This window comes from Triturus cristatus, chromosome 12 (assembly GCF_964204655.1).
Source record: "Triturus cristatus chromosome 12, aTriCri1.1, whole genome shotgun sequence".
Lineage (NCBI taxonomy): Eukaryota > Metazoa > Chordata > Amphibia > Caudata > Salamandridae > Triturus > Triturus cristatus.
The window spans coordinates 132,996,199-133,140,377 of record NC_140595.1 but is presented as its reverse complement, the minus strand read 5'-3'; the positions used below and the strand labels follow the sequence as shown (position 1 = coordinate 133,140,377).

The 144,179-nt window shown below is 46.3% G+C and overlaps 1 protein-coding gene and 1 pseudogene across 1 annotated transcript; both read left to right on the top strand.

The window, feature by feature from the left end:
* The first annotated feature begins 44,006 nt into the window (after positions 1–44,006).
* On the top strand, positions 44,007–120,972 carry LOC146772888 (cytochrome P450 2H2-like; annotated as a pseudogene).
* Positions 92,592–133,032, top strand: LOC146772887 (protein S100-A2-like). Its single transcript, XM_085637350.1, has 3 exons — positions 92,592–92,725; positions 129,747–129,893; positions 132,849–133,032. Exons 2-3 carry the CDS (start codon positions 129,762–129,764, stop codon positions 132,987–132,989), a joined length of 273 nt encoding a protein of 90 aa, XP_085493476.1. The 5' UTR covers positions 92,592–92,725; positions 129,747–129,761; the 3' UTR covers positions 132,990–133,032.
* Positions 133,033–144,179: the final 11,147 nt, after the last annotated feature.

Here is a 144,179-nt window from a genome sequence, read left to right as displayed (position 1 = left end):
GGACGTAACGCCGGCGGGGAGCGCGGGGGAGGCAGCAGTACTAGGAGGAGCTCAGGAGTGAAGGTATGTCACCAGGGGTCCCCATATGTCAACAGGGCGGGACCTTGCCGGCAATAAATCCCAAAATTCAGACAGCAAAGACTGACACCGCGAGGCGTCCTCCAGCCAATGGTCAAACTTAGGCGCCGGTCTACGACCCCAGCAAATGGCCACCCTACGCCTGGCAAGGACTAGCAGCATTGCAATCAGGCGACGAGATGCATCTGGACAGAATTTTACAAAACCCAACAGACACAGGGAGGGATCAGGCTGCACCATTGCGGAGGTAATGTCTGAGATGACGACACATATTGCCTGCCAGAATTCCGACACCTTGGGGCATAAGCATGCCAGAGGAGCGAAGTCCGCGGCAGGGGCAGCGCAGCGCATGCAACTATCGCTAGGAATGAGACCAAGTCTGTGGAGCTGAACAGGAGTGCGGTAGAGCCGGTGTAAATACTTGAAATGTATTAAACGAAGCCGGTAGTTGGGTGACAGCTTATTCAGCTGTTTACAACAGTAGAGCCAGTCCGCCTGCGCAATCTCCAAACCCAGGTCCGCGCCCCACGCCACATGCGCCCGATCCGTAGAGATGGATGTGGACGACAAGGTAATGGCATATAGTTTAGTGACTAGTTTGTGTGGGGACGGAGATGTGTACATAAAGTCAAGAGCGGGCATCGTAGGCGGGGGCTGGGGGAATGTGGGATGTAACTCCCGGCAGATGGCGCGCAACTGGTAAAACAGGAGCGTGTCCATTGGGCAAGAAGAGTCGGGGAGCGAGTAAAACGTGTTCCCTGGATACAGGTCCGCCACCGTCAGCAGACCCAGGCGTGTGGCGTGTTTAGTCATGTCGGATGACTGAAAAGGGGAAAAAGCTGGATGACGCACAATCGGCATGGCATTAGCTGAGAGTAGTGGGAGCTTGGAGAAATGGCGCAGCCTGGACCAGGCCTAGCGCAGCGTCTAACCGTGTCCACCTCCGCTCGCGGACGCCCCGCAGGAGCAAATAATGCCGTGGTCAGCGGCCAGGGGGATGCAGTGTCCGTCTCAACCGCCACGTGTGGCTGAAAAGGAGAGGGATGAATCCAAAAGTGCAGAAAGCTGGCCTGAGCGCATAGGGCGTAGAGCCTGAGGTCAGGTGCCCCCAGGCCCACAACCGACATGGGTAGAGTGAGGACCTCATACGCCACCCGCGGTTGTTTACCAGACGAGAAAGATGGCTAAAGACCGAAGTTTGCGAAAGAAATGGGCCGTAAGGGGAATAGGGATGTTTAAGAACAGATAGAGAAATTTCGGCAGTACCACCATCTTAGCTATAGCAATCCGGCCGGCAAGAGATAGCGGTAGGCGACTCCAAATCGGAACCTTGGATTCCAGCCAGTCCCCCGCACGCCCGAAATTCGATCTCCTAAGTTCGTCTAGATCCCTACTGAGCCAAATGCCCCGGTAGCGAGTGGGACCGGAGTCCCAAACGAAGGGATAGTCCGGCGTAAATTGCCTAACGCAAGCTTTTTCTTGAGGTGTGTTGGAGCCGGCCTCGTGGCGTGGTCCTGTTCCCCCTCGCCAAGCCGCACGAGGTCCCCTGCACCTCGGGGCTCCTCCATTTTGGATTGTACGTAACTCTGCGCGCCAGCCTACGTGGCCCCGCTCAACCTGGCCTCGGCCCCAGCAAGCCCCGACATCCAGGCACCAACAACTGGCCAGGGGGTACCACGTGAACACTTCCCCACTCCCGGCGGAGGGCAGTATCGATGGGACCCCCAACCGTCCTCCCACACCTAGGTGCGATCGCCCCACAGCTCTCCTGGGCCTGGTGCCTCTCCCGCTGGGCATCTGGCCTCTCCCAGCCCGGCCTCTCCACCCCCCGGGCGCAAGGGTCCGGACATCAAAGGGCTCCAGACCTATATCTGGGGCGACCCTGCAACAGGACCGCAGTTGTATCCCGGAGTCGAGAGCCCTGCTGATTGAATCGCGGCCGACCCAACGGAGAAGAACTCTTGCTTGAAACTCTACCACGAGCCCTGCTGACTGCGTCGCGGCTCCATCTTATTGAGGTCACGAAGCCTCACGGAACATCGGAGCCCTGCTGACGCTGTCGCGGCCCAACCTCGCTGAAACCTCCCTCGGGGCCCTGCTGACGTCGTCGCGGCTCGAGCTGAACCCAAAACACCGTAAGAGCCCTGCTGACCTGGTCACGGCTCGAACTCCACGGACTGAACACCAGAGCCCTGCTGACGCCGTCGCGGCTCGACCCTTCCGAGATCCGGAGGCCCCCCAGCGTGGGGATAAGAACTGGGCCCCAGGTACCCTCGTAACAAGCTGCTGCTAAAAACTGTCCCGCTACCCCGTCCCTACCAAAGACTTTGAGACTCTTGTGGATCCCTCGATCCCCCCCTTGTAAATATTGATAATCGTAACTTCATAAGTGTTGATAAAGAACTACTCGTCTTGCTGAATCCCCTTGAGTCCTGTGTGGTGGTGTTACTGTGCTAGTACGTTATAGGAGAAGGACCTCTCCCCGGAGGCCTCTCAGCAGCGCTCGGCTACTTTGTACAGTGTGGGGGCCCCTCTGGGTGGTCTCTCCGACCCCCCGAGGCCCGCCTTCCAACATTTGGTGGCCAGCGACGGGATCCGAGCCGAACGCAGTTCGTACAAGCGAGTAACCCACTCGCTATCCATCCAGACGAACAGAGACCATGAGCAACCAGGAAACCACCGCGACCATGGAGTTCCAACCAGAACGGTTGGAAGAGTATACTCAAAAAGAGTTAAAACAGTTCTGCAAAGACAAGGGCATTGCAACCACCGGCCTAGGTACCAAGGAAGAGATGCAGAAAGCCCTGAGAACCTGAATAGAGTCCGAAGCGGACCCCTCCCAGAACGAAGGGGCCCTGCCCCTAAATGCAGCCACACCACCCGCACCGACCCCGGCGAACGGAGGGAGACACAGCCTGGGAACCGGCCTCTCCGTGGAGGTAATACAAGAGCGGGAGAAGGTCCGGACCCACGAACTAGAGCTTGCACGACTTCCGCTGGACGGCGAACTCCGGCTGGCCGAAAAGAAAATGGCCATAGAACAGCTACGGCTGCAGGAAGAGATAGAGGAGAAAAAGCGGCATCGAGAATTGGAAGAAAAAAGGTTGACCCTTGAACACGAGCGGGGCCTCAAAGAACTCGAACTCAAGGCCCAGAAGGGGGAGACCGGCACCCCCAGTAATAGAGACGCTCCACCCCCCACCGAAGCCAAGGTGCATATCCCCAAAGATGTCGTCCAAGAATACTATAAAAACGACGACATCCAGCAGTGGTTCAAGGCGTACGAGGTGGCCATGACCTCCCATTGGGTGCCCCGGAAGGATTGGGGTGCTGGCCTGTGGGGGCGGTTCCTTAGCGAGGGCCGAGACACCCTGCTCCAGCTACCAGAAGAGGTGGTGACCTCCTACGACCATATGAAGGAGGCCCTGCTCACCCGCTACGGACTAACCGCGGAAATGTACCGCCAGCGTTTCAGAGACTGCAAAAAAATCCCCGGTACCACGTGGGTAGAATATGTGGACTTCTTCAGCAGGGCCCTAGAAGGATAAATCAAGGGTAGCAAGGTCACCACCTACGGGCAGCTGGTCGACCTCATTATTTGGGAACACCTCTCCAACAACTGCTTCGTGGAGCTAAGACAACACCTCCTCGACAGCAAGCTGACCGAACCGCGGAAGCTCGCCGCCGAGGCCGATCGATGGGTCAACACCCGAGTCCCCCAGAACTCGATGGGGGAGTACCAGAGAAACACCACCGGACCTCCCCGCCAGCGCGGCGGAGGAGGAGGGTCGAACCGGAATCGGGACATCCCCGCCGGGCCACCCCGAAGTCCGCCTCGAGGGCCGCCTCAGCAACACCTCTCCCCGAGCCTGGCCCGAAGAGGGACGGCACCAGCCCGGACCGGACCCCGGCCCTCGATAACCTGCTACGGCTGCCAACAAACCGGACACTATGCCAGCGACCCGGCCTGCCCCATGAACCGAAGAAGTGGGGCCGGCGGGCCCCCACCCCGAGAGCTGGCGGCTGCCGCCCTGGGGGAAGGGGAGGAAGAGGAAGAACCCCTCGAAAGAGGAACCACTCAGTGGGAGCCGGCGGCCATGTCCCTGGTCTGCCTGGGCAGCCGAGAAGTGGTGCCCCGAACACCCATTCCGAGCAACACCCAGAAGTACCAACAGTGGGTCACTATCAATGGACGACGGGCCGAGGCCCTCCGTGACACCGGAGCCAGTGTCACCGCTGTCCGCTGCCACCTGGTGACCCCCGAACAGATCCTGCCCAATGTACTATGCCCCGTCCGGACGGCCGACAACAGCGAAAGCATGTGCCAGATGGCCCAGGTCCCCTTCGAATGGGGAGGGGTGACGGGCATACAAAAGGTGACTGTCCGCGACGACGCCCCGGTGGACTGCCTCCTGGGGAACGACCTAGAAAGTTCTCCCTTGGCTCAGGTGGAGCGGCGAGAGCACCTCCGAATGTTGGGGCTACCCGAATGGGCCTGCGCCACTACCCGGTCCATGGCCACCCAGGCCCCACGCTCGCCCATAGCATCCGACCCCACCAGGCTCGAGGGGCCCGCGCCACCACCCGCCTCCAGCAAGGGAGAAGCGGACGCTGATACCGGATCCACCGAACCCTCCCCAGACGAAATCGCCTCTCTCGAAGCGCTCCCAGCGCTTGCCCAATGGCACCACGACGGGGGTCCCACCCGAGAGCAGTTCCAGCAGGAACAGAAGACCTGCCCCTCCCTCGAAGGGGTCCGACAGCAGGCGTCCTCGCAGGCCAACGGTGACCAGACCGGAACGCACTGGGTCTATTGGGCAGAGGGCCTACTGTACAGCGAACAGAAGATTGCGGAACTGGGGGCCAGTCGCGTGCTGGTGGTCCCCTTCCGATTCCGGGAGTTCCTCCTTAACCTAGCGCATGATGTGCCCCTCGCTGGGCACCTGGGGCAGGACAAAACCTACAGCCGCCTGGTGACCCACTTCTACTGGCCCCGGATGCGGAGAGACGTGGACAACCACTGCTGGTCCTGCCAGACCTGCCAAGCCAGCGGGAAGGCGGGGGGACGGGTCAAAGCCCCCCTCCAGCCCTTCCCCACAGTCAACACCCCGTTCGAACGGGTCGGGATAGACATTGTAGGGCCCCTGGACCTCCGGACCGCCCTGGGTCACCGCTTCATCCTGGTCCTCATGGACCACGCAACCAGGTACCCTGAGGCTATCCCGCTTCGGACTGTGACGGCCCCCGTGGTGGGCCGGGCCCTAATGGGGATCTTCTCGAGAGTGGGATTCCCCCGAGAAGTGGTGAGCGACCGGGGTACGAACTTCATCTCTAAATACATGCGGTCCCTGTGGCAGCAGTGCGGGGTCACGTACAAATTCACCACCCTCAGGGGAACGGACTGGTCGAGCGGTTCAACAGAACCTTAAAGGGAATGATCCAGGGCCTGGAAGAGCCCCTAAGGCGGAGATGGGATGTCCTGCTGCCGTGCCTCCTGTTTGCCTATCGGGAGGTCCCGCAGAAGTCCCTGGGCTTCAGCCCTTTCGAACTGTTGTATGGGCATCCGGTCCGCGGACCCCTCAGCCTGGTCAAGGAGGGCTGGGAGACGAAGCCCCAAGATGCCCCTCCCGATGTCTACCGATACCTCCTGACCCTACGAAACCAGACCCGCAGGTTCCGAGCCCTGGCCGAAGCCAACCTCGAGGCCAGCCAGGAGGACATGAAGCGATGGTGTGATCGGAACGCCTCTACCATTGAGTTTGAGCCAGGCCAGCAAGTCTGGGTCATGGCACCGGTTGACCCCTGCGCCCTCCAGGACAAATGGACTGGGCCCTTCAAGGTGGTGGAGAAGAAGAGCCCCGTCACCTACCTAATCGACCTAGAGTCCCCCCCGGAACCCCCTCCGGGTCCTACATGCTAACCGGCTCAAACCCCACTTTGCCCGGACCGAACTGAGCCTGCTACTGGCAACCGACGATGGGGGCGAAGACGACTCCGAGCCCCTACCCGACCTCCTGCGGATCAGCGACCACGATGGGTCCATCGAAGGCGTTCAACTCGCCTCCTCCCTGACCCCGGCACAGCGCCACGACTGTCAGCAGCTGTTGCAGCCCTTTGCAGCCCTCTTCTCCCTCACTCCGGGGGTGACCCCATGGTGCGTCCACGACGTCGACACTGGGGACAGTCCCCCCCGTGCGACACCGAGCCTACAGAGTACCCGACCGGGTGCGGGCCTGCATCCAGGGCGAGGTGGCAAAGATGCTGGCCCTCGGGGTCATCGAGCCCTCCGACAGCCCATGGGCCAGTCCCGTCGTCCTGGTACCGAAGGCCGCCGCCCCAGGCAATCCCCCGGAGCTATGATTTTGTGTGGACTACCTGGGTCTGAATGCTGTTGCCAAGACCGATGCCCATCCCCTTCCCCGGGCCGACGAGCTCATCGACCGTTTAGGAGCAGCCTGCTACCTGAGTACTTTTGACCTCACCGCCGGGTACTGGCAGATCCAGCTCACCCCCGGCGCCCGAGAGAGATCCGCTTTCTCCACCCCTGATGGGCACTACTTTCGTGTGATGCCCTTCGGCATGAAGAACGCCCCGGCCACCTTCCAGAGACTGGTGAACAAGGTTCTGGCCGGGCTAGAGGCCTTGAGCGCGGCTTATTTGGATGACATTGCCGTGTACAGCAACCACTGGGCTGAGCACCTGGGGCACCTCAAGGCAGTCCTGGCCGCCCTCCAAAGGGCCGGGCTCACGATCAAGGCCAGCAAGTGCCAGATAGGTGAAGGATCGGTGAGCTATCTGGGCCATCAGGTGGGGAGCGGTCAGGTGGCTCCCCTCCAACCAAAAGTTGATGCCATCCAGGCCTGGGAACCCCCCACCACCCAGACAGCCGTCCGGGCCTTCCTGGGCCTCACCGGGTACTACCGGCGATTCATCAAAGACTATGGGAGCATTGTTGGCCCCCTCACAGAGCTCACGTCCAAGAAGCAGCCCAAGAAGGTGCACTGGACACCCCGCTGCCAGTCGGCCTTCGAGACTCTCAAGACGGCGATGTGCACTGCCCCCGTGCTACAGGCCCCTGACTACAGCAAGGAGTTCGTTGTGCAGACGGACGCCTCCGAATATGGAATTGGGGCCGTCCTGTCCCAGGCAGACGCGGAGGGACTCGACAGACCCGTGGCCTTCATCAGCCGACGGCTATTGCCCCGGGAACAGCGGTGGAGCACCATCGAGCGAGAGGCCTTCGCTGTCGTGTGGGCCCTCAAGAAGCTCCGGCCCTATCTCTTCGGCACCCACTTCCGGGTTCAAACCGACCACCGGCCCTTGCGGTGGTTAATGCAGATGAGAGGCAAGAACCCCAAGCTGCTGCGGTGGTCCATCTCGCTGCAAGGGATGGACTTTTCCGTCGAACACCGGCCCGGCAATGACCACGCCAACGCCGACGGCCTATCCCGCTTCTTCCGCCTCGACGGGGAGAATCCCCAAGGAGATGGGTGACTCTCCCTGCCTTCAGCTGGGGGGGACACTTGTTGGAGCCGGCCTCGTGGCGTGGTCCTGTTCCCCCTCGCCAAGCCGCACGAGGTCCCCTGCACCTCGGGGCTCCTCCATTTTGGATTGTACGTAACTCTGCGCGCCAGCCTACGTGGCCCCGCTCAACCTGGCCTCGGCCCCAGCAAGCCCCGACATCCAGGCACCAACAACTGGCCAGGGGGTACCACGTGAACACTTCCCCACTCCCGGCAGAGGGCAGTATCGATGGGACCCCCAACCGTCCTCCCACACCTAGGTGCGATCGCCCCACAGCTCTCCTGGGCCTGGTGCTTCTCCCGCTGGGCGTCTGGCCTCTCCCAGCCCGGCCTCTCCGCCCCCCGGGCGCAAGGGTCCGGACATCAAAGGGCTCCAGACCTATATCTGGGGCGACCCTGCAACAGGACCGCAGTTGTATCCCGGAGTCGAGAGCCCTGCTGAGTGAATCGCGGCCGACCCAACGGAGAAGAACTCTTGCTTAAAACTCTACCACGAGCCCTGCTGACTGTGTCGCGGCTCCACCTTATTGAGGTCACGAAGCCTCACGGAACATCGGAGCCCTGCTGACGCTGTCGCGGCCCAACCTCGCTGAAACCTCCCTCGGGGCCCTGCTGACGTCGTCGCGGCTCGAGCTGAACCCAAAACACCGTAAGAGCCCTGCTGACCTGGTCGCGGCTCGAACTCCACGGACTGAACACCAGAGCCCTGCTGACGCCGTCGCGGCTCGACCCCTCCGAGATCCGGAGGCCCCCCAGCGTGGGGATAAGAACTGGGCCCCAGGTACCCTCGTACCAAGCTGCTGCTAAAAACTGTCCCGCTACCCCGTCCCTACCAAAGACTTTGAGACTCTTGGGGATCCCTCGATCCCCCCTTGTAAATATTGATAATCGTAACTTCATAAGTGTTGATAAAGAACTGCTCGTCTTGCTGAATCCCCTTGAGTCCTGTGTGGTGGTGTTACTGTGCTAGTACGTTATAGGAGAAGGACCTCTCCCCGGAGGCCTCTCAGCAGCGCTCGGCTACTTCGTACAGTGTGGGGGCCCCTCTGGGTGGTCTCTCCGACCCCCCCGAGGCCCGCCTTCCAACAAGGTGGCTCAAGTGTTTTTTGATGCTGCTATTTGCCGAAAGCTGTACACCCAGAAAGTTGTAAGATTTTGCTCCTGTTATTTCTAAGGGGCAGAGGGACCAATAACGATTTGATTTCTTGAGCATCCTCCCGAAGGCTATCACCTTTGTTTTCGAGTCATTTACAATCCTCTTATTTGCCACATCGTAACTGTGAAGGGCGTTTATGGCTCTTTGGATCCCTATTTTGAAGTATTCAAGCAATACGATATCGTCCGCGTTTTGCAATATCATAATCTTGACTTCTCCTACTTTTGGAGGGATTGAAATGGCATGGTTTAGTTGCCATGGACATGTCTGTTGTGTGTAGATTAAATAGCATTGGAGCCGAGGCGCATCCTTGCTTTAGCCCGTGATTCGTATACATCTTCCTAGTTAGCGCAGTATCAGACAGCCTGACTCTCACCCAAGTTGATTTATACAACAATACAATAGCATTAAGCTGGTTGTTAGGATTGCCCCACACCTGGAGTTTGCTCCATGAATGACCCCTGTTCACTAGGTCAAATGCCAAAGAGTAGTCAACTAAACATGCATGAAGAGCAGATGACTTCTGGCTGGTCGCCTGGTGGATGAGGTAGGAAAGAGTGACTTTGTTAATCATTGTGGAAGAATGTAGTCTAATCCCCGTTTGACAAAAAGGAATTATCACATTAGTTGTTGGCCAGCACTCAAGATCCTTCAAGATGGCAGATCATACATCTTTGCCTCGATGTCCAACAGGGCAATCAGGCTGTAATTGGTGGGATTCTGCCTATCGCCCCTTTTAAATATTGGGTCCAGTATTGAGCCGCTGCAACTGTCAGGAACTTGGCAAGACTTGAATCATATGCAGAACAGTGGAAAAAGTATTGTAGGCCACAGTACAAGGTCATCTTTGAGCAGCTGAGCTGGAAGCCCGTTTGGGCCTGGTGTGCCTGATGCTCTCGTATTACGTTTAGCTCTTTGAATTACGTTGATTGTGTACTTAGGGTCGCATCCCTTGGATTTGTCTGCAGGGTCTAGAGATTCGGATGAGAAAGCACTCGGATGTTCAACTGCGTATAATTTTTTAACATGCCAGATCCACAAGGCTTCATCGATGGAAATAGATCTGGTGGCATCCTGGCGTATTTTGTTTTTAATATACCTCCATAAGTCGGCCTGCTTATGCTTGCTCAAAGTGAATATACGTATGGCCACTCCTTGACCCTCTGCTGTGTTTTTTTTACCAGCCATACCAATTGCTTGTGTTGTTTTCTTAAACCCTGCAGTTCCTGTTGCAAGGCCGCTTTAATTAGTTGGTTTTGGGTTTTATACATTGCTTTTGTCAGCCTACGAATGTTCCGTGAACTAGTCAGAATGGATCGGTTTTTTGAGAAGTTTTTGACAAAGGGTGCCGACAGCCTTGAACAGAATCCAGTGATTTGTGAATGTCCATGATTATAGATTCCCAGTGGCCAAATAGATGTTCACCGCTTTGGGACCCCAGGAACCGGCCTGCAGTAGCTGTACATTGCTTTTCATTTCTGCAAAGAGACCGGTCCCCATTTTATTCTTCAGATAAAAAATGCAGATTTATCATGGTGAGAGTTACCCAATGTCTTGTGACCTTCACATCTGGATAATCTGAGGTTGGAAATTGTATGGAGTGGAAGGTGGTCACTCTCGAATAAAGAGAGTACTTCACAACTCTCAAGGTTTTCCACAACTTTTCCTGAAGCAAAAACATAGTCAGTTGTTCTTATCCCCTTGAAAGTTGTCAAAAACTGATGTGGTGCTTCTGAGTTTCCAGCTATGGATTGGATAGACTTCAGTCCATGTTTAGTTGAGGTTTTGTGAAGCCGGTTGCTTAAGGAATTTGTGGGTAAGCGGGTGGCAGGGGTAGATCCTAATTGTCGCAAGTTGAAATCCCCACAAATGGTTTCATAAGTCACATGGTCACAAAGAATTCTGTCCACGTTGTCAATTAGCTGACTCAGCCTTTTCACTTGTACTGAACCAAAGCAGTTAAAATAAACATTAATCAAGAGAGTCCTAAATCGGGAGGTATTTGAGTTGAAGCTCTCAAGTGCGAGCACCTGAAGCATCTCAACCTGAACTGGTATTTCAGTTACTTTTAATTTCAGTCTGAGGTTAAGATAAATCGACAGATGGCCTCCCAAAGATGATGTTGTTTCTTGCTGCTTGATGGACCCGATAGACGCAGGGCATTGTTAGTCAGGTTAGTGTCCAGGTTTCTTGTAGGCAGAGTACGCCTGATGTCATTAGCAGTGATTTTGCAGATCTTGATTTTAATAGTCTTGACATCCCAGGGACATTTCATGTCAGGAGCTGTATGGATTGTTGTCCTTCAGCTGAGCACGTCTTAATGCTAGGAGCAGTTCGTTGGCACTCTGGTCAGGACAAGTGGTACCCATCTCCAGTCAGTTGTATGTTCTACCCCGGTTCATCCTGTTGTGACTTTCCTAATGGGGCCCCTTGTTGGTGAGTAGGAGCAAGCTATGAGTTTGTTCCCTGAAGATAGGGGGTAAAACGAGTGCCCAGTCCCTCAATAGGGGCAAGCTTTAGAACTGGGCAAGTCGTTTAGCTGTTTTAATGGCACTGAATATTTTGGGGCTAAGACTTTTAAGCCCCATTTCTCAAGGTTAGACTTAGATTCCAATATTCCTTCTGTCAATAAATTTGTTTTTAATGTTAAAACTGTTGCTTCCCTGCCATTGCTACACTCCAGGTGGATTTAAACTCAATGCTCAGAATGTCCTCAGACATAATTTTTAACTGGATGTGAGTAGCCTGAAACAGTCTGAATAGGTTGGAGCGATTCATGACGTTGTGGCTCCACTCTGATGGATAGTATGGAAAGAGCACCAACTTTGTCGGTCAATCCTCTCCCAAGCATTTACTAGGTTGGCCTTCATTGCAGATTTGGGCTAAGGTGTAGCGTTCAGAAGAGGTTATTCTGATCCTATCAGGCAGGATCAATGTTCCTTGTGACTCGTCCTTTGTACTTACAAGAGGGTTATCATCCGGGTGATTGCTGTGTCCTCTATGTGTGGATACTAGGCACAGTCTATGATTCGGAGGTGCTTTGGGCAATGATGAAATTTGTGTTATGCTGAAATGAAGAGAGTACTGATGTCAGGGCACCTTGGGATAAGGCTGTCATTGGTTGCACTGATTTTGGTTCTCTCTTATCATTTCCTCTGCCTGTACACAGAGCTTCCATCTGACCCTGCGTGGATAGTCGCTGCGTCCCCTGTGAGTAGGTACCGGGCGCAGTACGTGATATTGCTGTGCTTTGGGCGATGGTGGGATTTGTATCATACCTAAATAAGGTGAATGCTGAAGACAAGGTTGCTTGAGATGAGGAAGCGATAGTTGCACTAATTTTAATTCGCTCATCACTTTTTCTCTGCCTTTAAACTTTGGATATATGCTGGGCAAGTTATTATCTAGGATTTTTTTATTGATTGCAAAATTGAGAGGCGTTCTTTCTCGGCTTTATTTCTAGCCTTCTTTTGCGGTTGTTTTGCTCTCGTTAATGGGGCAACAGACAATTGATTATCCTTGGGAGTCATTCTATCTTTTTAAGGTCCTTGTAGGGTGTTTTCCTTTAATACTGATTCCACTTCCAGCTCTATGGGGGTTTGGGGGGTCACCCTTATTAATGTTTCCCGCAAGAGTGGGCAAGGAGATGTTTAATAGGTCTTGTTTTGATGCTGTCATGCCCAACTGTGAGGATGCTAATGCTATTACTTTGCTGGCAGGCTCTAATAGGTGATTCGCTCTTGGCTCAGTTTGCTCAGTTCCCGTACCTGTTGGTTTTTGGCCATGCCTCCTAGGGCTGCTTCTTGCTTGTAATTCTAATTGTAGGGCAGAATTTATGTCTGTTATTATCAAATGTAGGACCTCTGGCAAGGTACATAGTTTCTCTGCAATCTGGTGGCAGGCACACGAAGAACACCAGGTTTGTGTGCCTCCAGTGAAGCCAGCATTTTTTAACCTCTTCTAAGGAGCGGACTGTTTCCTCCATTTTAAGTGATGAGGTCGCCGAAGCTTGAATTAAATCGAGCTGCAGTTCCAATTTGTCTGACTGCCTTGTCAAGGCATTCACTGTGGTGGCTAGGGTGGCATTAATTGAAGTCAATAAGTTGTCCTGCTCACAGTGGCTTGCACTCTGTATGGAGGTTTGGTCTAGATGAGGTTGTGGCTTTTGCTTCTGAGTTGCTTCCTCTCTCTCTGCATTATTTATAGATCTTTTGTGACCCGTACTGCAAGGCGAGGACCCATGTGGGCCCTGACGTGATTCTAGACCCCTTTGGTCCCATTTAATACCTGCCGGGTCAACATGTTCCGCTATTCTTAGAATGTCACCTGTTGTGCTGTGCTGTCCGATGCCTCCTTGGCCCCCCCCCCCCCCCCCCCCGCCTACCGAGGCTATGGATCTGAGCGACCGTGACAGTGCTGTTTGTTTTAGATGGAATTTGCAGTGAGCTGTCCGTAAAGGTTGAAAGGCTGGTTGTAGTACAAACAGCATTCTGGCCTGTCTGGTCTTTTCCCGTAACATTGGTTGTCAGGTCGATTTCAGCCTACATACTATCGGGAGGGCTTTCCGGGGGGGGGGGGGGATTTCTATTACAGTGCTATCTCCTGACACCTGAAGCACCTGGTTGTATCTGCTGTCAGCTCTGGGGGATAGTGTTAATAGAGATATATCTACTAGGAAACTTGATGTTGCCACTGTATCTCTGTTAAGATCCTGTATCCAATTTGAGTACGGGGTGTGTGGCTGGACTGGCTGGGATGATGTTTTATTGAAGTAATCAGCTATTGTTGTTTTCTTCACTGATTCTGTAATACCACCCTTGCCGATGCTGCTTTCCTTATTGCTATCCTTCGCTGTAGATGTAGGTGTAGGTTTAATTGTTAATGGATTGTGGTAAAGTGCACAAGCTTCAGCTTTGGAGTTTTGGTGGCCGCTGTGGCCTTCTTGTTAAGGTTAATAGTGGCTCAGGGAACTAGGGGCGTGTGTAATCTTCCCTGGGTGAATGTCGGCACATCAGAAGCACCAGATGCTGTTAAGCCTGACCCCTGTGTCTTGGTGTTTAAGGCCATTCATGTCTTTCTCTGGTTTTCCCAATTAAAAAAGAACAAGGTTTACTCAAGCCTTGTTTTTATGTTGGTTTTCTATTTGTTGTGACCTGCTGATTACTTTGTGGTTGCTTTCCCCTGCAGGTGCATTCATGTAAACAAGTTCATTATGAAATAAATTGGACTTCTTTACATATGTATTCAGATGCCAAGTGATGGAGCACAATAGTGTTGCAAAGCCATAATTTTGATTAAAATCAATTTTAACATGTATAATTAGCAGGGGAAAAAGTGGCTAACAGTGTATAAATAATGCAGGAATGTAATGTTAAATATATTTAAAACGCAAACAATACTTTGGCATTAAAGCATACCAAAGGTATGTTTCAAAAGTCTCTAAAAAAAGAAATTCTAGGTGAAGGTGCTCCCCAGTGTTTCTGAAAGGGACCTTGTTTTAGTGCTAATACATTCAACAATGTAAATGTACTACCTAGCTGAGACAAAGAGAATCTGTCTGTGAAGCAAAGTCAGTTTACATGGAGGGCAAAGCCTGATGGACATTGGAAAACTGAGACTGACACTTATGCAGTGCAACAGCATTATTTCACATAGCAATTGCTATTTGACCACCTGAGTTTAGTAGTTCTGCATATAGGATATGAATCACATTTAATTTAAGGGTGAAAGGTAGAGTTAGCTCCACCAGGGGGCAGCTTTGTAACCTAAAGATTACGCATGAATCTGTGCAGCAGGTACGTAAATCCACTGAGCAACCTCAATAGAAATTAAGAGGAGCATTTGTTTGTTGCAGTGCTACAAAACCAGAGAATCTCTGAAGCAAACACTATGAAAACTGTGCCTTTATGCAGCTGTACATGAATAATGATTCCAGTACATCTAAGGTATTAAGAAGCCAGCGCTTGGCATTGCACTGATATCCTTTTAACTTGGTAATGAGCTACAGCAGGTCAGGAGCTGGTCAGTGGTCACAATTGTGGCACTGTCCTTGGTGCACTTTAACTTCAATCTGTGCCATAAAATATAAACTGATCATTTGACAGAATTGTCAAAAGTGCTAAAATGACATAAATGGCTCAGATTGCAGACCTCCTCCTACTGTGTTCAGCTTGCAGAGTGTTTAGGTACAACCAACTCTCTCTTTACTTTGAGTTTGTTTGAAGAGTTTGGGTATTATTAACACCTTTTATTCAAGTGAGATTCTGTCTGTTGTGATTGGTCTCTGTGAACATTGTATGTGCAACAGCATCTTCACTAAAGCACTCTACAGCCGTAGAAATGTCAGAAATGCCCTGTAACAAGAAGGCCTTTGTTTTTCGGGGGTGGAGGTTTCTTGTTTCCTGTCCTTGACTAAGGCAGAGGTTGTCTTTTCTCTTTTGCACTAGAGCACTGGTTCCCAAACATTTTAGAACCATGACCCACTTTTTAGGATTTGCACTTTCGTGACCCACTACCACATGAGATGGGGCGAGTGGTAGCACATTTTCATCTACATGCAGCACATTTCCCAGTGAAATTTGCACAGACCTACAGTTTTACTGATAAAACTATATTGCACACAAATGATAATCAGTGGGAATTGGATGTTCAGTGAATGTTTTTCATTTGTGCATCACCAAGTAAAGTGTCTGTGTTTCAATTCTATTAAAATCTCTGTTTCCAACACACTTCAGAATTACTTTTAAAAAGTTGCTTAATTTTATGCTTCCCTACCCGCTGAATGCATATAGTTAATTTCCAGGCATTTACATCTTGGTGTGTGTTGCAAAAAACAGCGTCCTTTTCCTTTCACACTTCCTGTACTCCAGCAAGATTGTCACATAATTCGCTTTAAAAACTCTTCTCACTTTGCAGTCACAGAAAGAAAAGTAAACACCAATCCCATGTTAAAAGAATAAGCAACAATTAGTCAGAATGCATAGTTTGACATTTGACCTCTGTCCCTAAAGAACCAGCACATGTAACAAGATAAACACAGAATTTAAAGGCATCTTTATGCATAGCTTGGCCTTTCCCAATCCACCAAAAATCGTCTTGCAACCCACCAGTGGGTCACGACCCACAGTTGGGGAATCGCTGCATTAGAGCCATTCAGGAGCCGCATTCATAGGGTAACCAAGTCGCTGCTTGTACCTGCACTTGCACTGTTCTTAGCAGCCTGAGCGTGTGAGATTAGTGAGCACGATGGATAGCTTTTCTGTCAGAGACCTGAGGGTGTATGATTACTGTGACTTGAGAGCAACTTTCCTGTTAGCAACTGGGTCTTAAACACCTCTGTTCCCAAATCCATACATGTGATCATCTATAGCAAGTGAATCCTTCTCACAAGATGAAGGTGATCTGTCTGGGACACTAAAGGACAGGTTTGCTGTAAAGATCCCGAGGTTCTTTGTAACCTCAGAGTAATGATGTAAGATGTCGTAACCAATGCATAGCGCTGCTGTCCTAGGTTAGGCCCAAACCTGTAATATGTGTGTAAAACCCGAGAGATAGCTTTGCAATCAGACTTTGAGCAAGTAATGTCTACTTCGTTAGAAGGTTTTGCAGATCTTGGAAACATGGAGGATGGCTTTGCTTTCAGACGCACAAGGATACAAGAGCTCTGTAACCTGAGAGATGGCTCTGCTGCTGATCAAGAACATGTAAAATCTTAGTAGTCTGAGGGATAACTTTGCTGTCATGTGCCTGAGCCTTTAATTCCTCTCTGGCGGGAGCTTTTAAGATAGATGTAACCTGAAGGTCGACTTTGCTATCCTAAATCTGTGCAAATTAGGTTTTTATAAACTAGGGGTAGTTTAGCTCTCTGAAGCCTGAACCTATGAAATCTGGGTAACTTCATGGATCTTAACTTTGTACGATGCCATATCCTGTAAGATCCCCATTATTTTAAGATTGTATTTGTTGTAGACCTTGGGAGGAACGTATAACATTTAAGATGGCTCCTCTCTCTGAGGACTGAACCTGTGCTAGTTCTTCAGGTGTAACACAGGCCCCTGCAGCCCCTGCCATGTGGGGGGGGGGGGCTCAAGATCCAGGGCCCCCCTCAGCAAATTTCTCTGGCCATAGAGTTAATGATTGAGACCAGAGAGAGCCCCTCCATGTGCCTTGCATGGGGGCCTCCTCAAGTTTCGTTACGCCAGTGCCGAAGGGAAGCTCCAAGCTTATCAGCTTATCGATGGTAGTCCCTCTAGCCTGAGGAACTACCATTGAAGTATGTAGGTGTGTGTGTAAACGGAGGGACAGCTAAGCTCGTGAGGTCTGTAGAACATGATGGATAATTCTTCTCTAAAAGTCCACAGACACTAAGATTTCCATAATCTGAAGGGTAGGCTTGCTGTACGGAGCCTGAGAAATAGTGGCACCATTGTCTAGCTGAGCTGTCCATACAAGCGCTGTAGCTCGAGGAGCAACCGTGGGTCCTCAGCCTATACCATCGCTGTAACCTACAGGGTGGCTTATGGAGCCTGTAAACTTAGTGTTGCATAAGAGGAACCTTTGCTGTTCCAGGTGTTGAGCCCGTGAGAGATTTCTAACCTGAAGGATGACTTTTCTGTCTGAGGCCCTAACCAGTAAGATCTATTCTGACAGATGTTTACCCTTCACAGCCTAAAAGATTATCATATCATTCCTTAACTCTACAGTCTATATGATCTTTGTGACCCAACTAAAGCCTGGACTTCTAAAACATCTGACGGGCCTGCCGGAGACTGTAACATCTGTGTTATATGGAGGATAGCTCTGCCTGGGAAGTCTGATCCCATATGAAAACCTCTTCACTCTAAGAAATTCATCTGATCTAGAAAGTCTAAGGAGTCTTGGAGTGTGGGGAATCTGAGTGTTCAGGTGAAGGAGCAAAAGGTGACATTTTGGGTGTGAGCAGTAACTGAGCAGGGATATGAAAGACATGAGTATTTTACGTTTTGAAGGGTCTTTATAATTGTCTTAATAGAAAATTGTTCCAGTCACTAATGGTAGATTTTAATAATGCTGGTAACGTCAACTAATTTTTTATGATTTATATTTGTTAACAGAATTAAGCGATAATTATAAGGGTTTTGGGAATCATAAACTTGCGTTTAGAATACTAAGAAGCGATACGAGAGAATGCATCGTATTAGCTGTCTCGGTTTTTGATGTACATGTGGAGACTTAGAAAGGGTTGCTTAATGGATGGCTTCGGTTTGACTTCTGTTTTTAATTCAAATTTTAAACTAATTTTACTGTGCTACTTTTTTTTATTGTACAAATTGGATTTTTAACACATGCATCTAGTCTAATTTGTATGAAAGACCATATGAAGTGGCAGTTTGAAATGATTGTATTGTTTAGTTTATTTTATGTACTGTGTTTATATCTGCTCTTTTATGGCCATTGAGCCAAAATAAAGAACTTTTGACTTTGATAATAATATGGCACACACAAGGCCCATGTATTATGACTAAGGCTCCCTGTTTTCCGTTTTTACGGATTTTTACAGATAAATACAGACAGAAAACAATATGTTTTCTGTCTGCATTTATTTTTAAAATTGGATAAATACAGAAAGTTTGCTTCCTTTAAGTGACTCTTCGTGCTGTCTTTCATGAATTATAGCCCAACAGCTGAGCAGATGAACAGCATGGGAAATTAAAAAACAGGATGAAATTTAAATAACTGCATCTATCAACATACATTTGTGGTATAATTCTAATATTAGCCAGAGTATGTACTGCTATGTAATATTTAGTAACTTAAATAGCTAAAACACGACAGACATCAAAGTATGAGTGCACGTCTATCATTTAAATAAATATGGAAATGTACAGTTTTACAACTACATCTATACGCAAAACATAAAATAAATATGGATAAATACAGATAAAATGCCCCAAAAATAAATATGGATAAATACAGACGGAAATGTTAAAAAATAAATACCAGAAAACCGGGAGCCCTAATTATGACTCTTAAAGGTAAATTGGTTTCTGCGAAGATTCCAGGCATACCTTTGGTAACATGGCTCAGGAAGCAAGCCTCCCCTTTAGAACATGCATGTGGCATTTATGTAGCAACTAGAAAAGCTACAATACTATTAGTCAGTGAGGAACTTAAAAGGCACTAACTAGACATTTAAAAATGCAAGAGTTTTAGGAAGAAAGGTGTCACAAAACGAAGGAAATCAAATGGAGAGATTAAAATGTATGACAAAATAAATTATGCATCATAGGGTAGCATCTGGGAAAGGCATTGAGGGCCCTATTAAATGTGGCCTGAAGAGGTGCCTCTAGTGGGATACCACCCCAGGCCATTCTTAGTGTGGTTGTGGTGTCCCTGGACCGGGGATTGTCAGGTCCACAAACACTGCCCCCCCCCCCCCCAAGCGCATTCGAACTGGAAACGCTCTCAAGCTAAAAATAAACCTGCTCTGCCCCTTCACTGCCCCCCCCCCACTGTGCACAATGACTGAAAGAAAGCCTCCACACACATGTATCACCGCTTCCAAGCAGGTGCTAATTATGTGTGGGTATGGGTATGGTATTTCCCACTGCAAGGTGGCAAAATATGCGAAATTGGATCTAGTGTTCCCCGGTCCATTTGTTATTCCCCATTCCGGAGACGAGGAGTGTACCAACTCTCAACTTCTGCATAAAAGCTCATTATGGAAAATAGTACTATTGAATTTTTTAAAATAAATCTGCCATTCCATGTTATGTGGACTCTATAGTGACGTTGTGGTGGCGATAGGGGCTCCACCCTATGTACAAGACAGTGTTAAGCCACTTAACTTGGCTTAACACTGCCTTGTACATAAGGCCCCCTTTCACGCTATGGTTAGCGTGAAAGGGGTAAGCAGTGGGTGTTGCGGTGGGGGTTCCACCGCAACACCCATTCATTTTGACGCTGCCCCCTCCCTATGTGCAAGGGTGGCGTACATAGGAGGCAGCGCCAAAATTAAGACCAGGTACAAAGTGGTCTTAAGATGGCGAAACAAGGAGAAATGCATTATTTCTCCTCGGTTTTGCTTTTTCCATGTGTGCTGCACACATGGAAGAAGCAAAATGCCATTGTTTGTTTATGTACAGGAAGTTGTCCCTTCCTGTACAGAGTGGGCTAAAGAACGGTGATGGATTAAACCCAGATCAGTTGACTGGGGGTGAGTGCTTGCAATGTTCAACACTCCGTCCATCATTTCCTTTGGTTTTTGCTTTGTTCGCCATAAGTTGGCAGGGTATGCTCAGACGTGAGTCCCTTGCTCACTTTGCCACTGGATTCAAGCAAGCCTGGCTGAAGACGGCTGTAATGCCAGAAACCGGTCCTAGGAAGCTTGTTTCCGGTCCAGGGAAGACATGGCTTTGTTAGTTCGGGCTGGACTGTTCCCATGAGGCACAGGGTCAGACTGATTTGCATATGGCCATGTCTGAACTGGGGTGGCAGAGTGGGCTAAAGAACGGTGATGGATTAAACCCAGATCAGTTGACTGGGGGTGAGTGCTTGCAATGTTCAACACTCCGTCCATCATTTCCTTTGGTTTTTGCTTTGTTCGCCATAAGTTGGCAGGGTATGCTCAGACGTGAGTCCCTTGCTCACTTTGCCACTGGATTCAAGCAAGCCTGGCTGAAGACGGCTGTAATGCCAGAAACCGGTCCTAGGAAGCTTGTTTCCGGTCCAGGGAAGACATGGCTTTGTTAGTTCGGGCTGGACTGTTCCCATGAGGCACAGGGTCAGACTGATTTGCATATGGCCATGTCTGAACTGGGGTGGCAGAGTGGGCTAAAGAACGGTGATGGATTAAACCCAGATCAGTTGACTGGGGGTGAGTGCTTGCAATGTTCAACACTCCGTCCATCATTTCCTTTGGTTTTTGCTTCCTGGCGCATGACAAGATAGACATAGCCGCACCCAACAGAACCAAAAAGTGACAGACAGACAGCGCAGAAAAGAAGGAATTAAAATAACACCGTCTTTAACGCTTTGCGAAATAAAAGGAGATCATCCAGAAGGCGGATCTCCAATGGGATGGAATTCCACAGGATAGCTGCTTTTACCCGGAAAGACCGACCTCCCATACGGCTCAGCTTGAATCTCGGGACCACCGCAAGCGCTTGGCCCATGGATCTCAAGGGGCGAGAAGGTACATAGAAGGACAGAAGATTCAACAGGATCCGAGGAGCTGAGCCCTTCAAGATCTTAAAGGCCAGACATAGAATTTTAAAATCGATTCTAGTTTTCACCGGAAGCCAGTGTAAGGATCGGAGAGTACTAGAAACAGAGCAGGACCTGGGCAGGCCAACTATGGCTCTGGCCGCTGCGTTTTGGACGCGTTGGAGGCGATTAATTTCCGCCAAATTTGCCCCCACCAGAAGGGAGCTGGCATAGTCCAGGCGAGAGATTACAGTTGCCTGAACCACCAGCTGCCTCGTGGGGGGGTCAAAAAACTTCAGGACGGGTCTGAGGCCTCGAAGAACCCCAAAACAGCACGCTGCAGTCTTCTTGGAATGCCCCACAAAACTGAGGGCGGGCTCCAGCCACACTCCCAAGTTTCGCAGCTCCGTAACTGGAGTAGGAACTGGCCCAAGCTCAGGTGGCCACCATCTGTCTCCCCAGAGCTCTCGCCCCTTCCCGACAACCATGACCTCAGTTTTCTTCGCGTTGAGCTGGAGACAATTGACATTCATCCAGCTCGCCACCGCTCTCAGTCCACTCTGAAACCTGGGGGCATCGCACTCAGCGTCCCCGCTGATAGTGACCGCTAGCTGAGTGTTGTCAGCATAAGAGACCATCGTCATGTCCCACTGCTTGACGACATCAGCCAGCGGCCTCACATAAAGATTGAAAAGCGTCGGACTCAGCGAGGAACCCTGCGGCACCCCCAGGCCCAGGGGATGGAATTTGGACTGATGAGGAGGTATGGCAACGCAGAAGGAACGGTTGTCAAGGAAGGAGCGGAACCACTGTAAGGCTACACCGCCAATGCCCATCTCCTCCATGCGACGTAATAGGATGGGGTGTGAGACAGTATCGAAGGCGGCGCTTAGATCTAAAAGTATTAGCGCCGCCGTCTGTCCCGCATCCAGCATTCCACGTAGATGCTCAACCATTGCAAGAAGAGCTGACTCCGTGCTATGCCCAGTACGAAACCCATGCTGGGTATCATCCAGGATGTTGGCATGGGTGAGGTGATCAGAAAGAGCCTGGTTGACATGGGCCTCCATAACTTTAGCCGGCCAGGGAAGTAAGGAAATGGGCCGGTAATTCTCCGTCCTTGAAGGATCCAAAGAAGGTTTCTTCAAAATAGGGGAGACCACCGCCCGCTTCCATTCAGCTGGGACCACGCCCGTCGCCAGCGAAACGTTGATGAGAGATCGCAGTATAGGGCGTCCTACAAAGGACTGATCTCTAAAGAAGATGGGTTTTTGTGGATCCAAAGGTGAGCCAGACTTAATTTTTTGGGACACCCTATCAAAATCCTCGGGGGAAAGCAGAAGAAAGGACTCCATAGTGGGGCAACACGAGATCATCACCGGAAGTCCTACTGGTGGGCCCGCAGAAGAGAATGACCGGTAAATGGCTTGCACCTTCTCCAAAAAGAAGGATGCTAGAGCCTCACAATGAGTAGAGGAGGCCAATACCGGGGAACAAATTCTTTTGGACAAAAGATCTTTCAGGGCCTTAAATATTGATTTAGAGGGGTTAGGGCTATTATGAAATTCTTCCGAATAAAACGCCGCACGCGTTCTACAAATGGCGCGATGGTAAACCTTGACAGAATTCAAATACAGCGTTTTTTTGGCTGCATCATAATGTCTCCGCCACTCTCTCTCAGCCCGCCTACAAATGCCCTTTAACGCCCGAAGGGCGCTGTTGTACCAAGGGCTAGAATCTCTGGAGCGGGACTTACTTGCCTTAAGAGGAATCAGGAAATCAAGTGCCCTAGTGATCCACTTACAAAACAAATCATAGCCCAATTCCACACTGACCAAGGGTCCCAGCGGATCTGCGGCTAACACCTCATGGAAGTCCTCTAATCGGAGTTTGCTCCAGTGTCTTCTCGGAATTGGTCTAGCAAGAGGGATGGAGGGAGTATCGGGTAACAAAGCTCGAATGGCCACTAGATAGTGATCCGACCACCCCACTGGTGTTATAGCAGAGATGGTAGTTTCCGGAAGATTGGTGAAGAAGGGATCAAGTGTATGCCCTCCCACATGAGTGGGTTGAGCTACCTTTTGATCCAATTGGAGGGCCTCTAGGTCAGCTAAAATATTATTAACAGCCGGTAAACTCCTGTTCTCAAAATGGAGATTCAGGTCTCCCAAAATAGAGAAATTAGCACAGCCAATAGACAAAGAGCTGACCGCATCCGGGAAAGCTTCTCTAAATGCCACATCACTACCAGGGGGGCGATAAACCACCATCCCCGAGATAGAAAACTGGGGGCTGATCGAAATGTTAAAAGAGGCGCTTTCACACCCAGCGATGTTTAAGGCCTTCCAACTGCAAGGAAAACTTGATTTAATGGCAAGGGCGATACCCCCTCCTCTAGATAACCGATTGAGGGTGAAAACAGAATGCTGTTATATTTTATATAAATCACTCCTCCTTTCTCCCATTCCCTCATCCTCTTCTTCATTTTTAATCGATTTGTCTCCTGTTCCATTCCCATTGTTAATTCTTGTTGTATCTTTGCATCTCAGGGGTGTATAGTGTTTTGTTTTGCAAATTTATTTTTACCTACATAGGCCCCAATTAAAATGTGTTTGTTGAAATATAAAATGTAGTAAAGATTTTGATGTTAAAGCTTTATTTTCAAACAGAATGAACTGCATGCTAAATAACCACAATCCAGTATATACATCAGTGATCAGAATTCTTTTATACAGAGAAATGCATTATTTTCAATCTTGGTAAAGAGAAGCAGGAAACGATGTTAACCCTGTGCAGTAAATCCTATACTATCACCACACCGCCACCTCGTGGCCACTGTTGGTATTTTTGTAGAGATCCCGGGACAGGCAATAATTTCTGGCAATGCTTAATTTATAAAAATGAACACAAATAAGTGTATGGGCTCAAAGGAGACAGTGGCAGCTGCTGCCATCATCATTGCTGTCTAATTTTAATGCCAACACGTTTCTTTCTTTTCCCACCCATCATTTCTGGTCTTTCACACTTGCAGGTTACACGTTCCCCTTTCTTTCACCACTTTACTCTTCTGGTCTCTTTATTTCAAACTTGCAAGTTCTTTTTTATCACTGCTTTCTCACTTTGACACTGTTTTCCTATCTTCCTTTTCCGCCTTTCGCTTGATTTTGCGGCAGGTGAAATCTTTAACATGAGAAATAAGCCTCAGCCCCCAAACTTAGTCTGTCAGCCAGCACCTGCACAAAATGAGCACTGGTTACTGGTGAGAAAAGTATGTTTACCTCTTGTGTACTCTTGTACTGCTTGAATATTGACTCTCACGGGACAGTGAAGTCGAGCCGTCAAGTGTAAAATGAGGAGATGGTACTTGAGTAGTAACTCAGACACTTTTTGCAAAATCAAAAAAGAATCAGTGAGGCCCATTAAAAGTCAGAGCCATAGTTTAAAAACATACAGGTCAACGTTTCCTCACTTTTTAACTTTTGTGGCCACCCGCTGAATCACAACTGGCAGCTGCGAATCCTGGCCTAAGCTTTACAGTTTGAACCTCAAAACAATGCACACAAATACAGAAGTAAACATCAAGTACATATACACATTATGTATATTTTTCATTTCACAAGGAAAAAAATGTGCTTTAGAATGTTCAGTTTTCCTTTTTTCCTTTAGTATGTATATATACTTTATTAATCTGCTAATATTATTTAATCTTCTAAACAGTCACGTACCGCTGCGTTGGCATTGCGGACACCTGGTTAAGGACAGCTGATATAGGCCTATAGTCAGATTAGTGGTATTTTGCCTTTCTATAGCGCCTAATCTGATGTCAGATTATAGATTATTAATTAAACTGATCATCAGCAAAACAAACTAAAACTGCCTGGCACCTTGGGTGCCAAGGAACTATCCCAAGTGTTATTACCACACCACCGCCTACCGGGACTATAACACTCATTTTTTAAAGTTGTTTTAGAAAGTGCTACATGGCTCTTTCTGGTTACTTCTGAGCACTATATGAGATACAGAAATGTGGTGATTCAGCCTTTTCAGTGAAGGGACTGGTCCAATAACCTTCAGTTACTGACCATGAAAGGTAGGGTTATGTGCACAATATAATCTGAGGTAAGAACACAATTCAGGGAGGAGGAACCCAGAATGGGAACAAATAACTAAAGGGTTGAAGGTTTAGCAGCAGGTAAGGCACACATTCACCCCTAGACAGCTTGGCGCTGAATAACAGATGTTTATTGTTACCCAACTCAGTGGTACTCATTGCACGCAACATCCTCAGAAGGATGAAAGGCGTCCTTTCAGGAAAACGGGTTGCACGGAGAAAAAAAGATTGCTTTATTAAAAAGCAATCACAAACATGGTGGTCTGATTCATGAGGTAGGTCAATTTGCGACCAGCAAGGAATCCCTAAATGAAACTCAATGAGTTTAATACATTAGGAATACCGATTTCCTAAGAATCGCAATTAGGAAATCAGTATTCCTAATGTTTGTGCATCTGACCCTTAGTTCTTTTTTCCTGTGAATCGCAGTTGAAGTTACTTTACAATACTGCCGTCTTGTGGTAGGAGAGTTAAGCAACCACTAAGCCCAACTTGTTCATGACCGAATTTCTATTTTGTGGGCAGTGATTAGTCACCATACTAGAGCGCAGAGGTTTTCATGGTCTGGCTTGACAACGCAGCCACCACTTGACAATTATTTGAGAGTCACCAGGAGAGGGGCTATGGCTCCACCCATATATTGGGAGCCAGGAGTACATTTTGATTGGGCACAAGTTGCGTTCTTCCTCTAACAAGTGCTTGCCCTATGTTATGTTATGTTAAAAATCATTTATAAAGCGCACAGCTGCCCCAACGAAGGGGCATCCCGGCGCTAGTAGCAGTAGCCAGAGAAAAAAATGTTTAGGCCATAGGGAAGAGAAAGGTCTTAATAGCTTTACGGAATGAGGTCAGACAGTCCAGGCTGCGGATCTTCAGCGGCAGGGAGTTCCAAAGCTTGGGTGCCAAAAGACGGAAAGATTTGCCCCCAGCTCTCGATCTCTTAACTCTGGGGACAGAAGCTAGCATCAATTCAGAAGAGAGCAGCGTACGACTAGGGATGTACGGGGTGATCAAGTCAGACAGGATCTCGGGGGTGGAAAATTTAAGAATTTTGAAGGTGAGACAGAGGGATTTGTATTCAATTCTTTTGGAGATCGGCAACCAATGAAGGCGTTGGATAGCCCCTGCTCCTGAACATGATCTCGAGAGACCAAGGATGGCGCGAGCTGCAGAGTTTTGGGTACGCTGAAGACGATTCAATTCCGCCTTATTGGCCCCTAGCAGCAAAGAATTGGCATAATCTAGTCTCGAGAGAATAGTGGCCTGGACTATAAGTTGGTGTGTAGCCGAGTCAAAAAACCGGAGCGTGGGTCTTAAGGCATGTAGAAGACCGAAGCAGGTGCCAGCTATTTTTTTGGTATGCTCTTGAAAGCTCAAGGTCGAATCGAACAGAAACCCGAGGTTCTTCACCACCAGTTTGGGGGGGGGGGGGGCAGGTCCCAGGGACGGAGGCCACCAATGGGAGTTCCAGAGCTCCCTGTCCCTGCCTACCAGAAGAACCTTGGATTTACTGGCATTCAGCTGGAGACAGTTCTCTGTCAGCCAGCCCGCGATAGCCTCAAGGCCTAGCTGGAAATGAGAGGCATCGTGAACATGGTCGTCCGAGAGAGCTACCATGAGCTGGGTGTCGTCCGCGTAGGAAACCATGGAGAGTCCATGGTAGTGGGCGACTGCAGCTAAGGGTTGTACGTAAAGGTTAAACAGGGCCGGGCTAAGCGCCGAGCCCTGTGGAACCCCCTGCTCAATGGGTTTGATGGAAGAAGCAAAAGGGGGGGCAGAAACTTGAAAGGATCTGTCAGTCAGAAAGGAGCGGAACCATTCAAGGGCAAGATCTTTTATACCGGCTTCTTCAAGCCGGCGCAGGAGAATCCGATGGGAGACCGTGTCAAACGCGGCACTCAGATCAAGTAATACGAGTGCCGCTGTTTGGCCTTTATCAAGGATGGAACGTAGGTTTTCGCTCACAGCTAGAAGGGCGGTTTATGTGCTATAGCCCGCACGAAATCCATTCTGGGATTTATCTAAAATCTTATTTTTGTTTATATGATCAGAAAGAACTTTATTGGCATGTGCCTCCGCTACTTTGGCCACCCACGGTAGAAGAGAGATCGGCCGAAAATTCTCGGGCTTGGTGGGGTCAAGGAGAGGTTTTTTCAGCAGAGGAAGTACCTTGGCCTGTTTCCAGGCCAGGGGAACCAGAGCCTTGCTGAATGAGGAATTGATAGTCGAGAGTAGCGGCGGAAGGAGAACCGAAAGGCACTCTCGGTATAAAGCTGGTCTCATAGGGTCGAGAGGGGACCCCGATTTGACTTTGGAGCTGAGAGCAAGGAACTCTTCTTGTGAGATAGAAGGGATGCTCTCCAGGGAGGAATAAGATGTAGGAATTGAGAGATGTTCTGACGTCACGGGATGATTAGGGAAGGATTTATAGATATTTGCAACTTTTTGAACAAAGTAGGATGTCAGTTCTTCGCATTGTTTTCCGGAAGTGATATGCAAAGTGAGTGGATCTTTCCTTTTTTCCAGATCATTGATGATTTTGAATATGCATTTTGTGGGGTTGTTGCTGGAGGCAATCTGATTAGTGAAGAAGGCAGTACGGGCTAGCCGTATGGCTTTGTGGTAGCTTTTAATAGTGGCCTGATATTGTTTCTTCACTAAGGGGCAATAGTCCTTGCGCCATGCTCGTTCGCTATGTTTGCAGGCGCTCCGCATAGCGGCCAGGGAGTCTGTATACCAGGGATTGGAGCAGGCGTCACGTCCCTTAGACCATTTTAATGGAATAAGGGAGTCAAGTGCCGCATAAATCCACTCACGGATAGCATTGTAGGCTTGTTCAGGGTCGAGGTTATCAAGGGTGGGAAGGCTGGAAGACAGGAAGGCCAGAAGGTCCTCCAGTTTCAGTTTGTGCCAGCTACGTTTAAACATGGCCCTAGTCGCAACTCTAGGAGTGGTCTCCACCTGAGGAAGAAGAATAGTAATGAGGTAGTGGTCAGACCAGCAGACAGGGCTAGGGGGTTTGACCTGGAGAGAAGGGATATTAGAAAAGACCGGGTCTAATAGATGTCCAGCCAAATGCGTGGGTTCCAGCACCAGTTGTTTAAGTTGACAAGCTTCAAGATCAGCAAGCAGAGAGCTGACGTTCGAATCAAGGTGGTGGTCTGTGATCATTTGTTTATTTATCCAGCTACTTGAGCTTGAACTTTCAGGGGCACACACATGACATTGTAATGCTAATAAAGTGCCTTAATTAACTAGGTAATTGATGCTGTTTTCTCTGATAGCTGCACAGATAGGAGGAGAGCAGTCATTAACCAGCAAGGATGTTTAGGTCTGGCTTGACATTTTAACCTACACCAATATTTCTCTACAGTTCTTCGCTTCCACATAAATAAATACTCATTCCCATTTCATTTACTTGTAGTGCTTCACATTACCATGCAACAATCCTTTAAAGCCAGACCTATTGGCATTTCCAATGCTTGTTTTCCTATGAAAAGGGATACAAAGAAGTGTGGAAAATAAAGTGGTCAAGTTAGCTGTTTCCCCAAGCTTGCCATTTGTTACGCATGGGCTCGACTGCCTTGACAGCAGCTGCTGAAACATGAAGTAAAGGCTGTAAGAGCTCCTCCGATTGCCTCTCAGCTACAAATAGGAGGATGTTGAAGAACTAAAGATGGGACAAGAAGTCAGCCCTGTAATGTCATCAGTAGTCAAAGAGTACTTGATGATGCCATCTTGATGAACTGATGCCCATGGACAAGACTTTGCCATTCCTAAAATAAATATTTATGCTTCCTTGTAGTCCATGACAGTTTAGACCAATTTATCTTGTCTATTGATAGTGTTGGTAACAATATGGATTCTTTGCCCTCTATGCTTTTCAATATAAATGTTGCTTCCCCTAATAACAATCCCAGCACAGTCACTACAGACAGTGGGAGTCTGAAGCACTATAACCCAACTCCAAGGCCACAGACTGTCTCTGTGGAATAGGCCACCGCTCCAAAGAGCGGTCTCTCCCTTCTTCAGCTATAGGTTTTGTCTCTGATGCACCATACTTGACAAAGAATTCCGTACCCTTATAGCTACCCCTTAATTGTACTCTGTAATTAATTGTGCTAAATTGTTTTCCACCTTTAAGCCTAAATATATTTGAGTCAGATTCTCAATTAAAGCATAAGGTGATTCACTGGTTCAGAGCATCCCTTTGGACGACTGCAGCCCAAAAAAGGAAGGGGGCGATTGTATCATAGCCAACGTTCGTGATGTCCAACTGGTTGGCCTAATTTTGCACAGGTTGTCTGGTCCCCAAGGGCCCTCGCAGGGCATACAGCCGGCCCGCTGGGGTACTTTTATAGACCCAGGCAAAACGTTTCCTCTGATCCATCCTTTTTAGGTCTCGCCTGAGCTATCGCGTAAGCGATGCTCTGCAAGACTTATTGAGAGGGCTCCAAAAACTGCTACCAGGCCAGCCTAGCGATACAATGCATGTGTGCGGGCGCTCGCGCCACGCTTGACGCGATTACTTTCACTTTGGCGGCCGCACGGCCGCTTTGATGTTTGATCGCGATCGCGATCACTTTCACGGCCGCGTGTTTCAATTAGCGTCCCTGTCACTGTGTCCTGCACTCTCTCCTACCACTTTTCCTCATGCTTTTCCCTCCCCATGGCTGTTACTCTGCTTTGTTGTTGCATATTTATATAGCGCGAACTCGACCCGAAGGTATTGGAGCGCTTTACATAGCACCGTATTTACATTACACATTCAGGCATATGCTTTTCACTCCCCATGGCTGTTACTCTGCTTTGTTGTTGCATATTTATATAGCGCAAACTCGACCCGAAGGTATTGGAGAGCTTTACATAGCACCGTATTTACGGCCGCACGGCTGCGTGTTTCAATTAGCGTCCCTGTCACTGTGTCCTGCACTCTCTCCTACCACTTTTCTTCATGCTTTTCACTCCCCATGGCTGTTACTCTGCTTTGTTGTTGCATATTTATATAGCGCGAACTCGACCCAAAGGTATTGTAGCGCTTTACATAGCACAGTATTTACATTACACATTCAGGCATATGCTTTTCACTCCCCATGGCTGTTACTCTGCTTTGTTGTTTCATATTTATATAGCACAAACTCGACCCGAAGGTATTGGAGAGCTTTACATAGCACCGTATTAACATTACACATTCAGGCATATGCTTTTCACTCCCCATGGCTGTTACTCTGCTTTGTTGTTGCATATTTATATAGCGCAACCTCGACCCGAAGGTACTGGAGCGCTTTACATAGCACCGTACGCACGCCCGCGTTGTTCAATTAGCGTCCCTGTCATTCTGTCCTGCACTCTCTCCTACCACTTTTCCTCATGCTTTTCACACCCCATGGCTGTTACTCTGCTTTGTTGTTGCATATTTATATAGCGCGAACTCAACCCAAAGGTATTGGAGCGCTTTACATAGCACCGTATTTACATTACACATTCAGGCATATGCTTTTCACTCCCCATGGCTGTTACTCTGCTTTGTTGTTGCATATTTATATAGCGCGAACTCGACCCGAATGTATTGGAGCGCTTTACATAGCACCATATTTACATTACACATTCAGGCATATGCTTTTCACTCCCCATGGCTGTTACTCTGCTTTGTTGTTGCATATTTATATAGTGCGAACTCAACCCGAAGGTATTGGAGCTCTTTACATAGCACCGTACGCACGGCCGCGTTGTTCAATTAGCGTCCCTGTCACTGTGTCCTGCACTCTCTCCTACCACTTTTCCTCATGCTTTTCACTCCCCATGGCTGTTACTCTGCTTTATTGTTGCATATTTATATAGCGCAAACTCGACCCGAAGGTATTGGAGCGCTTTACATAGCACCGTATTTACATTACACATTCAGGCATATGCTTTTCACTCCCCATGGCTGTTACTCTGCTTTGTTGTTGCATATTTATATAGCGCTAACTCGACCCGAAGGTGTTGGAGCGCTTTACATAGCACCGTATTTACATTACACATTCAGGCACGGGGAGATTAAGTGATTTGCCCAGAATCACAGGATGTGGACGCGACCCCGAGGCTCGAACCCTGGTTTCCAGCACCACAGTCGGCAGTCTAGCTGATGAACCATTGTAGTTTCCGATCTGAGTCTACTATTCTGGAATGTTGCCGGAAGTGCAACCAAACTTAATGACAACTGGGAAACCCTGATAGCTGACCACCCGACAGTGTGCTTACAAGCGACATAGTCCCAGACAAATACACATGTACATTGTTTTTATTTGCTCTTTACTCCTGCCAACCCGTCGACACCAGAGCTCCTCAGTGATGGCCTATTACCTCTTTTAAGTGTCATCAAGCCAGCCAAGATATCCAAAACTTATATGGACGCCATTAATTTCCAGATAATCTGTGTGTCATTTGTTGGGCTACTGCTTATTGTCCTGATTAATTTTTATCACAATAGTGTCGACAGCAAAAAATGTTTAATTATAGAGTCGCTTGTTCATGCGCTTGGCACGGTGTTGGAGGAGGTGAATGAAGACCATGTTATATTATAGGGGGGGGGGGGTTCAATTCCAGATTGTGCCAAGGACCTCGTATGTGGGGCAGGACAAAAGGTGTCACCAAATTACTCACACTTTGCTCACAATCTTTGTGATGATATGTTAAACTGTTGATGACCCACAATCGAATCCTTAGACTAGACCTGGCCCCCAACAAGGATACTAGGCAGGTAACAAATACAGGAATGAGTACTGGGTCTTTGATTGATTATAATGCATTATCAAAGGTATGGATAAGGAGCGTGCATACGTTTTCCATCATAAAGAGCCCTATGAGTGATCACAATCCGATGGTTCTGGACCTCTACATCGGGCTATCAACATCGGTGTGTAATGTTGTGGTTCCCCCGATGGAGTACACCAGACATCGAGGTGTAAAGGCTCAAATGGTGGGATATTGAGTGTGAGGTGAAGTTTTCAGCCAGATTCATTGGGGGTAATGGGGGCTTCTACTGAAATATGCAAAAGGGTAACAGCTGTTGGCGGCACCACAGCCGCGGCGTGCTCACAAGTGCATAAAAAGGTTTGACAAATCTTGTTCACAAGCGTATAGTAGTCTGATTCGGGCAGTCCAAAGGGTCACCTAGGGATGCCACTGAAGTCAGAACCTGCAGGAAACTTTATAAGGATGCCGTTAGGGCAAGGAAAGAGAGGATTAGAAAGAGGGCTGGGAGCAATCAACTGCCGCCTGTGCCAGGAACGATGTGTCTCAACTTTGGCGGGTAGTAAACACACCTTTTTTTTTGTAAACAATCCCACCGCTAGTATATATGTGACCATTAAAGAGCAAGCTTGGACTACAGATTTCATTAATATATACAACTCTCACAATCTTGTTCACACCAATGGCAGTTGACTGAACGCTGTAAACAGCCCGGGGAGTGACTGCCAGAGAGTAGCCATGCTTAATGATGTTATATCTGCTGTGGAAAGGTGTCCAATTAATAAAGCTTCGGGACCCGATGGACCCTGGTTGACCTTTTCAAGAATAATTTGGATTTTGGGGCTCCTATTCTGGTGAATGTGCTGCACAGCGTGATCTGTGTTGCCCCTCTTAAATCTAGATCTAGGGCAATTATTGTCCCCACTTTTAAAAATGGGAATAGGGGCGACCCCGGGACCTATCGCCCAACATCTATAATTGATTCTATAGCGGAGGTGTTGAGTAGGGTACTGCTAGATCAACTGGAAAACTGGACCACAAATAAGGGCGTTCTGATGGCATTTCAGCATGGCTTCAGACAGGGACTTGGGGCAACAGACTAATGTCTGAATCTTCATTTGTTAACCAGCAAATATGTGCCCGCTAAAGGAGTATGCCTTTATTTGGCATTTATGGACCTCAGTGCAGCCTTTGATAATGTCATTAGGGGCAGGCTATGGAGTATGTTATTGGAAAATGGGGCTGATCCGAAGATCATTCATGCACTTGCCCAACTACACGAGGACATCGAAGACAGTGTCAGGTTTGGCCGCAATGTGGAATATACGTCATCTATAAAAATCAGAAGAGGTGTCAGGCAGGGTGCGTGTTAGCCCCCTTCCTTTTCAGCTCTATATAAATCGACAGTTACCTGTTGGCCATAGAAGCTGAGTCCCCTAGGATAGGAACCAGGAGGCTGCCAGTGCCGATGTATGCCGATAGCGGCACTCTCGTGGCAAGAACAGGACGGGTACTGCAGCGGTTGCTAGATAGATTTGTCGTATTCACGTCTGATCTGGGTTTATCGACTAATAAAGAAAAGTAATTCACTATGGTGTGCTATCACCCCCTGAGCAAGGGTATTCATTTTAATCATCATCAAAGCTGTTCATTTTGGATCGCAAATCCATAAAACATACAAAAAAATACGACAGACACTTCATATAATGCAGTAACAAAATACACAGCTCCAACATTTTAAAACAAGTAAAATAAGACCAGTTAATGCTGAATCCATCCTGTGCAGAATAAGTAATACAGCAGCTTCCCTTGTTAAAATCCACTAAAATACTTTCTGTTCTGTGTATATCTGACAGGGCAGCAAACCATTCCCCATATTTTCAATTTTTTTAAAGATCCAATAAAAATGTAAAGCTTAGCAACCATCCAAGAGGAAAATATTAAAATAATCTATATTCTTAGTAATTGCTAGCAATCATTGTAAGCATGAAATCAAGTAGATGTTCGAAGCAAAATACACTTATCTTATTTGGATGGTCTAGATAACTAAATAAATACTACGTGATTCTACTGGAATTCCCAATCGCTTCCAAGAGCTATGACAGGGCTATCAAAAGAGATTCTCTCCGCAACAACGTTTATTTCGGATACAAAAAATAAATAAAACGTACGTCATAAAAAGCATATTATTTAAAATATTACATTAACAATTTCCAAATGTTTCCCATCAAATAAGCAATAATTCTAAAATGTATAAACACAAGCAAAAAATATTTTAAAGCTTGATAGGAATCCTGTTAATGTTACCTTTTTATACCAAAGGACCTACATGTCCTATGGGGTTATTTATTCCCTCTTATCATAAGGGCCTCTTATTTGTTTGAAGGCTGGGAACCTAAGGCCCTAGGGTCATAGATGAGGGGTAGCTCCTTAGCCTTACTGTTCGGGACCGTTAGGTGTTTATTCCAAATTTCGTATAGTACCAGGTGCATGCTCAAGGACTAACTCCTGGTCCTTCCATTAAGGGGGCCACCTAACATTTAATATGGATTAGCCATGCCGCTTGCAAAAATGTAGCCATGCTGACCACTATCACCTCCTTTGTGTCAGATTTCAGGATACGAAGCGCTATTTCACATTTTCTCACTTCTATGAGATGGCACACTGGAATTCTCCATCTTTTGCAGGGGGACCTATAGGCGTGGCAGAAAAAAGAAATGAGAGATTGACTCAGATGACTGGGAGCATGCAGGGCATGTATCGTTGGAGCTATTCCCTTCAGTCCACCTGGAGGTAAACCCAAGGATCGGTAGTGTGCCATACCTAAATTTCAAATAAAGGTGTCTGGCTTGGGAGCCTTGTATAGCTTCAAAGAATGTTTCGCACATTGGGAGGTTGTTGTGATCGAAGAATTGATCAGTCAGATTACCTGGCCAACAGTTCTTAATCTTTTCTCTCCAATAAAAGTCTCGGCACTTCTCTTTTATCTGTTGTCTAGATAGCTTTATGGCTTCTTCTGGATTGGCCCAAAGAGAATCAAGGCCAAGATAGCGAAGCATGTTCTTTATATCAGCTAGCCATGAAATTCTAAGGTGGTCCATCTGGCATAATAATAGCTCGGGAATGGACCAAAACCTGTGCCAATATAGCAGCAGTCTCATTTTGGCATTCAAGGCAATGGAAAATAGTCCCATATCTAGTGCCAGAGGCAGGGAGATTAGTAAGACTCCTTATGATTTTGTTTTCCTATCATTGCTGGAATTGGGTCCCCAACAGAAAAATTATCGGAGTTTATTGACATCTTTCTGCAGCCCCTAGTGCGTAACTTACCAGCTTTCCTCAAAGATACAAAGGACCTATTGTGTAAAGTTGAGGATTTTGAATGGACATGTGGTCATTTTTTGGTCACATTGGATGTTAGCTCTTTGTATACTTGTATACCTAGAGCAAAGGGATTAGAAGCAATCCAACACTTTCTTGATACAAGAGCTGCCAATCTTTATGAACATAATAACATGCTTATGGACTTAATATCCTTGGTCCTGGATAACAACTTTTTCCGACATGAAAACAAATGGTTCAGACAATAAATGTGTTGATCGGTATCACCAACCTGTGTTAGTGCTAATAGAGGACTATGGTTGATTGTAACCCCACTAATACTTATGTACACTTTTTTTACACCTTTTTTTTTTATACTCTGCTCACGGGGCTACAAAAACTGGGTAGATCTGCACATTGGAAAATAATTCTTTTATATACAGTCTTTGTCATCTTGGCTTGGAAAGTATACTTTTTCAAATTCGCTCCGCTGTGTCTTTTAAACGATAACACAAAACAATAATTGAATGCCATTGTTTCATCACGAGAAATACACTGAGACTGCTCCAAAATGGCGCGATCTATAACTTGTTGAAAAGCTTATACTCAGTCCGCTTTCTATGCTCATTTTGTTTACGTTGAAACGCCGGGCACTTTCTTAGATAAAGGGAAAAAGGACTAAGGTCAGATTAGTGGTCGGTTCTCCTACGGAAGTCGAGACGAGGTTACGGGTGCCGTCGACAGGTATGTTGGATTGTTTGAACTTAGAAAGCAGAGTTTCTAACCTTGAGTACAGCGAGTTTTGATATAGTTCTACGGACAACTAGGACGGGAGGTACCGATTCAATGGTAATCAGACCAATACGGGGTTTGGTTCCTAATACTACAAGATGTTAATGTAACAATGACTTTGCCATTTATTAACAGATATTAAAGTAACTATGCTCTAACTATGAGGGAAATCGAGACATTTCTGGTTGGGTAACGTTAGTACTTACTCAGGATTCTTTATTAAACCGTTGCTAGTGTGGGCTAACTACTCTGCGTGCCTATCATATCTATTACCCATAACAAGGACTAGGTTTAAGTATGAGCTATACCTCATAACTATTCACAAGGTGTGTCCTACGAGACCCTCTAATGACAAATTATGTCCGGTAAAGTTTTTGTTTATGTGGTGTCCACAATACCTTAGACTTATAGGTCACTACACATGGTTTTCTTAATTCATTCTAGGTTTATCATGACCTGCCCGTGTAAGGAGGCTTGAGGGCAGAGTAGTGGTATAGAAGGACAAGCAGTCAGGTTATATGTCTATGAGAGGGTTACTGTTTATTTGCCACAGTAAGAGAAAGACAGTCTATGTTACACCATAGGCTCAAAGGGAAATTAATATTCTCTTCCAAGAAGTTAGGATTGTCCTCTCCTTGTTTCAAAGGGGTATGGGTCCAGCCACCACTCTTTACTCTTGGTTGTCCTGGTCCTCCCTCCTCGGGTCTGGCTGTCTCCAGGGTTCTCCTCACCAGGGTTGAAAAACAAAGAACAGAAAATACTCGGGTTAGGCTTTACCCTTCCTATTCTTTAAGTTGTGCCACCTTCACCATAACGACGTGAGGGAGGGAATGGGGATGTCAGGGAGGAAACCTTCTAAAGGTTCGTGAGGGAATAGTGGGCTCCGGTAGGGTGTGTCTTCTAATAGGTATTCCAGCTACCCCACCAAAAAGACCCTCTAAGCAGCACTTGCCTGAGGCCACGGCCCGTGTACCGGGCCGCGGCAGCCGGACCCGGGGCGTCCTCTCCTTCTCGTGAGCCGCCGGGCTTGAAAGCAGTAAACTCCTGTTCTGTCGTCGCTGTGGGCTCTGGGACACCTGCGCTGGGGTCTCCGTCCTTCTTCTGTCGTCCCGTTCTCTGTTGCTCTCCGGCAGCGCCTCCGGTCCTCCGTTCTGTAACTTCGCTGTCCTCCACTCTGGATATCCGTTGCTCCGTTGTCCATTCACCTTCGATCCACTCGCTCCCCGTCCAGCTCCTCTCGACCTCCTTCCTGATTCCGCCCCTCTTGTGCTCCATTGGCGGCTGCGTCCTGACGTCACGCGTTCCAAGGGAGACTAGAACGCGGTTGATATCCGTTGTTTTCCCCATGGCTCCGTCCGGGTTTTCCGACTTCCGCTGAGCCGAGCCGTCCTCCCTCTTACAGTCGTCCCCCCTTAGGAATGGACGATGGGGCCATTCACAACTCGGATGCCTGGATAAATAGTCAGCACTCAGTTGCTTCATCCCCAGCATGTGGAGGGTCTGGAAAGAGAAGGGTTGCAAAGCGAGAAACCATCGTAGTATGCGAGAATTAGTGTCCTTATTTCGTGCAAGCCATGTCAAAGGAGCGTGATCGGTGAGGACCAGGAAGTGTCTGCCTAACAGGTAATATTGTAAGGATTCAATAGCCCACTTAATAGCTAAACACTCCTTTTCTACCGTGGAGTAGTTCTTCTCTCGGGGAAAGAGTTTTCTGCTGATGTACAACAGGGGTCGCAGTTCTTCATTTGAGTCTGGTTGAGATAAGACCGCCCCCAACCCACAGTCCGAGGCGTCCGTTTGAAGGACAAAGGTACGAGTAAAGTTGGGGCATCGTAAAACGGGGCTGGTACAAATAGCTTGTTTAAGGGCCTCAAAGCTGGCTTCCTGTGCTGCGTGCCATGTCTGTATGCGTGTGGGATGTGTTTTGGACAGTAGTTCGGTGAGCGGACTGGCTATAGATGAAAAATGTGGAATAAATCGCCTGTAATATCCTATAAACCCCAAGAAGGAACGAATTTCTTTTTTGGTTACAGGTCTGGAAATGGTGCGGATGGCTTCGATCTTATCAACTTGGGGCCTGATGTGTCCTTCTTGTATGGCATATCCCAAATACTGTATTTTATTGGTCCCTAAAAGTGATTTCTTGGGATTGATTGTGAGGCCGGCTTCCTGTAAGGCTAGAAATATGACTTTGAGGTGTACTAAGTGTTCCTCCCAGGTGTGGCTGAAAACTACAATATCATCAAGATATGCGGCTGCATACTTTTGGTGTGGTTTTAATACCCTGTCCATTAGCCTCTGAAATGTGGCGGGGGCCCCATGTAACCCAAACGGAAGTACCTTGAAGTGGTACAGGCCTGATGGTGTGGAAAACGCAGTTATTTCTTTGGAGGTATGCTCCAACGGGATTTGCCAGTACCCTTTTGTGAGGTCGAGGGTTGACATGTATCTAGCTTGTCCCAGGCGTTCTATCATCTCGTCTCTTCTGGGCATTGGGTACGTGTCGAACTTAGTGATCGCATTCACTTGTCTGAAATCAATACAAAAGCGCAGACTACCGTCTGGCTTTGGTACGAGTACAATTGGAGAGCACCAATTGCTCCGGGATGGTTCTATGATCCCTGCCTGGAGCATGTCCTCCACTTCCTTTTCTACAGCCTCCCTACGGGCTTCCGGAATGCGGTACGGCTTTTGTTTGATAATTGTTGGGTTCAGAGGTACTATTTTATGTTGGACTAGGGATGTTAAACCGGGTTTTGTGGAAATCAAGTCTGGGTAGATGTTGGTCACAGCGCCTAGCTCCGTTTTTTGTTCAGGGGTTAATATGTCTCCGAAGGGAACAGAGGGACTCAAGGGGTCCTGAAGTGACAAGAGTGGTATGTCTAACTGCGGGGAGCTGCAGGCCATCAAGGCGGGGTTGGGTGCTCCAGGGGGCTGGGGTTCCTCCCACTTCTTGAGGAGGTTTATATGGTATATTTGTTTACCCCCTGTTCTATGTGGCAGTAGTATACTATAGGTGACAGGGGTGATTCGTTTGTCTACCACATACGGCCCTTGCCACTTCATTAACAACTTGTCTTCTGTGGTCGGGAGTAGTAGAAGAACCTTGTCCCCTGGTTTTAATTCCCTAAGTCGACTGTTATGGTCATAATATCTCTTTTGTGTTCTCTGTGCTTCCTGCAGATTCTCATGTACAAGACCCCATAGGTGGTTTAACGACGTCTTTAAGTCAGTAACATATTTCAGTAGGGGCTTCCCTTCTTCCTCTTCCCCCTCCCACTGTTCACTGGCCATGTCCAATAAGGTTCGGGGTTTTCTCCCGAACAGTAGTTCAAATGGGGAAAACCCCGTGGATCGTTGCTCGTGTGTCCGCAAGGCAAAGAGAACCAGCGGAAGCTGACGGTCCCAGTCTCTCCCCGTATCCGAGACGACCTTGCGGAGTAGGTTTTTGATGGTTTTGTTGTACCGCTCCACAAGGCCGTCTGTTTGTGGATGATAAACTGACGTGCGTATTTTCTTGATCCCGAGGAGATCACAAATCTGGCTCATCATGTGCGACACAAACGGGGTACCCTGGTCGGTCAAGATCTCAGAGGGAAAACCGACTCGGGAAAAAAGTGTTATCATGGCTTGGGCCACAGCGGGAGTAGTCATACGCGACAAAGGGAAGGCCTCGGGGTATCGACTAGCATAATCGATGATAACTAGTATGTATCGGTGACCACGTGACGAGGGAGTTAAAGGCCCAACTAAATCCATACCCACTCTCTTAAAGGGAATGTCTATTATGGGGAGTGGTTGTAGGGGTGCCTTAGTGACGGGTCCAGAGCTCGTGTATTGGCATCGCACACATGTAGCGCAGTGTTTTGCAACATCCCTGTAAACCCCAGGCCAGTAGAATTTTTCTAACAGATACTTCAGTGTATTCTCCTTGCCGTAATGCCCACCCCCCATCTTATTATGGGCTAACTGGAGTACATGTTCCCGGAAGGATAGGGGAACGAGCAGTTGAGTCTTCTCTACTGAGTCTCTTTTTTCAGCTCTATATAACAAACCCCTCTTTACAATAAAATAAGGTCCTACCTGATCTGGAGGCTCTTCCTGGACCTGTTCCCAGGCATGCACGAGTGTTTGGTCATCCCGTTGGGCTGCCCGGTAACTATAAGGAGGTGTTCCATCGGTATCTGCAATGGAAAGGGGAAAGGCATTCCTTGATACTTGCGAACAGTAAAACCCTTTTTTCTCATTACGCCTTTCCCTTCTGCTTTTCTTTTCTCGAGTTTCTATGGCTTCTATCTCTGCGGTGCGAAAAGGGGCTTCATCTAGCCATGTGTGGGTATTGTTCTTAGTTCCCTCTATGTAGTTATCAAAGTTTGGGTGGTCGGTCCCTATGATAACGGGTTCTGGCAAAGAGGGGATGACCCCTACCCGTTTAAGATGTGGGTCGTTATCTACGTCCAGGATGACTTCCGCCGTGGGGTACGACTTGGTATCCCCATGGACACAAGTCACCTTCACTTGTTCAGTGGTTTGTAATTGGTGTTCCCCTATCAGGGATCCGTCAACGACTGTGACGTGGCACCCTGTATCTAACAGGGCCCTTTGTTTCTTGCCATTTAAATAAACCTCCGTTCTGTAGCGTTGAGAGCCTCCCTGTGTTACTAGAATTCTGCCCCTGGTGTACCCTACCTCCATGGGTTCAGCGGGTGATACTCGGTGGGGGCATTGTCTGGCTATATGGCCCCATTCACCACAGCTGAAACATTGGGGTCCTTGACCGCTGGCACCCGTAGAACTAGGGGGAGGTTTTGGACTAACGCGCAGGGGTGGTAAGGACCTTAACTCGGGCCTTAGGGGAGGTCTTATGGGGGGATGTAACTGGGGTCGTGAGATGGGAAACTGAGACTGTGGACGTGTAGTGCCGGATCTGAAATCTGGGGCCCTATGGAAGGCACACGCTATTTCCACTGCGGAGGCTGCAGTGAGGTGTGGTTGTTGTTTCACCCATGACTTCGTGGTGGGGGGTAGGGCATCCAGAAACTGTTCCAGGAACACCTTTTCGACTACTTCCTCCATGGTGGATATGTGGGGTGTCAACCATCTGTTACCTAAGTCCCGGATTCGGTAATACAAAGCCCGAGGATTATCCCCAGGATTCCATTTCTCTTTCCTAAACTTGGTCCGATAATGTTCTTGATCGAATCCTAATCTTTCTAAGATCGCCTTCTTGACGTCTACATAGGTAGTAGTCCCATCGGGATATGCGGCTTGTAACTCTCCGGAGAGAAGTGGCGCGATGTATTGGCCCCACCTCTCTGGTGGCCAGGCTGCTGTGGATGCCACTCGCTCAAAATTCAGGAAGAAATAGTCAGGGTCTTCGCCTTCCTTATACTTCTGCAGGACCGTGCTTGGGACAGTGGGATGGACCCGGGTATGTACTATGGCGTCCGTGAGTCGTAGGATTGCAGTGTCCTGAACTTGCTGATTCGTGGCAGCCACTGTTGCCTGATCCTTAAGAGCTCCCTGTAACGCCTCTCTCTCTAGTCTAGCAGCCTGTAGTTGTTGTTCAAACACCAGCTGCAGGTGTCTTTGTCCCTCGGCCAATTGTGTAAGGACATCCTCAATAGGCACGGGTTGTGTCATGTCGTCGACACACCGGGATTAGAAATCCCACTTCTGACACCACTTTGTAAGGAGGCTTGAGGGCAGAGTAGTGGTATAGAAGGACAAGCAGTCAGGTTATATGTCTATGAGAGGGTTACTGTTTATTTGCCACAGTAAGAGAAAGACAGTCTATGTTACACCATAGGCTCAAAGGGAAATTAATATTCTCTTCCAAGAAGTTAGGATTGTCCTCTCCTTGTTTCAAAGGGGTATGGGTCCAGCCACCACTCTTTACTCTTGGTTGTCCTGGTCCTCCCTCCTCGGGTCTGGCTGTCTCTAGGGTTCTCCTCACCAGGGTTGAAAAACAAAGAACAGAAAATACTCGGGTTAGGCTTTACCCTTCCTATTCTTTAAGTTGTGCCACCTTCACCATAACGACGTGAGGGAGGGAATGGGGATGTCAGGGAGGAAACCTTCTAAAGGTTCGTGAGGGAATAGTGGGCTCCGGTAGGGTGTGTCTTCTAATAGGTATTCCAGCTACCCCACCAAAAAGACCCTCTAAGCGGCACTTGCCTGAGGCCACGACCCGTGTACCGGGCCGCGGCAGCCGGACCCGGGGCGTCCTCTCCTTCTCGTGAGCCGCCGGGCTTGAAAGCAGTAAACTCCTGTTCTGTCGTCGCTGTGGGCTCTGGGACACCTGCGCTGGGGTCTCCGTCCTTCTTCTGTCGTCCCGTTCTCAGTTGCTCTCCGGCAGCGCCTCCGGTCCTCCGTTCTGTAACTTCGCTGTCCTCCGCTCTGGATATCCGTTGCTCCGTTGTCCATTCACCTTCGATCCACTCGCTCCCCGTCCTGCTCCTCTCGACCTCCTTCCTGATTCCGCCCCTCTTGTGCTCCATTGACGGCTGCGTCCTGACGTCACACGTTCCAAGGGAGATTAGAACGCGGTTGATATCCGTTGTTTTCCCCATGGCTCCGTCCGGGTTTTCCGACTTCCGCTGAGCCGAGCCGTCCTCCCTCTTACAGGAAGGTAACCCTTTGTGGGGGAAACGTTCAACAAGACTAATGATGGGACGACTATAAGAATACGAGTGGTTTCCTACATTACTGGTGGTGACAGGGGTCCTCTATGAGACATAGGAAAGGGACCCATACGTTTTGGTAAGAATGTTTGGTTACGCTTGTACTAAGTAATCAGGATATTTTGTTTTGTTTTTGTCTGAATACCAATCAGTCTGAATTATTCATTGGATAGAGCGGACAGATTAATAACTTGATACCTACAAGTAAATGGGTTCTCCCGCTCCCAAAAATGGTTGCTTTATAGGCACCTCCACAACTATGATCATCTTTTTAATCAGTAGCATATGGGCCACATCTATGGCCGTATATTTAATACATTGAGTACGAGACTTCTTTAAATGGAACATGTGTTCTTTGGTACACAGGTGTATCAGTACCTTAGCGCTACGACGTTTGCCTGGCCGTGACAAATTGATTACGAGCGTGGGGAGTGTTCGAGTCATAAGAAAGAAAATTAACACATGGAACACTGACCTTTTAACGCTAGGACTGACCAATGCGAACAAGGAGTGGTCCTATATTTTTGATTCAATATATATGGAGAGAGACTCTGTTTTCCAATGAGGTTAGTTCCTCGCTATGACGTTATGAGCACACACTAATCTGCTACCATACTGCAATGTATCTTATACTCCAATAGGATCTGGATGGTTCTTTTGGTGGTGGCTCTCTTTACTCTATTGCTAACATTTTCTTCACCAGCTGCATATATGTGGTCTTTTCTTTCTTTTTTTATTTATTGACACTAACCCCTCATTTGTATTGAGTGTCAATATATAAGGAATCGATACAACACAAATATATGTAAATTTGTCTTTTTTGTATGGATGTTAGCTCTTTGTATGCTTGTATACCTAGAGCAAAGGGATTAGAAGCAATCCAACACTTTCTTGATACAAGAGCTGCCAATATTTATGAACATAATAACATGCTTATGGACTTAATATCCTTGGTCCTGGATAACAACTTTTTCCTACATGAAAACAAATGGTTCAGACAAAAGATGGGTGTGGCAATGGGTGCTAAATTTTCACCCTCTTTTGCAAATCTATACATGGGTCTATATGAACTAATACACATCTGGAGGGAATGCCCAAACATCTATAGTGAGAACATCATTCTGTGGACTAGATATATAGACGATGTTCTACTATTTTGGTCTGGAACTGAGAAATGTCTTCTGGACTTCATCGGTTATTTGAATGAGAATACGTTTAACATACAACTTACGTATCAATATGATACTAAAAGTATCAACTATTTGGACACTACACTATATATAACAGGACATAAAATTAGATCTAAGATGTTCCGAAAGGAGACAGCCTGCAATGCGGTGTTACACGCAACAAGTGCGCATCCACCAACACAGATCAAATCAATCCCTTACGGGGAAATGATTAGAACAAAAAGGAATTGTAGCATGGACAATGTTTTTTTGGAGGAACTTGATAAACTAGAAATGAGATTTAAAGATCGGGGGTACTCAGGACAAGTGTTGGCTTCAGCTAAAGAAAAGGTAGCTAAAATTCAAAGATCAAACCTCTTATGTAACACACAACATAAACAAAAAAAGAAAAAGGAGGAACGGGGTAGAAGACCAGCATTAGTAGTACCATATAGTGCGGCTACGCCAGACCTTTTCCGTATACTTAACAAACACTGGCACATCCTTAAGATGGACAGTACCATAAAAGAGAACATTTCCCAAAGGGCCACTGTTATTCATAGCAGGGGGAGGACGTTAAAACAGACTCTTTGTCACAGTTACCTCAAACCAGTAACCACTACTACTTGGTTACCAGCACCGCCCAGCGGTTTCCACAGATGTGGACAGTGCAGCATTTGCCACTTAGCCAAAAACAAACTGGTTCTGTTTAAATACAATACGTTAAAAACATATAAAATTCAGGACTTCATCACCTGTAATTCCAAATATGTTGTGTACTGTATAGAATGCTGTTGTGGTAAAATATATATAGGTAGCACCATACGTCCTTTAAAGGAATGTATACAAGAACATGTCTGAGCCATCAGAAATGGGAATTTGGACTATCCTCTGGCAGCACACTACAATCAATCACACATGAGTGAAGGGAAAATTAATATTCAGTTTCATGGTATCGAAAGTTTAAAAACATCTAAGCGAGGTGGTAATCTTACCCTAATGCTAAAACAGTTGGAGAGCAAATGGCTAATTAGATTAAGAGCCATTGATCTGGGGTTGAACATTGACAGGGAACTGTATACTTTCTTGTAAATAAGTAAAATAAGCTGATAACAGAATAGGACATCTGTCGATTAAATATGTGAATTACATCTGAGCAGCAATATAAGGATTACATACAGAGCAAAAATGAGGGAATACACTGCTCAATTGTTTTGTCAAATAGGCCTACATGCACAAGGATTAATAACTAATGTTTGTGAACACGCTATAGCAGGTTCACATTATCTGACTATGCGTCCCAAAACCATGAATAATATTGTTCCAGTACCATTCATTGTATAAATAAATGTGTTGATCGGTATCACCAACCTGTGTTAGTGCTATTAGAGGACTATGGTTGATTGTAACCTCACTAATACTTATGTACACTTTTTTTACACTTTTTTTTTTATACTCTGCTCACGGGGCTACAAAAACTGGGTAGATCTGCACATTGGAAAATAATTATTTTATATACAGTCTTTGTCATCTTGGCTTGGAAAGTATACTTTTTCAAATTCGCTCCGCTGTGTCTTTTAAACAATAACATAAAACAATAATTGAATGCCATTGTTTCATCACGAGAAATACACTGAGACTGCTCCAAAATGGCGCGATCCATAACTTGTTGAAAAGCTTATACTCAGTCCGCTTTCTATGCTCATTTTGTTTACGTTGACACGCCGGGCACTTTCTTAGATAAAGGGAAAAAGGACTAAGGTCAGATTAGTGGTCGGTTCTCCTACGGAAGTCGAGACGATGTTACGGGTGCCGTCGACAGGTATGTTGGATTGTTTGAACTTAGAAAGCAGAGTTTCTAACCTTGAGTACAGCGTGTTTTGATATAGTTCTACGGACAACTAGGACGGAGGTACCGATTCAATGGTAATCAGACCAATACTGGGTTTGGTTCCTAATACTACAAGATGTTAATGTAACAATGACTTTGCCATTTATTAACAGATATTAAAGTAATTATGCTCTAACCATGAGGGAAAACGAGACATTTCTGATTGGGTAACGTTAGTACTTACTCAGGATTCTTTATTAAACCGTTGCTAGTGTGGGCTAACTACTCTGCGTGCCTATCATATCTATTATCCATAACAAGGACTAGGTTTAAGTATGAGCTATACCTCATAACTATTCACAAGGTGTGTCCTACGAGACCCTCTAATGACAAATTATGTCCGGTAAAGTTTTTGTTTATGTGGTGTCCACAATACCTTAGACTTATAGGTCACTACACATGGTTTTCTTAATTCATTCTAGGTTTATCACGACATGCCCGATAAACTTTTGTTTGGAAGGTAACCCTTTGTGGGGGAAACGTTCAACAAGACTAATGATGGGCCGACTATAAGAATACGAGTGGTTTCCTACATTACTGGTGGTGACAGGGGTCCTCTATGAGACATAGGAAAGGGACCCATACGTTTTGGTAAGAATGTTTGGTTACGCTTGTACTAAGTAATCAGGATATTTTGTTTTGTTTTTGTCTGAATACCAATCAGTCTGAATTATTCATTGGATAGAGCGGACAGATTAATAACTTGATACCTACAAGTAAATGGGTTCTCCCGCTCCCAAAAATGGTTGCTTTATAGGCACCTCCACAACTATGATCATCTTTTTAATCAGTAGCATATGGGCCACATCTATGGCCGTATATTTAATACATTGAGTACGAGACTTCTTTAAATGGAACATGTGTTCTTTGGTACACAGGTGTATCAGTACCTTAGCGCTACGACGTTTGCCTGGCTGTGACAAATTGATTACGAGCGTGGGGAGTGTTCGAGTCATAAGAAAGAAAATTAACACATGGAACACTGACCTTTTAACGCTAGGACTGACCAATGCGAACAAGGAGTGGTCCTATATTTTTGATTCAATATATATGGAGAGAGACTCTGTTTTCCAATGAGGTTAGTTCCTCGCTATGACGTTATGAGCACACACTAATCTGCTACCATACTGCAATGTATCTTATACTCCAATAGGATCTGGATGGTTCTTCTGGTGGTGGCTCTCTTTACTCTATTGCTAACATTTTCTTCACCAGCTGCATATATATGGTCTTTTCTTTCTTTTTTTATTTATTGACACTAGCCCCTCATTTGTATTGAGTGTCAATATATAAGGAATCGATACAACACAAATATATGTAAATTTGTCTTTTTGGAAGAGGACTTTTTTAAACTAAAATTGTGTTTTTAAACATTAAACTTTGTATAGTTATTGTTTTTATGTGATTTGTAATATTGTATATTTGTATCCATTTGTTACAGCCTTGAAAAAGTCCGGATGGACGAAACACGTGTCGGCTGTTATGTGTTGTAATGAAATTTGGACAATTCAAGAAAAGAATAATAAACAAATGACAATTAATGAAATTCTTTGATTTGTTTGTGGACTTTAAAATTCTCTTTGACTTTTTTGATGTATGAAATTCTTGTAGGACCAATACCTATAATGTGCCTCAACTGATGTGTAATTAGTGTGGTGACCTTAGTGGAATATCCTTTGGGCTTCTCTACGGGTCTATGTTTTTCCTTCTACAAGCAGAGGGGGAGGTTAGGTTTGAGAGCACTATAGGCTGAATAGGAGAGAAAAAAACGTACAGATAACTATCGTGAAGCCAAAACTGGGAAAAAAATAATGTGGATGTGCATGTAAATTCTGACAAACTGCTGCTTAGGTTCATGTGTGTCAAGACTTATTTACCCATGTCTTCTTCCATTAATTTTTAGCTATACATATATTACAAATATTTTTTTTTCAGAAAGACACATATGTCATCAGTGATGTAATATCTGACGTCATCAGCAGAGGATTGTGGTCGCGTGAGTTATAGTTGCCTGCACTAACTATAACAGGGGAATTTCAATGGTTTTTTACGAGTGAAATGTCCAGCTAACTATAACATGTGTGAAACCTATGGTTTTTTAAGTGAATTTGCAAGGTTTTTTAAATGCTAATTCCTAGCTATAACGTGTGTGAAACCTATGTTTTTTTTAGTGAATTTGTACGGGTTTTTAAATGCTAAGTTATGTATTTATTTTATTTATTTTTTGAAGGTTTCTCACCGTGCGCGTACCCACTTAGCGCACCGCGCGCCCACGTTACGCAGTTCGCGGAATTTTTCCGTTTATACCATACGCGCACGCTACGCGTACTCCGCGATTTTTCGCAAAAAAACTAAAGGAAATTTTGGCCCTTGGGGGTCCTTCTGGGACCCCCTGACTAAGGCTAGGGGGTCAGGAACTGTCCACCCTGCCCCCTTTTCACGTTCTCCACCTTTGTTTTTCACCCCCTCAGACTGCGAGAGACAAAATGGCGGCCGACACTTCCTGGTTTTGACCGATTCGAATGTTTACTAAGATCTAACAACCAATCAGAATCGCGCTCGCGCACGGCAGCATGCGCGTACGGTAAGTTTTACCGTAGGCGCACGGAGCGCGCTTATAGATATATATATGCTTTTAAATGCTATTTACTCAGGAAATACTGAACAGATTTACACCAGACCTGCAAAAGGCACATCCCTGACCTGAGGACTACCTCTCTGCCAAATTCCAAGTAATTCTGTTCAGCCGTTCGGGCTGTAGCTTGGACTAAAGGTCCTATGGAAAAATGCATGGGGAAAACGCGTTTTGGGACCCCCCCCTTTTTCTCAGCCCCCGCTTGACGAATTCCCCCGAGACTGTCAGGGAAGGAGCGGAGCGGAGCGCCCCACCTATTTTGAAAATTTCGCGAGGATTCGTTAATCGGCGCCAAAGTTATTCCAAATAGAATGTTGCGGATTTCCTATGGAAACACGATCCTAACTATAACTATCTACTGGCGACCGCCAGTAGATAATATATCTATATATACTCACAAGAGCCCCCCCCACATGCCCCAGGAACCACCACCTCCCCGGGGCTTTCTAAATGAAGGGAGGTGGGCCGCACAGCCCCCCTCCATGAGCCCTCGATGGCCCTGGGGACCGCCACACCCCAGGGCCGGCTCCTGCAGTGTCCTGGAGTGCCCATCCCCGGGACACTCCTGTTGGCTATGGCAATGCGGGAGCCAAGCGGCTCCCGCCCTGTCATAGCAAACTCTGCTTTGCTTCATTGAAGTGAGAGCAGGGAAACCTGCCCTCACTTCAATGAAGCAAAGCAGGATTGCTTTTCCACAAGGGGAGCTGCATGTCAGCAGCTCCCCTTGTGGAAAAGCAATGCCGGCTCCGACAGGAGGCGGGAAGCCGGCAGGGAGTCCCAACTGGAGCAGCCAGGCCCCGGGGGATAGGGTCCCCAGGGCCAGAAGTGGCCCGGGAGGGGGGCATGCGGCCCCCCTCCGCAAGAATGTAAATAGTTTTTTTTAAACGGGAAAAGGCCGGCCCCAGGGGATGGGGTCCCCAGGGCCATAAATGGCCTGAGGAGGGGGGTATTTAAAAAAATAATAAGGCTGGCCAGGTTCCGGGGGATGGGGTCCCCGGGGCCAAAAGTGGCCCAGGAAAGGGGGGACACGCAGCCCCTCTCCAATAACAGTCATTTAATTAAAAAAAGGAACCGGCAAGTCGCCAGAGGCCCTGCCCCTTCCCTGCAGCACTGTGCAAACGCACCCCCTGGCGCGTTGTAAGTTGGGGAATTAATTACCCTTGAATACTCCCAGCTGTATAACTGAAGCTCCAGCCTGGGGAGTGCTTGAAAACTGAAGAGAATCCCTGGGTTGTCCTTCCTTTTTGAACCTGGCACACTTAGGGCCAATACTTTGGCATTAGGCTAGTTTGGGGGAAGCTGCTTTGCTTCTGCAGCCTCCCTGTATTTCTTGACATGGTTGGTGGTGGCTCCGCCGTCCTGTGTCCACCACAGAGAAACAAATGTGCAAAATCAAAGAGATCACACAGGGCACTATGGGACGCAGCTCCATAGTAGTGAATATTTAATGAGCCGGGGACAGCTGCTGCCTGTCTGTTTCTTTTTCCTCGCCGCATTGCCTTTTCTTTTTTATTTGGGGTGCCCACCCCTGGATGCCCCAGCAGGCTCCCGGGCAGGCAGCCTCTCCTTTGCTGCCTGCAGAGCCAGGAGCATTCTTCTCTCCTGCCTGCTCCTGAGGGCAGGGTGTTTGCTGCTGTGGTGGCCTGCCGCTCACCAAAGACAAGGGCACGGGAGCAGGGCCCACTGTAGGGGTAGAGAATTACCCGGAAGCGAAGTTCCTCTTGCTCAGAGGTCGCGCCAGGGGTCAATGGTCACATTCTTCTTCAATTCATATCTCGGGTCCCTTTGGGCAAATTTGCTCCATCTTGGCCTCATTTTCCTCCAGGTGGCCTAGCCACCTGGGGCACTTTGCTTAGGCCTTCTTGCCTCTAAAGTGAACTTTGCAAGGGGCTGATTCTATTGGCTTCCTGCGCCACCCTTTGTTTCCTTTGGGCTACTCTCCTCCTTGGTGTAGAAGTTCAGTTCTCTACCCCAACTAGTCATTTGGGGAGGTAAGGGGACCAACTTCCCTGATCCTGGGGAGACTCCACTGATCCTGAGGGCAACTGTAGATAGAGTCCTTAGTCCAGACGGATATCAGGGGGGTCCTCCTTACAGCTGTCCATGACTGCCGCCTCCAGTGACAGTGTCCAGCAGAAAATTACAACAAAGTGAGAGCTCTTCCACTTGTGCAGGGCCTTTTAAGGGGGTGATGAAGGTTCCAGAAGTGAGGCACCTCAGGCCTAGCCTGTGGTGCCACATCACCTCTCCGCCCCTGTCCCAATCTTCCTGCACAGCCTGCTGGGGCATTTCAAACTGGCGTCACCCTGGAATCCCAAGTCACATCTGCTCTGGGGGCCTAAGCTCTGCACCCTGCTGACATGGTGCAATGAATCTGCTTTTCACTAAAAGAACACACCCAACCCCTGCACTCCCTTTCTGGGAGGCAATTATACCACTGCACATTTAAAAATACATTTTGAACAGCACTTCCTAAAGACGAGGAAAGGACACAGCACCTCCTTTAGGCAAGGCAAGAAAAACAAATTCAGGTGCTGTGCAACAACACACAAGTTTATTAATGAACAGTAGGCCAAATATATCAGTAAATGTAGATTCATTAGTATCAAACACTTTTAAATGAACAAGTAACATCTTGGGGTTTATTACACAATGCTCTCTAAACAAAGGCGGTCTCAGATGCCAAATGCACAAGATTATACATATGTATACACAGCAGAGGATTACTCTGGATGTGCACCTCCCACACCACAAAGAAAACACCTCAAATGATCAAAGCCACAAACACTGCTTCTGCATCTTAGCCCACCTCTGACCGGGGGAGTTCACAGCCATGGGGGGGGGGGGGGGGTTCAGAGCTCAGCACCAGGGTCACTTCGACATAGGCACGTCTGCCCTCGCTCCGATTCCAAACTCCCAGTTTCTCAGTCTACAACCCTCAGCTTTAAACACACTAGAAGATTTGTGAAAGACCTCCTCCCAGCGACAGAGGAATTTTACCAGAACTGGCCAAGTTCCAAGCAAGCATCCCCATGGCAGTAAGGAGCTCTCACGTCCCTTCCTCCATTCTCACATCTTCCAGCCTCTATCTTGACGAAGCTCTCACAAGGCCTTCCAGAGTATATTAAACAAAAACAATCGCTCAGGAAAACAGCAAGACCTTGAATGTGAATAACCCAAACAACTTGCAAGCACTGCGGTGCATGCAGAGAAACAAGGCAAAGTCAGACATGAGGCCCTGTCAAAGCCAATAGTCAAAGTCAAAGAACAAGATGACATTAAGCCACGCCAAAGCCAATAGTCAGAACTCATAATTCACATAACCCAAACACCATACACATTTCTGCACAACTGCTTATAACATCACATACTTTATCTCTCAATGTCCTATAGCATCACATACTTTATCTCTCAATGTACAACACCGAGCACATATGTGCACCACCGCTCACAACACTGCACTTCAAGACCAAAGAGTACATTCCACACCTCTCTCTCTCTCTCATACCTTCTGATATTGGCAAGACTGTTCTACTCCGTGACAGCTCCCACTGAAAGACGGCAAGATTACGGGAAAGAAGAGAAGCAGGCATATGCAGGACCGTCCTACATTAAGGCTAGGGCAAAATGACACACTAAAGTCAGTTAAAATGGTGGTAGTTGAGGGCCATCAAAGGGTGCCAAATCACAAGAGCGCCTCTTTTATTGCACATGGTATCTCCCACCAAATCTTCAAAGGAAACCCCCTCTTGTGTTGGCTCCAGAGGTCTGGGTTCCCCCTTTTGTTTACTGGGCTTTGGCAGGCCCATCCCTAGTACAGTACAGTGTGACAGTTGACTGATTAACGCAGATCCTTCCGCCTCACTCTTTTCCTCATCAGGAGCTGAGTGAAGCACTGTTAATTACTACCTCTGTGTGGGAAGGCCTCTATTCCTGCTGCTGGTGAGAAATGTAATTAACTTGGCACAGCAGAGTGACAAATGGCCTGGGCACTGATCCCGAACTGAGCTAGAGAAATTTGACAATCCTGGATGACCCTTAAGCTGCACGGATATCTATTGGGAAATTGCAGAATTGACTGCCCTGTATCGGTTAAACCCCAATTCGAGGTGTCACTGTAGGTCAATGGTAAGCAAAGCTGCACTCTAAGCCTTCCCCATGGGTGAATAATGAAGTGTCATTGCAGACAAGACAGTAAACCACACAGACTTTCCATGGTCAATATCCAGTCCTGCAAAGTCCCCTCTGCACCAGGCTACCTGTGCGCAGTTGACCATGAGAGGAGTCTCCAACCCGCAGCCCTCACATATGTGCACATGTGTAACCAGATATGTGCCCCTTTGCCCTTGCAGAGGCCTTATCTTAAAAGTGGACACTGGGGGTAAACATGCACAGTCCATTTATCATGAGTTTACCATGGGTGAGTCACAGGTTGTGAGGTTCATCCGTGGTAAAAAGGTCACATACCAGGGAGTCAAAAAGCAAAAACAAAGTCCAGTGGATTTGATGGGCATAAGCCATTTCCTTACAAGTCTCATTCCCTCAATTTTATCACTTTCGTGGTTTTTTTAAAGATATGTCTATGGAACTGGGGGCAAACATCTTTTTGGCTGCCAACTTAAAGGCACAGCATTATAAAACCCTGTTTAATTTGTATTTTACCCCAGCTAAGCTGTTCAAATGGGGGAAAAGAGAGTCGGGTGAATGTCCAAGGTGCGGTTTGGGCCCGGCTGATAGCACACATATGTCCTTCTCATGTAATTCTCTCAGTTTGTTAAAATGGGGGTGGATTGAGGAATTTTGGCAAGAAGTAACTAATCAAGTGATTATTATTACCGCACCCATGATGTTATTTGGATATGATAATTGGGCTAAGCTGTCAAGACCCTATCGAGATTTTATATTTATTACAACAGCAGTCACCAGGCTTTTAATAGCTTCAAGGTGGAAGGATAATGAACCTCCGTCATATATGGCCTGGCTCCATAGGCTATTATCCATCCATATGCAGGAGCTGGCTTTATATAAGTGTAAGGGGTGGCGGGCGAAAGAGAAAGGTCATCAGATCTGGGGGCTAATGACCAGTTGGATTAAAAAGGATCGCAGGGTTACCGCCAACAGGCTGGGAATCGGTTAATAATCCTTTTGATTTCAGCTATGTAGGATCTCTCGCCATTTCCTCCCATGCTTTACCTATTAGCTAATAACACAAAGGGGCCCACGACGTCAGCTCAGCCGCTGCGGTAACTGTAATAATTGTTGTCAAGTTGAAGGGGGGTTGGAAGAAGTTGAATTACAGACGTTTCCTTTTTTTTTGTATGCTCCTAATGTATCTTGTTTTTCTTTTCTGGCTGAAACAAAAAAAAAAAAATTAAAAAAATTAAAAACAATTTCAGCACTTTCACCGTTGTTTGGTCCATTATTATTTTTCTCTAAACCCCTCTTGGTGCTTCGAGGTGACCCTAGGGTCGCATGAAGCACTATAAAAACATAAGATATAAAATAACAGCAGTGTCCATCATTCTTAAGAAGAAAGTTGCAACCAATAAGCCAGTGGGTGAACCATGGTACTTTCACTCGAAGGAAGTACTACATTGAAATAATGAAGATTTTCTTTAAAATAGGGTAAATGGGTAGATAATCATGATATTTTAAAATATTAGCAGAGCGTAGTTTGCCTGCAGTAGAGGTGAACGAAGAAGTAGTCCGCTTTAAAGAGAAGTCTGATCATTCACAACAGCAGTAACCTCTGACAGAAGCCTAGATCCCAAGCAGTCAAACAGTCACATTCCCTCCCTAGACCATCCAGATTATCAGAAGCACTGCATAAAAGAAAAATTCTAGGCCTGGGTAAAATGTAAATTACCTCAAAGTAATTATGACATTCAAGAATCTTGCGTGAGAGGAAACCTCAAAATTTCCATTATGGGATTTCATTTAGTTTTCTCCTGCTGAACACTAAATTGCATAAAAATGTTTTGCCTTTAGACATTTTCTGCTTGAACACGTGTTCTAGTAACTCGTGTATGAAAAAAGTATTGCAACAGATGGGCAGTCCACAAATCACACTAAAATTGCAATTTCACAAACCCCTCAGTTTTTGACCAATTGGGTCACGGTATACCAGTTTTGCCTTTCTGAGCAATAGTTATTGAGCAATACACTTGTTGGAGGTTTATATCAAAGGGTGTGTCGCAAACTATTTTTTTCATACCAGTGTGGAATGGCGCAATAGACCCTCTTATACATCAATGTTTCCTGACTTTTCTCGCCACATCCCCACAAGGCAGGCACTCCCTTCCTGCCTCCACCCTAGTCCAAATATGATAACCTACACGCCTTGACCGGAATTTGACACCCATGAGCAGAATTATAAAAGCTGTATTTAGGCTCTGCTAGGCTTCTGGAAATGGGCATTCCCCTTCTTTGTATCATAGAAAGGAGTACCAGAAGTATGACAACCAGTTTGGCAGCTGAACTCAAAATCTAGCTAGTGCTCAGTGTGACATCCTAACTCAATAAAATGAGTGACACTGATTTGGGTGATAGTAACCCCTGACTAAAGAGGTACCAACCTACAAGACTACGGTAGATACTCCTTATAGAAGGGAAAATCTTTTCAGAGGGTTTCGGAGGCACAAAACTACTCACAGAACTTTGATACCCCATTTGTAAATTGGTTATTTGGGATAAATCCGAGGCACGGTTTTAGGAAGTAAGGAAGAGAACAATTTAAATCAACATTGACTGAGCCGATTCTTTCGTTTAGGGAAATATTTTAAGCATGTTTAAGTGGACAATGAGAACATTTATGAGCTAGACAGCAGTGAGGAGCTACGTAAACTTCCCTAACATACATGGTCAACATGCAGTGTAAGATTCTCAATCATTCACCAAGCTACCCAAGCCCACCCACCCACCTCTCCCATACCCAGGTACAGTACTAAATGCGGTATTAGTCCTTCACTCCCCTGTCCAGGTCAGATCCGTGTTCTTTTTTTTTAGCTTCACTCATAAAATAGTAATGTGTGAAGCCTCACTAACACACATGTGATCTGAAGTTTCATCACTTGACTGATGTTAATCCTCTTTTGCATCATTGAAGCAACTTAACAAAAAAGTAACTTCCCTTGTATGATGTCAAACGAATGAATAAAACGTAACTATAGCGGCCGCGCTCCTTTCTTTATTTACTTTGCCAGCATGATCTGCTGTAACTATAGCGGCTGCACTCCTTTCTTTATTTACTTTGCCAGTGTGGTTCGCTTTGACTATAGCGGCTGCACTACTTTCTTTATTTACTTTGCAACGGCGGTCCGCTTTCACTAGCCAATGGCGGCCTCACGGGCGCAAGGGAGGCACGCATTTTGCACATAAGTGCGTGGGGCCGCCATAGGCTAGTACTCCGTACTACCGGATCTCCCGTGCCGTGTCCAACACCAAATGCTTGTTTCATTTGTGAACGGAAAATTTGAGAATACAACAATAGTCAATAATAACTTGTTCTATACAGCACTCCATGCTGGGCGAGTCTGTAGCCCAAATTAGATAGCATGATATGTATTTGTAAAACACATCTTCACTCCTTGGGGTATCATAACAGATGCCTCTTTTACTCACCTCAATGCTAATTCATTTTATTGACCTCAGAAGGATGAAAGACTAAGGGCCTAATTAAGAGTCTGGCAGTCCCTGGACCGCCAGACTCGCAGGGGCGCAGCGGTGATGGTCCAGACACCGCTACACCAGCACCCCGACCACTATGTCACAACTTTGGCGGTTGCACAGCTACTAGGGAACCGCTGTTCCCCGGCATTGGCACAGTAATCAGGACCTCGGTATATGCTGGTGGTGCCGCTGTGGCACTGCCATGCATCTTATGAGTTTCAGGACCACCAGTGTGGTCATGAAGGTCTTTACTCCATGAAAAGTCGGCGGTCCTGAAACAAAGGTGGCCCTACAGGCACCCCTGTTCTCCATTTACATGGGAATGCATGCAGTGGGCACAACATGTACACCCCTGTGTGCATGCACCCCAGTTCCTCCATGGCATGGACTTTACAGTCCATGCCATGCAGGAACTGTTTTTGGCATTCCCATTGCAGGGCTTGTTTTCAGAGGCACCGCCGTGGGGCGCCCAAAAATTGCCTGCCAGACACAAGAAAACTCGTAATCTGGCGGGTGGTGGGATCAAGGGATTGGCAGTGAGGGAGCAACCCGTTTCGTGGCGCACCACTCCTGTGCCACCAAACTTGTAATTAGGCCCTAAGTGGAACCCCCTGGAGACAAATCTGTGAAAATGTGGTCAAATAAATCCCTAGAGGAGATAAAATAGTTCTCTGAGAAGAATGGAAGGGTAAGCTGACTATGCAATTATCAGACTGGTCACCGACAGATCAAGTCAGGTTCCATGTGAAAGCTTTCAACTCACTCAAAGTGGTGATAGAACACATTTCTGTTTTGGGGTGCAGCTATCAAAATTACAATACTGCAGTTATAGAGAGTGTGAAAAATCCCAGCGTCACAAACAATAAGTGTAGCAAATTAGGCACACCCATTCAGAATGAGAGTGGTAAGGGTTTAGAATTTAGCTGCTGGTGCAATTTGAAGCACACTGTTACTAATATATTGCTAAAGTATAGTGTGGTAGTGCACTGTCATTTAAAGGCAACACATTTTTCATTGAAATGGCCACTAAATTTGCAGAGATATGCAGTTGCACTGATAAATATATATATGAATCTATATAAAGCCCAAAAATTGCCTTTCAGAGAATATTTATCATTTACAAATCAACAAGTAAAGTGTCTTGATTCGATTAAAACATGCGCTTCATAGCGCTTTCTTAACTGACATTTTTTTTTTTTTAAATGCGTACAGTTCTTTAACAGGTATTTATATTTTGTTTAGTGTTAAAAAAAAATGACATCCTATAGCCTAACATATTACACTCCCTGTGCCTCAACATGATTGATATATTTATATATAGTCCAGTTTACAAAACCCTCTCAATTTCAGGCAGAGGAAGGGAAAGAGGTGCCAACTAGCAGGTTATAAAAACAAAAGGAGAAATATGACAGAAGTCATAACTTGACATTTGATCTCTCGCTTTCAATGTAGAGGAGACAAGGTAAAAAAGCCTCTTTATTTCCAATTCACCTTCTGAAGCTCAGCATATTGACTTTAACGGTGCTGAAGCACCCTCCCCATCCCTACTTTCTCAGCAATCCTTCTGGATAATGACCTCAGCCATTTAAAGATGGCAAGAACAGTAGTGAACAAGGATATCATTTTATTCTATAGGACACATCCTGTAGATGAATAGCACAGGGAAAAAAGCATCACATCCTTAAAAAATAATATCTATTGATGTGTTTTCATAGAAGTACGAAACTGCAGTAAACGAACCTTGAAGGTCAATGGTACCCTTGTAGGAATGGATGTCTGCTTAAACTCCGTGCCCTGCAATTATCAATGTCATGTACCAGTCTTGCGATAATCTGTATTACGCGTTTAAAAACTTTAGGTGCTCTTGGAACTTTGAGCCCATAACAAGCCAAGCTTTCATGTAACTTCTGCCTTCCACCCTCAATGTACCCAGGATGTGGTATTACGGCGAGAGCTTCCAACTTTGGAGCTGAACAAGATAGGTTCAAGTCTCGGGGTTGGCTCAATATCCTGTGATTCTGGGTAAGTGTGCAGTGCCTAAAAGAAATTAACGTGACCATGTGTAATGTAACCGGTATTCATATGAAGCGCTTTAATACCTCTAGGTTGAGTTGGCACTACATAAAAACTGCAGGAAAAAAACTGGACAAAGAGGTCAAAACAAAGCATTAACATAAAAAGTATAGACAAATAGATGCCATTTAGTGGCTGATTTGTACAAAGTGAAAACGTAAAACCTGGATAAATTGCAGCTTCCCCACAGAAATTGTGTGATCTTTGGCAAATATTTTTTTTTCAGCAAAACTATTTTTCTTCATCTTTCTGCATGAAGCACATTCAAATACATAAATCAGAAAACCAACTATACAAATACCCATTGTGTTTGATGTAATAGACTAACGTTGCTCTATAATGATCTGGGCCGCATACAGGGTCCACGAGACAACTGTCTTGCCTGTAGGTTCACTAATGGCACTATCTCCAGTGTGAGGTCGGGGCAGGTATGACTCTAAGCTCATGTTTAAATTTTAATAAGTACTTCTCAGTGCAGGGCTACACTATAACATATTAGAACATTGGAATGTTGGGAGCTCCATTGAAAACAATGGAGCGCTCCGGGCTTATAATGGCTGGTATAAGCCCGGAGCACCAACATTCCAATGTGTCTTTGTTCACAGCTCTGGCTGTGAACAAAGACTTCAGGGAGCCTGAGGGGATTTCAATCCCCTCGCGCGCCCTGAAGGCTTTGTTTTGTTAGAACATTCTGCCCTCTAGTGGCAGAATGTTCTAATAGCCTTATAGCCCTTCGTAGCAGGGTTATACCGGCTTTTAAAGTCCCTCTGCTTTGTTAAAGTCCCTCGCCTTCGGCTCGGGCCTTTAACGCTGCAGCGGGCCTTTAACAGCCGGTATAGCCCTATAAGGCTATATTAATGTCAGTGTGAGGTGCTTGCAGGAATGACTTGAAGCTCATGTTAAATTTGAATAGGTACTGCTCAGTGCAGCGCTACATTATGACAGTCAGTAGTGGCCGGCATGGAGCTCGGGTGGAGGGGGGGGGGATCAATAATCCATAAAAAAAATGTTAAAACCTATCTTACGCAGGGTCCTGCATCTTCTCCTCTCCTGCTCCAGCATGAACAGGAAGCAGGCAGCCAGGCTCCCTCCCCTCAACCAATTACAAGCGTTGTGATTGGTCGGGGTGGCGCTTAGCCAGGGCTAGAGGGGTGGGCATGTTCTCCATGCAGACTGCATGGAGAAGGGCAGAGTGCGCATAACTGGTTTGCGTGGCAAGAGGGGGCCGACTAAACAGTCTTTGCGCACTCAGGAGTGGGCAAACCACTCCTCCCCGCCCCTGCTCGGAGAGCAGAGCAGGTACGCCCGCTATGCGCAAAAGCAAACTCCCCTAGCGGAGGGGCCACCCCTGATTAATATCAAAGCTTCCATATGTTAAAGAAATTTAAAAAATGAATTTTGAAGTGTCTGTGTCGTATTTTACGTGATGTCTGTTGCATGCTTTACTTAGCAAACATTTTCAGGATTCGGCACGAGCATGGGCTCTAAAACCCAAGCCAGAGCCTTAAATCAGCTCTGGGGCTCTCCCTGTTAATTGGTGAGCTCGCACATCTCTACCCCCAAACCACTCCGCTCAATTTCAGTTTTAAAGACTGAAAAAAAATGGCAATGTGGAGGAAGAACTTAACAGGTGCCTTTTCCGTAGACTCTTCTTCCGTCACCGGCTGGGCCAAAGGTCATGTTTGTGTGGGCCTGGCCCACCCGGCCCCCATGCTAGAACCAGGCCTGTTCATAAGGTCTGAAATGTCCCACATAAACGCACTACACAAATGGGAAGGTTTCACAAAAGCAAACTGAAAATTTAGCAGATATCTATCCGAGACATCGGCCTTTCACTGCGACTGACCCAATCATGTGCACCTGCCTAGTACCCCCTGGGGCACCCCGCTGTCCCCCCTCCCCCATAATAGGTTACCCAAATGACACACACAAGACAGTTGGTGTTGGGTAACAATGCTGCAGGTTTATTACATAATTCCAGAATATGTAATGGGTGGGTTATCTTACGGGCGATCCAAGGGCAGGCAATCAACTGGGTCGCCTGCCCGCCTGATGAGCCGGGCAGCGCGGGAGCGATGCCCGCCGTTGCTGCCCTCCAGGTGATTCTTTCTACGATCACATGCCGTTGGTAATTCTACTCACGCCCCCCCTCTCGGGGCGGAGCGTCGCATAGCAAGCCCCCGGTTGTTCAGGCCCACAACCGCCGGCAGGACTAGCAGGGCGCCGACACGGCTTCCGGGACCTCCCTTGAGGCTCCTCGGTTTTGGCTCAGGCACCCCCTATGGTGCCGCGCAGAGGTACCCTTTGTACCGGCCTGCTTCCAGATCGCCCTGTAACTCCGCCTGCAACGAAAAAGAAAACATTACAACGCTCAGAAACCTGTAACTATTACCTACCACTACCTTCAGCCCCAGTATGTAGATCTACAGAAACATGGCAACATAAGGGGATTGCAATTATTCAAACACTACTATGGTATGAGCTCTGGCATAATCAAGGAGGCTATATCAGAGCTCTTATATAATGAGATTGCTACCATAATGTGTCGCTGCACTACATGGCACCAAAGGGGCAAGTGGATTTTGTTACAGGACAAGTAGATTTATGAAGCGTCCTGCCCGATGGACAAGTAGATATTTTATTTAGTTCCACACCCCTGTTTGTGTCCGTGTTGTTACAACAGATAATCAAACAAATGGTATATCCCAAGACTCTGAGTTGGGTAGCTTTTGATTAGGAAATTGGTTTGTAAATGGAGATAAAGCAACTCTGAACAGTCCTGGTAATATGCCTAAAGCAATGCCCAGTCAATATAAAGCACTATTATGTGCAACTAAAGCCGCTTTCATTCCTGGAAAAAAATGTATCGTTCTATTGTGAGCTTATTTCTGTGGTCTTGTCATTCATGTTGCACGAATGTTGTTCCTCAGACAGTGTCTGCTCTCAAGCTCTTTGTGACAAGCTGGCCACCTCTTTCTAAGATTGTCGATCCTATATATGAACGCATCGTCTAATTTTCCCCGAAAGTATGGTCTGTTCCCTTATCCTGCTACTAATGGTTCGCACAAGGAACAGTTTTGCAAGAGGTGCCACTGGATGATGTTTGGAAATTTCTCATTAATCTCAAGTTCCCTGGAAGACCCATATCCAGTTCCCATAATTTACTCATTAGTGCCTGGCCTTCTGCTAATACTATCCCGTGTTATCAATTACTCTTTTAGTAAAATAACGGTTTCCAACATATGCAAGAAGGGGATTGTAATTCCTCTTCCAAAGAAATCAGATCTGGATCCCAGTGACCCTAAAAGTATAGGCCTATTATGTACCAGTTGTCTCTGAAACCATGGAACAGAATCTAGCTGAATAGCAATATTTCATTATTTATTGTATCAATACACTTGGTCGATCAAAGGAGGGCTTCCAATTGAGATACAATACCAAGTCAGTGTTGGTCGCGATGCTTGATACATTTCAATCCATTCCAAATCAGACTCCTTGCTTTCCTGGTGCTTTTCAACCTGTCAGCTGCCTTCAATACAGTTTATCATTCCATCTTGTTGGATTGCCCGAGAGGTGTGTGACTGGCGTCTACGGCCACTGATTGACGGGCCGGACGCAAGTTGTGTTGCTGTCTCTGTTCCGGTCAGCAGAATTTAATATTGACTATCTTCCATCTTGTTCATTATTTATGTGCAACCTTTTTGGGGCACTGATCCATAGCTCCAGGTTTAAAATCTTGTCCTAGGTCCATGACACCCAACTACAGCCAATCCTCCCTCCCAGGACCTTGATGACAGACTGAGAAACCGTTTCTTTAAATAGTGCATTCTTGGATGTCAGATTATCTCTCAAAATGAGTGGCAGTAAGAGTGTTAGAGATCTGTCTTTCTGGTCCAAAAGACTGTGCCCTTCCTGCAACTCCCAACCTTACATGCCACATATCTAGGGGTTTGATTTAATTAAAATGTACATTTTGACATCCATACAATTTCAGAAAATCTGAACATCTTACTTCCTTCTTGTAATGACCTGGTTCTTGGAGCACTGGGCATTCGGAGCTTACTGGGCTCCGGTGCATCTTATGGACTCGTTTACAATTGGTGTCCTGGTACCACTGTACTCTGGCCCCAAAACTATATTACTGAGTACTTCTCTCAAGCACTCCACTCTCTCAGGGTAGCGTGGCAGCAGGTGGAAGCTTCCTCAAGGAGTCAAGGCTGGTCACACACCTCAAAGTACAGCTTGCCCACTAATATGAACTATTAAAATCAATGTCAGTTACTTCTTAACTTTATAAAGGAAAGCACTTTAATAAACACAAGAAAAATATTCCACACATAAAACTTAGATTCGCAGTGAAGACCAGCAGTCGCGACGACCCTCTGGGCCAGAATTCTGATGCCTAACAGTGTTATAGCACCAAGATATTAAGCACTATAAGACCAGTTAACATTGGAATACACAGTCGGTGTTGCACATGCTTACTCTTCAAAGCTAAAGCAATAAATAGCACTGATGTTTGGCTTCAGTAGTTGATATGAACCCAAATGTTCTGGTCTGCACTCTCTCCACCCACCAAAAGCAAGAGAATTCCCACTCTTCCTTGGAGAGGACACTGCTCTCACGGGGTCAGGTGTTTGATGATTGGTGGTAAGTGTCTAGGCACAACAACTGGAATCCTACCAGTCCAGAAGCCACTGTGTTAATTAATAATCCAGTCTTCAATAGTTGAGTAGAAACGTAGTTTATTAGAGAAAATGCAGCCCCACAGGAAAGCATCCAACTCCATCAATGGTAAGCTTCAACTGCCCACCAGAGAAGCGACGCGGACCCAAGACTCCAGAATAGAGTTAGAATGAAGCACCCGTGCTCAGAACATAATACACAACACATCTTCCCCCTTTAAACAAAAAAAATAAAAAGCTTATTTTAAAAAAATGCCACAAGTAAAAGCATAAGTAGAACATCCACAGAGTGCAAAGACGGAGAGTAATCCTTGGAGAAGTCCTCAGGCTGAGCAGTAAACAAAGTAAATCCAGCCGTGAGGAATTAAATCCCCCCACCCCCCAAAAATCCAATAAAACGAGATGCATATGTAGGTTCGTATGGTGGTGCTGCCGAATCCCGGATCGTCGCCAAGCTTAAGTAATAATCCAGTTGTCAAGAATGAGTAGAAACGTAGTTTATTAGAGCAAATGCAGCACCACAGGAAAGCATCCCACTCCGTCAATGGTAAGCTTCAACTGCCCACCAGAGATGCTGCTCGGACCCAAGACTGTAGACTAGAGTTAGAATGAAGGTCCCGTGCTCAGAACATAATAACATCATACACAACACACTGGTCTAGCTATAGGAGGGTAGTTGCTGGTCAAGATGCCAGTACAAGATGACATGTGTCAGAAGGGGGCAGGAGCCTGGACCTCAGAGACCACTTGCCTCTGTCCTGAGTTTCTAGTGGCAGGCCACCCAAAGGGAAGGTGCTACTGATGCATGGCGAGAAAGAGCAACATCTAGAGACTGTGTAAGTCCTGAGTCTGTGGGCAGGGGTTCAAATAGTATATTCTTCAATATGGCATTACGATCCTGCCACAGACTGTAACTGGAAGGCCGCCAAAGGCTCCTAAACACATTGGAGGGGTCAAGGACAAAGCAGTTTCACCTTAATCGAATATAAGGAGGTTTCCTCGATGTTTATGTGCAACATTTTTCTTTACCTCAAGCAGCTGCTGAGTCTCATTGGCTTCAGAGTGGTTGTTCTGCCGCAGGCGACTCTCACGGGTCCTTACAGATAGTTGTTTTTTGTGCTGGGCTTCTGTGAATTCCTTCTCCTTACCTCAGAGTGGCAAATTCATTTCCACAGGCCCATCCGTCACAGAAACACCTTCCCAAACCCAGTCCATATTCCCAAGTGTGGCACGGTGCATGTCAATCCACAGTGGATTCCACACCAAGATGTCTACTTCCCTAATCACCCTGGTGAGTAGCACCTCTCAGGAAACAAGTGAAATGTTGAAAGACCCACTAGCCATCAATGCCATGCTTTCACCATTTTGTGAATGACGAGCTGATCAAATCATCTGTGTACTACTTGTGAATGTCTGCTTCACCTCAAATCCTTTATGCATGTTTTCCTGAATGTCACTGCATGGGGGGAGGATGTGCTGTCCTCTGCCTATGTCTATGGTACCTGTACCCACTATAGCCATGATGGAATGTTAATCCGCTTCAGACAACGGGTCCCTGGCTCAGGAGATTACCAAAAACAAAGTGAGGGTCAGCAGGAAGTCTGAGCTAAAGGCAGATAAGGTGTATTTTCACCCCAGCCTGCTGAGCTCCTGCATGGCCTGGGGAGGGTCACAATGGAGCTGGAATGTCCAGTTGAAGAGATACCAGCTCTGTTTCCACTACAAAACAATGGCTCACTAATCCATTCTCACTGGTGAACACATTCAGTCTCAACACACATCCCAGACATAGGAGGCCATCAGACCCCAGGCAAGAGAGGCTGCACAGGAGGGAGCTGGGGCTAGTCGTACCTTTGACTATAGGTTAATGCTGCTGCCACTGTCCTACTACAGCCTGAGTAGATAACACAGTAGCTACTCTGTAAAAGCGGGATGCACTTCCATGTCTCTTCAACCTCAGCACTAATCTCTGTGATCACTAGCATGTAATCAGAGAGACCCCCTAGTGAACACATGGGATTGTCGTATTAATGAGGTAAATTCCAAAAACTAAAGCAACCATCTAGTGACTTGCTAGAAGATCAACACAAGGCTTTTCAAAGCCATTTAGAACACACTTCTTGCAAACTTTAGGGAAAATCCTTCCCTTTTTTGCCTAAAGTAAAATGATCCTAGGCCATAGGATTGCTGATTCTATCCCACTGGGACTGTGGGAACAACATTTAAATTGTACTCCCCAGAAAACAACAAAGGAAATTAGTGTCCTCAAATCACAGCGGTCCACTTGGTACACGACCTATGTAAGTATAAACATGTCTCCGAAGCTCGTCTGTCGCTACATTTAATACTGATTATGCAAAGGGTCCATCACATGGTGCAGTGTTTCGGACTGGGCCAAAGTGTCTTTCGTTCTAGCTGTCCAGTTTGCCCCGTCCCGCACTATACCATCTGGATCTTACTCTCCTCTGAAGATCCTTCGGTCAAGAAAGCATAATGCGATGGAAGAGCCTTCACAGTATTGGGGGCAAACTCTAGAATGTTCTTCACTATCACTTGCATGTAACATTGGAGCATTATGTCTATTGTAAAGCATTGAAGTTTTTTTTTGTGAACTTCTATACAGATCTTTCTCTGGTGTCTTTTGTTTTTGGCTGCTTTTGTCAGGTCCTTGGTAACAGGTTAGTTGTCTTTTAGCTTTTATTTATTTTTTGTGCAATGATGCGTACTGTGATGTGCACTTCAGAAGAAATAAACAGAAACAACTTGACAGCTATTATAAATACATGGGTTGATACTGATATAGTAGCAAATAGAACTATGACATTTCTGGAGTTTTGGGAGAGGAAGTTTACTTAGAAAATGCTCTTAACATGCGTAGAAATTCTTTCATTAAAAATGGTTGCTATTGATGGTAAGATTACAGATACTTTCAGCTAAACTTGGATTGTTGTTGGTTATGTCTGTTTTTCAGATTCATCGAAAATATGGTGACATGTGCACCATCTTTTTGGGTCGCACCCCTGTTGTGGTACTCAACGGTTACCAGGTGGTCAAGGAGGCCTTGGTGCAATCTGCTGTGGAGTTTGCAGGCCGACCAGTTATGCCCATTCTGGACTGGATTCTTCATGGTCGAGGTGCGTTCTAAACCTCTATTATCTCTTATATTAAAGAGCAATGTTGAACTAACACACCTTCCTGCTGGATTCTCTCCAGCTCTGTATTATTTATTATGAAAACCTATTTACTCCAGTGTCACCAGTTTAGCATCCATTACTACCTGTGTGATACTGGGAAACATTGCACTCCCTGTGCATTACATGAACCGCACAAATCATGCAGAGATTGACACAGTGTGCTTTGTCGGTCTTAACCTAACCAAGGACTAAATAATGGAATTACGGAAAAAAAGGTATACCAGTATTGCACAATGCATATTTATTTCGTCCATGTCATACTGTTAATGTTGCTGTCTCACCAGAAGGCCCTTTTGGCATAATACCCTAAAAAGAAATGAAAATGTTGTGCTTCTTCTGAAGTCAGAGGGCCACTTGAAATAAGGGGAAAGTGTGATATACAGATGGAGTTTTATGAATACATAAACATAAGTTTCTTTTACAAAGAAGGTTTACTATTTCAATCATGTTTGTTACATATAAAAATCATAGATTTTTTTTCCTTTTTATATCAAAATCCTCGATAAGTCTATCAGTTTTAAATATTAACACCCCCTGGTCAAAGATCTCAACACTTTACCTGAATAAAGCATTCAAGAGTAGGGACGGTATCAGTCAAGTTTTGTAAAGTGTTGAGGAGTTCACAGTAATCTATGCATAAAGATTTTAAGAACCTTTAATAAATCTCAGCTAGAAATAACCTTTCTGATGTTGAAATCTGTAGTTTAGACGGCATATTTGGGGGCACATCTGCAATAACTCAGAAAATATAACAACTGTGGTATTGCAATTTTCCAGTGAGACACTTATGGTCACACATGATAGTCCCAGTCACTGAAGTAAAAACCTAAAGCAACTTTCTAGTGACTTGATAGCTGTAAGGACCAAGTTATTTGTCAAATGTGCTAAAAAATTAGAGTAGTATGAACATGCTAATTTGGTCTCAATGTCATTCAAGCATTATTGAAGCAATTATTAAAAAATTGAGACCCGAGGGAGCCCCAGGACCCAACGGGTTGCCAAATGCCCTGTTCCGGCATAATTCTTCATTCTGGTCCGAACTCCACATGCCACTTTTCTCTTCCATCTTAGCATCGTGTACCATCCCAGATTCTTGGAGGGGCAGTATTTTGAACCCAATACACAAGTCAGGTGCCCGTTCCGACCCCTCCAACTACCGTCTGATAGCCTTAATCGACGTGGAGACAAAAATGTATGCATCAAACTTGTTGGCTGACCTGGAGGACTGGGTCAGAAGAAGTAACCTCATTCCCTACACCCAAACCGGATTCAGGGCAGGGATGGGCACACTCACGAACATCTCCGCGGTCACCCTGCTAGCCAACCAAGCTCTCGCAAAATCCAGGCCTTTGTATGCATGCTTCATAGACCTCAAAGCAGCCTTTGACAAAGTCCCGAGAGCCAAGCTATGGGTAAAAATGCATAACTGGGGTGTCCCAACCAAACTCTTGGACGCCATAATCAATTTGTATTCCCTGAGGTGGGTTCAGGTCAGGAAAGGAGACGGGCACAGTATAACCAAAAAGTTCCAAACCCTTAACGGGTTAAAACAAGGGTGTCTGCTGGCACCCTGCTTCTTTAACATCTACACTGCTGACCTTGATAAACAACTACGGTCAATCCAATCTGACCCCCCAAAACTGGGCAACGTCTCCACACCAAGTGTGCAATACGCGGATGACATTGTGCTCCTTGCACAAACACCTGTAGGCCTGCAGCGACTCATCACCAAACTAGGAGCTTATACCATCATGGCTCAACTAACCATCAACCACCAAAAAACAAAAGTGATGTGTTTCGCCAGACGAGTCAAAACAAAGGCACACCGCAAATTCATCTGCCACCTGGATGGGCAACTTCTGTCCCCGGTAGACTCCTACAAATATCTAGGTTTCCATATAGACCGTAACCTCAATTTCAAATTACAATTGGGACAAGGTCGTACCAGAGCTAAACAACTGCAGTTTGCCTTCAGAGTTTTAAAGAAAAGACTTACTGGGTGTTCTACAGGCCATTTGCTCAAAGCCATTTCAGCAAAATTCCTACCCTCTATCTCATACGGCTCGGAAATTCTAAACCTGAAAGATGCCACCTCCTTAAACTCAGCACAATCAACCTTCTTTAAGGACCTGTTCTCAATCCCCCGACATATTTCACAATCCCAAATTCGACTCGAGTACGGACTAAGAAACCAAACTCCCGATAGACAAGGGGCATTAGCCAAATACTACTGGAGAATGAGGGAGGCAGAGGACAACACCCTTGCGCATCACTGTTGGGAAGAAATCGAAACCCAAGCCAGGCTAAACAACTCAATGTTCAGTGTTCTGAAGGATTCCCTCCTGGCATTGCAGCTAGAGTAGGCCTGGCTTACCCTCCCCACCTATTCCAGTTTTAAAACCGTAGTGAATAAGGCAATCAAAAGGACCTCCTTATTAATAGACAAAACAGCTTTCTCAAAACAAAACCATGCCTGGGCCGTGATCCAAGGCTATCAGCGGCTGAAACCCCAACCATACCTGCCAGACCACTTTTCCCAGGAGAAAAAGCACTATCTAACGTTACTGCGGCTGGGGTCATTTCCATCAAAAGACTTGACACCAAAATGGAAATACCCCTGGCAATCCAAGGAATGTCGCTTATGCGGAGGATGGGACGAGTCTTTTCTACACTTACTATGCAACTGCCCTACCCTGGTAGAGACCTGAAGAACCGTCCTCCAGGAAGCCTTTAGGAAGGAACAAATAAGGTCATGTAGAGTAGCCGTCATGCAATGCCTCGGAGGACTATCAATCCAACTGTCCTGTAGAGCCATAAAATTCCTCAAAACCACAGCAACAGAACTAGAAAAAAAGGAAACCATTAACTAACTAATAAGTTTCAGTACACCTCATCCAGAAACTCACTTATTGTAATGTCTGTATGTTTTGTATTCACCTGTTTTTACTCCAAAATGTACATTTCATGAATGGTGGTTCTCCACCCTTTTGTGATATATATATTTTTTTAATGAAATCAAATAAAAGTATTTATTCATTCATTCATACTGAACTAATATTTAGCACTTTATAACATGTCTTTGGTACACAGAAAAAATACTCTGTTTAACTAGAGTATACCATGGAAGTATTGCACCACTCTGCAGTCAAATCATAGCCTGTAGGAATAATATTTGGTAATGTTCTACTCCGCCTTGCAATGTACAAAGAAAATGGATGATTGCTTTGTAAAACTCTCAGCATTCCAAAAGTTACAGTTTAATCTAGTGTTCTGCGTCCTCAAACATCACTAGTATGAGATGTTAATGGATGAAAATTAACTTATGCTTCCTTGTCCTTCATTGTGCCATCAAAGTCATTCAAGTAACTGATCATGTAAAATTCCAGGGTAGTGCTCTTCGGTCTTTGTTTGTGACTGGTGCTGTCGAGCACTACTGGTCTGATTATTAGTGTTCAATGTAAAGAAAATTCATTGATTTACAGTATTATTAATATACTTTCTTGGTTGTTTTGTTTAACATCAAGATGTTACCTATCTGGTACTACAGTAATCCTGTGTTAAATTTGGCTCGAGAATGACACTCTAATACAAGGAAAATACAATTTTCTCTCAACATTATGGAAAGTACAATTTTAAGTCTATCCTAGAACTAAAACCACTTCAGTTTCTTCTTAATTTCCTGATTCCAGAAATCTGGATTGCTTCTGAAAATATCATTTGGATTTTTGTCAACTAGGATCTCCTATTTTTTGGATAATTTCATAAAACCAGGTGTACAATTGTCATTTATCTTGACATCCTTAATATAAAAAAAGGCCACGCTAGAGAAGAAATTGAACTAGTGGTAATGCTGGCTTTAAAGACAATAACGTGCAAACATCCAGGCCAGTACTCGGATCAGAAATATAACTTTATATTTGCACCTTGAATCAAAATACAAATCAGGCTACTGTATAACTTACACAACTCTGGAGCCTATTTTATTGTGGCTATGTTATGAGTATCATTGCAGAACATTCTTTGATTTCTTCCCCCCCCCATATGTTTGACAACATATTTTTAAATTATTTATGATGAAACCCACATGGCTTTTCTCTTGTATTTTGTCATATGGGTAGGAGGAGGAAGAGCTTAATTACTGTCGCATACCACTAGATCATCCCAATGGATGCGGTCATTGGTTCTTTTCTTGTGAGATTTCAGACTCCTAATCTATGTCAATTTTCACCTCAACAAAATGAGCTCCTAATAGTTTCTTCATATTAAGAATGTTGTATTGAGCTGATTTAATCTACAATGATTATATGCAAAATTAAAGTGCATTTGACCCCTCTGTTTTGTGCTTGCATTACTTCCTAGTGTGACTTCCTCATCCCAGTCCTGACAAACAGGTATCCCTTCCCACAGTAGACCGAATTTCCTTGCCTATCCCTTTCAAAATTGAAAAAAAAACACATCTCCCTGGTATGTAGGTAAAGACCCTTCTCTTCTTGCTTGCCATACGAAGGGATCAGGAGCAGCAGACTTTGTTTTTTCTGTCTCGCAAACTTGATAGACAATGTTGATCCTAACTTTTACAGTTAAGATTTTTACTCCTTTTTCCATGTGTGCTGTATGATTTACTGGGCCCCAATACTTAACAGACCGGAATTTCAAGAATTATTTTACCACTCTCTTGGTCCTCCGATGGACCTTGCTGGATGCCAAGAGGAATTGGATATAAAGGGTCCTAACAGTCATCCGATAAGGACCAGGAATTGGACAACTGAATTGCAAAGTTGATATCAAGCTCATGTAGATTACTCTCAAGACAATAAAGGTAAAGAATTATCACTGCAAGCCCAAATTTCCTGAAGAAATGTAGTCGAGCAAAATCATACATACCAAAAGTTCAGCTAAAACTATGCAGAATGATAACATTAGAAAATTGATGCTCTGAGATCTCTCTAATAGGATCTCCCTTAGTCATTGGTAAACCAAAATTGGAAGTGCACACTCACTTATATAAAGATAAATCATGACCGCTGAATCAAAGTAGAATATTTAGTTTAATTTATCAAAATTTAGAAACATAAGTGTATCAATAGACTGCATAGGGTAATAAGACAAATAAAGAAAGGTTAAAAATAATTACCAAAAGCTCAAGAGTTCATCAAAGGGACAATTGTGCCAGTTCAAGTAGGAAGGGACCACACGCGTATATAGCATATGCACCAGTTTGAGAAAGAAGCCAGATGAGTCCACATCAGGCAAGTTAATTTGCCAGGAAATCTCTGCAAATCTCCATTAGCAGTTTGTAATCAGCAGGATATGCAGAAGATCAAATCGTCCGTCACCATTTTAATAACATTTTTAGAGAGAGAGAGCTATCCGTTAGGTCAGGCAATGTTATATTCTTAGCATTTCCGGGGGTGACACCTCCTGGAGTCACCCCATCTGGTCAGACCACTAAGCCCATTGGTCAGTTCGTATGGAGTGTTTGTCAGGTGACATAAAGAAGCACAAGTTGCAGAGAAATTGGTGGGACAATTGTACAGTCCTTAAGCCATGCAGTATTTGAAACGTTAGAACAATGCTCCTTTACGTAGAACATAGGAGAAAGTTCAAAGAGTACAGTTTCCCAAGCAGATGTCCTGGAATGGTAACCTAATTGTATCAACATCTTTCGTTCAATACATGTGAACTCAGTAAGGAAATACACTGTTGCACATAATTTGTTATACTGAAGACATCTCTCACAGACAGTGAGCTTAGCAAGGCAGAACACTTTGTGAATGTATTAAGGCCTATATTAATTTAGACTAACAACGCAGTATATAGAATTTTATAAGCACACATTCATAAAACAACATAAAGATGTCATTTTGTTTTGTATAACTTCTGATGCACTTAGAAACACTTAGTAGAATTAGAATTGATACATGTCAGTATTGGGTACTTATAACGTTTTGTTTGTACCAACGTGTAAATACATTTCAAATCATACATTTTAAACATAGGTGAAGTACATTCTCTATAAGTTTCACAGGAGCATCATGAAATAGAAATGTGTAGCACCTACTTTTCTTTTTTCATTTTCGGTGCACACGGTTACACACACAAAGAAGTAGATTTTAGTCAAATGTACTGTCATAATTGGTATCAATCGTACCATTTGATAAATCTCATTAGTTATTCTTGCATATAAATGGTATTAGAAATATTTAGGCAAACTTTTTATAATGTAAGAGTTCATCATGTGCATGTTTTTCTAACACACATTAATAAAATATAGTTCTTTTTCTTTAGTATAACACAGCTTATGTTCCCTATACGAATGATATCACCTATTCTACTCTTTTTTGCATACTTTTACGATGCAGTAACTAAAATTCTTTGTTTTCCTCATCTTTTCTATAACGTATGAATTTTTCTCTCAGAGTGTCATGTTCGGTCTCTCCTGTCCTTAATGGTAAACATTTATTCTCACCAACTGTATCCGCTGGATATCAGTTGCTATCAGGACGCTCTTTAAGCTCTACTGCCGAGTTTGCAAGCTTGGATGTGCATTCCTGGATCTTGAGGGAGCCCCTGCAGTAGTAGGGTTTGTTCCTTTTCCTACCCAGTTGCTCGATTTCCATGGTGTCCTGCCAGAGTCATCTGGGAGCTTAGACTGGTAACAAGAGCGGTAACCGATATGGTAATCGGAAGGAGTCTGCATCTCTGAAGATGACCTTCTGTGAGAGAGACCATTTTGTTCCTCTCAGGATGTACATATGGCAGTCATCCTCATTTCTAAGGGTCGCATGATTGTTCTCTGTGACATTCGGTAGAATGAATCATGATGATCTGTAGGTATTTATCACCTTCTTGTCTGTGTTCAAGATATGGTTAAATGCAAGAGAGGCATTGGACTCTGTTTGTTCACAATGGGTTTCAGACAGCTCCTTTTTGATGTCTCTGGTCAGTAGGTTTCATGCAATACCTTGTGAGGTCCGTATGAGAGATGCTTGTGTATATAATATTATACTTCTACAATCTGTAGATTTTCTGTACTTCACCTTAGTAGTGTTCATGCACTTTCTAATTTACTTGCTGTGGTGGTTTTACTCTGTGCATATGTTTGCACTTTTAGGAATAATTCGATTTCAAGAATGCTTTCATGATTCCTATGTGGATAAGGGGTTTCTATTTTTAAGGAGGAGACATGTTTCCTTTGTCAGTGACTAGCATGGTTTCTTTTTAGGGGTAGAGGGAGGTGATTGAGTGGCTTTTGGCCCACAACTTCTGGCACAATGCAGTTGGCCTTTCAGACTTTGCTGTCCATGCTGTATGGACCCCTGTAGTGGGATTTCTCTGAAGGTTTTTCTATTTGAGCGTCAGCCGTTGTCTATTCCCTCCCCCTTTTGGTGTCCGATTCATCCCATCCTTGTTTCAGACTCCGCCAGAACCGATGTTCTCAGCCAGCTTTTAATTTCTTCTGCATTCTAGTCAACTGCTTGAAGGTTGGGGGTTTCAGCCCGTCCATCGTTTAGGGAACTTTTCATCCATTCACTGGGTGTTAGATATCACTTTTTATGCCTTTGACTCAATCCAGTCTTTGTTTACATCAGTATTTTCGTTCATTCCAACATATGAATTGGTTCTTTACTTCCTTTGGTGCCTTGGTATCTTTTTATGTGGACGCAGGTACGACTTAATGATTTGGTCGCTCATGGGGTCTTCCTTGCTCGAGGTTCAGGAACCAATACTTGTCTAGTGTGTTTCCTCTACCCAACATTGTTGCTCTGCTAAACTTGATTCCTGGGTGGTATTGGTTTGAATGGATCAGTCATTCTTCTTTGATTGACATGACTTCTCATGTTGACCTTTAACAGAGTTCTAGGTAAGAATAAGGGAAAGCGTTCCTTCTGTATTTTGTGGCTATTCTATGTAACACATTTTACACAGTAATGCAAATGTGGAAGGGAGGCCTTATTAAATGTTTGGGTAAAAAATACTAGGCTAACTCTTTCTGTCTTTCCTGACTCCTTTAACATGCCTACACACACACAACAGACCACATATTATCCATCACTCCTGTTTTTTGATATAACCCAATGTACTTCCTTTGCTTAACATTCTCTCTATTTGCTAACTTATCACTCGCATTACTCTTGTTCCACATCTTTCTGTCCTGGGTGGACACACTTTAGAACTTACTATAATACCAAGCTATATAACAAAGTAGCCTCTTCCATGAATAAATGGGTATATATTGCAATAATTCCACAACATCACCTTCTTCCTTACAATCTAGGAGATCATTTTACAACACAGTTAAATCCTCTAACTCCTTCATTGGCCCTGGTATGATACAAGGTCATCGTGATACTTGAGTCCACCCTTTACTGTGAAGTCTGCCAATTTCAATTGATAAAAACAGAGAATTGCCTCTCACTACCACCACTTAGGACAATATTGTTGCATAAAAATAGTAATCAAAATGTGATTAAACCTGAAATTCCTATCACTCTTACAAATTCCTATCCGTGTAAATGATACAGTACCAACAATAAAATTCTAGGTAAACTCTTCTTCACAATTACAAAACCTTATCACAGCTGTCCATCTAATCAAATTCCAGCCATTTCATCCTAAATTACTTTAATGTTCTAGTTGAATCTGGGAAGTGGTTCAATTATTCATAAGAACCAGCCCACGTAAGAGTCGCATGAACTGTCCCATATTTCCCAGTCTGGATATCTTTTCTGTTGCTTCCGCTAATCTAATTTCTGGCTTGATGCCTTTTTTTATTAATATCCGAAGGTCTAAATACTGCACAGCAACGTTGAACTTTGTTTTGTGATTTCACTTTTCCTAAGCACTTCCAAGGCTTGTGCTCATCCTTATCAGACAACTGCTCCAGTACGTTATTTTCCAAATTAGTTAATTTAGAGAGAGGACAGAGGATGCCCTTCAAGCATTTTTTAAAATGTAGATTGAGAACATCAGCACACATCCTAATTTATCCGTTAGTTTTATACACCAGTGCAATATAGGCCAACAATTTAGAGATAATACCTGTCTGGGCAGTATTATTGTCTCCAAAATGTTGCTGTTCTCTCTAAAATGAACCTCTCAACACTACTAGTACCATATAATGTTTCATATCAGTAAACAAGGATTTTGATATAGCCACAACTTTTGAATATTAACTTTGTTAATCTTTTTAAGATATTTGGCATTTACCACCCAGTAATCCAAGTCCACCATATAACAATTTTCTTTTTTTTACAGTATGGATCATTCAGTTCATACAATTATAAACAAATACTTAATGGTTTCTAACCATTAAAAACACATTTTTATGTAACAACTGGTGCCTTTGATAAACTGCTTACATTGTGGGAAATTCCCAGAGTAACCTTTTTCTTGAGTCTAACAGTGACGTAAGAGTGAGGTTTATTTTTCAGTTTATATATCTGATGCATAAATCTGTAATGATGGCTGTCCCAGGGAAAGTCTAACTGTGCTCCAACAACACAGAGCAAACGAGGAAAAAAAATGCCTTGTCTCACGTAACTGCCGCACAATATTATCTATGCCTGAATCGCAGTGCATATGTTCGCTCTTTTGGAAATTTTGTAAGGTAGTTCAATGTTACAACTGTTAGAAACTATTATTAAACCGTTCCCTTTACTGCTCCAAACTCTTCACTTAGTGGGACAGTGATAATATCAAGTTTTACTATAGCACGTGCCCACTGTCCTCAATGCCCTCTGAGTTGTCAGGTGTGAATTTCTTGGTGTTGGGTTAATCCACATAGGGGCTGTTGCTATGGGGAAATGTTTTGTGACCCTCAGCCCAGGGCTTTAATTGGGCAAGGTCCTAACAATGCTTAGCGCCAGCAGTTCTACAAAGCAGGTACTGAGACTGGTGCCTATCGGGCTCTCTGAACTTTTGTTTCCGAACTTTCATTCTTTGTGTGCCTTCGGCTCCTCTAAATACGAACCTTAGGTTTGCAGAGCATAATTAAGAGTGTACTTTATGAGCACCACCAAAACATCACTCCGCAGCAGGGTAGCACCATCTCAGCATCTCTCTGCACCACCTCAGTAATGCTCAGCATCACCTCACTGGTACTCGGCACAAAAACAGCACACCTCAGCAGCAGCGCACCACCACAGTATCACTCGGCACCACCACAGCATCACTCAGCACCAGCGCCACATCTCTTCAGCACCAGCGCTGCATCTCCTCAGCATCACTCAATACTAGCACAGCACCATCTCTGCACCACCTCTGCATCAATGCACCACAAGCCCAGCACCAACTCAGCACCACTACAGCACCATCGCAGCACCACCTCCGCAGCAATTCTGCTTTTAATGCAGCACCTCTTCAGAATAAGTACAGCACCAGCTGAGCACAGCACCACCAAAGCATCACTCAGCACCACATCTGCACAACCACACCACCACCTCAGCAACACTACGCACCAGTGCATCACCACCTCCGCAACACTACACTACAAAATTCCATTACACTTAATACCATTTAATTACTATCCAAATAATTCTACAGCACACCATGCCACATATTTCCACTACACATCTCCTCACCACACAATTCCACAACAAACCATTCCAGTACAACCCATCCCTCCCTCCCACTACCCCTTTTCATCTTGCAATCCCACTGGCCCTCTCATTCCTCCCTCATACTCTCTATCTCCTCTCTATAATACCTGCTCACACATGCTACCTTCTGGTAGCCCATCGCGGTGTGCACTAGCCAACCTCTCTCTTCACCCTCCCCAGGGAACCCTCCCATCTCTCTCCATCTCTCTCCATCTCTCGCTCTCGCTCGCTCTCTCTTTCCCCCCCCCACCTCACTTGCTCATACACTCTTCACGCCTCTATCATACGGTTAACTTCAGGTCTTTGAGCACAATATATTTACTGTGCCTTTTCAAATTTTTCTGTCCCTCAAACCCACACTGTCTTCCTCTTTTGCGGGTGTCTTCTATATACAAAAACACTCCCTCTTTATACCTCTGTGGCCTGCTGTTCACTTCTCTCTCTCTTTCTCACACACTCTTGATGATCATCTGTCTAGAGTTCATTCACCACTTCGTGCACAAACTACCTATCCCTCTCTATCTTCCTCTAACTCTATTTTCTGAAGCTCTCACCCCTGTTCACCATGCCACACAAATACACTACACACCACACAATACCAACTCAAACAATCCCACAAATACCAATTCCAATCCAACCCACATAATTCCACTCCACACCACTTACATCCACAACACTCCAAACAAAACACAGGGGTAAAAGACATTACCATTTACAGTGCCAATAGCTCTAACTCCCGCAAATGAGAGACCTATTGCATTGCAAATGCTTGTTATAAATTGGTATTGGATTTCTTGTTGGTTTCTTTTTCAGTTGTTTTGGAGCTGTTTAAACTGTTCTTTGAGTAAGCCTTGCTGCTCAGAGCCACAGCTACCCAGGGTTGAGCCGAAGGTTTTCGAATGAAACTTTCTGGGTTAAAGGGGTTGGTAAGTGTATTAAATGGTGAGGTTGCACAACCACACCATGTAATACTCCACGATTTGTAATAAATATGTTTAAAGTACTAGCCTTCTATAATAATGAAACAAACAGGCTTTAAAAAAAACAACCATATTCAAAATTATTTATTTAAAAACCTATAAATAATTTCCTATGAATGTTGAAAACTATGGTTTTTCATTTCAGGGATACTGACTGCCAGTCAGTCAGTCAGTCAAAAGCTTTTATTTTGTCATAATGCCATAAAAAGACATAAATAATTCTGTACAATAAAAGACAATTAAATCAACATATACATAGAGTGCAGGCCATAAAAACATTAAAACTTTATGCTAAAAAATTTGCACAGAGAAACAAAGGTAAATTATTTCCACAAGAAGCCAATTTGTTGGAACTGTGACCAAAGCCCAAAATAATCTCAGAGCACCAGCAGATTCTAGAATTGCAATAATAATGCTACTGGAATCAAAAGGGTTGTGGGACAATGATCATTTTTTTGGACCTGGTGAGCCACATGGAAAAAAGATATTTGGCCATCGCAAAGACTATCAATGGGGTGGTATCATATTTTAAAATTCTAAAGACTACCTGGTAGTCCCTAAGGCCCCTAGACTTACAGAGCTGAATAATCCATTTCTTCCTAGCCTTGATATAAAGGGGGCAAAAAAGAACAACATGCATCTCAGTTTCACAAATATCAATACAAGCAGGACACATGCTTGAACGATCAGATGCGTTAGACCATCTACATGTAAAGGCCCTCAAAGGTAACGAACTGTGACGAAACTGGATGTAAAGTTTCTTTGCCAGGGGGGGTTGGATAACATCCAGGAAGGTTTCGTACTGGGGGCTGGACTTAATGTCCAAAAAGGTGTCTGTAAGCCTACCCAGAGAAGAATGTAATAACATTTCCTTCCGATAGAGACACAAAGCCTCACTCAAAGATTTCTTGGATAATGTGCGGCTTGTCTCTTCCGGGACGGACCAAAGGTCCCCCTTCCCTATGGCATAACACAGGGTCTTAACGTAAGTTAGCCAAGGAATCTTTTCCAGTTTCCCCCTTGCCAATATATCGGCCAGGTCAAGCCTATAGCTTGCAAGCTCAGGTGTTGACCAAAGTCGTCTCCAGAACAGGAGAGGGCGATTCAGGGCAATTTCTTCTATAGGAACTAAGCCTAAATCCAATCTCAAGGGGATTAGGGGGGTACTTGCAGGTAATTTCAGCAGACGCCTAATAAAGGAATTCTCAATTACCGCTAAAGAAGCAGGAGTAGAATACCCCCAAAGCACAGCGCCGTATAGCGCGCCCCCTCTTGCTTGGGATTTATAGATTTCCATAGGGGGGCCCAAAGGTTTGGAAGAGGTGTTATTAAAAACCTTCAGTAAACCCCCCACTGATTGAGCTAGCTTCAGGTTTGCCTTTGCCATGTGAGACCCCCATTTCATTTTATAATTGAGGGTCACCCCTAGATAGTCAAAGGTGGCAACCCTATCTAGTTCTACATCTCCCATCTTAGGGTGGGGACAGTTGATTAACTTGGAACTGAAAACCATAAATTTTGTTTTGGATAGGTTCAGTTCCAAATCCCTTTTTTCGCAGAAAGAGCAAAAGGCCTCCAATGTACGCTGGACGCCCATGAAAGATTTGGATAACAAGAGCGTGTCATCCGCGAACATAAGGGCCGGTATCCTACGCCCCGCGAGGATTGGAGAATCCAAATTAGCGGAGCGCAGGAGATGCTCAATCATCCCATTGATAAAAAGGGAGAAAAGGGTGGGGGCCAGGACACAACAAGGTTTTCGAATGAAACTTTCTGGGTTAAAGGGGTTGGTAAGTGTATTAAATGGTGAGGTTGCACAACCACACCATGTAATACACCACGATTTGTAATAAATATGTTTAAAGTACTAGCCTTCTATAATAATGAAACAAACAGGCTTTAAAAAAAACAACCATATTCAAAATTGTTTATTTAAAAACCTATAAATAATTTCCTATGAATGTTGAAAACTATGGTTTTTCATTTCAGGGATACTGACTGCCCCATATGGACCTTCTTGGAAACAACAACGGAGATTTGCCCTGACGACTAAGACATTTCGGCTTGGGGAAGAAGAGCATAGAAGCACGGATATCTGAGGAATCAATATTCTTGATCAGGGCCTTTCAAGAGCCAAAAGGTAGGACAAGTTTGCCTTTGTTCAGGTAGCTTTTTTACTGGTTGCGAGGGCCTTCTGTAAATTACGGTGCCCATCTCTTGGTGTCCGTTGCTCTCTGTTGGCAGCTGTGACCCTGCAACCACTCAGATGGTGGCTGGGCCAACATATGCTGGAGATTAGGCCTAACGGCTAGTTTCTGGGTCTCTCTGCCGGCCGTGGGGCAATCTGGTGGTTAAAGTGGCTCTTGTCTGATGTGGTATGACTTTTTGCTGTTACCGAGGAGGCTTTAATAAAGGTGTTTTTTTGAGGGGCAGGTATTTTGTTTTGGTTAAACACTATACTGGGAGCATAGTCTCTTAACTTTAGTTGGTGGATATTATTTATTACAGGAGCTCATTGCAGGCATCAAAGGCTTTTTGCTGGTAGTGGGGACTCTTTGTTGGTAGTAGTACGGTTTCATATAGTGGTGCTGGATGCTCTTAGATAGTGGTGGGCTCTCTTAAATGGTGGTCTGCTCTCTTTGCTGATGGTGATATCTCTTTTTGCTGGTGATTTTGAGGTTACTTGCTGTTTCTGAGGACAACTGATGAGCCAGGTTTTTTTTTGTAAGGTGCTGGGGTCCATGTTTTTGGCCTCTGGGATTCTTTGCTGGTCTCAGGATACCTTTGTCATTACCGGGGTCTTCTTATTGGTTTTAGGGTCTTTTGTGGTATCAGATGCTTTGTGCTGGCGTTGGGAGGCTCATATACACCAACTCCTGGGCTTGAAGTGCTCCTTCATGGTATGAGTGAACGACAAAGTTATCCTTTATGTAGGATAGAGCCTCTTTAACTTCCCAGTTTTGAACCCTCCTTTCCAAACCTTTGTCCTCAGGTCAGCCATTTGATCCTCAGTTCAAAGTAACCAACGCTGTCTCCAACATAATTTGCTCACTCGTCTTTGGAAATCGGTTTGAGTACAGCGATGCCAAATTCCAGTACCTTCTACATCTGGTTAGCAACAATGTTCGTCTGGCTGGTGGATTGGCTGCTCAGGTATGGCCAAGAACCACGGTGTTTTGTTCCTTCCACAGACAGGCTTCTTCCAAAGTATCTTTATTTCAGACAAGTAATACATAAAAAATTAACAAACCATTTCCTGTAATGTGCAGTAGGAGAGATGTTCTCTTAAGATGTCCATTTGACACCATTTTACTGAGAGACAAGATTATGTCACCCTTTTACCAACTGTATTCTTGTTTTGTTTTATGTGAGCCAATTAAACGAATACACTTAATTCCACTAGTTTATAAAAAGATAGGTCTAAGGTGGCTAACACAGCATCAGAGATATGAAGTCATATGTTCTGTTACAATATTTCCTTACATATGCACAGTAGGTACCTCTTTGCAGCCTGTTAGCTGGGGTTTTTACCCCAGAATGGAGGCTTTGATGGAGAGGTGAAAATATACAGCATCGAAGAGTGTAGATTACCATAAGCAAAGGTTCTTTACTACAGGCCTCCTAAGAGTGACTTGTGTTTGGAAGCGCCCACAGACAGGCAACAGATATTGAGAAGGACGTATGAGGATTTAGAAAGCTGCATGTTTAGGACATGTTTGTATTCTTTTAGCCTGTCTTGTTTTTTCAGATGGTCAATATATGCCCTTTTTTGAGACACTTTCCTGGGCCACACCAGAAAATCTTGGAGAATGCTTGTAAAATCTTCCAGTTCATCGACAAGGCCACCCAGGAGCACAGACAAACACTTGATGCTGAGAACCCACGCGACTACATTGATGCCTACTTGCTGGAAATGGACAAGGTAAGGGGCCAGAAGTCCATGAGTGCCCACTTGGATGCTGGTACATTGTGCTATGAGTCTGATTTGCGATCTTGCTTCCGTGTGGCTTCATCCTAAACCTGTGGTCTTACGGAGACGAAACTCCCGATGAGATTTAAGGGCATAAGGGTTGTTAGTCATGATGGAACAGTAGAAATCCACAGCACATTTAATTATCATGATACAAGTGGACATTTTAGTTTAGTATTAAATATGTCTCTTGTTTCTGAGAATGCAGTGGCTGGCAGTAAATGTTTGGGTGAGACAAAGACAAGTGGACAGACCCTCCTGGTGCGCAGTTTTAAGGCTTGAGTTCATGTAGGAAGCTGGCTCTGTATATACTATACCAAAATGAGGTATAGTGTGCACAGAGTCCAGTGGAACCCCAAAGGTAGGCAGAAGTAAAAGTAGATTGCACCTTACTCTCTATTTGTGGAAGTGTGGGCGAGCAGTAAGGCTTTATCAGAGGACAGTGTTAAGCATTTGTTGTACACACTCAGGCAAGAAAGGATGTCACACACTCAAAGACTGAACCTAGACCAATTTGATTTGAGTAAAAATATTACTCAGTTATATTTATTTTTCTAGAACCAAGCAAGCCTGGCACAGGTAAGTGTAAATGGTATTGTTCAACCTGCCTTGAAAAGTACAAGCAAGCTGAATGAAAAATGACATTGTAAAAGGTTTATAAATACGTTGAATAAAGTGGAAATTACTGTTAGATTACTTTTCAGATTACTTTATGGATTACTTTTTCTACTCAGTGTGATATGCCTAGATATCACACTGGGGCATTTACTAGAGAAAATGTAAGTAAAGCAGTTTTTAGATATTAGCAGTTTTTCAACTTCTCATACAAAACCAACTTCACACAACATTTTTCACAAGAATGCAGTCAATACAGTTCTATAGGAGGAAATGAGGTTATTGGTTTCAAGGTAAGTACTTGTATTTGGTTTTCTGGGGTTAGAACCAGGGATCCCCCAGGGTCAAGGCTGCACCCTCAGCAGCACTAGGACGGCCGGGTGCAGAGTGCTGAGGCCCAATGTTATCCAATGGGGGATAGGGGGCCTCCAGTTGGTGGCTGCTCACGAGCAGGCCACAAGGTTGTGATATCAAAGCTCCTGCTGTTCGGCTCAGGGCAAAGGGGGATCCGAGTTAGCACCCAAAGTGCACCTGCAGGGGCAGCTGGGTGCAGATTGCTGTTTTGGCGTACGGTGCTCTGTTGATTTCGTTGGAGATTCTCCGGTCGCAACAAAGACTGCAGGCTCGGGGACGAAGATCTTCTGGAGGTGACCTCCGGTTGGAGAGGTAAGTTGGAATTTCTGGGGATGCTGGGACACTGTTGGTTGGGCCACCCAAGGCTGTGGGACGTCAGGTGCAGGGGTGTCTTTAGGTAGTGGGTTATGTTACCAGCTCCTGGTGACACAGATGTAGGATTATTAAAGATTCTCCCCGTTTCTATTACTCTGAAGCAAAATGCTCAGCTTTCTCGTATACCTCAGTACAAAATTTCTCCGGCAGGCGAGAAGGCTTTGCTCTCCATCATACAAGATTTGGTAAAAAGGGGTGTGGTGGAGGAGACAGCTGCTAATGTGTGTAACAGCCCCATTTTGCCTATCTTAAAGAAGGCCCCTGTTGGAAGCGATCCTGACTACACTGATACCTATCGTTTTGTGATTGATTTGCGTGAAATTAATAAAATAGTGGTGCCCCAATATCCTGTGGTTTCAGACATCACTACTATTCTCACTATGATTCCTCCTACTGCTAAATATTTCTCTGTGATTGATTTAAAGAATGCTTTCTTTAGCAGTCCGATTCATCCTGTTAGCCGCCATACTTTTGGCTTCTCATTGTCTGGTCGCAGCTTCCGGTTCTTTCGCGCTCCGCAGGGGTACAGAGAGAGTCCTAGTATTTATAATCAAGCTTTGAAAACATTGTTGGATGATTTGGTCTTGCTGGTAATGTGCTTTTGCAATACGTAGATGATTTGTTAGTGGATTCTGATACCGAGGAAGGTTGTAAGAAGGCCACCGTACAATTATTGTCTCATTTGGCTGCTAATGGCAATAAAGCATCCCTTTCTAAATTTCAATATTGTCGACAGGAGGTGACCTATCTCGGTCATCTACTGTCGAAGTAGGGGAGGAGACTAACCCCTTAGTGTGTGACTACCATTTTTAATATGTCTGTACCTCGTACTCAGCGTGATGTTCGTGCATTTCTCGGCATAACTTCTTACTGTCGCCAATGGATCCCTAATTTTTCCCTTCTTACTAAACCTCTTCTGTATTTAACCACTAAAGATGTGCATGAACCTTTACCCTGGACTGATGCCTGTCAAGATGCTTTTGACTCTTTGAAATCTGCGCTTTGTTCTGCACCTGTTCTTGGTACTCCTGACTACCGAAAGCCTTTTGTGCTTTACGTACACGAGATGGATGGTTGCTCGCTTTCTGTGTTAACACAAGGATTTGGTGATAAGCAGAGACCTTGTGCCTATTTCTCGGCGGTGTCGGATAACGTCGCCAGAGCACTCCCTAGCTGTTTAAGAGCTACTGCTGCGGTTGCGGTGGCTATTTGACAGTCGGAAGGGCACGTTCTGAACACTGACCTCAGAGTGATGGTACCACACGCTGTGGATACATTATTGAACAAAACAAAGACCCAGCACCTTACGAGTGCGCGTCTTACCGGATGCGAATTGACTTTGTTTGCTGCACATATTACGATTAAATGATGTGCCACTCTGAACCCTGCTACGTTACTACCCCCCCTTCGAAAGAAAAGAACAATGATGTTCATGATTGTATATTTCGGACTGAGGAAGAAACGAAGGTACGGGTAGACCTGACTGACACTCCTCTATCTGACCCTCAAGGGGAGTTGTACGTCGATGGCTTGCAAGTTACCAGATGGCACGACAACTGCTGCATATGCCATAACTACTCTCCATGCTATAGTTGAGGCTTCTCCAGTACCCTATCAGTCAGCACAGGTGGCTGAATTAGTGGCATTGTTTCGGGCCTGTGATTTAAGTGAAGGACTGAGAGTAAATATTTACACCGACAGCCAGTACGCCTTTGGCGTGGCTTATAGTTTTGGCCGACTTTGGGCAGAAAGAGGTTTTCTTACTCCTCATGGTCAGCGAATACAGCATGGCCCCTTGATTTTGCGATTACTGACAGCATTGACGTTACCAGAAATAGTGGCTGTAGTCAAATGTGGTGCACACAAGGCAGTGGTTGATGCAGTGGGGGAGGGTAATGCCTTTGCCGATCAAGTAGCTAAGGAAACTGCGAAATCCAAATTGACCTCAATGTTTGTGACTAGCTCTGCTAGGTGGGTGGCTGAAACAGAGATGTTTGATAATACCATGGAGAGTGTCCGAGAAATACAGAAAGAAGCTACCCCTATTGAACTGGCTCACTGGAAAGAGCGAATTGGGAGATTAGATGCAGATAGTTGTTGGATTGATCTGACAGAAAAGCAGCGGTGGCTATTGCCTAATGCATTAGTGAATGCGGTGGTGACAATGGCACATGGTTCAGCTCATATTGGGCTGAAAGGTATTTGTGCATTATTAGATCCTGTATGGTACAATCCCAATATTTCTAGGACCGCTGCTCATTTGGTACAATATTGCATGGTTTGCTTGCGACATAATCCAGGGGGCAGGGAGCCTGTTCTGAGTGGAAACTTTGCACCACCATCTTTGCCTTTTGAGGTGCTTCAAATGGATTATATCCAGCTGGAGCGCGTTAACAATTTGAAGTATGTCCTGGTCGTGGTATGCGCTTTCAGTAAATGGGTGGAAGCCTACCCGACAAAAGAAAACACTGCTTTGGCAACGGCAAAAGCGTTGGTAAAGGTGTATTTCCCTCGCTACGGATTGCCTTGTGTGATCTGGAATGATAATGGAAGACATTTTATTGCAAAACTCATCACACATATGTGTAATGGACTAGAGATTAAACAGAAATTCCATGCGGCTCAACACCCCCAGTCCGCTGGGTTGGTCGAGAAGTATAATGGGATATTAAAGCTCAAATTAGCTAAAATTCAAGAAAGTACTGGATTGAGGTGGCCAGATGCTCTGCCGCTGGCATTAATGTCAATACGAGTTACCCCACATTCTCGTTCTGGTTTGTCTCTGTCTGAGATCATTTTTGGGCGCCCTGCTAATGTTTGGGGCATGCCGAGACCCAGAACGTTTCGTGATATAGAGTATCCTATGCTGACAGACTATTTATATGCTTTGACTAAAGATCTTCGTTCCATTCATCAACAGGTCTCAGCAGTTTTGCAGCCCCTGCCGGAGGGTCCTGGACATCGCTTGGAACCAGGACAGTGGGTTCTGGTCCGTAACTATCAGCAAAAATCCAGCTTGGATCCTCGTTGGTCTGAACCGTTTCAAGTCTTGTTGGCCACGCGGACGACGGTAAAAGTGAACGGCAAACGACACTGGATTCATGTGTCACATCTGAAAAAACTACCCCTCCCGCTTCCATATGATCAGCAAATCCAGGACGGGGTTCTGACTCAGGAAAGGGAGCGAGTTCCTCGATTCATCCCTTTTTCTGACGCCCAGGTAATTGGAGAAGGGCAAGGAGAAGGTGCACCGGGCTCGGAAGGGGCTCTGTCATCAGCACAATTGATCGCCCCAGATTCTGTTGTTCCTACAGCTAACCCAGAGGCTCGCAGTGCCCCTGTTTCACCGGATTCATCATCCTCTGTTTTGTTCTCTGATCAAGAAGTGCCTGGTCATACTCGATACAACCTGCGGCCTAGAAAACAACACGGTACACCAGGTGAACATGGTAGGAGATAGGAAGAGACTTGAGTGATAGGTTACAGACCTGTGCTATGAATGTCTGTTAGATACGCTTCTGGTGTACTGAGCGAGACACTGGACTGAACGCGCTGAGAGCCTTGAACATTTGTTTGCTCTGTTCAGAAAGAAAGACTGAATTTAATGTTCAAAGGGGTCCAGGTTGTGTTTTCTTCAAGGGTTGTGTGAGAACATAACTCCAACGTGAGAAGTTTGTTTTGGTATTATCTGTGATGAACGATAGGAGCCTGCCTGTGAGGCTCTAAACGGACACAGGAAAGAAGCACCCTCTGGCAGGTTGGACTACATTGCCCTAGTTTATTGTTGGACTTTTAGTTAGCATGTATCCCTTTGCTCGTTTTGTTCCTGAAGAGGAACGTCCTTTTGTACCACGCTATTTTCCTACATATATGCCTGTTTTTTCTAGCTGGACCAATCGTGTTAAAATTGCATTTATAGTTACTATAGCAATATTGCTAATTATATTTCTGGGAGTATTCATATATTTAGAATTTCGCCACCCTATGCATACTGTTTTAGGAACAACTACCCCACCTCTGGAACATGTGTTTCATACTTTAGCCCCTCATAAGGAAAGGCATCGTCAGACTTATGTGAAAAACGCATTCATTGAAATGCTTCATCAAGCACACAGTGCCACCAATACTACAAATTGCTGGGTTTGTGGTCTTTTACCATCTGTTATGCACAAGCACGACTTATTTATATCCCTACTTTTGTCTGATCTGGAAAGTTGTGAGGCTTGGTTCAAATTGCTTTCCATGATGTATATGCATTACACTGTGGACGCTCGAAGGTTGTCAGAGAGGTATTATGAAATGATTTTAGCATATATTGAGGTTCATCAAGGATTCAACCCTGAAGGGAATAATGGAGCGGGAACCTTAGATCCGAATGCTTGTATGAATATGTATATAACGCATGAAAATACCACTTGGTTGAAAAATGAAATTTTGGACTTTGTTGAATTCAATTTCACTCAGTATTTTCGACACTTTCAGGACCGTAATGTTACTGAAGATAGGGCTATTCTAGTGCCTGTATTAAACAGTACCTCTACGTTTTGTGTTCAAGGAGTAGGGTACATATCAGTAGGAGAAAGCCGATGTAATTACACTTATCAGTTGCGTACCTTTAGCAGCCCTCCGTTGTTAACCCCTCCTAATGTATATTTTGTCTGTGGAGAAAGTGCCTATACTTGGCTTCCGCGAGGTTGGACTGGACGTTGCTACCTGTCCTTCCTGTACCCTCCAGTCTATATTGCCCCTTCTAATTATCACAAGGATCACTGACTTGATAAACGTAGCGTGCTTATTAGGAGAAATAAAAGGGTGATAGATACCACCGATATAGATCAGACCGATACTCCACTGCAGCATTTCACCGACATTATGAAGGGGGTATTACCCTTTTGGGGGCCTATGATTACTAGCCGAGAAGTACGACGTTTGTCTAGAGTAGTTGAAGGGGTAATTAACACTACTGCAGGAATACTGACCAATATAACAGTAGAGCTACAGGCGACCAGACTCGTTTCGCTTCAAAACCGTATGGTTTTGGGCGTTATCTTGGCAGATCGAGGAGGAGCATGCCGTGTGATCGGATGCTCTTGCTGTGTTTATATTCCTGACTCCGCCCCCTCCGTTCATTTGGCTATACAGAAGCTACATCGTTTAGCCTCCGAGATACATGTAGAAACTGGTACGTGTTCTCTCTCTGGTTGGTTCTGGGGTTTGCTGTCTACTTGGGGATGGAAAATGTTGATGGTGCTGGCATGTATAGCCGGTATCATATTCACGTGTTGTGTTTGTGTACAATGTGGACCTGCATGTTGCTCTTATTGCGCAACAAAACTCACTTCCTCTGTGTCTGGTCCATCCCCAACAATGGTAAAAGCTCAGCTAGTTCAGCAGGAGCTCAAAGACTTAATGCAGATTGATGAGGGAATATTTGAAGATTGAACTGTTTTTGTTAGCTACATCATGCTAAAAGGGCTGTTCTGAGGGATAAAAAAGTAGATTTCCTGTATATAAGGAGTATCGGACCTATATTATGTTAGCATGATGCATCTATACGTGTACTCCCTGTTTGATATATACTCGTTTATTTCCTCCCTTTATAGCTATTGCTAAAAGAGTAGGCCAAGAACCATACAGATGCCATCTTCTGATCATATGCTCGAGCACGGGCCGTGATCACGCGTTGATCACGTGCAGTTGTCAGGCCCCAGTTCATCTGAGTTACTGGTAGCAGCTGAAGGTAAGCTGTTTTACTCGACTGTTCCAAGACTCAAGGTCGCATCTGGCTTTGGGGGCAATAAGCGCATTCCTGGAGGCGCCGTGTCTACACTCCCAGGCACCAAGACGAAAGGGAGTCACCCCTCCTGACCTCATCTGTAATAGATAGTCAAGCCTTTGTACTGGTCTGATGTGTGCCATATATGGTCCTTTCCTGGAGCTCGAGGCCAACTGGTATTTTTCCTTTTACAGTGATTGTATGTGTTGAACTGAAAAGTATATAACCTCATGTTTGAATACGAGCCAACAGACTTCTCGGCGCACCTGATGGGTGAGGTTCGGAGAGGCTCCTCTACAGAGTATTTTGTTTAATAAACGATTGAACCTTTTTCACTGCCAACTGACAGATTATTTGGTAATGGCACTGGGACTATTAGTAGGTATAGACCTTTAGTTTATTTTTATGGTTCATCAGATTAATTACAGCAAACTGTGCTGTTCCCCTGCGAGAAGCCCCAAGAGTTTGAAAGTTCTTGGGGCCAGCTCGCACTTCTCTTCTGAACTCCACAGGATGCAGCATCCCCTCCCCGACCTCACAAAGGCTGTGGACAGGCCCATTGTCATTCTGATTGAGGCCGATTATCACCTTTGAATGACAATGGGCCGTCTGCCTTTAACATAACATGTGGCAAGTGAGTGCCTTGGAGGCAAGTGACTAACTTGGAGCCCGTAGATTGCATTTACTGATTACAGAGAAGCTTTCCCCATTCAGCATACTGTGGGTAACTTGCAGGGAACTTGCGGCCTTGTGCAGTTTGCCAATGTTGTTCATTGATAGCCCAACATAAATAAATCACAGTATCCTAAATATCACTATACCACCCACATCAGAGCAAGGAAAATCTCGTTGGCCCCAGTGCTGACAAAATACTTCCGCATATTACTATTGGATCACTTCGCTGTTTTAGTTCGTATTTATTTACTTCTAAAGTATTAAGTATAGCAGGAGCAGTGACTGAGCAAGAGGAGTGATAGGGCAGGAGCAGTGACCGGGTACGAGAAGTGATGGGGCAGGAGAAGTGATGTGGCAGGAGCGGTGACCGGGCATTAGCAGGAGCGGTGACCGGGCATTAGCAGGAGCAGTGACCAGGCAGGAGCAGGAGCAGTGACCAGGCAGGAGCAGTGATCGGGCAAGAGCAGTGACCGGGCAAGAACAGTGACCGGGCACGAACAGTGACTGGGCAGGAACAATGACCGGTTAGAAGCAGGGACCGGGCACGAAATGTGACTGGGCAGAAGAAGTGATGTGGCAGGAGTGGTGACCGGGCTTGAGCAGGAGCGGTGACCAGGCAGGAGCAGTGATCGGTCAAGAGCGGTGACCGGGCAGGGGCAGTGACCAGGTAGGAGCAATGACCGGCAGGAGGGGCGACAGGGCATGAGCAGGTGCAGTGAAGGGGCAGGAGCAGTGATGGGACAGGAGTAATGACCGTGTAGTAGCAGTGACCGGGCACGAGAAGTGATGGGGCAGGAGAAGTGAAGTGGCAGGAACAGTGACCAGGCAGGAGCAGTGATGGGACTGGAGCAGTCAATGGGCAGGTCAGTGACTGGGTAGGAGAAGTGACAGGGCGTGAGAAGTGACGGGGCAGGAGAAGTGACGGGACAGGAGCAGTTGACGGGCAGGTCAGTGACCGGGTAGGAGAAGTGACTGGGCAGGAGAAATGTCGGAGTACTATGGCACTGCGATCCTCGTCCTAGTTTGAGGAGAGCTGCAACCTCTTTTAAGCTAAGCAAAGTCAGAGAAATCACAGAGATGGCAGAGGCTGTTTTTGGACACCCTCAAAGCGGATTTGGGGTTCCCCAGTCTGCCCTTCAAACTAATCCTGTTTATTGCTTGAGTTCAGAGAAGCCTGTGAATGCTTGAGCTGAAGCCCTAACACACACTAGAGACAAAAATGAACAAATGAACCAGTGGAACCTGCCGACCACAATAACGAAGCTGCAAAACACAACCACTGGACATTGCATTGGTTTCCACACCAGCCTGCAACACATGGGGACGGTTGAATGATTTCTGCCCTTTGTGTGATACTTCATGTGGGATCAGCCCGAGCAGTGACAGATCGCTGGACCAAGATCTCAGAGCAGTTGAGGGCACTGTGCCAGTGTGGCCAGAATCCTGGGGGCCTTGAGCCGCAGCACCTCGGGCTGTAAAACAGGTGAATGTAAGCAAACAGCCAAAGAGCCAAGAACTTTAGAAGGGTGCCTGTGACGCAGCACAAATATTTTCATCTACGCATTCGTTACCCGTGCTGGACACATAAGAAAACAAAATTACTGGAGATGGCGAAAGTACAAAGCCTGGCAAGAGAAGCACTGAAAAAGCAGCATATGCTAGAGTACACCAGTGGGATTTGGGAAGAGAACCCCAGAGCAAAGCAAGATTAGTCCACACAGACCCACATTCTGGGTCCACAAGGGGTTCAAAGGCTGGCTCCCACCCCAGACTCTCCCCAGTACATTACCCGATGCATGAACCAGGAACCAGGACCATGAACTGTAAACAAAATATCAGACTGGACAACCCAGTGCAGTAACCATACAAATAGATTATGATTATATGAAATTCCACAAAAATACTTGCACAGTTGATCAAAGCTGCGCCCATACTGGAAAGCCGTGAAGTACAAGATTGTTTCAACCTAATATAAACATATTTTGACTTCTACTTATGTTCTTTGCCTATTTACTTACTTATATGCTATTGCATGACCTCCTCTGATGTGTCTGTGAAATGTAAATTTTATCCCGATTTTTTCACCTGAATTTTGACCTTCTGTCCTGAATTTTTGTCCAGAAATTTTGACCCTTTGCCCTGAATGTTTACACTCACCGTCCTGAATTTGCACCCATGCCAGTTGGTCACCCTAAGAGTGAGAACCAGGTGTTTGTGTTGAGGACTTCAGGATCCGGTGCTGCCTTTACACAGAATCCAAATAAACAAACACACACTGTTCTCTCAAGTGCCTGGAAGCCGTTCAGTCCAGAGTAGGTGCTTCATAAAATGTATCCATACGTGCATTACAGAGGGCTTAGTTACTCCCACAGAGAAATAAGGTCAATCATTTCTTTAGCAAGCATCCATGAGATGTATTTGGTAGAAAAACAATAAAACGTCTCCTAGGGCAACCAATTCACCTGTTTGTGTTTTAAGGCGTGGACAAGAAATCATGGAGTTCCCGAGTTTTCCTGTACATAGTCAGTGGCTCATCCAGTCCAGGCCTATTCTCTGCACTCTGAGATTTGTAGTCTCTCTATTCTAATGGGATAATCGGGACTACAAATCCCACAATGCACAGTACAGACATGAACGAGGTGAGTTACGCATGGAACAGGGAACTGGAGTGCCCTGGAAATACTCCTTCTTGTGTCAAGGTGAGTGAGTGATGACAAACTGAGCAGGCCTACTGATGCGACAAACAAAGGGAGAAAACGTCGATGAAAGTGATGCTTATAGGGCTGTCGTTTCTGTATATGTCTAAATACCCAGAGGGAAAAAATATTATTAATTATGGAATTTAGTGAACTCAAAGACCTTTCTGGAAATAAACTAAATCAGCTAATCTGGTGTTTGCTGTCAGTAGGCGTCAACCAGGGCTAGGGAGGCCGAAGAATCGGTTTCGTGATTTTTTTATATTTATTTTTTAATCGATCGCTCCAAACCTGTTGAAGTTGAACAGGATCGGACCGAGATATAAAATCGGACCGGACACCAAAATAAAAGTGCCCCCATTTGAGAATGAGGAAGCTAAAGAGTGGCCCATATTATTTGCAAACTGGGGCAGTTTTCAGAGTATAAAAAGACACGCTGTGTCCGCGTTTTGCAATGTAGGGCAGACTGCATGGATGTGATGTTGCTGCAGACAATGTGTGTTTTAATATCTGAGAAATTAACTGCAAAAAACAGGCCCAATAGATAATTATATAGACCCATAACCGCGCTAAAAACGGCCCCACACTCTATCAGCGAAGCCCGTCGAGCACTGACTGACGGCCCTTTGAGTGAGTCCGAGCCTGTGTTTGAAGCAGCCCGTGCGCGGTCCTCACCTGGAGTAAAGGGGAGGGGCTGGGGGCTTTAAAGAGGCCAATGAGACTGGCCGTCTGCTACGCTTCTCCTTCCAGGCTCCTGCGCTCACCCCGTGTGAGCTGAGACTTGCGGTAAGAGCTGGGATTCGCGTTTGTGGCTTGTTCTGGGTGAAAACAGCGTGATACTCCGCGGGTGTGGTCTGTTCTGGGTAACAAGTAGTCTGTAGTGGGTGATAATCCTGGGGTGTGTGGTCTGTTCTGTGTGGCAATAAGAGGTCTGTGGCTCGTTCTGGGTGATAACGTGACTCGCCGTGGTATGCGGGGTTTGTGGTCAGTTCTGCGGGACTACGATCACATTAACTTTTCCGAACGCACCACCGATGAATTCTCATAGCTGCCGAGTGTCCCAGTCCCACGGGTGATGAGTTGCTCCGGTCCAGGCCTCGTCCCTTTGCCTTTTGGAGTTTGTGACCTGGTTTTATAATGGGTGTCGGGGAGTAGGGTCTGCTATCCTATGGTCACCCCAAATTTTTGCTTTTTGCTTCACTGGTTTTTGACATATTGAGGCTGTGGGCCTGCTAATCAGACCCCCAGCCTGCTGTTCTCTCTAACTAAATTGACACTATGCACCCTAGGTGCATAACCAATTGGAATTGGATCACCCTGTGAGCCCCTGTACCAGTGTACACTAGGTATCCAGGGCATTGGTGTATCTAAGGCCTACCAGGGGCTGAAGCATGTATTATGCCACCCCAGGCCTGGCCTAACAAATTTGACACAACTGGCTGATCACTCAGCTGGGGTAAGTTGGTGTAACCACCTCTTACTTAGGTGTAGTATACCTATACCTAACATTAAATGGGACACATGTTAACCTATAAGTCACTCCTATGGCAGGCCTTAACAATCCTGAAGGCAGAGTGCTTGGTTCCATGTGAGATGGTGCTCTGGCATGAGCTGAGCCTGTCTGCAGTGGTCGGAACAACTTCCTTCTACTGTTTCCAGATATCGTCATACCATATACTCTTAAGTGCATTATGAACCTCGCGGTTAAATGCTAACTTTGGTTTGGCTTTATCAAAACATGTCGAGTAAGGTGTCATACGAATTGGAATACTAACCCCTCGCCAATTCTGGCAACGGGGTTAGCATTCCACCCTTCTAGAGGGACACGACATGTACAGTACCTGAAACCCGGGTAAAATCAGACATAGCCTCAGCTCCACAAAATGGATGCTGCCACCACAGACACAAGTCTGCCCTCCTGCTGCTGGGAGTCCTTCCAGCTTGGGAGACGTGGACAAAGGGTTTCCTGCCAGGGGAGGTGCGAGCACCACCCCAGACAGGATTTTGTGTATTGGTCAGGTAGGGCTTGAAAGAAACCAGACATGCCTGAGGCTCACAAGGAGCCTCGGTGCATATGCCAGTTCAAACCGGTCCTGGGGCACACCAGCCCCGGACCTGGGGCGAGCTGGACAAAGGATTGGGGGTGTAACCACCCCCCTTCCTGGTCCCACCCATAGGGAGGGACCTAGCAGGTAGTCCGGCCCCTAGAATCCGCTTAAAGGTAGGAGCTGTGTCCTAAGACTTCAGACATCCTGGAATCAACTTAACCACAAGAAGAAGACGGGAACTTCGACGCTCTGCTGCACAGAGGACTGAAGGAAATCTCCCCTATGGTCAGGGAGTGACCATCTTGCTAACGCAAGCACCAACCAGTTATTGAACATCTGCTTTGCCGCCGCCTCCTGCCGGTGTCGTACTTTAATCTTCGGAACCGCGTAGGGGACCAGGTCTATCTTGGTATTAGCGAACCGCAAATGGTAAATGCGGCATGTACGAGTGCTTTACTCGTCGTTCTAGCCCTGAATGCACTGCGTACACGTTCTTCTGCTGCACTACGCGGGTTCCATTTTGGAAGCAGTGGCCATCTTGTCGTTGCCCTCACATAGGCTATAATGGAGCAAATACGGGCCTCTCAGTACATGTGCTTTCCCGTGACTTCTCTGTGACCTGGGCAGCTGGCTCTGCTGCCCCGGGTCAAACTGGTCTCACGAGCTCCCCTTCCTCCGTCCACCTGTGATTAGCATCAGGGCTCGACCCATCATAAAACCCTTCTCATCCTACACACACCCCCGGCTAATCTCTTCCACACCTGCTTGTTCCTGATTTATGACTTGTTTCCCAAAACAGGAGATGCTCATGTTTATTGGGGGGTCTACTGACTTCTAACGTGGGATCGCAACCTTATTGTGTAAATCATTGTGGGTTGGCCGAACTGGAATGTGGGATGGTCATCATGACTCTGCCTTTTCTTTGTAATGTACACTGTTATATTGCCGTTTCATAAAACTCAGGAATGTATGCTTGAGGCCGAAAAAGGCCTATTTAAGATGTAGTCCGTTCCTATGATTTTCAGCAGTCTCCTGAGAACATACACGCTGTTGTACTTCTAGGATACCTGTCATTGGTCTGCAGCCAATAAACGATTCTTTGACTTCACCCAGAAGACTCTGTGTTTCTGTAGGTCCGGAACAGGGTGAAACCCCGAAGTCATAGGGTGTGTGCCCCTGCACCGCTGGGTCTAAAATACCCAGTACTTCAGTTTGGCGCCCAACGTGGGGCCGATTTCAGCGGTACCAGTCCAAGCCAGAGGTTCGTGAGGAGCTTCGTGTGGAAATTCCGGAGGAAGGCCGCCACTTCATCGACCCCTGCATGTCGATGTGGTCCGAAAGTCTTTTCTGCGAGGTTCTCCGCGTCCCGACGGCTACGAAGGACTGCTGCCCTGATTAATCGACCTGTTTTGGACCCTTGACAAGGTTGAGAGAGCGAAACAATCGAGAGAGTCTTCTGGTGACGTCATCGATCAGTAATATTCAGTTAAGTATAAGTGGAGCGTCTCCCATTTGTTTTGGTATCCCTCGGGATCGTTTGGTTTGATTTGGTAATTGGTGATTTGGTGTTTGCAAACCCCAAAGCCAGAGGACTCGTGTATTCACGAGACTATCGTAATCGATAATCCTTTGACGTTTGGATCTAGACTAGTGAGCGAAGATGCCTGGTTCTAGAATATTTGGTAGATTATTCTGTTTAGGTTGTGGAAAAGATTTCCAGCTAGAAGAATCATGTCCGGTTCCTCCGGTTGGAACTCCAACTTATGAGCTCTATGTAAAACATGGCGTAGGCCCTATTGCATATAACGAAGTGTGGATCCACTACACTAGGAAAGACGGTGTTTTAAAATGGCCCCAAAATGGTAGTTTCGATACCGATATTCTAGATAATTTGGAAATTAAATTGTTTAAGAAGAAAGCCCGGCCGGCGATGTTTGACTCTTTCCGCTTATGGCGAAAGGAAGCCAAACAGAAAGAAATTAAGTTAGCGAAAAAGAATAAAAGAGAAAGAGGTATGTCAGTAATGCAAGCAGCTGTACAATTTAGAGACAATGAGGAGGAGCAGATGAGCGAGCAATTGCACAGGCAGCGTAAGTTAGGGATTGACAAATGTTACCCGGCTTTACCACACTCTAAGCAGAATGAGTCCGAAGACAAGGAGAAAGATCCCCTAATGTCACACTTGTTGAGTTCGCCTCCCCCATATGCGCAAAATGCTACGGCGCCTCCTCAGCTTGTGAATATGCCCCCTCCAGTTAATGTATTGCAGGCTTTTCCGCAACCACCAGCTGCTGCACAACCGGTTTTTATTAATGTACCACAGCCCTCTCAAGGGCCGTCAATTGTGCTTCCAACTGCCCCCGCGCTTCCTGTAACCTTGCCTAACCCGGCAGCGGCCTCTCCCAACACTTTTCCTTGCACCACTTCGGTACCTGTTTCTACGTCCTCTTTTCTTCCCTCTGTTTTCCCCCCTGTTTCTGCCTCAGCTTCTCCTTCAGCGCGACAGCGTTTAGCTAATGTGGTTACTTCATTAATGTCGCCTCTCTTTGAGTTGTCTGGTGCGACTCCTGGTTTGCAGCGTAAGCAATTGCGTAGTCAGTTGCCTACCCCTGATGAGAAGAACGTAATAGATAGCATGGCGCGCAGATGGATTGTTTTCCCTTCATTGTATGATGTGGAATCAGTTGTTAATGTCTTCCATCAGTGGGATGCCCCGAAGCAGAGATATGTGTTTGAGAAGATGTGCGAAATTCTCTGTGAGGAATTGGAGGATAGTGGTAGAAATCCGAGGCCACGAGAATTGTGTAGAGTAAGGTCCGATTTTGGAGCTGGTATGATTGTAGACCGCGATATAGATAAAGCAGTTGCGGTTGTACTGTCCTTCAGGAATGATGAATGTCAACAGTCATTGTTCGAACAGGATGTCCCTGTGGGGAGAAAGGAAAAAGTGGGACAATACCCCATGAGAGAAGTGCCCCCGGTATGGAAGGAAGCGGTTGCAGCTGTCGGTGCTAACCCCGCTGTGCCAGCACATTTCCAGCGTGTTTGGGTGCATGTTCCATGGAAGCGTTCTGAGGTGTTAGCGCTTAAACAGTCCTTACCTGATCTCCGTAAAAATCCGGCAGGTTATTATAAAGAATTGGCATAAACGGCAGGATCATGTATTATGAATTTGGCTGACATAGACATGTTGTTTGGTAATGTTGTTCCACAGCCCCTATGGGGGTCGATCCGTAATGCGGATCATGACCAAGAGCTAGGGGATACATGGGCTAACATTATTGCTGCTGATGCAAGACATATATTATAGGCAGCCCCCAGGTATCTATCACCAACCCCAACAATTTCAGAACAATCAGCAAATGAACGGGTATTATCAGCCACGTGTCCCGGTAGGTCCCAACCAATGTTCATACTGCAAAGAGGAAGGTCATTTTAAATATAGTTGCCCTAAATTAATGCAGCGGAATGGTAATATGTATGGCGCAAGAGGTAGAGGTGGTCAGCAAGCTCCTAGAGGTAGAGGGCGTGGAAGTGTTCCCCAAAATGCGCGTCCTCTGCCGCCTCAGAATACCATTAATAGCTTTGATCAGCAAGCTAACGCGACTGGTAATACGGCCCAGTATTACACTAATGATTATTATGCAGAGGACGGTGATGCAGAACATGCTGATTACTAGGACAGCCATAGACAGAGAGAGGGAGTTGTTTCAGTGCCAGTGGATCAGAGTGGACCGTATGTTGAGGTGACTACAGCAAATGTAACGGAGCCTTTTCTGCTAGACACTGGTGCTGCAAAGAGTTCAATTATGCATTCCAAACTCCCTGGCGCACCTTTGTCTGGCGATATAAATGTTTCAGTAGGTTTCTCTGGCGCCCCTGTTAGGAACCCGATTTCTAGTCCCATGTCACTTTCTGTTGGACCTTGCGAGCTGAAAGCACCTCTGATTCTGACGACAGGTTGTGGTGAGAATTTGCAGGGACTGGATTTGTTGAAAAGATTGCATGCTACATTGTATTGTTCTCCCTCGGGAGTACAACTTACATTAGGCAAGAAAGTAATTTCCCCAATGTATTTGTCCAAAAATACGATGCCGCCTGAATTGTCATCCCTTCCGGATGCCCTTTGGGCTACTGGTCCCAATGATGTGGGTCTCTTGGAGATACCGCCATACGTGGTGACTTTAAAGGCTAATGTCAGACTGCCACGTATTCCCCAGTATAAGATCTCTAATGAAGGCCAGAAAGCATTGTTAGACATTGTCCACGACTTCATTGATAAAGGTGTGATTGAAGAAACAAGAGGCAACGTTTGCAATAGCCCGATTTTACCTGTCTTAAAACGAACGGACCCTTCACAGCCTCCTGTTTACAGATTCGTGATTGATCTTAGAGAGGTTAATAAGATTGTTATACCACAGTTTCCAGTTGTCCCTGATATAACTGCCTTGTTAACGATGATTCCAGCCTCTGCTGAATGGTTTTCAGTGATCGATTTAAAGAATGCTTTCTTTAGCATCCCAATTGCAGAGGAGAGCAGAGACATTTTCGGGTTTAGTCTGGGAGGCCGAAGCTTCCGCTTCAAACGCGCTCCCCAGGGCTACTGTGAGAGTCCATCTATATACAGTCAAGCTTTGAAAGCGCAGCTTGATGCACTTGTTTTGCCTAGTGGTGCTATTCTGATTCAGTATGTGGACGATTTACTCATCGCCGCGGATACTGAGGAGATCTGTAAAGAAGCCACATTATCATTGTTGCACCATTTATCCGTTTTCCATCATAAGGTGTCTCTCTCTAAGCTGCAATATTGTCGACAAGAAGTGACCTACTTAGGTCATCTCTTGTCGAAGGAGGGAAGGAGACTGACCCCAGAGAGAATTCAAGCCATTGCACAGTTGAGTGTGCCAAAGACACAGAGAGAAGTGCGTGCTTTCTTGGGAATTACCTCATACTGTAGGCATTGGATCCCTAGTTTTTCTTTCTTGGCAAAACCTTTGTTAGCCTTAACATGCAAAGACACACCGAATCCTATCCCATGGTCTGAAGAGTGCCAGAAAAGTTTTGTGGAATTGCGTAATGCATTGTGTTCGGCCCCTGTGTTAGGTACTTCTGACTATAGTAAGCCTTTTACATTGTATGTTCACGAGAAAGATGGGTGTGCGTTGTCAGTGTTAACCCAGCCTTTTGGCGACAGACCGCGCCCGTGCGCGTATTTTTCATCTACCTTGGACCCTGTAGCGAGGGCATTGCCAAGCTGTCTGAGAGCGACAGCTGCTGCAGCGATGTCTATCCGACAATCTGCTGGTCTGGTAATGGACAACACATTGATCGTTATGGTTCCACATGCTGTAGACACATTATTGAATAGAACCAAGACACAACACTTGACTAGTGCACGCCTATCGGGTTACGAACTTACACTGTTAGCGAATCACATTCACATAAAACGATGCAATACACTGAATCCAGCTACATTGTTGCCAATTCCGGCAGACTCAGATGAGATTGAGCAACATGACTGTCTGTTCAGAACGGAAGAAGAAACGAAGGGAAGAGTGGATCTGAAAGATACTCCCCTGACTGAGTGTGATGGTACTTTGTGGGTAGATGGTTCATGCTTTAAGCTCCCTAATGGTGACACGACTGCTGCATATGCTATCACGACTTTACATACGGTTGTGGAAACTGCACGAGTGCCACATAATTCGGCCCAAGCAGCAGAACTAATCGCCCTCACAAGAGCATGTGTGTTATCTGAAGGAATGAGAGTGAATATATATACAGATAGCCAGTACGCCTTTGGCGTGGCTCATAATTTTGGACGACTGTGGAAAGAGCGTGGGTTCCTGACGTCACATGGAGCTAAAATTCAGAATGGCAAGTTGGTGAATGATCTCCTTGAGTCACTGACCCTACCGTTGCAAGTTGCGATCATGAAATGCAGTGCACACAGGAAGGTTACAGATGATGTTGGTCGTGGGAATGCGTTTGCTGATGAGACCGCGAGAGAAACGGCACAGAATGTAAAGACTAGAATGTATGTTGCAGGCCCCGCAAGATGGGTTAATGATGTAGGAATGTGCGAGAACACCATAGAGAGTGTGAAGTCGCTTCAGGCTGAAGCCACAGAGGAAGAGTTAAGCAAGTGGAGAGAGAGTATGGGTAAGTTGGATGAGAATGGTTGCTGGACTGATCTGACAGAACATAGGCGATGGTTGTTGCCTGACGCGTATGTGCTTCCAGTAGTTACTATGGCGCATGGAATGGCACACATCAGTACGAAAGGTATATGCAAGTTGTTGGCTCCAGTATGGCAGAATGCTGGGATTCCCAAGTGTGCAGAGAATGTGGTCAAGAATTGTATGGTATGTTTGAAGTACAACCCTGGTAGGGGAACCCCAACTCCAGCCGGTCACTTTGCACCCCCATCATGTCCATTCGAAGTTTTGCAGCTGGACTTTATTCACATGGAAAGATGCAACAACCTAAAATATGTACTAGTGGTTGTTTGTGCTTTCTCAAAATGGTTAGAGGCTTATCCTCTAAAAGATAACACTGCCCTGTCCACAGCCAAAGTCCTCGTGAAAGAGTTCTTCCCCAGGTTTGGAATGCCGAGAGTGGTATGGTGTGATAATGGGAGTGAGTTCGTGGGTAAAGTGATGAAGAATGTGTGTGAAGGTTTAGGCATCCAGCAGAAGTTCCACGCTGCAAATCACCCCCAATCAGCTGGACTGGTAGAGCGCTACAATGGAGCCTTAAAGCTCAAGCTGGCTAAAATTCAGGCGAGCACTGGTCTTAAATGGCCTGATGCCCTGCCTCTAGCACTCCTGTCCACCAGAATGACAATACACTCACGAGTGGGACTTAGTCCCTACGAGGTGGTCTTTGGCCGCCCGGCTAATGTATGGGGTGTGCCAAGGCCCACGAAGTTTAGTGAACTAGAGCATCCAGTGCTGCTCGATTACCTGTATGATTTGACTGTTAAACTACGTGTTTTGCACCAACAGGTACATGATACTCTTCCCCAAGCTTCTGAAACTCCTGGACACCCCATCAACCCTGGTACGTGGGTGCTAGTCCGGAACTTCCAGCGCAAGAGCAACGACGAGCCCCGCTGGCTTGGCCCTCATCTTGTTCTACTATCGACAAGGTCAGCAGTGCGAGTGAAAGGGAAGAAGCACTGGGTCCATGGTACCCACTGCAAGGTAGTCCCCTTGCCTTTGCCATATGACCGGTGGGTCAAGGAGGGTATCACCGACTCTGAGACAGACACTGTACTCCGTTTCACACCATTCAGTGATGCACGCCTACGAGACACAGTTTCAGAGCAAGAGAGTGACAATATTCTACAGGAAGCTGTGCCACCGTCTAATCGACTGGACACCACTGAGCCTGAACTTTTGTTTCGAGACCAAACGGCACCTGGCCGTCTACGTTATGATTTGAGACCTAGGCCCATGGACAAATAAAGATTTCTTCACTATTTCCCTTTTTGACATTTTTTACTCTCCCATCTGAAAGACTTTCTTGATTTTTTGTTTTTCGAACCACCATCCGGGTTCTGCCGCAGGGTCGCGGTGTCAAGACTTTGGGGTACAGGCCGAAGACGTTAGGTCGACGGTTCTGGTTGGTCTAGGGCGTTTCCCTGGACTGACAGGCGTACTCCTCAGCAGAAGAAACTCACCCGCCGCGAGCGGCCCGAGTAGAGGATGGAGTTTTTTAAGATGGAGAGACCGATCGAGGAAATGAGCTTTAAAACCAGGACGTGTGGAATTGTAAAAAGTAAATGTTTTGTCCTTTTGTGCCTTTTTATACTGTGTAGTATCATGATGTTTATTGTAGGATTTGTGTTTTTCTCCGCTCAAAAGCCCATTGCACCCACTCAACAGCCTATATCTCTTTCTACTGCCTCCTCTCACTCTTTTCACCCCCTGCCTGAGCACGAACAGACCAGACGATCGGAGTTCGTAAATAACTCGTTTATCCAGCTCTTGCACCAGCACCAGCTAGTAGTGAATACGACCAATTGCTGGGTCTGTGGGTTAATGCCACATACCATTAACAAGGGTATTCCCTACCTGGTGCTGCCGTATAGTTCAAATGGATCGTCATGGGCATTCCAGACCATGTTTCTCTACGCTCTAGAGACGTACTCCCCTCGCCAACCGCGTTCCATCAGACCCATCACCAATAATAAGGCTTTGATGAAAGGAGTTGCCGATATGAGTAGAGATATCGACGCATACTCGTCCATTCCCAAAGAAGAGCTGAGACCTTATGTAGGATGGAACGCGACGGGGTACAGTATTAGTCTGGGTGAAAGACAGCGACAAATCTCATCTCCAATCTGGGTCGTACCCCACATGGGTCGGTTCTGCTTACAGGGTAATGGTCAGAACCCTAGGGCTCAACTGGGAAGAAGTGACTGTACCGAAACGTACACTTTCCCGTCACAGTTTTCCCCTGCCTTTCTAGCTGCCAAGGGTACCTATTTCATCTGTAATGATCGAGCATATACCTGGTTGCCCCCTGATTTCTCGGGCACATGTTATATTGCGAATCTGCTACCGCCTACATTCACTGCTGCCTCTGATTATCACAAGACGAGAGTTGTGAGAGGTGTGATAAGTAAGGATGACACTGCCGGTCAGGAAGCAGGAGACTTCTTCTTGGGTTTCCTGCCGTTTTGGGGACCTATGGTCAATAGTAGGAACCTGCGACAACTGACGCGTGTGGTTGAATCCACTATCAATGTAACGGCTGGTGCCCTTAGTAATCTGACAGCTGAGCTCCAAGCGGACCGCCTTATGACTTTACAGAACCGCATGGTCCTAGACGTTATTCTCGCAGACCGTGGTGGGGTATGTAAGGTCATCCAATCCAGTTGCTGCATTTTCATACCAGACAATACTCCAACGGTGTATCAAGCCATCTCCAAACTCCACAAAATATCTGAAGCCATACACGTGGATAAGGGAGATTGGTCACTGATGGGATGGTTCTGGGAACTGATATCTGCCTGGGGTTGGAAAGTCCTGATGGTCATTGGAATGATTTTAGCCATCCTTTTCCTGTTCTGTCTGTGCATACAGTGTGCTCCTGCGATGTGTGGCCTCTGTGCTACCTTATGTGTAAGGAAACCTGTATCGAGGGACGAGCTAAGTAATAGGATGATGCTACAGCAACATCTCCATGACTTTGCGGACATTGACCTAGACTCGGATTAAGATGAGTATAGTGATTGCCTATGTAAGGGCAAAAGGAGGGTCTGTCATACTTTAATCTTCGGAACCGCGTAGGGGACCAGGCCCTACCCCTGTCTATCTTGGTATTAGCGAACCGCAAATGGTAAATGCGGCATGTACGAGTGCTTTACTCGTCGTTCTAGCCCTGAATGCACTGCGTACACGTTCTTCTGCTGCACTACGCGGGTTCCATTTTGGAAGCAGTGGCCATCTTGTCGTTGCCCTCACATAGGCTATAATGGAGCAAATACGGGCCTCTCAGTACATGTGCTTTCCCGTGACTTCTCTGTGACCTGGGCAGCTGGCTCTGCTGCCCCGGGTCAAACTGGTCTCACGAGCTCCCCTTCCTCCGTCCACCTGTGATTAGCATCAGGGCTCGACCCATCATAAAACCCTTCTCATCCTACACACACCCCCGGCTAATCTCTTCCACACCTGCTTGTTCCTGCTTTATGACTTGTTTCCCAAAACAGGAGATGCTCATGTTTATTGGGGGGTCTACTGACTTCTAACGTGGGATCGCAACCTTATTGTGTAAATCATTGTGGGTTGGCCGAACTGGAATGTGGGATGGTCATCATGACTCTGCCTTTTCTTTGTAATGTACACTGTTATATTGCCGTTTCATAAAACTCAGGAATGTATGCTTGAGGCCGAAAAAGGCCTATTTAAGATGTAGTCCGTTCCTATGATTTTCAGCAGTCTCCTGAGAACATACACGCTGTTGTACTTCTAGGATACCTGTCATTGGTCTGCAGCCAATAAACGATTCTTTGACTTCACCCAGAAGACTCTGTGTTTCTGTAGGTCCGGAACAGGGTGAAACCCCGAAGTCATAGGGTGTGTGCCCCTGCACCGCTGGGTCTAAAATACCCAGTACTTCACCGGAGCCCGAGCCCAGAGCCCGACAAGACCTGAACCTCCAGACCTCTCACCGCCCGATCCACAGTCCCTGCAAAGAAGGAACCCATGGAGGTACCGAGACACGTGGAGCCAGCCATCTTGGAAGACCGACGACAAGCTGCAAGCGCAACGACAGAGGCTCCCTCCAAGTTGTGCTTTGGGTCCTGAGAAGCCCAACCACCGAGCAGCATCTGCACCAAAGGTGAGCCCTCCAGCATCTCCACGATCTGCGTGGGGCCCCTCTGCACTTTGCATCTCGACGCGCCTGCCCGGTCCCTTGCCCGTTGGCTAGTGGCCATTTTGGCAACCTATTTTGAAATCAACGACACTGGTCTGGTTGCTCCAGACTGGCCCTAGCTGCTCTCCAAAAGAGCAGCCCCTCCGACCTTGCTGGTCAGAACAATCAGCTTTCCTCTCTTTCCAGGACTCCTGCCTTTGTCAAGGCTTGTTTGCTCCTTTCGAGTCGCCAACATCGCCGATAGCAAGAGCTTGCGTGGGACAGCTCGTGACTTGACTCCTGGACGTCGTCGACCTTCAGGGACCCCGTGGCTGCGGAGACAAGCTACATCTAACCACCTGTTTGCACCCGACATCGCCTGGTACCTACCTGGTGCCACGCCGGTCACTGGCTAGTGACTGTGAACACTGTCCCCTCTGCTTTCAGGTCTTCGACAACTCCGATCCACCCTTGGATCCAACGCCACTCTTCTGGACCGACCGCCTGCAGCATCTTTGTCATCAGGCTCCATTGAATCGATAGAAGAAACCCGACGCACTTCGAGACCTATGCACCCGCTTCCTGTGGGTGAGGTAAAGCTGGCACTCCGGTGCCCAAGTGTAGAGAAACATCTCTAGTGTCTGTATTTTGAATCTTAAGATCGTAGTCCATCCAGAAGACCCTTTCTGCAGTAACTTTTAAACTTTTACGCACCCATTGAAAACCTATGGGAGCCCGCGTGTAACTTTCCTCACTGCACACGCGACCCGTGGACCACCTGGTCACTAACTGAAGTTAGCTTCTTGTAGGCCCAGCGATTCTAGAGGCCCTAGGCCTTTTCCCTTTCCTGTTCGTGGTACTTATAACACTATTTTAGTATATGGTTTGAGTGGCCACCAGGGCCCATCCATATAAAGTGCAACTTCTGTATATTATAACGTTGTCTTGTTTAACGATTTGTGCTCCTGTGCTCATAAAGAGTCTAGGGGATACTTTGAGAAATAAATACATATATATTTTCAATATATATCTGTGTGGTGTTCTTTCATTGGTATAAAGGGGGGTTACATTTGGTAAAACAGCCTGCTTAACACGCTTTAACGAGTTTAGCCTCAAAGACTGCTTAGCCTATGCTACCACTAGGGCAGCTAGTCCGAAAAGGTTGACTTACAACCACACCATAAGGGTTGCTTGGCATGGTACAAGGTGGTCACTTTAACTAGTGAACATCATATACCAGGCCAACTTCTCACATTGGTGAGCAGCGGTTGGATTTGAGCTTGCTGTGTTTTACCATTGTAATCTCTTGGTTACCAATTGAAAGATCACATAGGTACCTGTAGGTACATATAAAACAAGATAGATATACTTAAGTTCTACTGAACTTAGTTGTTGTAGAGCAAAGGGAGTAGCACACCCTGACTACAACTACTAGATAGGTTTAGTAGGTAAACCCAAGTGTAGGTAGATTGCAACCCATCCACCCACACTTAAGAGCAATGGAGGGGGCAGAGGGGTCCAAGGTACCCATCTCTGTCGAGAGTGACCCCTAGAGGGCACCAACTCTCTTTGCTACCCTAAATCAAAATGAGCTCAGGCAGTTGGCAAATATCAGGGGCCTTAAACAGCCCAAGAACCCTACTTCTGCTGAACTCAGAGAGCTTTCTCCTATGCTGACGACACACAAATCATGGTGTCCCTAGCCCACCCTGTCAGTGTTTCGGCGTCCAGTTTTAGGTCCTGTATGCAGTTGGTTGCGGACTGGATGGTGTCAAACTCCTTAAAACTGAACGCCGACAAAACTGAGGTCCTTGTCTTTGGTAAAGACCAAGATATCTGGTCTAGTGATTGGTGGCCTACATCTTTAGGAACCTGCCCTTCCCCTGTTAAGTCTGCTAGGAACCTTGGAGTCATTTTTGATACTTCATTGACTATGAATCTCCAGGTCAGCAGGAAGGTTTCTACATGTTGGGGTGTCATTATGACCCTAAGAAAAATTCTTCATTATCTCTCACCATTGGCACGCAAGCAAACTGTGACTGCTCTTGTTGGCTCGAGGTTGGATTATTGTAACGCACTCTATGCGGATACTAATAAACATCTCATCCAGCGCCTTCAGGTTGTGCAGAATGCTGCTGCTAAATTCGTTTTGGCTCTTCCGAAAGATTCCTCTGCAACTGCTGCTAGGAAGCACTTACATTGGCTCCCCATCCATTTCAGGATTACTTTTAAACTTCTCTGTCTTTCATACAGAGCTCTTTCCGCTGGCCCTTCTGATGCTCTGGGGTCCCTTCTGGTACGTTATATTCCTAGCAGATGTCTCCGCTCTTCAGAGGCTAATCAATTGGTAATCCCCCGAAGTAAGAAGGTGAGATGGGGTAGTAGAGCGTTTTCCATCGTTGCTCCACGACTTTGGAACTCTCTCCCTTTGCAGATTAAGTCCCAACCCTCTTTGGTCCTTTTTAGGAAAGCACTTAAAACCTGGTATTTTGTGAAGGCCTACCAGTAAGTTCCGAGTATTTTCTAAGTCAGTATTGTTTTGTTAGGCGCCTTGACGCCCATTGGGCTTAGTTGCGCTATACAAATTTGCTTCATTCATTCATTCATTTTACAGGCTGATGAAGATCAGAAAGCTCTTAAGAAAGCCTCCCAGTTAGGCCCCATAGGGACTGGAACAGGAGGCCCCCCTTCTGAAGATGCTACTGAGGTACCCCTTTCCAATAGTCACCCCTTAGATGAGAACCATACTACAGAGGATGAAAGTGATAAGGGTACTGATACAGAAGGTAGTGAGGATGAAGGGAGAACTAGCCCAGTGCCAAGTGTTATACGTGGCCCAGCTAACCTAAGGCTATTGGGGACTGACAATGGGATCATCCCATTGGATCTCCCCAGTGGACTTCACCAGGGGCTTGGGAGGCAAAGGAATCACTCAGGTGAATCTAATGCTTCTCATACCTCTAGAGGCTCTCAAGGTCACTCCAGGAGAAGGATGACCACCCCTCAAAGGAGGGAGCATGAGGCCAGAATGAAGGAAGCTCAGCTGAGAATCAGGAGACAGGAGCTAGAAGTAGCTCTGATGGAAGAGAAACTGAGTAAGGCTAGGCAACCTAGAGAGAGTGGGTCTATACCCACTGGTGGCAGCATTGTCCCTAAGGACAAAGATAGGGTCTTTGACAATAGGAACCTGTCCAAGGTTGTGCCCCCCTACAAAAGTGGGGATGACATCCACAAATGGATGACTGCTCTTGAGAGAGCCTGCAAAGTGCAGCAGGTTCCTGAAGACCAGTGGGCAGCAATCTTATGGCTCTCCTTTGAAGGAAGAGGCAGAGATAGACTCCTCACTGTTAGGGAGGAGGATGTCAGTAACTACAGAGCCCTGAAGAGTGTCTTAGTTGATGGGTTAGGCTTAACCACTGAACAGTACAGGTTAATGTTCAGAGACACCCAGAAGACACAGACTCAGGACTGGTCTGAATACATTGAATGTGCCACTAAGGCTTTGAAGGGTTGGTTGCTGGGAAGTAAGGTATCTGATTATACAGGATTGTACAATTTGATGATGAGAGAACAGATTTTAAATAACTGTCAGAACCAGCAACTGCATCAACACTTGGTTGACTCAGATCTGACCTCTCCCCAAGAATTGGGAAAGAAGGCAGACAAATGGGTCAGAACCAGGGTTAAGCAAAAGAACCAGAACCAGGGCCAAGGGGGTGATCAGAAGAAAACAGACCAAAAGGGTGGAGATCAGAAATCTAAAGACCAGAAGTCTTCAACAGGGCCCCAAACTAGTACTAACGAGGGTGGGTCCCAGCCTAAAGGGAAGAAGAAAGAAGGTCCATAGAAACCCTGGTGCAAATCTTGCAAGAATACAACTCACTGGACTAGTGATTGTAAGAAGGGTGGAGCCCCCAACACTGTTGCCCCTAAGGCACCTGCTCCCAGTACTACTGTTAGCAGTGTTGGTCCCCAAACAAAGGGTGTAGTGGGAATCACTATGGGAACTGAAGGAGATTCTGACTTAGACAGAACCCTGACACAGGCAGTCTTGATCTGTGATGGGGACATGGATTTGTCCCTGACTGTGAGCCCCAGTAACCTGGGCAAGTACAGACAGACTCCTTTAATAAATGAAAAAGTGGCTCAAGCCTACAGGGACACATGTGCCAGTGTCACTATGGTGACAGCAGGCTTTGTGGACCCTGGACAGTACATACCAGGTGAGAACTACCTGGTGACCAATGCCAGCAATGCCACTACTTCACATAGGGTGGCAGTTGTTAACTTCTCATGGGGAGGGGTAACTGGCCTCAAAAGGGTTGTGGTTAGGGCAGTCCTCCCAGTAGAATGTTTGTTGGGCAATGACCTAGAGAGTTCTCTATGGTCAGAAGTGGAGTACAGGACACATGCAGAGATGTTAGGTATATCACCACATGTCCTTGCTGTGACCAGGTCACAGGCCAAAAAGTGCCTTACTGAACCACAGGTCTTGGATCCTGGAACAATGGACCAAGCACCTACCAAGAAGAACAGGAGGGTTAAGGCTGTGCCTCCCCCTGCCTCCAAGTGATGATCAGCCTTCCCAGGAAGATGATCTAGAGGACCCTGAAGGAACTGTCCCTGAAGAGCTTGAACCTGATCAGGTTGAGTTTCTGGGGACAGGGGGACCTTCCAGGGCTGACTTGGGGCAGGCTCAGTTATCCTGTCCATCTCTTGAACCCCTCAGACAGCTGGCTGCTGCTGAGGCTGCTGGGAATGCTCAAGGTACCCATAAAGTGTATTGGGATGATGGGCTCCTTTATTCAGAGGCTAGAGACCCAAAACCTGGTGCAACCAGGAGGTTGGTTATACCTCTGCAATTTAGGGGCTTCCTTCTTACCTTGGCCCATGATATTCCTTTAGCAGGACACTTAGGCCAGAACAAGACTTGGGACAGGCTTGTCCCTCACTTTCACTGGCCTCACATGAATGAAGATACCAAGGAGTTTTGACGCTCCTGTGTAACCTGCCAAGCCAGTGGCAAATCCGGTGGCACAACAAAGGCCCCCCTAATACCACTACCTGTGGTGGGGGTCCCCTTTGAAAGAGTGGGAATAGATATAGTGGGTCCCATGGATCCTCAAACTGCATCTGGGCACAGGTTTATACTGGTGGTAGTGGATCATGCCACCAGGTATCCAGAGGCAATTCCCCTTAGGACCACTACAGCTCCTGTTGTGGCCAGGGCCCTGCTAGGAGTATTCTCCAGAGTGGGGTTTCCTAAGGAGGTGGTTTCTGACAGAGGTACCAACTTTGTGTCAGGATACTTGACAGCTATGTGGAAGGAATGTGGTGCCAACTACAAGTTCACCACTCCTTATCACCCACAATGCAATGGGCTTGTTGAGAGATTCAACAAGACCCTAAAGGGTATGATCAAAGGATTACCTGAAAAGCTCAGGCGAAGATGGGACATCCTTCTACCCTGCCTTCTGTTTGCTTACAGAGAGGTCCCACACAAAGGAGTTGGCTACAGCCCCTTTGAATTGTTGTTTGGGCACCCTGTAAGAGGCCCACTGTGTTTAGTGAAGGAAGGATGGGAGTTACCTCTCAAAAAGCCTAAACAAGACATAGTGGACTATGTACTTGGTCTCCGCTCCAGGATGGCTGAGTATATGGAGAAGGCATCCAAAAACCTTGAGGCAAGCCAGGCCTTACAGAAAGCTTGGCATGACCAAAAGGCTGTCTTGGATGAGTTTCAGCCAGAACAGAAGGTATGGGTGTTGGAGCCAGTGGCCCCAGCAGCACTCCAAGACAAATGGTCTGGACCCCATACAATCCTGGAAAAGAAGGGAGAGGTCACCTACTTGGTGGACCTAGGAACTCCCAGGAGTCCCCACAGGGTACTCCATGTTAACAGGTTAAATGCATATGTTGACAGGGCAGACATGGGCTTGCTCATGGCTACAGATGAGGGACTGGAGGAAGAGAGTGACCCTCTCCCAGACCTGTTGTCTCAGAACCCTGAGGATGGTTCAGTTGAAGGAGTGACCCTTGGAGGCAACCTCACTGACCATCAGCAGATTGAATGTAGACAGGTTCTACAATCATTTCAACATATGTTCTCACTGATACCTAGTCAAACTGACTGGTGTACCCATGTGGTGGACACTGGTGACAGTCTGCCTGTGAAGAACAAACTTTACAGACAACCTGACCACGTCAGGGACTGTATAAAGGCTGAGGTACACAAAATGCTGGAACTGGGTGTCATTGAACCCTCAGAGAGCCCCTGGGCTAGCCCAGTGGTTCTGGTCCCCAAACCTCACACCAAAGATGGCAATAGAGAGATGAGGTTCTGTGTGGATTACAGAGGACTCAATGCTGTCACTAGGACAGATGCACATCCTATTCCAAGGGCAGATGAGCTCATAGACAAACTAGCTTCTGCTAAGTTTTTGAGCACATTTGACTTGACAGCTGGCTATTGGCAAATCAATTAGCTGAGGAGTCTAAGGCCAAAACAGCATTCTCAACCCCAGGTGGGCATTATCAATTTTTGGTGATGCCCTTTGGTCGGAAGAATGCACCTGCCACCTTCCAAAGGTTGGTGAATCAAGTCCTTACTGGGTTGGATGACTTTTGTGCAGCATATCTTGATGACATTGCTGTCTTTAGCTCCACCTGGGAGGATCACCTGATCCACCTGAAGAAGGTACTTGAGGCTCTGCAAAAGGCAGGCCTCACTATCAAGGCTACTAAGTGCCAGATAGGGCAGAGTAAGGTTGTGTATTTGGGCCACCTTGTAGGTGGAGGCCAAGTTCAACCACTGCAGAGTAAGATACAATCCATCAAGGACTGGTCTCCTCCAACCACCCAGACTCAAGTTCGAGCTTTCTTGGGCTTGACTGGGTACTACAGGAAGTTTGTTAAGAACTATGGGTCCATTGTGACTCCTCTTAATGATCTGACATCCAAGAAGATGCCCAAAAAGTTTCAGTGGACAGTAAGCTGTCAAAAGGCATTTGAGGACCTGAAGAAGGCCATGTGCTCTGCACCTATCCTGAAAAGTCCTGACTACTCCAAAGAGTTTATTGTCCAAACAGATGCTTCTGAGTTGGGTGTGGGAGCTGTGCTGTCACAACTTAATGTAGATGGTCAAGACCAACCCATTGCTTTTATTAGCAGAAGGTTGACCCCCAGAGAGAAGAATTGGTCAGCTATTGAGAGGGAGGCCTTTGCTGTGGTGTGGGCCCTGAAGAAGCTGAGGCCATACTTGTTTGGCACTCACTTCAAGATTCAGACCGACCATAAGCCCCTCTTGTGGCTAAATCAGATGAAGGGTGAAAACCCCAAACTGCTTAGGTGGTCCATTTCCCTACAGGGGATGGACTTTACAGTGGAGCACCGGCCAGGTACAGAATTTGAATTTAAAAACATTTATTGAGCGCACTTATACCAAGCGGTTTCATGGCGCTTTAAGTGATGCAGTAGCAGTCGGCGGTAGAAGGCTAGACATTGTAGGCTAGCTCAAATAGCAAGGTTTTGAGATCCTTCCGAAATAGAGTGTAGGAAGGAGAAGTACGGAGAGCGGCAGGAAGAGAATTCCAAAAGAGCGGGGCGAGAACAGCGAACTTCGCTCCGCCAGATTTCTGTTTCTTGAAACGAGGAATGGTCAGGAGAGCCATGTGGGCAGAGCGGAGTTCGCGACCTGGAAAATATGGTTTTATGGCAGAGTGTATAAACTCGGGGGCTGTTCCCGATCTAGCCTGGAAGGTGAGGCAGCCGAGTTTAAAAAGAGCACGCTCTCTCACCGGGAGCCAATGCAAAGCTTTAAGCAGGGGAGTGGCTCGGTGGTATTTGGGTAAGCCATGAATCAAACGAGCCGCTTGGTTCTGAATGAGCTGCAAACGATGGATCGCATAAGCAGGGGCTCCATTGTAGATGATATTGCCATAGTCAATTCGTGATAGTACCATGGCCAGCACAATGATTTTTAACGCAGAAAGGGAAAAAAACGGGAAACTTTCCTGATTAGTCTTAATGAGAAGAAACAAGCAGAGACCACTGAACCAACTTGTGAGTGGATAGAGAGTTGTGAATTTAGAAAAATCCCGAGAGTTTTGACCTTAGGGACCGGAAGAGGGGGAACACCTAGTGACAGGGGCCAGTGAGAAGGGGCCCATGGGCTGCAACCACCTCCGGTCAGGACTAACTCAGTCTTGTCCGGATTGAGTTTGAGGTGGTTGCAGTTCATCCAGTCCTGGATAAATGTCATTACTGTCCGAACATTAGAGGCAGATGAAGAGGAATGCAGATGGTCTCTTCAGGTACTTCCACTTAGGACATGAAGACGAGACTGGTCAAGGCTAGTTTAATGTCCCTGCGTTTGGGGGGGGGTTGTGTAGGAGAGTAGGGTCTGCTATCCTATGGTCACCCCAAATTTTTGCTTTTTGCTTCACTGGTTTTTGACATATTGAGGCTGTGGGACTGCTAATCAGACCCCCAGCCTGCTGTTCTCTCTAACTAAATTGACACTATGCACCCTAGGTGCATAACCAATTGGAATTGGATCACCCTGTGAGCCCCTGTACCAGTGTACACTAGGTACCCAGGGCATTGGTGTATCTAAGGCCTACCAGGGGCTGAAGCATGTATTATGCCAGGCCTGGCCTAACAAATTTGACACAGCTGGCTGATCACTCAGCTGGGGTAAGTTGGTGTAACCACCTCTTACTTAGGTGTAGTATACCTATACCTAACATTAAATGGGACACATGTTAATCTACAAGTCACTCCTATGGCAGGCCTTAACAATCCTGAAGGCAGAGTGCTTGGTTCCATGTGAGATGGTGCTCTGGCATGAGCTGAGCCTGTCTGCAGTGGTCGGAACAACTTCCTTCTACCGTTTCCAGATATCGTCATACCATATACTCTTAAGTGCATTATGAACCTCGCGGTTAAATGCTAACTTTGGTTTGGCTTTATCAAAACATGTCGAGCAAGGTGTCATACGAATTGGAATACTAACCCCTCGCCAATTCTGGCGACGGGGTTAGCATTCCACCCTTCTAGAGGGACACGACATGTACAGTACCTGAAACCCGGGTAAAATGAGACATAGCCTCAGCTCCACAAAATGGATGCTGCCACCACAGACACAAGTCTGCCCTCCAGCTGCTGGGAGTCCTTCCAGCTTGGGAGACGTGGACAAAGGGTTTCCTGCCAGGGGAGGTGCGAGCACCACCCCAGACAGGATTTTGTGTATTGGTCAGGTAGGGCCTGAAAGAAACCAGACATGCCTGAGGCTCACAAGGAGCCTCGGTGCATATGCCAGTTCAAACCGGTCCTGGGGCACACCAGCCATGGACCTGGGGCGAGCTGGACAAAGGATTTAGGGTGTAACCACCCCCCTTCCTGGTCCCACCCTTAGGGAGGGACCTAGCAGGTAGTCTGGCCCCTAGAATCCGCTTAAAGGTAGGAGCTGTGTCCTAAGACTTCAGACATCCTGGAATCAACTTAACCACAAGAAGAAGACGGGAACTTCGACGCTCTGCTGCACAGAGGACTGAAGGAAATCTCCCCTATGGTCAGGGAGTGACCATCTTGCTAACGCAAGCACCAACCAGTTATTGAACGTCTGCTTTGCCGCCGCCTCCTGCCGGAGCCCGAGCCCAGAGCCCAACAAGACCTGGACCTCCAGACCTCTCACCGCCCGATCCACAGTCCCTGCAAAGAAGGACCCCGTGGAGGCACCGAGACACGTGGAGCCAGCCATCTTGGAAGACCGACGACAAGCTGCAAGCGCAACGACAGAGGCTCCCTCCAAGTTGTGCTTTGGGTCCTGAGAAGCCCAACCACCGAGCAGCATCTGCACCAAAGGTGAGCCCTCCAGCATCTCCACGATCTGCGTGGGGCCCCTCTGCACTTTGCATCTCGACGCGCCTGCCCGGTCCCTGGCCCGTTGGCTAGTGGCCATTTTGGCGACCTATTTTGAAATCAACAACGCTGGTCTGGTTGCTCCAGACTGGCCCTAGCTGCTCTCCAAAAGAGCAGCCCCTCCGACCTTGCTGGTCAGAACAATCAGCTTTCCTCTCTTTCTACGACTCCTGCCTTTGCCAAGGCTTGTTTGCTCCTTTCGAGTCGCCGACACCGCCGACAGCGAGAGCCTGCGTGGGACAGCTCGTAACTCGACTCCTGGACGTCGTCGACCTTCAGGGACCACGTGGCTGCGGAGACAAGCTACATCTAACCACCTGTTTTTACCCGGCATCGCCTGGTACCTACCTGGTGCCACGCCGGTCACTGGCTAGTGACTGTGAACACTGTCCCCTCTGCTTTCAGGTCTTCGACCACTCCGATCTACCCTTGGATCCAACGCAACTCTTCTGGACCGACCGCCTGCAGCATCTTTGTCATCAGGCTCCATTGAATAGATAGAAGAAATCCGACGCACTTCGAGACCTATGCACCCGCTTCCTGTGGGTGAGGTAAAGCTGGCACTCCGGTGCCCAAGTGTAGAGAAACATCTCTAGTGTCTGTGTTTTGAATCTTAAGATCGTAGTCTATCCAGAAGACCCTTTCTGCAGTAACTTTTAAACTTTTACGCACCCATTGAAAACCTATGGGAGCCCGCGTGTAACTTTCCTCACTGCACACGCGACCCGTGGACCACCTGGTCACTAACTGAAGTTAGCTCCTTGTAGGCCCAGCGATTCTAGAGGCCCTAGGCCTTTTCCCTTTCCTGTTCGTGGTACTTATACCACTATTTTAGTATATGGTTTGAGTGGCCACCAGGGCCCATCCATATAAAGTGCAACTTCTGTTTATTATAACATTGTCTTGTTTAACGATTTGTGCTCATAAAGAGTCTAGGGGATACTTTGAGAAATAAATACATATATATTTTCAATATATATCTGTGTGGTGTCCTTTCATTGGTATAAAGGGGGGTTACATTTGGTAAAACAGCCTGCTTAACACGCTTTAACGAGTTTAGCCTCAAAGACTGCTTAGCCTACGCTACCACTAGAGCAGCTAGTCCGAAAAGGTTGACTTACAACCACACCATAAGGGTTGCTTGGCATGGTACAAGGTGGTCACTTTAACTAGTGAACATCATATACCAGGCCAACTTCTCACAATGGGGTGCACATGGCTGTCCTCCTCCAGAATGCAAAGGCGGGCCTGGGGTGGGAGACCCTGCCATACATTGAATAGTGGCAGCTGAGCCTTTGTGGGACTAGAGCGGTCTGAAGATGGGGAGGGAAAAGTTTGTATCAAATGACCCGTAATGAGAAGTCAAGTCTATAAGTAAAGACCCAGCACTTGATGGACGCCAGTGAGTGTGTGGCTGTTCTTGGCAAGTTACACCTTGTTTCCTGTGCATCAACCTGTTGTGCGGTTAGACGGCATTCTGGGGCTTGTAGTTTTAACTTAGTTTAAATAAGTATGGGCCGAATGAAGCACTTTAGAATTTTCCACGTCCAAGCTGTATCTTGCGCTGTCCAGCCACATACCTATTCCACATTTTGATACTTTGGGGTACATATTTTATGGGCTGTGACAAACCTTGCAAGCTTTATTATGCAAAGGAAGATGGGCCTGAAGGTGCGACTCGCGCATTGACCCAGAAAAATGTGAGCTCTTAAGATTGTTGGCTAAACTGGAATGCACTCTGATCTGCTTGACTGGACCCTACAAGTCCTGCTTCCTCTGTAATCTGGGGCTTGCGTTCATGCTTTTTCTAGTAAAAAAAATAAATTACAAGTCCCAGAATGCAAACGACCTGGGTTGGGGCATCTGACGATGCGTGCACCAGAAAGTGTGGTTGCTTTGAAATGACCATGACTGAGTGCAGCTAACTAAAGTTGACCACTCAGCAACTTTGATTGGACGCAATTTAAGGTCCCATCGATCAGGACTTTGATTAAGCTGATATATTCATCCGTCCAATGTTGCATATAATGCCCTATTCCACAGGCGCATCCATGACATGCTGCTCCGGTCCAGTTTTTTTTCATTTTCATGTTGTAAGCTGGATTTAATGACTGAATCAACACGACTACAAGTCTCAGAATCCAAAGAAAAACCCTGGACTGTCACATGGGCAGCTATGAAGAAGAATTCGAGTGACTCGCTCCTGTGGTATTTGGCTAAAACGGAACCGCAAAACGTCTTCAAACCACAGGTCTTCTGGTGGGATCTGCGTCTTAGTAAACTAAGTAGAGCTGAGGATGAGTTCGCTTAATTCTTAAGAATAAGGCCTGGGGCAAAAATATAGTCTCCAAATTTGGCTGTCTAGTCTTCATTTCCGCCTCATGCCTCTTTTATCCACCATCATGCACTGCTAGCCTCTTTGGCTCTTGATCTCTTTAAACCCTTCTTCCTCACTTTTAGTTTTGTTTTTTTAACCTATATTTTTTTGGGGGGGTCGAGCAAGCATCTCGCTTGCAAGACACTATAGCATACAAAAAGTGCTTGGCGCCTGCCCAGTACCTACCATTCGTTGGCTTAAGTGTCACTTCTTCTTTGCTGCCTCCTAATTAGACAGCCCAGGCAAGCATCACTTCCTGTATTTTTAATTTTTTTTTCTCTGGAGATTGATTGTGCTTAGTCTCGCTCTACTGCTCCTGCTGTGATTCAGGTCTTCTTCCCCCTCCAATAGTGCATGCTTGTTTACAGGGTATTCGCCTTTCATCATTCACCATTTTTCAGAGTTCACAACGTCCATCTCTCTGGCAGGGAGACAACAGCAAGTCGCTTCTGTGAGCACTTTTGTGCACCTTTTTAGGTCTCGACTAGCATTGCTGCACATATGTTAGGTCTCGGCTAGCGTTGCTGCGCATGCGCAGCTCGCGCGGCGAGATTTAATGAAACTGAGTACTTTTAGAAAAGGGCTTTAAGCCTCGCCCTTCTTTTCCATTGGCTGGTGTCACCGTTTATGCCAAACGGTGGCCATCCATTGCAAAAGAGCTTTGTATGTTGCCTCCCTTTGGCTTTTTGTGACGGCCCACTTGGATGGGCTCACCTGCTTTCCATGCGTCGTAAACGTTTTATCTTAGTGGGCGTGTGCACGCACCAGTCCAGCTCTGTGAATGGGCATGTATTAGAAATCACGCTGCCTTCACACCGCATTCCCAGGCTTGTTATTGCTTCCTTCATTGACTCTGAACGGCAAGGGCTCATGTTGCAGGCACAAGTCTGACATTACGACACAAATTGCTCTGTTACCTAGACTCTGCTCGTTAACGTGGGTGCTCAGTAAGAGCCAGCGCGACAACTCTTCCACCCTGGCCATTACCGACAGCTGACAGGCCAAGGAATCCTTACCGAGAGTGGGAGTCATGGCTGTGCCGAGACCAGTCTGTCTGAGCTGGTGCCTCACACACACCCAGCTCTGCCTGGGGGCTAAAATTATTGCCATTAGCCTGCCCAGCAGTGTTTTTTTCAGTCAGAAATGAGTGCTCTCAGCAGGGCTGGACTGGGAACCACAACTGGCCCTGGCAAGGTGCTCGGCCGGCCCACACCCCCTGGGGGTTGGGGGTACCGCCGAGCTCTTTGCCAGGGCCGGTTTTCAGCCGATTTTGTTACAGGGCTGATTTATTTTGAACGGCCCAGTAACAAACTGCCCCCCAGGGGCCCTAAACCACCCCCCCACCCATGCAGCCCACCAGGGATTGCCCGGTGCCCGCTACAGCCAGTCCGGCCCAGGCCCTCAGGGAGGCGCACCGCGGGGAGCGCAGGCAGGACGGGCATTAATCACACAGCCTGACTTCAGATCTTCCGGTGATTGGTAATTCCCGAGCATGGCACGCTCATTGGATTTTTGTCCTTCACTTGCCTTGGCCCCCCCCACAGGTTGTCTTACTGGGGCCTCACTTGTGAAGTCTTCAGCATGGGGGCCTCAAGATGGAGAGTGTGGCGGCAGAGGGGGCCCCCACCCTCTAATCTCTGCCCTTTCTCCAGCCGGGTCAGGCCTTGTTGCTATGGTGCCTCTGAGGCCCTCCACTGCGCTCTCGGCACCTCTGGCAGCAGACTCGGGGAGGGCTGCACCTGGCTTATTCCCCCCCCCCTTTACCCCTCCTCCGGCACCACCATGCTGCTGAGCCCACTCCCACCAACGCACATGTTCAGCAGATTCGTCCTGGTCTCTGGACCCTATGTGAATGTTCACCCTGCCCTCGTCTGTGTGCGCTTCCGTGGGGGGGCGGGGGTCTGTGCGGGGGTGTGTGTGCCCGCGCGTTTGTGTGGGTGCACATGTGTGTGCTTTGAAGGCCCTAATCACATGTGGGTATATGTGAATGGGTGTGTGCATGAAGAAGTGCATGTTTCCTTCATCATGTCAATGATTGCTTCTGTGTGTGCTTGCACGAGTGTGCACGTGCTTGCTTGCACAAGTATGTGTTTTCTTGCACAAGTGTGTACCTGTCTGTGCATAGATATAAGTGTTTGTTTCCTTCTGCATGTCAGTGTTGGCTTGTTTACTTGCACGAGTATGTGTTCAAAGACACCGAACAATGTGCTTCCATCACAAGTGCAGATAAGCACACCACGTTACCCCCATTCCTGGGAGCAGCCCTCTTCCCAGAGGTCCCCGCGGTGTAGTATTTATATCGCCCGCAGCCATGTGTTGGTAAACTCCTCGATCTGATGAGACCTTGCTGCTCACTGCCCACCTCCCACAGCAGATATCGTAGCAGACCCACATCACGGAGACGCACCACCAGCTCTCGCCGCACTCCTCTGTCCATGTGTCTCTGTGCATTGAAAATGCAATGGGTTTCGCCTTTCATTAAGTTAAAGCCATTTGCTTTGCTCTTAGAGGAAGAGATGCCAAGATCCTTGATAATACAATAACAGCTGCCTACAGAATCATCTTCAGCCTGCCCAAGCAAACTTCACCAGCTCAAATCAGGCTTGAATTTGGCATTGATCAACAGATCCTGGCAAGGCAGGGAGCCTACATGATAGCCTGGGACAAAGTGAGGAAATCGAAACAAGGAACATTAAATGAACATCTGTGGATGGAGCTAGCCCAACACCCGTCCTCAGCAGCAGCCAAGTTCCTACAGGACAGCCTGAAGAACACGGGATTAGAGCAGCTCTGGGATACCCCAGAAAACCACACAACATTAAAAAAATTGATCAAAAAATCGATCAAACAACTATCATGGGTTCAAGACAAGGCAGCCCTTTCTAAAAGAACGCATGGCTGGATGATCTTAAACTCGTATTCAACTAAGGCACCACAGAGCTATTTTGGTGAGGGATATTCTAAATCCGCCAAAATGTGCTTCTTAAAGCACAGGCTGGGCCTGCTCCCCTGCATTCAAAATTTTCCAATCTGGATTAAAATAAAATAAAAACTGATGCTCTTTGTCGGCTATGTGGTTTGGGGCAAGAGGATATGCTGCACTTGATCTGCTCTTGTGAGAAACTACGCGATGAACGAAAACACTTGTTGAAACACCACTTTAATCAGCAAGGGATCCGTACACGAAGAAAGGCAGTTCTCGCTTGCTTTTCTTCCCACGATCCTCGCATGAATTGCAGCTTTGTAAAATTTATGAAGGCAGTGGAAAAAAAGATGCCAAAAATTAATCTATAACGGTCCCTGCATCATCGACTTAACATTGCTTGTCGATTGACATTACTGATCATACAAACTCATGAGGAAACCGAGAAAGAAGATATAACCCTATTAACACGAAGTGCTAAATTTAAAAAAAAAAAAAAAAAAGAAAAAAACTTTATACTCAAGAAGCTGTTGTGTGTACAGTCTATCTAAGGAAATGCGATTGTTTTTATTCTGATTTTACTTAGAATTGTATTTTTACCGTACCTGTTCTTAATTTATTTTGTATAGCAATGGTTTTAAGTAACTATGCTAATAAAATTACTACTACTACTTACTTGCTATACAATACCATAAGCAAATGGCTTTAACTTAATCAAAGGCGAGACCTATTACATTTTCAATGCTTGTTCAAATGTGCTGTGCTTTTGAACCATAATTTTCCTCCATGATGCTGCTGGTTTCTCCCCCCCCCCCCCCCCCCCTCTTTGATTCTTTGGAACCTGCTAGTATTTCTGATCCCACTCTAGGCTGATGATTCCTCCCATCTGAAGTTGAACAACCTCTCCCGTGTGTAGATGGGAGAGCTCTTCTGTCACGAGGAACAATCTCTGCTCTTTGTATAAATGAGAGTCATCCATCTGTTTGTGTTTTCCATGATACTGCAGACTTCATGTCTACTCAAATTAATGTGGCTTGTGAGTGGGCACCTGAGGTCCCTGTCTCTCTCTGCTTGTGGAGAACTCTGTGCAGGGCAGTCTATCATATCATATCTCATCAGGGCTGTCAGTTTAAAGCACCATGTGCAGCTCGCAGTCCACCTTACTGTGCGCTTCAGTCCCCTCTTATCCTCCCCCCCCCTTGCTCTCACCAATGTTTCTTTACCCTCCACCGTTTTCCATATTGACTCTCTGACTCGTCCAGGAGCTTCTCCCCAGCCTACATTTTACTTCCATGACCCCCTTTCCTGTTAGAATGTTGTACATCTGTTTCTTTGTAATCTAGCTGTCCATCTCCAGGGAGCTGCAGCTAATCTCGCAGGTTTTCTTAAATCATCATAGCGCAGTGGAGCGACGCTACAGTCCTAGTTCTGAAGAGCTGCAGGGCGGCACTGGTCCGAGTCTTACTTCCACCACCCACCTAAGGTCTCGAAGGAAAGTGCCATTGACAACACACCCCACCCACACAAGAGTACGCATGAATAAATACACAACACAACTTTCGTTTGGGGAAAAATATTGCTGCAGGTTTATGCCATACAAAAGTATGAAATCTAGTGGGTTATTTTACGAGCGGTCCAAGGGCAGGCAGCTGTAACCAACCTATGCTGCTCTGCCTGCTTGATGAGCCAAGCACTGTGTAGAACACCATCAGTGCTACACCGTATGGGGTGATCCTCTTTCCAGATAACGTGACACATTGGTCTCTTATTACTCAAGCCCCTTTCAGAGCGGAGCTTAGCAAGGCAAGCCCCTGGTTGTTCAGGCCCACAACCTCCCAAAGGACTAACGGGGCGCAAACGTAATTCTTCCAGGACCCTACCATGAGGCTCCTGGGATTTGGCTCTGGCGCCCCTATTGTACTCTTGCCAGAGGCGCAAATAGAGCCAAATTTCGGGAGGGGGGGGCTAAGAAAAAATTTCGGGGGGGGGCTGAATCTTTTAAGCTATAGGCAGAGTGGAGCTGCAGGGGCTCTTAGAAGGGGTGAAACAACAGCAAGGCCTCATTAACATGCAAATGGTCTTCTAAAGACCTGTGAAGTGCTCGGGTGCGACTGTGTGTGCCGGGAAGCTGTCTCATCCCGGGCTGCCACACACGACGGGGGGGGTGGGGCGGTAGCCCTGTGAGTCCAATGGGTGTTGCGCGCCTGACTCTTGCAGAGGTAGCCTTTTGTACTCGTAGGCTTCCAGATCACCCTGTAACTCCGCCACAGCTCTGGAGGCAGCCCCCGTTGCCTAAAGAGCCCCACCACCAATACAGCTCCTTTCTCACCTGCAACTTGCCATTTCAAGGCTTCCTGCAAATCCCTGGGCAACAGTACTATCCTCACAGGTGACAAGTGGACCCCATCTTTGTCACAGTAGCCTTTAATATTGGCCTGAATCTGCTCGTGTCTGATGAATCCCAGACCATTCTGATCTAAAAACTTGCGCCTTAAACTGTTCACTCTTTTTCGGGAATAGTCAACGGCCTCCTCTGACTTAGCCCCATGCCACACTCTGCGGGGGATAATCTCAGACCACCAGAGCTCACATTGACCCATGTATTTGCTGATCTCACCTAAGTCAGCCTTCATGGCTTGCAACAATGCCCCCTACCCATGGCAGTGAGGTCGATGCCCCCTAAGTGGATCACCAAAATGTTAGGAAAACCTACCCCCTCCCCGCCGCCAGGCTCTGATCTGTTCGGAGCTGCTTCATCTCATTCCAGGGAACCCCATCCAGACAAACTGCGTCTGGGAAACGGCAGGAGCTATTTATCCTTCTCCGGGAGGTACAACTGCCTCACATTATCTGTAGGAATTTGATGGCCTCCCAGGAGGGAGCTCTACTCTTACCATAGCTATGTTATGGGACAGCAGCACCCTTGATAGATGACTGCTTCCACCACCAGCCTATCTACTGAGGCTATCAGGGCAAGGACTACTGTGCTTAACTGAAGCAACCTGAAGCCTGCCCATCGAGCAGGCACATACTCTTGCAGTTGACTAGACATTTGCACCGGCCATTTTTGACTAAGCCATGGTGACCAGGAATGCTTATTGCGCACCCCAATGCAGTCACAGCTCCCTATTCGGAGTGACAACTTCACTCTGTGGTGAAACTCCCTATGCATACCATCTTGCTGAATCTGTCTGATTTAATTCACCGCGCACTGCCTGCAATATGGTGCTTAACAGTCAGGATTGACTAAGACCTTCTTTTACCCCCATACTAGATTATTCCCAGGAGGGGGGGGGAGGGAGGGGGGGTTCACACTGTGCAGTCCCAGCAGTGGCAAATTACCTGCTCTGTCAAATTTTAATTTTTGTTAAATACTGGACATGCCAAATGTTCTTTTTACGTAGTAGCCTTTTGTGCTTGATGCCTTGTTTCCCCAGTTGGCTGACAGCGTCCCCACCCAGCGTGGCTAACATAGCTAACCAGGTGGGGCATTTGAGCTTAACTGCAGTAACATGTGGAGTAGTGTGGCTCACTGGTTAGAGGCAGCAGACCCGGAAGCAGAGGACGGCCTGGGACCAGGGTTCAATTCCCGACGCGGCCGGGCCGTGAACCAGGGTCAGCGGACTCGATTATTCTCGCCTCGGTGCCTACTCTAACCAGGGATCACACTCGGCAACTCTGGGCATTAGCTTGCCTCATCTCCACAACGGCCTCTCACATTCGCCAGAGATGCCTGGTTCCTCCTTGGAGGGACCATCTCACAGGGATAGCCAGGACGGGTTCCCCAGCGGTCTACAGCGCCAGGACGCCTCAGGGCAGCAGTGCGCTTTACAAGACGCATACATTTACATTCACATTTACATTTACATGTCACCTAGCCTTGGTTCTGGGGTGCACTTCGCCCCGTTGACCAGACAATTGCACAGACCCCTTTGATTGCTAAACCCTGGTGAACACCTTAACTGTCAAATCTGGTTTGAAACAATATATGTATTGTGCCCACTAATGGCAACAGCTCACCGTTTCGTGTAGTGACAAATTACACTGCGCACCCCGCTTGATTAACTGCCGTCGGTTCACAGATTCACAGTACCTGCTAGCCATCTGACCCTGGATGCTTAAACCCGCAAAAATGTTGGAATCCCAGATTCCCAGTTTCATGTTTAGCTGCAGTACACCTTCAGTGGATCTGCTGGGAGATACCGCATCGGTCTTGAGAACCTTAAGAGCACAATTTTCACCTGGGACATACCTCTAAATGAGACTGGCCCCACACAGCTGTAAGGCCAGAGACACACATATTAAACCTATTTACTGTTTTTTTGCCACTGGGCACCCTTCTGGTTAGTGATGCGGAATCTCCTACCCAGCATAAGCTGACTGTCTAGCATTTTTGCCACACCACCGTGTCCCTTGAATCACCCTCCATCCTCCTGTGCAATAGTCATACTGCTAAGTGGGCAATCAATTCAACATCCTTCCTTTCCTGCCAGACTGTTGCCTGTTCAGTTTTAATCTGTGGTGACTGCACCCAGACTTCCCAGTCAGCTTTGTTGCTGACAATGTGAGCAGTTGCTGACATTGAGGGAATTTCACGCTTGCAACTTAGAACTATGGCGATTATTTAAAATTATACTGTGTATCTGAATGAACTATGCACAGGTAATTGACACTTTCCCACGTTCAGTTGCTGTGAAACATTTGGACTAGTCCATCAAATGCAGCCTACCACCCCCTAGGTGGAGTCTTGCACTCTCTAACTTCTGCTAGTGTAAACCACGGTCACTCCTCCTATTCAGTTGAATTTAGTAATTCACAATGCTGCCAACCACAGGGGCCTAATACTGTGCTGTGTATATGCGGCCCAAGATGACCTTAAACAATCGTCTTGGTGTGGATGGGTGTTAACATTGCCTGGCTGAAGTGCAATACATTTGACAATCGCTCCTGACCAGATGTGCCAATGCAGGTAGATGTAAGAATTATTAAGCCCACCATACTACTTTTCCCAGTGTCTGTGTATAGTGCTTGTTGGAGCATGACGCTTGTGTATTTTTGGAGTGTAAGTGTTCCCGTAGGCATGTTGCAGCTGAATCAGATTTCTTACCCCGCCTACTGATATTCATCTGAACAACCACAGAAGGAAGAAAGGTTGATATGACACAACGGGGCTAGAGCCTAAGATCATGAAGTCAAACCACCAGCAGACCTAAAAGCTGAATCTGTCCAGGTTTTTCTTTGCCATGAACCCTCCTGTGTCCTTTGAACTCACCTTTAAACCTGTAAGTGGCCAATTGACTGACACCCCAGCAGGACCTGGCAGTCATATTTAACCTTTATATCCTTACAGCATAGTAACTCACCTTTGAAAAATGCCTTGGTGCGTGAACCTCCGTTGGTCGCACTACTCAATACAGCGAATATTTAAATTAATACTGTGCATATGAATAAAACTATGCACAGGCAGCTGAAATTCACACGTTAGTGAATGTGAAACCTTTTGGATTTGTTCATCGAATTAAGTTAGTCACCCCCCCCCCCCCCCGGGTGAAATCTTGCCCTCCCAAACTCATGCTAGTATACCAGGGAGCAGACGAGACAGTGGGTACAGGAGGGGAACATTATGTATCAATACCTGCCCTTTTTTGAATACTGGGAATGCCAAATGTTTAATACATTGTAGCCTATTTGTGCCTGTGCTTTAACTTATTGCTCCAACCCAGTTTGACCCCCAAACTTTGGGACAACTCTAGTAGTAACGTGACCTTAATGGTACGTGACATTCTACAAGCACTGCACACATCCTCCTTTGACCTGCTAGAGCCTGTGGCCATTCTGCTGAAAGCCCTGTGGGCCTGGGGGAGGGGAGTGCTACTAATAAAGTCCTAGGCACTCAGGAAGCATCCCTCACTGCTGCAGGTGCCCCAAAGTATTTAAAATAACACATTTAATGGGTAACAACCCAGTTTGCGCCCACCTTAATGTGCCATGCTATGATCAATTGGGTACCCCACATATCTCTTCCCTATGAAAAGATTAAACAAACCGGCCAAAGCACAATGTGCAGGCAGTGAGTGTGCCCAATGAGAGACCCCCAGTTCTGTGTGATACAAACCCTAACACACTGTACCAGTTTGTGCATATCATTTTGGGGAGACTAAGCCCTAATGTGCTCCCTTAACTGGATGATCCCCAGTACAAAGGTACAGACTGATGACCAAGGGCTGCGCCAGACAATAATCCTGTAGACATGGAGTGAATTTATGCCATCTCATGCCCTACAAGGCCGCTTGGTGCACCACCTCACCTAAACCAAGACAAGGGTGGATCACCGTGTCCTTATTACCTGAAAACCCATCCGTCACCTGCACTGACTGATGCGTCACAATGCTGGTGTCCCTCACCCTGCATATGTATCTCATAACCACATTTGCTAAGGTATCCCAGCGTGCCAAAAGGTTAGCCAATGTATTTGGATATGAGGACAGGGAGTAAAAACTGCCCCTCTAAAATAAAATGCCAACTGTACTGGTCATTGTTGGCATTTGTGCTCCAACCACATCTTCTCAGACTCATGAAAGACAGTACACCTTTCATGAAGCTCCTGGGATGGTGAGAACAAAAGTACCTCCCCTACCCTTTAATTGGGGGCCTGCCCCATGATCAGTGAATTGCAGCCCAAGTGCTGTAACCCAGAGATACCCAAAACGTATAGGACGTGGGATAGCATCGCCATACACCCCTTTGGAATAGCAGTGGGATGCACTGTCAGCCACCGGCCCAAAAAAAACAGAACGAGGGAAAGAGACAGATCCGGACCTGTGCTCGACCAGCTCCAAACATTTAAGTGACATTAGTAATTCTTTGCAAGTCTGCTTGTTTAACGTTCACTTTTTACCCAAAAGTGCAAAGTGTCATTGGTTGTCTTGTCTCAGTTCTATCTAGCACATACTAGAGCTGATGGTATCGGAGCGCATTACCTGCGCACCCGTTACAATATACAAGGACTTGCGCCACCTTACCAGCGCAGAGATTTACATGGCAGTGGCTCCGCTAATTATTTTGGCCAGAACCACAGGATTTCGCGCCGGCACGTGGACCTTGTCCCTCAGCTCCCAAGTCTTTTGCTGTTACACCAAGCACTGCCTCGAAGACTAAGTTACATATGCTTTCCCAAGATCACACAATTCTCTTCTCTTAAGCGGAAAATCTGGGAATGGAACTCCCGATTCTACATTCAATACTGTCTCCACCCCATTGCCCCCCCTATTTGGCCATGGTAAACCCATCAATGCATCTACATCTCTGGTCTTGCCCTTTTGAAAGGCGTTTTCAGTTTTTGTTTGGTGCACACCAGACAAAATATTTCCCCACGGAGCGAATCAGGCGAGCCACGTGCTCCTCGCCTGCCTGAGTCCCATGAAAACTGCGTAAAAGGACCCCCCTGCGGATACTTTCCTGCGGCCAGGGAGCTCTCTCCCTTGAAATGTACATGGAAGCACTTTTGTTTTTCACCCCGGAGAGGTGCTGCGAACTCCTGGGGTATGTTTAAAGCACCTACATGCAGGTGTCAGAATTGTGCGAACCTGTGCAAGGGTAAAGGTGGCAGAGTGTGGCCAGTGAGGGCCGCTTGGCAGAATCGCTGCAGTGCAGGCTGCCTCCCGCGACTCAAGACTCCCCAGCAAAATTTCTAATAGGGCAGTTGCCGTTTGCCATGGGAGGGACCAGGCACAACGAGGGGGGAGGGGGGCTCACCTAGCCCCTCTTTGCCCACACCGCCCAGGCCTGCAAGGGAGCCCCGGTGAGTACCCTAGACGGGCCCAGGCAGCGACATGCGCGGCACCGGGCCTGAGCCTGTATCCCAGGTTCTATGCTGTGAGTGCGAATACCCCACACGGCAGACCACCACCTACAACTGCTGCCATCTCTTCTAAGTGCCTACTGGGGGAGAAGGGGGGGGGGTTATTTGCACTTGCTGCGTGCAGCTCGTGTGGTACCCGTCGATCCCGAGTATCACAAAGAGGGTCCAAAATGGTGTCAATTGCAGCGACTGCATGTCCTGGAGAACGCGAGGGCTGACTAGACCGTGCTGCCATTATGGCAGTCACACCAGTCCCCGGCCACTAGTAGGGGGGTGGGGGGAGGGAGGCCGCGTCAGCAGATGACGCGGTGCTCCCTCCCCCGCAACGACCAATGGGTGAGGCGGCCTCTGTGAGCCGGAAGCACTTGGGTGCTTCCGGCTCAAACGTCCAACTTGCGACCAGGCAGACTGCTCTCATCCAGTCAGCCTGGGTGCCCTCTTTAAAAGGGGGTTGTGGGGAGCAGAACAGTCTGTTGTTGCTCCCCACAGGCAACGTCCACCGGGCCAGCTGCGGGCCCGTAATCTTCTTTCTTTTCCCACCCACCATCCCCTAAGGCAAGTATTGTTGCAAGGCTTGTTTTCGGTTGTGTGTTATGGATAATTATTTTTTGTCCCCTTTTCCCAATTTATTTGCAGGGAACAAAGCGATTGTATGTAATTGATTCTGTAGTAACGTATAAATAAAAGCACAAGTTTGAATTCCTCTTTCAGTCAGATATTGTTGTATTTAGGGTGTCTCTGGTCAGGCGGTAAGGTCATGATTGGTAAGCATAGTCTTCGGTCCTTAGCGGTCAGCACCATGTAACTCCAGGGGGTAGTGACAGCTGGTAAGTAGGCTGTCGGGGTGCGGGGGCCGGGGGAGTCATCCTTCCCAGTGGGCATCAAGGCACCATTCTGCAGAAGTCTTCAGCCCCCTGTAATGGAGTGTAAGGCACAGGGCGTAGGGGGGGGGGCCCGGGGGAAAGTATCCATCCGATAAGCTGTACCCCCTGCGCAACATTATTAGTACACTGGGATCGGGGGAGCTGCCAGTCATTGACTTTGCCGTAGGCTCTAGATGGGACACGCAGAAAGTAAATACATGCATTGATAGATTTACGGTAGGAGTGTCTTGTGTATTAGACTGTGTTAAGGTTAGCCGTGGAATATCTGACCATCAAATGTATCTGTACTTTCTGCGCAAAGTTTCTGTATATAATGTTTTTAAAATTGTTTGTTAATTTTAATAAATACAGCCGGGGTTACTCCCCTAATCCAAAAAATTATAACTTTTGGTGTGGTCTCCAATACTGTTACGCTGGGGGGAGGGGTGGGAGGGGAGGTAAGTGCCAACCATAACCCCAGGGTCTGTAGTTGGAGTAGGAGACATGGTTAAGTACCAGACCATATGCTCAAAGGGATGCTAGGATGGCTGGGGAGGCATGAATACCCACCCCACCTCCTCGGCGCACTAGAAATGATGTGCCTAAGGCAAGGGGATTCCTCCCTGAGTCCCGGCATTAGAGGTGGTGGGTTAGTGCCCAAATGGCACTAAAGGGCTGCCCTTTTAAGGTGGCCCCCTGCGTGGGTCGCGGGCAGCCGCAAAGTCTTAGATTTACACATTTCTTCAAATAGATCTGCAGTGTGCTTAAAACCATTGGCGAGACCCATTTGCTTTGCCAATGCTTTTTTATCTCTTACTCTGGGTCATAGTCGGATAATAAACACAAGTCCTAGTCGCCAAAATAAAGCACTGGTGGGAAGGGTCGGACTGAGAACCTAAAGCAGCTCTTGCCAATGTTGTCACACCACCCCCAAACCAGTGGCGTAACATAAGCCCCCACGGTGTGTGTGTGTGGGGGGGGGTCGCAAGCTTCACAGGCCCCCCCTCAGCACAAGTTGTTAGCCAGGTAGGGGGCACATCCGTGCTCTTTGCTGGGAGGGGGGGGGCTCGTTTCATTACATGCTGGCTCAAACAATGCATAGCGAGAGCCTGACCACTACAAGGTGAGATTTGGGGGGTGGGGGTGTCCCCCAAGACAATGTGTGGAAAAATGGTGCATTCTACAACACTTTTCATAATATATTCTCTTGCATTAGCTTTTAAAGCACAATACATGATCTTCCACTGCACCAGGATACCCAGTCGTACCCAGACACTCTTATGATGAACACAAAAAATAAAATTTCTTTCATGAAACATGAATTTAAATAAAACATAAGTGCACGCACAGACTGTTTAGCACAGCCAAGAAGCAAGAGAATGCGGCTTTGTCATTTTAAAGCTGGGATATTTTGGACCCAGACTGAGGGCTTGTGTACTTGCTTTACAGATTGCAACAGTCCAGATGCATCTGGAACAGCTGTGTGAGGCTATGATCCTGACATTCAAGAAATGCTCTGGAGCTGATGGTAAGGATGGAGAGCTGAACCAGGAGGATCTGTCCAAGCTTCTGAAGGAGGAGTTCCCAAGTCTATCTGTGAGTACAACCTATGTTTATCTTTAAATATACACCTATTGAATGTTTGCCAGTGGTTTCAAAGAGCGTGATTTAAAGGTCTTGCTGGGAATATTTCTCATAATTCAGTGCCGAATTAATTTGCAGGATATTTTAACTTCCCAAAACAAAAGTTAAATGCAGGTATTGTCATGCTTCCACAATATTAGTGCTGTTATTAGAACATGTATTACCATACTGGACAAGCCCCCCTGCAGGCCCACCCTGATGCAAACCTTTACCAATGAATCCTCCCCGTGTGTGAAACTAGGTAAACCAACGATCCGGTCTGTAAAAATGTACTGTCCCTCATCGCACTTTATTTTCTTTTAATTTCCTAATCCTATATCGTTGTACTACGAAAATGCATTTTAAATTGCTTGTTTAATTTCCTTATAATGCTCTTTGCATTTTAAAATCTGATTTAATAATTTTTTGTAAATATTTTCCCCAAACAAAACCCATATTTCCCAAAACATTGACCTGCCTGCGGTATCGGTCAAACATGAATTAAAAAAACTGAACAGGCTTTAAATCTATCTGAAGTGACATACAATCAATTCTAATGTAAAAAATGTATACAGTGTAACATGTAATATTTTCCAATATAGCAAGGAGGGGGGTGGTGAAGGGGGGGCATTCAGGTTACATTGTTAAAACTCTACCTTCAGCCTTGTGTTTTGTAAATGTCACCAGAACTGCTTGATGGCAATATAGGCCCATATTGCACAGTTAATCGGTATGTATTCTCTCCCCTATTTATTATAGGGCTTATTAGCCAAATGTATACCTGGACCTTCACAATGCTGCTTGCAACTTGCAGCTCAGCAGGTGCTTTCTGAGTTCCCCTTCATGTCTCTGGTTGGGTGCTGGCTTGCCAGTTCGGTTATCTTTTATTGGTACCTTCTACTCTATTGAGATTGGATTGTCTATGTAGACTTGAAGCTTTAAAGGCTGGATTTAGAACAAAGTACAGGATAATCCTTATAGAGACACTAGTACTGAAGTCCTCTTCCACCACTGACTTTTAACATTTGGCAATATTCCAAGCTTTTTGTTTGTATGAATAGCCTCTCTCAATCTCTTGATGCTTTGCTCCAGTACGTTTGCATCATAGCTGTGCAGAATGATTGTCTCCTCCAGATGTGAAATGTATTGTTTAGCTCCTACAGAAGGCATGCACAGCTGCCTAAATGTCACTGTTCAAGATTACCTAAGTAGGACTGTTTGGAAAGCACTCGTGCTCTCCACCTTTATAGTAAGCCTGAAGCTTGGGGTGAGAAGTTTAGAATACAATTCCAGAGTGCTAGCACTTGAGCCTTGAAGGCAGTGCACTTCTGCCATGCTATTTGGACGCCTTCCTGTCTACCACACTTGTTTCAGACAAGCAATGCTTTGGTATAATTTGAATGTCTAGAGTTGTGTGTACTTTAACCACGTTTTAGGATTAACAATGTATTTGCCACGGAGAGCTTGTAATCCAGAAAATACTAGCTTCTGGGAGGAAGCCAGGAAGGGTGAGTACATTTATTACATTTAATATTCTACAGATACTGTGAGCTTGGTTCACCCAAATGACACCTTCCCAGTAGCCTGGCTGGAAACAATGGGTAGGATTGGGTTATCTACCCGCATGGATGAAAGCACTTTTGTATCCCAAATTAAGGGGAAAATGAGTTAGTTTGAGCTTTCTGAAAGAACCTACTTTCTATAAATGCTGATGGGTAAAGATGGCCAACGCTCCAACTACCATGATTGAGGTATAGGAACTGGCCCAGTAAGTGACCAACTTACCTGCAGTCTAGTCAAATGACTAATGGCTGAGCAAATGTTTAGCCCTTTATAGTTATTGCTAGTAGACTGTTCTATCTGAAGTGCCTCCTTTATTACCCTGCCCTCCAAACCTCCATTTTATTTTTCTTCTCCTAGTTCAGGTCTGGAGGAGGGCAGTGGTTGTCAGGTTGTTCTGAAGAAATAGAAGGCAGGATGAGCATGAACCAACTACCCTATTAGTTTCAAAGTTTGCAATCCAATTCCCCACCCCCCCAGGTTCCTTTATTTAGCTCTTGGATTACATGCAATCTCCACAACACTAAATGTCCCTAGGTATATTTAGTTTCCCTCTATGAAAGGAGGGATAACATTCTAAACACAAATGTGACTTTTGGTTCAATCCACAAGTTTACAAATTGAGGGCAGAAGGACAGACTATGTTGGCTCTAGTGGTTCCAGGTAGGTGTACTTGGATGGCTTGTAGTTGTAACACTCCTCCAGTGCTTGAGGCTGAGGGCCGTTGCTGGTTGAAGGCCGTGGGACACCATGGATGCTGTAAGGTGTTGCAGAATAAGCAAACGCTCTAGGCAATTTCTGTGCCACAGATTTTTCTGAGCTGCATGTTTTCTCTGCAGCTTTTTCTCTCTAGAGAATGACCCTGTAAATGAAGTCCGTCTCTGCCCCGGACTTTCATCTGAGATGGTTCTTCCTTAAGGCAGCAGATGCAGCAACCCCAAGGGTGGAGCTTTATACTTGACTGCGTTCTAGGAGATCAGAAGCTGGACTGTGCTGGGAAGGTTTGTTTGTTAATAACCCATAGAACTTCCACTTGAAGGGTGTGTGTGCGCGCCCCACTTACCAGAGTCTGACATGGTATAGGGTTTGAGCAACCAGTACTAATAGACCTCTCCCTTGTTGGCTAGCCCATCTGGTCAAAAGTAAGATCTGCGAAACATTGGTTTCTGGAGAATGGTCTTATGAAATGAGTTTGTTGTACTGAGCCTGACAAATCAGTGTATAGAATAATGCAAACATTGAGGGATGGTGGAGGTTTTGGGAGGGAAGCGTCTCCACTTCCTTCCCAGCGAGAAAGTAGAATGTTCTGAATATAGTGCATTTCATTTTACCAAACCTTCTCCTGTGTGTTCCCTCTTCATTCTACAGGACTCTGGGAAGGATGAGGACATGATGGCAAAAGAGGTGATGAAAGAGATGGACTTGGATGGCGACCAGAAGGTTTCCTTCAGAGAGTTTGCTGTATTTTTAGCAACTTTGAGTATTCTAATGGAGGAATGTGAATCGTGATCTAAGCCCATTTTTCTCTGTTGATTAAAAAATAAGTATGCCATTTTGTTAGTTTATTCCTCTTTTCAGTAAGATGTCGGTCTTGACATGTGAGTTTTTCACATGGTTGATAGTTAAGGGGTGATATCCTGAAGTGTTTCCTGCTTTCCTGGTCTGCATGAGTGTGGGGAAATGGAGCAATGCAAGGCTACAAATGTGGGGTCCATGAATTTCCCATGTACTTTCCACTTTCTAATTGTTTGCAAAAGAGTGCCAAGTTAGAACTGCATACATTTTGTCTTGGAATAAAGTAATTATCATAAATGTGTGCAGCACTCTCCCGGTTCCCCCCTCAAAATTCCAGGCTGGTATGGAGTCAACTAGAATGTGCCTTAGGGTTATTGTAATAACCTGTAATGAAATTACATAAAAAAATGTAAACCTAAACTGGCCCTCTGGAACATGGTTCGCAGATGCATTCAAACCAGGTATCCCTACCGTAACTCATGAATCCTTTACTGGCTTTTAGTCAAAGATTTGTTTATTTTTCCAAATAGTACATTACACAGCATGTATGCAATTCTTACGGTGTCCATACTCCTCGATACAGGAGGTTAACTGGTATTACCAAGAGTAGTGTTCTTACAGCCTTGAGTAAGGAGACACAGCTTGAGAAATTAACTGTAAAACAAAACCCTCCAAGGCATCTCCTCCCTTCTCCGCACCCCCCCCCCAACAACCAGATACAAAATGTAGTACGAGTGGCATGTGTCATCCAGAAATGGGTTCAAGTATCACATCAGTGATTGGGGAGTTCTTATCCTTTCATGCCTCCATGCATGTTGTAAATCCTCCGAGATGGCCGACAGTGTGGTCGTGGGCTCAGTCAGGGAGAGCAGAATATTGTCTGCAAAGAGCAAAACCTTATGGTGGTCGCCTGCAAATTGTATTCCACAAATCTTTGGGTTCTGTCCGATCGTGGCTGCTGAAGGTTCTAGACTGAGCGCAAACAAGAGGGGACACCCCTGTCGCGTTTCCCTTCCCAACGGAAACACCTCAGTGCTTACCCCGCTTACCAGCACTCTAGCTGCTGGAGAGGGGTAGTTCACATTGACCATTGTTAATTTATCACAAAAGCCAAATTTAACGTTCGGTAAAGGAACCCCCCCATCCCCCCCCCATGTCAAACACCTTCTCAGCGTCTAGTGCCAGAAAGACAGCTGGTATCTTAATTTTGGAGACTCTCTCAATGATATGGAGCGTCCGTTGAATATTATCATGGGTTTGTCTTGCCTTTTTATAAACCACCATTGTTCTGGGTGGGTCAATTTCGGGGAGTAAGCCATCCAGTCGAGTGGCTAAGAATTTTGAATATAGTTTGGCGTCCAGATTCAACAATGCTATAGGTCGGAAGGAGCCACATTGTCTTAAATCTTTGCCTTGTTTAGGGATAAGACACCAAAGCCTCACCCATAGAGTAATCGCCCTACCCTCACCTGCCATGTAGTTGAACTGTACAAGCTGTGGGGCCAAATCCACCATATAGGATTTGTAAAATTGGGCTGTCAGCCCATTAGACCCTGGAAACTTGAGACATTTGAAACTTTTTATGGCATTGCGGACTTCATCGGTGATAGGGCTGCTCAGTTGAGTATTCTGGGCTTTCTATACTCTAGTGGTTTGCAAGTATTCAGACTGTGCGGCTTCTGTAGCTGGCTCTGCTGTGTAGAGATCTCAATAGAATTTCCCAGGCTTCCCCAGTATCCTGTCCCACAATTGTGTTGTGATCATCATAGATATCTCCTATGTGTTTGTAAGAAGGTAGGATCTGACTGCATGGTTACCCCCACTTTTGTTCCTGGTGTTTTGCTGGTTTTTGACTAGTCTGACTGGGATCCTGCTAATCAGGACCCCCCATCTGCTTTCTCCTTTAAATTGACATGCATGTACTTTAGTACACTCAGATAGGATAATGGGGTACCCTTAGAAGTCCTTACTATATGGTACCCAGGGCATGGGTACTCCCATGGGCTGAAGCATGTATTATGCCACCCATGAGAGGCCATGCAAAATGGAACTCTAGATACTGCAGCCTGTGTAAGCTGGTGCTTGCACCTCTTACTCTAGATATAGTTTACCTATATCTATTAGTCACAACACTTAAAACTTATAAGTCACCCCTATAGCAGGCCTTAACAATCCTGAAGGCAGGGTGCTGGGTTTTTTGAGACGGTACCCCTGCATGAGCAGAGCGCCTCTCTGCAGCCTTCGGAGACAATTCTCCAGGGTTGTCTGACTCAGCTGGACATATAGGCAGAGGTGCATTATAACCTTGTGGTAAATGCATCTCCAACAGCTGTATAGAAACATTTTGTGTTTGGTATCAAACACCTTGGAATCATACCTCCACACCAGCAACTGGTGTGGGAGGTATGATTCCACCCTTATGAAACGAGCTTCATGGGGTCACTGGTCTTACTGGTGCTAGCCTTCTCGACCTGGACAGCACAAACTGGATGCTGTCGACCAAAGACATTTATGCCCTCCTGCCGCTGAGCCAAGGAAGGTAGCACAATAGGCATCCTGTCACAGGGAGATGTGACCACCTCCCAGACAGGATTTAGTTTTTTGGGGCTGGCTGGGTGCACTCAGTGCCTAAAAGTCTGCACTAGGGCCACATTTGGGGTCACTGTGCATAGTCCAGCTCAAACCAGTTCTGGGAGCCATTGGCTCCTGCTCTGGCGTGAAACTTGACAAACTACATGGGTGTAGCCACCCCTCTGTCCTGACCCTCCCCTAGGAGGGTCCCCTAAATCTGACCAACCCTCTCCCGTGGGTATAAAAGGGATTACCTGGTTACAGGGCATTATCTTGTACATGGACAAGATTCTACGAGAAGAAATCACTGACCTTCGACAGTCTGGACACACTAGACTTTCCTGGACCTCGACTTGGTCCCCCTTTCCTGCTGAAGCTTAGTTTGTGCCTTTGCTCCATACAGGCTCCGTGCAGGACCTGTGGTGCACTTAAAACAGAAGAATCTCCTTGGAGTGAAGGAGTCACTCCCCTGCTTCGCAGGCACCTAAAGCACAACTGACTGGTCTGCTGCTCCTGACCTCCTGCCGACTCTAAAGATTTCAGCAACACAGGAGGTGGGTTCTTGAGGTTGATCTGCCCTCTCACCAAGTTTAAGGCCAGTATCCCTCGGTGACTGCGTAACCCGAACCCCTGTGCACTGTCCATTTGCAAGTGGCGTTGGTCATGCCTGAGCTTGTGCATTGGACTCCGTGTAGTCCTGACCCTGTGAAGTATTTGCACCAAAGCACTCTGCCTCCTCCCACCAAGTTCTCCGTGGGTTGGTACTTTGCAATCTTGCTTGAGGTCCCCTTGTGACTTCTGGTCATTAGGCCTGTGGGTCCTCCTGAGGGTAACCTTGCTTTCTCTTGGGCTTTCCTGGTTGCTCCAGACATGCCCTGACTCCCCATTGCTTGGAGTCCCCTGGACCTTGCTGGTCCACACCGTAACCTGCTTGACCTTCCTGCATGGATTGCATTTGCCAAGGCTTGTTGGTGCTCCAGCTGGACACTGACCCCTCAGCACTCAACATCCTTCGTGGGACAGCTTGCATCTGGCTCCTGGTCATCCTCTGTCTCCTGGTTCTCGTGGCTGCAGAGTACAGCATCCCTTTTTCGCAACTGAAGCACCCGACATCTGTGGCCATTCTCCTACCGAGCTCCTGGTCACTCTGAAGAGACCCAGACTCTCCTCTCTGCTTTCAGGTTACTTTCTTCTAGAATCCAGGCTTGGATTCCACCGGACACTTTTCACCTTCACGGCAGCAGTACTTCACAGCCTTCCATTGATAACGATGAGAGCTTCAGATGCCACTTCAGACCTATGCACCTGGCTCCTCTGGGATAGGAAGATCTGGTACCACAGTACCCATTGGTGGGGTGGCATCAAACTCTGAAATTCCAAATGGTTTGCTAAGTACTCCTAGAAGGGTCCTTAAACTTTAATAATGTAACTGACTTCCCCATAGAATTGTACAGAGCCTGCGGTCATGTTATCACACTGTACCTGGCCTGTGTGTGTGGGAGGTCCCCCTTACTTGGGTGGTGCCTTGGGGTCCCAGTGATTCTACGTGCTCTAGACCTTTTCTTGATCTGTCGTGACTGTTTATAGGGAGAGTTCTGTTTTTATGAATTGCATTAAGCTTCCCCCTCAAAGCTGTGACTTTCCTCTGCATAACCCATGTTGGATTTTCCTTATGGAGTCTCTCTGCCTCTTGTAATTCTATTTCTAAAGCCTGCCTGTCCTTAATCCGTGACCTTGAGGGCAGCATTTAGCGTAATGCACTGCCCCCTTAGGCCTGCCTTAAAGGTGTTGATGGTCACCCTAAGGGAATTCTCTAGTACTCTATCCCGCACTTGCATTTGGGGCGCAGCATCTCCCAGTCCAGGCATGCGCATACCCTTCCAGCAGGCATTTAGTGAACGATTTTGGTCTGTCCAATGCCCACCACTGTGGCATCCTGTGTTTGGGCAGATAGTCACAAGATGGGCACTGCAAATGGTCAGCTTGCCCCCTTCCTTGGATCCTGTGGGTGCCTGAAGTGGGTCTCTGCATGTGTGCACTCTCCGGTCTTCTGGCAGTTGGCTCTGGTCTCACGCACTGTCGCACATTGCTGGGTAAAGTGTTCTGCTACAGGCTGTAGTCCCGCCAGAGAGGCTGGCTTGCAAAGCCCTCGTCTGCTGTTCCGGTCCTCCTGTGTCTGTCCTCCTCGTCAGTGTCCGCAGGATGATCTCTCTGGTGTCTAACCCCTGGGTGCTCATTTTAAGCTGAGCTCGGGGAAAATGCCACAGAGCCCTAGTGGATCATGTCTGCACGGCCATCTTGGTTGGCCACGCCCCCTTACTGGCTTTTAATGATACTCTGTCCTAATTTAGGATAGTAATTCTCAATGCATGTTTGAAGGAGCGCTTTGAATCACAAGTACCTCACCCAACACCTACCCATGCAGGACATGCTACATCCTTCCAACCTGACCCTAAGAAGGGGCAAGGGATGTGACTCTAATGACTACAGTGGGGCTTGAGATGCTGTACTACTGCAAGTAAATATTGTCATGCACCTGAATCCGGAGAATCCATAGTGAACTGGTAATTGAATCTACTGCACTAATGTATCCCTGAGACCATTTCAAACCGGTCTACAGATTCTCAGTTCAAAGAACAATCCATGTTTTCAGATTGGAGTCAAGCTCTTGTGCACACTACGGTTATTAATAGCAAGTTCTGATGACTTCAAATAGTCACTATCTAAGTCATAATAGTATAAGGCTCCATAAAAAGGTGCGCCACATATAGTGCCGTATGTCTAAGGAAATTGGTCATGTGGTTCCTTTCAGATACAGTTGTGCACTCTGGAGCTTCTGGCATAGTCTCCAAATTAGATTTGGCATGCTAATCAAAAAAGGTGATGGAGCATAGATGCGTAGTCAGCAGACTGAAGATGTTTGTTGTTCAGGAAAACGTCTTGTAAAACTTACTCCAAAAACAGAACACCATGCCTCTTGTGGAGTCTCCGCTTATATCTGAACATCCCCGTCTGCCTCTATGCATTTGGTGATCCATCAGGAGTTGTACAGTATTTATAGTGAAGGAAATCCTTAAACGTTTGTAATGCTGATTTTTCAAGTCCATACATTTGCAAGAACTTTTTGTAACAACCAGATTCAATATATAAATAACATCCTAATAAGGAATAATCCTTAACTGATAAAATGGAATTCTGCTTTTACGTCATAATCGAGTATTGATATTAACTGGCATTTAATCTCTACATGCTCTAAAGACCTCTCATGCCACCTTATTGGTGGTAAATACACCTATGGTTATTTTATAGTAGGCACTTTTAAATAGACTCAAAGTTTTTTGTTTATTTTGTTCAGTTTTAATTGGACATTTGGCCCCAGCACTTGAGTACTTGTAGACATTAGAAGAACTGTGCGTCTACAATAAAAGGTATGTGTAGGCTGTCCTGGTTTAGGTTTAAACTTATAACTGATAAAACCCAACTGAAAGAGAAATAGCTCTCACCAGTAAAACCATATTAACACTGAAAACACCTGCACAACCACAAACTAAATGCCTTTCGAAGAAAGGAAAACATTAATTTTTTCCTTCTTGAAGGGGCCAATACAATGTAACTTTGTTATACAAGCTAGCAGTAAAAGTCTGGGATGACATTATTCTGCTTGGGTTTTGTTTGGGGATGCCACTAAAATATTGTTTCTTTCAATTTTGTCGTCTTTGGTCCAAAGATGCAGTGTTTAGAAGCATGTTTTAGAGCTAGTTTAAATATTTTATAAACTGTAGAGAACCAGGAAATATCAATCGTATTGTGGCTGCGTTTTGATTCTTTCACTGAGGGGTAAAATGGCTGTTTTCATAAGAATCTTTCCTAATGTGTCATCACATCTACCCACAGAGAATGGGTAAAAGCCCCTTAATACATCAGTCCCCAGTTTCTAGTGAGTCAGTATTGATAGTAGGCAAATTGCCAACACCTCTGGGTTAAACAGTTAATGCAAGGTATAGTGACAAGTATATGTGAAAAGAGGTTATCACAAAGTATCTGGGATAGTGGTTGAAACATGACACCAGACGTTTGGAAAACATGGAACGCAGTGTCACTTGGAATGCTCTGCAAAAAGGTTATTTCCAAGTTCAACAAAGACTGGAGTGATACTGTTTGTATTTGCAGTGATTCAGCTATTTATTTGAAAAAGTTGTGTGATGACTATCATAATTGATACCTGAGCTGAAGTGCTTCCTTGTGAGAGATCCTTGCCACTTGTTAGATGGTATGCTGAAAGCATCTTTACAATCTTCCAGGTTAATGAGGAATGCTATTGACTGACTTATTTAGTCCATTCTGGTGCACTGTTTTCTTAAGCACAGGACCTGAAACTCAAATATTTATTATTTGTTTCTTTGTGTGGCATCAAAGAATCATCCCAACTCTGTCCCTTAGCTGATGGCGCTCAGTCCAAGGGGCTATGAATGCTCTATTATCCATGTGGCAACTGTTTTGGGAATTTTTGCTGAGCGATGATGCCAAAGACCAGAAATATAAGGATCTTTGGTCACATAATGATTTGAAAAAAGTACACTACTGAATTCTTAGATTTGTTTTTATAGGAAAACATAACTGCTGTAGTGAACATAATAACAAACTAGATTCTGGAAAACACGCTTGTCTGTCAAGTGTTCAGCATAATTGATGTAGATGTGAAACCTCTTGAGAGTAGGCTGGGTGACACCTTTGGTGACTTTGGCACTGAAACAGGTTCCATGTTAGAGTGCTTGGTAAGCAATGGTGAAGAGCAATTCAGGAACCTGTATTTCTCAATGTATGAGAAATGGCTTGCAATGATGCATAGAAATGTCCCTTCACCACCAATGGTATTTTAAGTTAATGAAACCTCACTGTGGTACTCTGTTCTAGATCCCTTCTGTAAAGGAATTTCCTCCGTAGTTTCAAAGTGCTGCTTTATTTTTGACCGCTTCAATAACTCTGAGAGCATAAGCGCCTAGATCAGTGCAAATGTTGCAGAACCTGCCCTGAGAATCGCAATCTTTAAGTGAACCAGTATTGGCATAGAAAGCTGTGTCAGTGGCCAGAGCTAACAAATTGAGTACTGGCTGTTTTGTCGTTAACCAGCTCAAGTGCCAATGCTGTAAGCTTTTTCACAGAAGCTTACATGGGAAGGAAAGAGTCGGCGCACATGACCAAAGAATCACTGAAGTATTGTATGGTGTACAACAAGTTTATTTGCAAAAATCTATTTGGACCTCATATATATACACACTGTCTATATACCATGCAATATCAGTGCAGAAAGCAAGCAATAATAAAAGCAAAATGCTCCATAAACACTGTTAAAAACACTTTCTGTAGTTTTTTAATGGCGTGAATGTGTAGCCACTGATAACCACTGTTTTTAAGATATTGAAATCACTGGGGAAAAAAACACCAGAATTTACCAAAAATAGAAACTGAAAACAGGAAAGCCTAGGTATGTGTAGGAAATTGGCTTACTTGTTGAGGGAGTGTAATCCTACTCGAGCAGCAACCACCACATTTCTTTTCCGGGTGAAGTCACAAGCAAACCCCAAATTATCCTGTGCTCAACCCTCTGGTAGGTTAGCACAGAGCAGCCAGTTTTAACCCGAAGGCAATGTGTAAAGTATTTGTGCAACACTTCAAACAGTAAAATAGTAGTTTTTAATAAAAAAATGAGACCAAAATGACACATCCCATCATTTCAACAGGAGATGTTACATTTTAAAGATTTCTGTAAAAACAATGGCCCCACAAAGACTCAAATTGTGGATATCTGGTTGTGCCAGACTGGGTCAAAGTCACAAGTTCAGGCTGACCACGATGAAGCATGGGCTGGGTACTGGGACCAAGTTAGGTTAATTGACCAAAGTACCTAAATCGTGCTTTGCAGAGTGTTGTGAGGGTCGCAAATGTCTATTTGAGATGCAGAGAGGTTATGATGTGAGGTCATCAAGAAGCTCATTGATGGCTTTTAATCCAAGTCCGGTGTCAAGGATGCAACATGCAATGGGGTGGGGGGGGAAGCGCGCGGCGGTGACCATGCTTGGAATCTGAAGAGCTGCAATGCAGAGTCCAGTGTCATCGAGGCTGCCTGCACGGAGGATTTTGGCAAGCGGTGGTTCTGATGATGCGACCTTTATGACAGAAAAGATCCACACAGAAGTGAAATTGCATTGGTTTGTCTCTGGGTTGGTTCCACTGAGGCTGGCAGAGCACCTTGGGCTCAATTCCAAGGGTCTAGGGCTGGGGTGGCCCCACTTAACACAGCAGAATTACAGATGGTTAACTGCAGGTGTTGGGAGCTTTCTGGTCCTGAGCCTCCAGTCAGGAGGCCAGTCATCTAGCCCTTGGAGTCACTCTGGGGTCCTTGGTTCAACAGCTGCAGGTCTAGTACTTCTCACCCAGGTGAGACAAAAAGGCCAGCCCAGGAGGGCAGCTGTCTTTTCAGCACAACAGCTGTCCTTCTTCTGGGCAGCGTATCCATAGGTCCAGAAGGGTTCTGAAGACTTTGGGTCTGAGGTCCAAATATTATACCCAGTGCCTACTTAGAAATTAGAGCAGCTTCTACAGGTATCCACCCCAAGGTTTCAGGCATCCCCTGCCTCCCTGTCCCAAGCACAGTTTGTCTGGAGTCACAATGGGCTAGTGACCAGGCCTTTGTGAGCACTCGGGTCAGAGCCTTTGTGGTGTGCAAGTGTGGCAGATAACAATTGTAAACTGAGAGTAGCCTATCCTGCAAGCAAAGCCTAACTTCCCTTGCTTCCACTGTCTGAGAGCAATACACAAAGATCGACTGCACCTAGTCATGTGACCCAGGAACAGGCTACATGCACCAAACTATCAGGATAAGAAAATGGCAACTTTCTAAAAGTGGCTTTTTCAGTATTGTGATTTAAGAATCTGACTTTACAATTAGAGTGCTTTTAATTACAATTCTTTAGACCCAAATTCGACCTGTCTACCCGGTCCCAATGGAAGTCAGTGTATTACCTGTAATAAGGTAACTCCAATGCTCTCTTATGGGAGAGGTCTTCTTGCAGTAGTGAAACATTTAATTTAAAGAGTTTCACTACCAGGACATGTACAACTCAAATACATGCTTAACTTTAAAAGCACCTCACCCTGCCCTCTGGGCTGTTCAAGGCCTGCCCAGGGGGTGACTTGTATGTGTACACAGATATGGTTTGGGATGTGTATAGGGTGGTAAGGGAATTGGGCTGTAACACTACAAAAGGTAGGGTTTGAGGGGGATTTCCCCCAGAAGAAAATATTCTTATCTTTATCATTTGGGAGCGTTACCCCATGTAAAACAAAGTATGGATTTAGTTTACCATATATACTTGCCATGCATTGTAAATGTATTTGCTTGGTAAGGGCATTGCGTTTTAATGGATGCGTCCTAAAAGCATGCATTGTAATGCATGTGTGGTTATGTCATACAACCCTCCAAATGCTTTGCAACATTATGTGTGAGCTGGAGGATCCTTCCTCATCTGCCCTGAAAACAATAGTCTTGGTGCTGATCTTGTTCCTCAACTATTACAAAATCTCTAGGTGGGACTGCCTGTCTAACTTCTGGACAAACTACAAATTGTCCAGAATGCAGCAGCTTGGGGTCATTCTGAACCCACCCCCATTAAACCCTTGCTCCCCATGTTGCGTAGGCTTCAGATTCGACAACTGCACCTTGAAGGCTGTCTAGCTGGCTTTTGAAGCCATGGCAGGCAAGGGTCTAGGAAAATGTGTATCTACTTCCCTGCATGCGCCTTATGTTTAGGTCCACACTTCTGCAGGACCTTAAATGTAGACAATACCACAGAGTGTGTTTCTCCTTTGATCATGCTGCTAAGCTTTGGAATTATGTGCTCCCCTCCTAAGGTTACTACATGACTGTTTCAGAAAATCCCTAGGTTATTCCAACAACTGTGTAGTCTTTCTGATGTCTCTTGCTGTAAAGCCAGGAAGCACCCATTTCCAGGGGTAACTGCTTGCTCTATAAATATTTTTTGATTCATGGTTTCTTAATTGATTATGGACTTGTGTGTCATCATGTATCTTATAGTCCAATTAAGTCGAATCTAACTAACCTCTTAAAAACAAAAAATCATTGATGTGAAGTATATGGGCTTGATTTCATTTGGTGTGTGAGGTACCCCGTCACAAATGTTGTGGAGTACACTGTCCACTAAACTGATGGTCCCCTTGCTCTACTTGAGGGTGGGTGAACTCTCGCGTTTCGCGCAGCAGTGTACCCTTGGAGTATGGGCCCTCGGTGTTTATGTATCACACCTTGTGCCTTATTTAGAGCCACAGTCTAATGCAAACCTACTCGCCCCAGTTTAGGACTGCTGTGGAATTCTAGTGGCCACCAACTGGAAACCAATCAACATGGCACCACACATCCTGAGAGAGAACACTAAAGGTATCTGGGTCATTTCATTTTCGACAACAAGCTCCCACATTCTGGGCATTGTTTTTTAAAGCAAGTTTGTGCAACCATTCTAAACTTGGTCGGTTCAGCGGAGCTGCGGTGGCAGCTTCTCTGAAGGCAGAGCTCTCTGTAGGGCTGAAGGATGATGA

What these genes read in the sequence shown, in the direction of transcription:
- LOC146772887 (XM_085637350.1), top strand. Translation starts at nt 129,762, where the DNA reads ATGCATCTGGAACAGCTGTGTGAGGCTATGATCCTGACATTCAAGAAA. An exon ending in AGGAGTTCCCAAGTCTATCT is followed by an intron (nt 129,894 to 132,848) that starts GTGAGTACAACC and finishes TTCATTCTACAG; the next exon opens with GACTCTGGGAAGGATGAGGA.